Genomic DNA, 144,179 nt, shown 5'->3' with positions numbered 1-144,179 from the left:
CCCCATGAGACAAAATCTTGCATGGAGCTCCAGACCGAGGATGATTGATGGTAATTTTGTATTTCTTCCATTTGTGAATAATCGCTCCAACAGTTAACAGTTATCTCCTTCTCACCAAGCTTCTTGCTGAAGGTCTTGTAGCCTATTTCAGTCTTGTGTAGATCTCAATCTTTTCCCTAATGCCCTTTGACAGCTCTTTTGTCTTGCCCATGATGGTGAGTTTGAATGGAAGAAAGAGATTGTGTGGACATGTATATTTTATACAAATTACTTGTCCTTGGGAGCACCTTCTTAAATTGACAGGACTAATCTGTGTACCACATGAGCACATACTGTAGCCAGTCTGTGGGAGCCAGAATTATTGTTAGTTAGTAGGGAATCAAATACTTATTATACGCACTGAACTGCAACTCAATTTGTATTGTGTTTTTTTTCTGGATTTTTGGTTCATTTTTTATCTCTATCATTTAAAATTGTCACAAACCATGAACCAGACCGAGACAGAAGTACGATTAAATCACACTTGTTTATTAATAAAAAAATAAAAAGGTAAATAGAGTAAGAGTAGTCAAAGCATAGCCAGAGTCCATTAACCAAATCGAGTAGTCAGCCAGACCAGAGTTCAATAACCAGATTGGGTAATCAGCCAGGCCAGAAGTCAAGGATCCAAGTGGAGCAACAGCAAGCAGGATAAGGAGCCAGAAGCAGGGCCGGACTGGCCTACCGGGATACCGGGAGATTTCCCGGTAGGCCGCCTGCCCTGGGGCCGCTTTGCGGCTGCACTGCTCCTCTCTCCTTTGTATCACAGCGCTGGGTAAGTCTTGTCTTCAGCGGCCGCGCTGTAACACGGTCCACAGTACACAGTACACAGTAAGAGATGCCGCCCTGTGTGCCTGGATAGGACTCGAAGGAGAAGCAGGACATATAGAGGAGATGAGCTCTCTATATTCCTCCATGAAGCCACTGCTTCTCCTCCTATCCAATCCATCTTCTTTTACTGCCCGCCCAGTTCTCCTAGTGCTCCCTGCTCTCCTCCCTCACCACACTCTCCAGCCCCCCCACAGTGTTGTCCAACCCTCCCACAGTGCCGTCCACCCCCCACTGTGCTCTCCAGCCCACACCCCAGTGCTCTCCAGCCCCCACAGTGCCGTCCACCAACCCTCCCCCACAGTGCTCTCCAGCCCCCACAGTGCTGTCCACCCCCCCACTGTGCTCTCCAGTCCCCACAGTGCCGTCCACCCCCCCCCCCACTATGCTCTCCAGCCCACACCCCAGTGCTCTCCAGCCCCCACAGTGCCGTCCACCACCCCCCCAGTGCTCTCCAGCCCCCACAGTGCCGTCCACCCCCCCACTGGGCTCTCCAGCCCACACCCCAGTGCTCTCCAGATCCCACAGTGCTGTCCACCCCCCCCCCCACAGTGCCATCCACCCCCCCCACTGTGCTCTCCAGCCCACACCCCAGTGCTCTCCAGCCCCCACAGTGTCGTCCACCCCTCCCCCCCACAGTGGTCTCCAGCCCCCGCAGTGCTCTCCACCCCCCCAGAGTGGTCTCCACCCCCCCACAGTGCTCTCCACCCCCCCACAGTGCTCTCCATCCCCCCATGCTCCCCACCCCTGTTCTTTCTGCCCTGGCACTCTCTACCCCCGTGCTCTCCACCCCTGTTCTTTTTGGCTCCCACCGCTGTGCTCTCAACTCCCCCCTGCATTTTGCCCCCACCCATGTGCTCTCCAACCCTGCCAGTCCTCTCCGCCCCCCATAGTGCTCTCCAGTCCCCCGTGCTTTCCACCCCTGTTCTTTCTGGCCCCCACTGGCGCTCTCAAGCTCCCCCCATTTCTCTGCACTCCTCCCTGCTCTTTGTACCCCCCCAGTGCTCTCCAGCCCTGTTTTTCTTCCCCCCAGTAGTCTCAAGCTCGCCCCCAGTGCTCTCAAGCCCCCCCCCCGTGCTCTTCGCCACCCCACACTCTTAGCCCCCCCAGTGCTCTCAGCCTCCTGTGCTCTCCACCCCTGTTCTTTTTGGCCCCTACCATTGCTCTCAAGTTCCCCCCCAGCACTCTCCGCTCCCCACCCCTGTACTCTCTACTCCCCCTGCATTTTGCCCCCACCCATGTGCTCTCCGTCCTCCATAGTGCTTTCCACCCCTGTTCTTTCTGGCCCCCACTGGTGCTCTCAAGCTCCCCCAATTGCTCGCCACTCCCCCCTGCTCTTTTTACCCCCCAGTGCTCTCCAACCCTGTTTTTATGCCCCCCAGTACTCTCAAGCTCCCCCCCAGTGCTCTTCACTACCCCACACTCTTAGCCCCCCCAGTGCTCTCAGCCTCCTGTTCTCTCCACCCCTATTCTTTTTGGCCCCCACCATTGCTCTCAAGTTCCCCCAGCACTTCCCACCCCTGTGATCTCCACTCCCCCCTGCTCTTTGCCCCCACCCATGTGCTCTCCAATCCCACCAGTACTCTCTGCTCCCCCTTCTCTCCAGCTCCCACCCAGTGCTCCAATTCCCCAGGACCAGAGGACAGGCTGACTGGGTCCGGAAAATGAGGACGGCTGAAGGTGCAGGTTGCCAGAGACCACTCCATCTCACAGCTAACAGATCCTCTGGAAGGAGCACTGTCCCCATCCAAAACGAGAACAGACTCTGCCTGCTGCTGGCTGTCATGGATATCCTGCTGACACGCAAGGTACCGTACCGAGCATCAACAGCACACCTTCCCACAGACAGGGACTGCAGACTGGGACATGCGGCACAGGAGAGGCTGAAATGATGGGCACAGCGAGACTGCATTCATGGCACAGTGAGGCTGCATTGATGGACACAGTGAGGCTGCAATTATGGGCACAGCGAGGCTGCAATGGTGGGCACAGCGAGGCTGCACTGGTGGGCACAGCAAGGCTGCAATGGTGGGCACAGCGAGGCTGCATTTGGGCACAGTGAGGCTGCAATGGTGGACACAGTGAGGCTGCATTTGATGGGCACAGTGAGGCTGCAATGATGTGCACAGTGAGGCTGCAATGGTGGGCACAGTGAGGCCGCATTCATGGGAACAGTGAGACTGCATTTGATGAGCACAGTGAGGCTGCATTTGGGCACAGTGAGGCTGAATTTGATGGGCACAGTGAGGCTGCATTTGATGGGCACAGTGAGGCTGCATTTGGGCACAGTGAGGCTGCATTTGATGGGCACAGTAAGGCTGCATTTGATGGGCACAATGAGGCTGCATTTGATGTGCACAGTGAGGCTGCAATGGTGGGCACAGTGAGGCCGCATTCATGGGCACAGTGAGACTTTATATGATGAGCACAGTGAGGCTGCATTCGATGGGCACAGTGAGGCTGCATTCGATGGGAACTGGTGAGGCTGCATTGAGCTCTCATGTCTGCAGTCTCTGACCATCTTCGGTATTATTTCTGCAGTCTCTGACCATTTCCTGTATCATGTCTGTAGTCTCTGAGGGAGTCTGGAGAGGAGTCAGGATGGGGGTCATGGGAAAAGTCAGACTTGTGTGGACTGTGAAGAGGAGACTATAAGATAAAACCAGAGCCAACCAAGCTGGAGCCGACTGACTGAGCCCTGCACCTAAGAGGTCGTGAGTGACAGCACCACCAGCCCAGTCTGAAGGGGGGTCACTGATGTAAGGGGGGAGTGAATACGATAATGGCACTGATATAAAGGGTTTCCCCCTTATATCAGTAACCCACCCCCCCTTACCTTAGTGTATTCTTTCTGCGGAAGGTGCCCCCCCTTAATGATTGACCACTTTTAACTGGAATTTGCTTTTATATATATATATATATATATATATATATATATATATATTTTTTTTTTTTATATCCCTATGTGATTTCATATCTGTCTTATCTATATATAATACACTCTTCAAATGTGCTTTAAAATGTATGGTTTTACCTTTTATGAACAAGAAAATAATGACGTTATGCTGTTGCACGGGTATAATAATGCTGTGGGGCTGGTATGAAATTTTTTCCAGGGCTGGATTTTATTCCCAGTCCGGCCCTGGCCAGAAGGGATGTCAGCAAGCCAGTCTTTAAACAGAACCGCAGGAGATGGTTTCTTGTGATGTGACCAAGGCGAAGGCAGAGATGAAGTGAGCTGGACAGCTTTAAGTAGGCAAGTCAGATGAGCAGGATCAGGAACAGCTGGTAACTTTGGAGAGAGATGAGAGCTGGCAATTAGCCGACAGCTGAGCAGCCAGCCCAGAGAAGGAAGGGCTAAGCCAGCCCTGACAGTACCCCCTGCTCAAAGACGCCACCGGGCTTGAGGGGAAAATATCTATGGAACTCGCAGAGGAGGACAGGGGCATGTACGTCCGAGGATGAAACCCAGGAGCGTTCCGCTGTACCATACCCCTTCCAATGCACCAGGTACTGTATGCCCCCACGGAACCTACGGGAGTCAACAATGGATTGTACCTCATACTCCTCATGGTTCTCAACCTGAATAGGGTGAGGACGTGGCACCGAGGTGGTAAATTGGTTGCAGACCAACAGTTTCAATAAGGAGACATGAAACACATTGGAGATGCGCATACTAGGAGGAAGGTCCAACACATAAGCCATTGGGTTAATCCTGCAAAGGATATGGAAAGGCCCAATAAACCGAGGTGCAAACTTCAGTGAGGGAACACGAAGTCGGAGGTTGCGAGATGGCAGCCAGACCCTGTCCACAACCTGGTAGGAAGGCGCAGGCAGGCGTCTGCGATCAGCATGGAGTCTGTACCAATCATTAGCATGATGCAAAGCCTCCTGGACTTTTACCCAAGTGGAACGAAGACCACGAAGATGCTCCTCTAACGTAGGAATACTCTGCGGAACAAACGAGTCAGGCAACATGGAAGGTTGGAAACCATAATTTGCCATATATGGAGACAATCGGGAGGCAGAATTCAAGGCACTGTTGTGAGCAAACTCTGCCCATGGTAATAGGTCTGACCAGTTGTTATGGTGGTCAGAAATATAGCAACGTAGGAATTGCTCCAAGGACTGATTGGCTTGCTCTGCGGCCCCATTAAACTGCGGGTGATACGCAGAAGAGAAAGTAAGCTGGATTCCCAACTGTGCACAAAAGGCTCGCCAGAACCGGGAGACAAACTGACCGCCCCTGTCCGAGACAATCACCTTGGGTAGCCCATGTAAGCGATAGATCTCCCGAGCAAAAACGGAAGCCAGTTCCTTAGAAGTAGGCAACTTCTTAAGTGGAATACAATAACACATCTTTGAGAACCGGTCAACCACCATAAGGATAACAGTGTTGCCTTGGGAGTTGGGCAACTCCACAATGAAATCCATTGACAGGTGGGTCCAAGGCCTCTCTCCATTGGGTATGGGTTGTAGGAGGCCCACTGGAAGGTGTCGTTGAGTCTTACTCTGAGCACACATGGAACAGGCAGCTACGAAGGCAGCAACATCAGCCCGTAGACTAGGCCACCAGAATTGTTGGGAAATGGCCCAAATGAGTTGATTCTTCCCAGGATGGCCAGTTGCCTTGGGAGAATGGTAAGTCTGGAGCACGGCAGTACGGAGACTCTCTGGGACAAAGCAGCGGTCACAAGGTTTCTCAGGAGGAGCATCGACCTGAGCAGCAAGAATTTTGTCACCCCAAGGAGAAGTAAGACTGGTGGGAACCGTAGCCAAGATATGATTAGGAGGAATCACAGGAACCAGAACCGACTCTGACTTGGAAGTGGAGGAAAATTGTCGTGACAAGGCATCAGCCCTTACATTCGTTGTACCGGAAAGAATGAGACAATGTAATTAAAACTCGACAAGAAGAGAGCCCATCGCTCCCTTCTGGGAGAGAGAGTCGCTTAGCCTCAGACAAGAATGTACGATTCTTATGGTCAATAAGAATAAGAACCGACACAGTGGTACCTTCAGGGAGATGTCTCCATTCTTTCAGGGTTAAAATGATCACCAACAGCTCTCTGTCACCAATCTCATAATTGCACTCAGCAGCTGACAATTTCTGGGAAAAGTAGCCACACAGATGCATAGCGCTCTCAGAGTTAGGGCGTTGAGACAGAAGGGCGCCAACTCCAGTCTCAGAAGCATCAACTTCTAGGATAAAAGTCAATGTAGGATCAGGATGTGCCAACACAGGAGCAGAAACAAAGGCAGCCTTGAGAGTCTCAAAGGCCTTAATGGACTCCGGAGACCAACTCTGTGGATTACCGTCCTTTCTGGTCATATCAGTCAGGGGCTCGACCAAAGACGAGAGGTTACAATTAAACTTCCGATAGTAGTCGGAAAAGCCCAGGAAACACTGCAGGAGGACATAAACCCACAGATCGAGGCCACTGTAGGACTGCCGAAACTTTCTGTGGGTCCATCGAAAAACCAGCAGTGGAAATGACATTAGAGCCCGTATCTTGATGGACGACTCAGCCCAAGAAAGGGTGACTGACACCAGGGGCTTATCCTTCTGGATAACTGGGGACGAAACAACGCCACCTAAGGTCTGTCCATGACAGGACCTCAAGGTTCAGGCGTTCCCTGGATGGATAGGACAAGACTTCAAAAAGTGACCTGCCTGGCCACAATAAAGGCACAATCTCTCCCTCCTCCTAAAGGCTCTCTCATCTGCAGAGAGATGCGTGAAGCCCAGGTGCATGGGTTCATCTTCACTGACCGACTCTACCAGGAGGCATGGGAGGTAAGGGAGGCACAGGTGGGACTGCAAAGCTCGGAGGCAAACGTACAGGAGGCTTCCGCAAGCACTCCTTAAAAGAAAGTCTTTCTCCGAGTCTGGAGTCAATGAGGATGGCAAACGAGATCAAGCTCTCCAGCTCAGTAGGTATATCTCGGGCTGCTATCTCATCCTTGATGGAATCCGAGAGACCATGAGAAAAAAAAAAAGCAGCCAATGAGAGCCTCATTGTTCCAAGCAACCTCTGCCACCAGAGTAATTCAATAGCGTAGTCAGCAACAGTTCTCGTACTCTGATGGACATGAGGCACTTGGCAGCAGAAGCGGAGCGCATCGGAACATCAAATACCCTTTTAAAGGAGGCCACAAACTCAGGGTAACTCAAGACAACAGGTTTTTGCATCTCGCATAGAGGGTTAGCCCAGGCCAAGGCTCTCTCAGAAAGCAAAGATATCACAAAACCTACTTTGCTTCTGTCCCTGAGAAACGCCTGGGGAAGCATCTCAAAGTATATCTCAACCTGATTGAAAAACCCTCTGCATTGAACTGGATCGCCACCAAATGACTGGGGAAGCGAAGCGGAACCAGACATACCTCTTATAGAGGTAATACTCGAGGCGGGTGCCTGCACAGAGACTGGCGCAGCAGCAGGGACGGCCTGCAACACAGGTTGTACCAGAGCAGCCACAGTGGGGGATTCCAGGTGAGCCGTGAGACTCAGGAGCGTTTGTAATGCCATGGTAAACTGATCCATGCGGTGATCTTGCTCATCCAATCTTGAAAAAATATTACCAACAAGTGGATTGACTGTATCGTCTGAATTCTTGGCCTTCGCTTACTGTCAGATACCATGAATCAGACCGAGACAGAAGTGCAATTAAATCACACTTGTTTATTAATAAAAAATAAAAAGGTAAATAGAGTAAGAGGAGTCGATCGCGTCTGTCCCCTTGCTGGGTATTGAGACATGTGAGGGGAAGATGGCCCCCACCCGTCTCCATATCACTGCAGGGCAGAAGCGTCATCAAAACGTCACTTCCGCCCATAGCTCTTAAGGGGCCATTTTTTTAAATGACAAAATTTTTTTTTTTTTTTCATTGCATTTTAATGTAAATATGAGATCTGAGGTCTTTTTGACCCCAGATCTCATATTTAAGGGGTCCTGCCATGCTTTTTTCTATTTTTACATTCCTTGTATTAGGAGTAAAAGTGACAATTTTTTTTTAAAACAGTGTAAAAATGTAAAAAAAAAGGTAAAATAAATATGGAAAAAAAAAATGTAAACGCGCCCCGTCCCGACAAGTTTGTAGGCAGAAGCGAATGCATATGTGACTAGCGCCCGCATATGAAAACAGTGTTAAAGCGGTGAGGTATCACCGTGATCGGTAGAACAAGAGCCTGGCCTAGACCTCTGTAACTTAAAACATGCAACCTGTAGAATTTTATAAACATCGCCTATGGAGATTTTTAAGGGTAAAGTTTGTCGCCATTCCACGAGTGAGCGCAATTTTGAAGCGTTACATGTTGGGTATCAATTTACTCTGCGTAACATTATCTATTACAATATAAAAAAATTGGGCTAACTTTACTGTTGTCTTATTTTTTAATTCCAAAAAGTGTATTTTTTCCAAAAAAAAGTGCGCTTGTAAGACCACTACACAAATACGGTGTGAAAGAAAGTATTGTAACGGCGGCCATTTTATTCACTAGGGTGTTAGAAAAAAAATGTATAATGTTTGGGGGTTCCAAGTAATTTTCTAGCAAAAAAAAAATGTTTTTAACCTGTAAACAACAAATCTCAGAAAGAGGCTCAGTCCTCCAAGATGCAATTTTTAAATTATTATTTCATTTATTAAAGGAAAACGGCTTCAAACCTGCCTGGCCCTATGTGAAAAAGTAATTCCCCCCCCCCCATGCTGAATCATGAATGAACTGTGATTAACCACAATTTTTTGGAAAGAGTTAAATTTCACTTGCCACACCCAGGCCTGATTATTGCCAGACCTGTTGAATCAAGAAATCACATAAATAGAAGCTGTCTGACAAAGTGAAGCACGCTAACGGATCAGAAAAAGCCACACATCATGCCACAATCTAAAAAAAAATCAAGAACAGATTAGAAAAAAGTAATGTATATGTATCGGTCTAGGAAGTGTTTCAAAGCCATTTCTAAGGCTTTGGAACTCTAGTGAACCATGGGGAGAGCCATTATCCACAAATGGAGATAACTTGGAACAGTGGTGAACCTTCCCAGGATTGGCTGGCCTACAAAAATGACTCCAAGAGCATGATGACAACTCATCCAGGAGGTCATAAAAGAACCCAGAACAACATCTAAAGAACTGCAGGCCTCACTTGCCTCAGGTAAGATCAGTGTTCATGACTCAACAAAAAGAAAGAGACTGGACAAAAATGGCATCCATGGTAGAGTTCCAAGGCCAAAGCCACTGCTGACTAAAAAGAACACAAAGGCTCATCTCACATTTACCAAAAAACATCTTGATTATCCCCAAGACGTTTAGGCCTCATGCACACGAGACGCAGTTAAACGCGCGTTCAGATGCAGTTGGACAGTTTTTTCAACTGCCCCTGAACTCATTCAATGTTATCCTATGTGTCCATGCACACAGTCTCGTTTTTTTCCGTTTTTATGCAGTTGCGTTTAGTCTCGTTTTTCCAGAAGCAAAAAAATGCGTTCAGAAACAAAAATTTCCACGTTTCAGACGCAAAACGCGGTAAAACGCGGCAAAACGCCGCTACCGCGTTTAGCCGCGTTTGCGTTTATATGCGTTTTTAAAGGTGACCTTTTTTTTTACATTAAAAATCTCAAAAATGATTGCAAATGATGAAAAACCATTAGAAAAATATTTTAAACAATTGCAATTGCAAGTGGACAATCCACAACTTGTGGCAAGTGACATGGCAGGTGGCAAGTGACGTGGCAAGTGGACAATCCACAACTTGTGGCAAGTGACATGGTAGGTGGCAAGTGGACAATCCACAACTTGTGGCAAGTGACGTGGCAGGTGAAGTGGCAAGTGACGTGGAAAGTGGACAATCCACAACTTGTGGCAGGTGACGTGACAAGTGACCTGGCAGGTGACGCGGCAAGTGACCTGGCAGGTGACGTGGCAAGTGGAAAATCAACAACTTGTGGCAGGTGACTGGCATGTGACGTGGCAAGTGGACAATCCATAACTTGTGGCAGGTGACGTGGCAAGTGACGTGGCAAGTGGACAATCCACTTGTGGCAGGGGACGTGGCAAGTGACGTGGCAAGTGGACAATCCACTTGTGGCAGGGGATGTGGCAAGTGACGTGGCGAGTGGACAATCCACAACTTGTGTCAGGTGACGTGGCAAGTGGACAATCCACAACTTGTGGCAGGTGATGTGGCAAGTGATGTGGCAAGTGGACAATCCACTTGTGGCAGGTGACGTGGCAGGGGACGTGGCAAGTGGACAATCCACAACTTGTGGCAGGTGACGTGGCAGGTGATGTGGAAAGTGATGTGGCAAGTGGACAATCCACAACTTGTGGCAGGTGATGTGGCTGGTGACGTGGCAAGTGGACAATCCACATCTTGTGGCAGGTGACGTGGCAGGTGACGTGGAAAGTGGTGTGGCAAGTGGACAATCCACAACTTGTGGCAGGTGATGTGGCTGGTGACGTGGCAAGTGGACAATCCACAACTTGTGGCAGGTGGCATGGCAGGTGACGTGGAAAGTGGACAATCCACATCTTGTGGCAAGTGACGTGGCAGGTGATGTGGCAAGTGACGTGGCAAGTGGACAATCCACAACTTGTGGCAGGTGACGTGGCAGGTGATGTGGCAAGTGATGTGGCAGGTGATGTGACAAGTGGACAAGCCACATCTTGTGGCAAGTGACGTGGCAGCTGACGTGGCAAGTTACGTGGCAAGTGGACAATCCAAAACTTGTGGCAAGTGACGTGGCAGGTGACGTGACAAGGGACGTGGCAAGGGACGTGGCAAGTGGACAATCCACATCTCGTGGCAAGTGACGTGGCAGGTGATGTGGCAAGTGACGTGGCAAGTGGACAATCCACAACTTGTGGCAGGTGACGTGGCAAGTGACGTGGCAAGTGGACAATCCACTTGTGGCAGGGGACGTGGCAAGTGACGTGGCAAGTGGATAATCCACAACTTGTGGCAGGTGACATGGCAGGGGATGTGGCAAGTGATGTGGCAGGTGATGTGACAAGTGGACAATCCACATCTTGTGGCAAGTGACGTGGCAGCTGACGTGGCAAGTGACGTGGCAAGTGGACAATCCAAAACTTGTGGCAGGTGATGTGGCAAGTGACGTGGCAGGTGACGTGGCAAGTGGACAATCCACATCTCGTGGCAAGTGACGTGGCAGGTGATGTGGCAAGTGACGTGGCAAGTGGACAATCCACAACTTGTGGCAGGTGACGTGGCAGGTGATGTGGACAGTGATGTGGCAGGTGATGTGACAAGTGGACAATCCATATCTTGTGGCAAGTGACGTGGCAGCTGATGTGGCAAGTGACGTGGCAAGTGGACAATCCAAAACTTGTGGCAGGTGACGTGGCAGGTGATGTGGCAGGTGACGTGGCAAGTGACGTGGCAAGTGGACAATCCACATCTCGTGGCAAGTGACGTGGCAGGTGATGTGGCAAGTGACGTGGCAAGTGGACAATCCACAACTTGTGGCAGGTGACATGGCAGGGGATGTGGCAAGTGATGTGGCAGGTGATGTGACAAGTGGACAATCCACATCTTGTGGCAAGTGACGTGGCAGCTGACGTGGCAAGTGACGTGGCAAGTGGACAATCCAAAACTTGTGGCAGGTGATGTGGCAAGTGACGTGGCAGGTGACGTGGCAAGTGGACAATCCACATCTCGTGGCAAGTGACGTGGCAGGTGATGTGGCAAGTGACGTGGCAAGTGGACAATCCACAACTTGTGGCAGGTGACGTGGCAGGTGATGTGGCAAGTGATGTGGCAGGTGATGTGACAAGTGGACAATCCACATCTTGTGGCAAGTGACGTGGCAGCTGACGTGGCAAGTGACGTGGCAAGTGGACAATCCAAAACTTGTGGCAGGTGACGTGGCAGGTGATGTGGCAGGTGACGTGGCAAGTGACGTGGCAAGTGACGTGGCAAGTGGACAATCCACATCTCGTGGCAAGTGACGTGGCAGGTGATGTGGCAAGTGACGTGGCAAGTGGACAATCCACAACTTGTGGCAGGTGACGTGGCAGGTGATGTGGCAAGTGATGTGGTAGGTGATGTGACAAGTGGACAATCCACATCTTGTGGCAAGTGACGTGGCAGCTGACGTGGCAAGTGACGTGGCAAGTGGACAATCCAAAACGTGTGGCAGGTGATGTGGCAGGTGACGTGGCAAGTGACGTGGCAAGTGGACAATCCACATCTCGTGGCAAGTGACGTGGCAGGTGATGTGGCAAGTGACGTGGCAAGTGGACAATCCACAACTTGTAGCAGGTGACATGGCAGGTGATGTGGCAAGTGATGTGGCAGGTGATGTGACACGTGGACAATCCACATCTTGTGGCAAGTGACGTGGCAGGTGACGTGGCAAGTGACGTGGCAAGTGGACAATCCAAAACTTGTGGTAGGTGACGTGGCAAGTGACGTGGCAGGTGACGTGGCAAGTGACGTGGCAAGTGGACAATCCACATCTTGTGGCAAGTGACATGGCAGGTGGAAAGTGATGTGGCAAGTGGACAATCCACAACTTGTGACAGGTGACGTGGCAGGTGATGTGGCAAGTGGACAATCCCCAACTTGTGGCAAGTGACGTGGCAAGTGACGTGGCAAGTGGACAATCCAAAACTTGTGGCAGGTGACGTGGCAAGTGACGTGGCAGGTGATGTGGCAAGTCACGTGGCAAGTGGACAATCCACAACTTATGGCAGGTGACGTGGCAGTTGGACAATCCACAACTTGTGGCAGATGACATGGCAAGTGACGTGGCAGGTGATGTGGCAAGTCACGTGGCAAGTGGACAATCCACAACTTGTGGCAGGTGCCGTGGCAAGTGACACGCTAAATACAATTACACTGCAGCTCTCACAGCTGCTGCTACTCACTCTGGTCTCACAAAATTGCTGAAATAGTTAATTTTTGAGCTGGGGAGGGTCTATGATGTTAGCTTAACTAAACGCTTCTAGACGCAAACGCGGTAAAACGCGGTAAAACGCTGCTAAATCGCGGTAAAAATCGCGGCAAAACGCGCGTTTCTAAACGCCGGTTTCAACATGTGTCCAGCAGCGTTTGCATCTGCGTCTCGTGTGCATGAAGCCTTAGGCAAACATTCTGTGGAGTGATGCAACAATAAATGTACTTTTTGGAAGTTGTTTATCCTGTTACATCTGGCATAAAACTAATACAGCATTTTATAACAAGAACATCATATCAAAAGTCAGACATGGTGGTGGTATATTATGTTCATCATGCATTTTTGTGTTGCATGATACATCAGGTATGTCTATCAGGTTATTTTAGGATGTCGTGTTTAAGTTGATTGAACACGATATCTCATGCACCTGCATGACTCCAAGTGTTTCGTATGTGTCCAAGAATTTGGACTGATGGTGGCCTATCAGAGGCATTTCCTTTTAATCAGGGCCGGATTAACATAGGGGCTGATGGAGCTGCAGCACCAAGCCCCTGCCTTAAAATAGGCCCACCCAGCCAGCAGCATAAGCCCGATTTTTTTTTTTTTCCTGTCCATAAACTTCTATGGGACAGGAGAAGTGTGTGTAAATGTAGGGGTGTCTGGCTGCATCTGTGTTTGCTCACTGTGGTTATTACAATGTCACAGTGCACAGTTCCCCCCCTACACAAATGGGAGAGGCTGAGTCGGCTCTGCCTTTCCCCTCCCCCTCTGTGAAGTCTGTGCAGTGAAGGAGCCGTGTGGGTGGGAAACACCGGCAGATAGAAGGTGAACAGGATATCTCTGAGTGAGGAGCCTCCAGGGACCGTCCACATGTGAGCTCAGTGACTGGTTTCTTATATCCCTTTCCCTCGTTTTTAACTTTTTTCTCCAGCAGTAGCTGTTAGAACTGCAGCCAAAGTGTTTAGAATTGTGTCATCAGCCTGTGGCAGTGCTTGGTGGCCCCTTGTGCTTTTAGGTGGTTCACACTGATTTGCTGTGTTTTGGCCCATTGCTGGTGTATCCACAGTTTTCCTGCGTTTTACCCCCAGTCCTATAGATTTCTATTAGGTTGTTTGTTTTTTCTGCATTTTCTGAAAGCGCACCAAAATTCCTGCATGCTGCATCTTTGGCACACTGTCAGAAAATGCAGCAAAAACCTGCAACCTGATATAAATCAATAGGACTGCAGCTAAAACTGCAGATACATGAGCAGTGCAGCCAACTGCAGCACACCAGTGTGAGCCCAAAAGCTTGCACACACAACCCTGTACAACTTGGTCTAAACAAAAGTCCTGGCATACAGCCATACCATCCCAGCTCAGGAGGGGTGGGGGCTCCAGGGATTTGATTGACTATGCAGGCCCTGTCTCTTCTATCCAATTGGGGAGAGTCTTGGAGGCAGTGGCAGGCTGCTGGTGGTAAGTGGCACACTGTATCTGGTGACAGGCTGTGGGTGGCGAGTGGCACACTGTATCTGGTTGCATGCTGGTGGCAAGTGGCACACTGTATCTGGTGGCAGGCTGCTGATGGCAAGTAGCACACTATCTTGTGGAAGGCTGCTGGTTGCACACTGCTGCTGGTGGCAAGTAGCACACTATCTGGTGGAAGGCTGCTGATGGCACACTGCTGGTGGCAAGTGGCACACTGTATCTGGTGGCACACTGCTGGTGGCAAGTGGCACACTGTATCTGGTGACAGGCTGCTGGTGGTAAGTGGCACACTGTATCTGGTGACATTCTGCTGGTGGCAAGTGGCACATGCTGCTGGTGGCAAGTGGCACACTGTATCTGATGGCAGGCTGCTTGTGGCAAATGGCACACTGTATCTGATGGCAGGCTGCTTGTGGCAAATGGCACACTGTATCTGGTGGCATGTTGCTTGTGTCAAGTGGTACACTGTATCTGGCATGCTGCTTGTGGCAAGTGGCATGCTGCTTGTGGCAAGTGGCACACTGTATCTGGTGGTACACTGCTGCTGGTGGCAGGCTGCTGATGGCAAGTAGCACACTGTATCTGGTGGCAGGCTGCTGATGGCAAGTAGCACACTGTATCTGGTGGCAGGCTGCTTGTGGCAAGTAGCACACTGTATCTGGTGGCAGGCTGCTTGTGGCAAGTGGCACACTGTATCTGGTGGAAGGCGGCTTGTGGCAAGTGGCACACTGTATCTGGTGGAAGGCGGCTTGTGGCAAGTGGCACACTGTATCTGGTGGAAGGCTGCTTGTGGCAAGTGGCACACTGTATCTGGTGACATGCTGCTGGTGGCAAGTGTCACACTGTATCTGGCATGCTGCTGGTGGCAAGTGTCACACTGTATCTGGCATGCTGCTTGTGGCAAGTGGCACACTATATCTGGCAGGCTGCTTGTGGCAAGTGGCACACTGTAACTGGTGGCAGGCTGCTTGTGGCAAGTGGCACACTGTAACTGGTGGCAGGCTGCTTGTGGCAAGTGGCACACTGTAACTGGTGGCAGGCTGCTTGTGGCAAGTGGCACACTGTAACTGGTGGCAGGCTGCTGTTGGCAAGTGGCACACTGTATCTGGTGGCATGCTGCTGGTAGCAAGGGGCACACTATCTGGCATGCTGCTTGTGACAAGTGGCACACTGTAACTGGTGGCAGGCTGCTGTTGGCAAGTGGCACACTGTATCTGGTGGCATGCTGCTGGTAGCAAGTGGCACACTATCTGGCATGCTGCTTGTGACAAGTGGCACACCGTATCTGGTGGCATGCTGCTGGTGGCAAGTGGCATGCTGCTGGTGGCAAGTGGCACACTGCTTGTGACAAGTGGTACACTGTATCTGGTGGCAGACTGCTGGTGGCAAGTGGCACACTTAAAGAGGGATTCCGCCCAAAAAAAAATATTAAAAGCCAGCAGCTATAAATACTACAGCTGCTGACTTTTAATAAATGGACACTCACCTGTCCCGGGTTCCAGCGATGCCGAGGCCGATCGACCGCTCGTGCCTCGGCTGCTGCCGCCACCATTCTAGGTGAGGGAATCAGGAAGTAAAGCGAATCGGCTTCACTTCCCGGTTCCCTACTGCGCGAGCTGCGCCGCGCAATAGGAAATCTCCGCGCTGTCACTGGGACCCGTGTGTGTCCCAGCAGACAGCGCGGCAGGGCAGGAAATGGCGTAGACTCCCGTGGGAGTCTATGCCCGGAAGTGGGTGAAAATACCCCCCTCCCCCCTGAAAGGTGTCAATTGTGACACCGGATGGGGGGGGGGGTTCCGATCAGCGGAGGTTCCACTTTAGGGTGGAATCCCGCTTTAATCTGGTGGCATGCTGCTGGTAGCAAGTGGCACACTATCTGGCATGCTGCTTGTGACAAGTGGCACACCGTATCTGGTGTCAGGTTGCTAGTGGCAAGTGGCACACTGTATCTGGTGGCAAGTGGCACACTGTATCTGGTGGCAGGCTGCTAGTGGCACTGTATCTGGTGGCACACTGTATCTGGTGGCAAGTGGCACACTGTATCTGGTGGCAGGCTGCCAGTGGCGCACTGTATCTGGTGACAGGCTGCTGGTGGCAAGTGGCACACTGTATCTGGTGGCATGCTGGTGGCAAGTGGCACACTGTATCTGGTGGCAGGCTGCGGGTGGCATCTGGCAGCAGGCAATGGTGGCAAGCGACACACTGCATCTGGTGGGAAGTGACAAGCTCAGGTTCCCACTGATAATGCATCATGGTGAGTTGAACTATTTCACTATATATTACAATGTAGTAATAGAAATAATGGAATTTGATCATCCCGATGCCATATCAAGCATAGCGTCAGGATGATTTTAAGTGCTAAGTGCCATTTGCCTGAAAAATCACCCCCCGCCACCTATTTCCCCATCAACCCGAGACTACATCCCCCCTCTTTTTTTTTTTGGAAAGGGGGGGATCTCCCTGAATGGCAGTTTGGAAATGTGGTCTCCTATGTTGCTGCTGTTGAGAGACCGCATAGCAGGTGGTATTGGGGGTGTTCCTGCTGCTCAAAGGCTGCACGGCCGATATTACTGGTGAAAGTATATTTAATTTGTTTTAGCAAAACATTTTTGCATTTTCATTTTGTTTCCGTAAAAAAGGCCCACCAAAATCCTCAGCACCAGGCCCATGATGCTGTTAATCTGGCCCTGCTTTTAATCACCCTTTTTCTCATCCCCTTATATATGGTCGGTCCACTTTTCCTTGATCTTGTGCCTCTGATGTCTTTGTACCAGAAGAATTTTTAAACCGTCTTTAATAAAGGTGTTAACCGAGTGCGACCGTCCAGCCTTTTCTTTGTTTCATTCCTACATGCAGAGTCAGCACCTGTTTCCATCAGCAAGTGGGATGCATTATGAGATGTCTCCCTAGAGTGTTTTTTGTTGCCAAGCTCAAGTGTACTTGGGTTATGCAGCAGGACAATGATCCAAAACACAACAGCAAGTCCACCTTCAAATGGTTCAATCAAAGCAAAATTTGGGTTTTAGAGTGGCCTAATCAAAGCCCGCACTTAAATCCAATTGAGATGCTGTATCATGACCTTACACAAGCCGTTCATGCTGAAAAACCCTACAATGTGGCTGAATTAAAACAATTCTGCAAAGAAATTGCTACACAGCAATGTGGAAGACTCATTGCCAGTTATAGCAAACGCTTGATTGCAGTTGTTGCCACCAAGGGTAGCACAACCAGTTATTCATTTTAGGGATCAATTACTTTTTCACATAAAGCCAGGCAGGTTTGGACACCTTTTTTGCCTTAAAAAATGAAACCATCATTTCAAAATTGCATTTTGCATTTACTCGGGTTATATTTGTGTAATAATAAAATTAGTTTGATGATCTGAGTCATTCAAATGTGACAAATATGGAAAAAAGAAATAAAAATCAAAAAGGGGCAAATACTTTTTCACAGCATTGTGTATATATGAATGGTTTTCAAAATTTTTTACAAATAAATGTGAAAACTGTGGTGTGCATTTGTATTGAGCCCCCCTGAGTCAATACTTTGTAGAACCACCTTTCGCTGCAATTACAGCTGCAAGTCTTTTTTGGGGATGTCTCTACCAGCTTTGCACATCTAGAGAGTGACATTTTTGCCCATTCTTCTTTGCAAAATAGCTCAAACTCTGTCAGATTGGATGGAGAGCGTCTGTGAACAGCATTTTTTGTCTTACCACAGATTCTCATTTGGATTTAGGTCTGCACTTTGACTGGGCCACTCTAAAACATGAATGAATAGATTGTGTGTAAGCGAAAAAAGTTTAAACACTTAAACACTAAACCTTTTTCTGACATTTGTTGGTTTCAAGTTAAAATCTATTTTTTATTTTTCTTTTGCTAGAAATTTACTTAGAACCCCCAAACATATACATATAGAGAATAAAATGGCGGTTGTTGTAATATTTTATGTCACACTGTATTTGCGCAGCGGTCTTTCAAATGCAGTTTTTTGGGAAAAAAAATTACTTTAACCACTTTCAGACCGGACCATTTTGCTGGTAAATGACCAGAGGTCTTTTTACAATTTGGCACTGCACTGCTTTAACTGGTAATTGCGCGGTCATGCAATGTTGTACCCAAACAAAATTTGCGTCCTTTTCTTTCCACAAATAGAGCTTTCTTTTGATGGTATTTGATTGCCTCTGCGATTTTTATTTTTTGCGATATAAATGGAAAAAGACCGCAAATTTTGAAAAAAAATTATATTTTCTACTTTTTGTTATTAGAAAAATCCAATAAACTCAATTTTAGTCATACATTTAGGCCAAAATGTATTCAGCCACACGTCTTTGGTAAAAAAAAAGTCAATAACTGTATATTTATTGGTTTGCGCAAAAGTTGTCACATCTACAAACTAAGGTACGTTTTCTGGAATTTACGCAGCTTTTAGTTTACGACTTCCTATCTCATTTCTTGAGGTGCTAAAATGGCAGGGCAGTACAAAACCCCCCCAAATGACCCCATTTTGGAAAGTAGACCCCCTAAGGAAATTGATAAGTGGCATGTTGAGCCCATTGAATATTTTATTTTTTTGCCTCAAGCGATTGAATAATGACAAAAATTTTTTTTTTTTTTTTTTTTTTACACAAAGTTGTCACTAAATGATATATTGCTCACACATGCTATGGGCATATGTGAAATGACACCCCAAAATAAATTCTGCTACTTCTCCTGAGTACGGGGATACCACATATGTGGGACTTTTTGGGAGCCTAGCCGCGTACGGGGCCCCGAAAGCCAAGAACCGCCTTCAGGTTTTCTAAGGGTGTAAATATTTGACATCACTCCTCACTACCTATTACAGTTTTGAAGGCCATAAAATGCCAAGATGGCACAAAACCCCCACAAATGACCCCATTTTAGAAAGTAGACACCCCAAGCTATTTGCTGAGAGGCATGTTGAGTCCATGGAATATTTTATATTTTGCCACAAGTTGTGGGAAAATTACAAACTTTAATTTTTTTTTTTTTTTTTTTCACAAAGTTGTCACTAAATGATATATTGCTCACACATGCCATGGGCATATGTGAAATGACACCCCAAAATAAATTCTGCTGCTTCTCCTGAGTACGGGGATACCACATGTGTGGGATTTTTTGGGAGCCTAGCTGCGTACGGGGCCCCGAAAGCCAAGAACCGCCTTCAGGTTTTCTAAGGGCGTAAATATTTGACTTCACTCCTCACTACCTATTACAGTTTTGAAGGCCATAAAATGCCAAGATGGCACAAAACCCCCACAAATGACCCCATTTTAGAAAGTAGACACCCCAAGCTATTTGCTGAGAGGCATGTTGAGTCCATGGAATATTTTATATTTTGCCACAAGTTGCGGGAAAATTACAAACTTATACCACATATGTGGGACTTTTTGGGAGCCTAGCCGCATACGGGGCCCCGAAAACCAAGCACCGCCTTCAGGCTTTCTAAGGGCGTTACAGTTTTGAAGGCCATAAAATGCCAAGATGGCACAAACCCCCCCCCCAAATGACCCCATTTTGGAAAGTAGACACCCCTAAATTTAGGGGTACACTAGTGAGACTAGGTAATAAATGGCGGGTGCCCTGAAACTATAAAAAAATAACTAACCAGCCAGCGTCACCTGTAACCGTTATATGGTGGTCACTGGTGAAAGGGTTAACTAGGGGGCAATCAGGGGGCTTTATGCGGTAGTATATGGGGGTCCCTGGCACTATAAAAAGCTGCGGCGAACCTAAATACCTACCTGCCTAACTAGCGTCACCTGTGACACTAATACAGCGATCAGAAAAATGATCGCTTATTAGGCTGGGTTCACACTGGAGCGATGCAGGAACGCCACGAATCCGCGGCGGGTTCCCGCATCTCATGCCTCCCGGCGGCAGTTCACACTGCTGGGAGTGTCAGTGAAATGTTGATGACACCCCCAGATCAGTTCGCATATCGCAGTGCGATCTGCAAACTCGGATCGCATGGTGTGAACACCCATGCGATCCGATTCTGCTGCGGACCAAAAAAAGGGTCCCGTGCGAGTTTGCGGCGGGTGCGGCGGGTGCGACACGAATTCAGCCATACTATCTGTATGGCTGAACTCGAATCGCACAGAGATCGGATGTGATTTGCACTGCAGTGCGGTGCGAATCACATCCGTTCTCAAACCGCTGCAATGTGAACCCAGCCTTAGTGACACTGGCGACGGGGGGTGATCACGGGGTTAAACCTTTATTGGGGGGGTTAGGGGGGTACCTTAGAACTAAAGGGGGCTAACCCTAACTGCCCTAACAGTTATTACAGTCACAAATGACACCCGCCGGGTGATCAGGGGGTTAAACCTTTATTAGGTAATAAATGGCGGGTGCCCTGAAACTATAAAAAAATAACTAACCAACCAGCGTCACCTGTAACAGTTATATGGTGATCACTGGTGAAAGGGTTAACTAGGGGGCAATCAGGGGTAGTAGTAGATGGGGGTCCCTGGCGCTATAAAAAGTTGCGGCGAACCTAAATACCTACCTGCCTAACTAGCGTCACCTGTGACACTAATACAGCGATCAGAAAAATGACCGCTTATTAGGCTGGGTTCACACTGGAGCGATGCGGGAACGCCACGAATCCGCGGCGGGTTCCCGCATCGCATGCCTCCCGGCGGCAGTTCACACTGCCCTATGCGAACTGCTGGGAGTGTCAGTGAAATGTTAATGACACCCCCAGATCAGTTCGCATATCGCAGTGCAATCTGCAAACTCAGATCGCATGGTGTGAACACCCATGCGATCCGATTCTGCTGCGGACCAAAAAAAGGGTCCCGTGCGAATTTGTGGCGGGTGCGGCGGGTGTGATGCGAATTCAGCCATACTATCTGTATGGCTGAACTTGAATCGCACAGAGATCGGATGTGATTTGCACTGCAGTGCGGTGCGAATCACATCCGTTCTCATAAACCGCTGCAATGTGAACCCAGCCTTAGTGACACTGGCGACGGGGGGTGATCACGGGGTTAAACCTTTATTGGGGGGGTTAGGGGGGTACATTAGAACTAAAGGGGGCTAACCCTAACTGCCCTAACAGTTATTACAGTCACAAATGACACCAATGCAAAAAAAAAAAAAAATGCAATTGGTGTCACTGTGACTGGGGGGGCAGGGGTAATTGGGGGGGTGATCGGGGGGTAAAGGGGGGGTGTGAGTGTGCCTGGCATGTTCTACTGTATGTGTGGTGTGTTGGTGCAACTCACCGATGCTCTCTCCTCGGTGCCGGAACGAAAAATACCGACACGGAGGAGAGAATACATCACTTCCTCTCCTGTGTTTACATTACAGGAGAGGAAGTGATGTCACGAAGGATTTCCATTCGTCGGGGACGATCGCGAGGGGGTGGCCATGAAGGAATGGCCGTCCCCTCGTCCGGGATCGCTCCCGAACGAATGCCGACCGCCGCAGGCACCTGGGGGGGGCCCGATCGGGCCCCCCACCCGCGGGAAGGCAGGGACTTATATATACGCCCTTATGCCTGCCCGTGCCATTCTGCCGACGTATATCGTCGTGCGGCGGTCGGCAAGTGGTTAATGAATTCAAAAAAACACACACACGCAACACACCCCAGAAAAGTTAGCCCATTTTTTTTTTTTTTGTATAATGTGAAAGATTTTATGTTGCGTGAATCGTGAAAGAATTGTGATCTTTTTATTCTAAGCAAAAAAATTGTGATTCTCATTTTGGCCAAAATCGTGCAGCTGTAATCTAAACCATTCCATTGTAGCTATGGCTGTAGGTTTAGCGTAATTTTCTTGCTGGAAGGTGAAACCTCTGTCCCAGTCTCAACTCTTTTGCAGACTCTAATGCCGCATACACACAATCGGATTATCCGGCGGACCAGAGTCTGTCGGACAATCCGCCCCTGTGTGGGCTCCGGTGGACTTTTTCTTCCCAAAAGTCCGGGGGGCTTAGAAAGAAGTCTTGACTCAAAATTGTCCGCCGGACTGCCGCCCGTCTGTGTGCTAGTCCGCCAGACTTTTGAAATGAATGGACACAGAGAAAAGTCTGTTCATTTTGAACGTGACTCCAGGTAGACGGAACTATGGAGCTCATAAACTGAAGTTTTTTGGCGTTTGGGCGTTATTTTTATTTTTTTAACAGCCCATAAACTCCATTCTATGTATTCCTATGTGTCCATGCACACATGGACATTTTTTAGCTTTTATCAGCAGTGGAGATTATGGGTTGTTCTCTAAACGCCATAAAATCACATTCAAAGTGCCGTTTTTCTGACCACAAAAAGCTAAAAAACACTAAACGTGCATAAACTCACGATAATTAGTGTTTAGCTTTCTGTTTTTTTCAATGCATTATAGGAGTTTGGGAATGCATTGTGGGATTTTTGGAGTGTATTTTTATTAAAAACGCCCATAAACGCCAACGCTAAAAAACACTCATAAAAGCTAGTACAAAACGTTGGTAAAAGCGTGTTTTTCAACCAGTATTTTCTGCCAGCAATCTGGCATCCAGAAAAATATTTTTTTGAGCTCCAGCGTGCATGGAGTTTAGTGACAGTGAGGGGTTAAAAATAGCAGTGACTTTGTGATCAGCAGCACATGCATCAGAGCATGTTTTCCATGTGACAAGCCCCCTGACTGATTATTTCAGATAGGTCCAGCATATAGCAGGCAGTAATTTCCAGCCATGGCAGATGGTGGATCTCAGCATCTCAAACGGCTCACGATTTCACAGCACAAATAAACCAGATGCAGATATAACACTAATTGTGCTATATTGGGAAGTGGATTGTTGAGGGAAATACAAAACATCCATAATCTATAAAGCCTTGATGGGAGTTTATGTTCTCCACACAGATATTCATATAATCTGTCCAGGCAAACTATACTTTAGTTTAACAAAATAATTAATTGACCAGGATGGGTTTAAAAAAGGCATTACATGTGCCAGTTTTCTGAATAGGATTGCTGATGCTATATATAATTTCACCATCCAGAAACATATTCATATTAGGTTCGGCTTATGCTGCGTACACACAACCGGACTTTCTTGCAGAAAAGGTCAGACAGAATCATTTCATCTAATATTACGATCGTGTGAGGGCTTCAGCTGACTTTTTTTTTTTTTCAAAAAGTCTGGCGGATCTAGAAATAAAACATGTTTTAAATCTTTCTGATGGAATCAATTCCTATCGGGAAAAACGCTCGTCTATATGCTAGTCCGACGAACCAAATACAATGCAATTCCTGCGCTCCTGCCTCTCGACACAAATCTCTCAGATATCTGTTAATGTGTCAATTGAGCACAGAGCCAACAAAAACTAAATCTTCCAGTGGCAGCCTGTCCATAGCCACCCCCCTCCGGCAGTCACAAAAAAATATATATTTTTTTTAAATGCCCTTTTTTTTTTAAAAACAGGTCCTTTAAGTGCACTGTGTTCAGGCGCCAGAGACAGTGCACTATGGAAAGCACGACGCCTATGCAATCATAAGATTGCAGACAAGACGTTTAATTTGCAGGGTTTTGACCTGCCTTGTGGCACAATCCATTGCGCCGGAATACTTCCTTCCATAGTATCACTACAGCTGCTTTGTTCTAGATTGACACCGCCCTAGAACATGGGCAGTGCTTTCCCTCCGAGTTACGACGTCACTTCTGGTTTCCCTGTGCCAGTGATAAAACGGAAATGATGTCAGCAGCTCCGTGGAACGCACGGCACCAGCAGAGCTATTTCAGAATTGCTAAGCAATGTGCCTGCACTCTGCAATGCAATATCTGCAGTATATCTACCTTGATCCTCACACAATTAAAAAAAAGACCAGTATTTCCTTGCTAGTTGCTATGTAATTTATTGCACTGATGCAATAATAAATTTTAAATAATAAATAAAAGAATAAAGAGATACAGAGCAAGAAGCTTTTGTCAAGTAAATGGTCCCTGGTGTAAACTTGTATTAATTACATTTGCACAATTTGAGGAGAAATCATCTTTCCTGAAATTGCTGCCGGAAATTATTTTGATTTTAAGCGAGTGTAACAGTTATGTAAGGCGTCTCAAAGCACAGGGCTAATTCCTATTTGTTGTGAAAAGCTGCCATTTTGTGTTCTTATTCATTTGGCAGAGTTTAAATATCCTGATCCTCTGTGCGTTTCCGAATATGTTTACTTTTGTATGTTCTTGTTGGAATGTCATTTAAAAAGCTGGCCTTGTGGAGATAGAGATTCTCAGAAATTCACAGATGCTATGGCTCCAAGCAAGCATGATAGTTGAAATAAGATTCTTTGGCTTTAGATTGCTTGAATCATGGGCATAGCTATACACTGTGTGCTTTGCAAGGGCTAAAGGTGCTGCACACTCTGTGCTCTGCAAATGATGACTGTACTGCGGACTCTGCAATGAACCAAATATGCTCTGTGACCAGAAAAATGCTCTGCAACTAACAGCGTAATTTTTCAGTTTGTTTGTGCTGATCTGTGAGCATGTGCTATATATACCATGATCTGTGAGACTGAGCTACATACCCTGTCCTGTGATGCTGGGGCTGTATACACTGTCCTGTGATGCTGAGCTGTATACTCCTGACACTATGGGTAGAAGCAAGTGGAATACAGGGGATGGAGTGGGTGGATTCTATAAGGGGTGTGGCTTACGAGAAGTGGGAGGGGACAAAAGGAAGGGCCAGGTCTGGCACCCCCCATCCTAAAACTTCACCAGTTGCCACTGGAATCTTCCCTAGGAAGGATAACACGCCTGACAAAATGAATAATGGTGGCATCTACACCTTTACAGTAGGATGCAGTACTGTAAAGTGTGTGTTACTGCAGTTTATATTAAGTGTGTTAGCACATTGCAGTGCTATTCCTATGACCAGAGATGAGGCGTTTCCCTCCGGAGTAACGTATACGTTTTCCGCTGCTTACTTATATAAAACTTCATATTACTGCCGTCACTGCTCTTGAATTAACCTCTTCACCTTTCCATTCATTGGGGAGTATGGAAGGCCTTACCTTGAAATCATGATGTATGTTCTGACTTCGAAGTCAGTCATCCGGCATCATCCCATTCCAGACTGCTTAACTGCCGAATGAATGACTGGACAACAGAGACACTCATAACCTGCTTAGCCTCCTCAAGAACGACGATTGACCTTCTATCTCTGGTGAAGTCAAATGTAAGGTAGGGGTGAAAAGCTTAGATAAAATTACCCTCAGAGCCAGGAAAAAAGATGGCTGTGATGGGCTTGGTGTCTCCTTGATTAGGAAAGCTAACTGTGATGCCCTAAACTTGTCTGCAGGGCTATGTTCTTGATGTTGTGCCCAGAGTCCGCTGGCATAAGTGGCTGAAGAACTCAGAGCACGAAGAGTCTTTAGGAATCTCATAGCCTGGCAGGGGATGAAGTAACTCCTATGTAGACACACATGAACTGTGCTGGCGTATGTGCAACTCAGGAAGTTTTAAAAATGCCTACAGATCTGCTTTAAATGTCTTGTCACAATACATGTCACAGCCGTATTTAGGGCGTGAAGTAAACGATAGAATAAATAATATTGTACCTATATATTAATTTGGCTAATCCCTATAGTTAGTCTATATTAAACTCTAAGTACGTTACTGATGATATCACTATAATACAAGTTTAGCTCTGAAATCAAGCACACGGCTTAATAAAACATATTTATTTGAAATGCTAACATGCAAGTAGTAAAAGACATCACAGTATTACAAAGCTTACACTCAGAACAAAATACAAGAATATACTTATCACATCCTCTAGAATAGACTCGTTTGCTGGTTTCCAGATGTTGAAAGAGAGCTCTCTGTTTGAAATAGCCCTTTTTACAAACCTCAATCACACCTCATCCAAACCCCCTCCCATTGCCAGGCCAAATCGGTTTTGGATGGATCAGCATTCCTCCTAAACAGATTATATTACTGGCTGTCCTGCTGTATTGTCCACTATGGGGCAGCGTTTGTCCATTAATCGCCACTGTCTGACATGAGTGAAATCTTCATAGATATCTTGATCTTTGATCTTCTGTAGCTCAACTCATCAATTATCTTGCCAGTCATGCTCTCTTTGAAGATTGCTTGCAGAGTAGTTAATCAGGAATTCTCAGACAGATCGGAGTCAGTATTGTCATGCAGAGTTATGTCCTGTACACACGGTCAGACTTTCCGTCAGAAAATGTGCGATCGGACTGTGTTGTCGGAAATTACGATTGTGTGTGGGCTCCATCTGACTTTTTCCGTCAGAATTTCCAACACACAAAGTTTGAGCTCAGGATCTAAAATTTTCTGACAACAAAATCTGATCGTTTAAATTCTGATCGTGTGTAGACAATTCCAACACACAAAGTGCTACGCATGCTCAGAATAAATTAGAGACGAAAGCTATTGGCTACTGGCCTCCTTTAGTCCTGTCGTACGTGTTTACGTCACCTCGTTCTGAACGATTTTCCGACAACTTGGTGCGACCAAGACAAGTTTGGGCCAAAATCCGACGGATTTTGTCATCGGAATGTCCGACCGTGTGTACAGGGCATTAGACTTAATTGGCTACATTTTAACCTAGGCCACCCGGCTGCATCAACCAGGAAGTAAACCTCCAGAAATATGATATTAATTCATGTTGAATTCCAACAAGGTGTAACATGTAATATGTTCCAGCACAGCACACCCACTTCACCTCCCGCCCCCCTTTTCCCTGTGAATGCGTGCAGGAGCCTATACAGCCCAGCAGTGTCTGCAGGAGCATAACTGTCATGTACCTAGTGGAAGAGCCCGACCTGCAGGAAGAGACCTCTCTTGCGGCTCCGACTCGATGGCCCTGGTAGAGTATACAGGAAGCACAAGAGTCCGGAGTGGCACGAGTGCCTGGCAGGATCAACAGCAGCGGAGGGGTCTGGAACCCAGGAAGTACTGTGTAGCGGAACCTCCAGCAGGATCAGGAGACAGGCTGGGACCAGGAAGGAGCTGGGTCAGCAGGCGGGTGCAGCAGGCTGGAACAGAACAGCAGGTAGGCAGCTAGAACCAGGACTCAGAAGCAGGAACTCAGGCTGCAGATGGATTGCAGGCAGGAGCTGGACCAACAACTGGAGGCAGGACAGCAGACAGGCACCAGGAACCAGGATGCTGGGAGCAGGGAAGTCAGACAGGCCGGGTCGGTGGTCAGACGGGCAGCGTAGGTACCAAAGGAGCAAGCAGGTGGATGGTCAGACAAGCCGGGTCGGTAATCAGACAGACAGCAGAGGTACCAGAGGATTAAGCAGAAGGGTAGTCAGGCAGGCTGGAATCAGGTGCAGGCAGATAGCAGGGATGGTAGGCAGACAAGCCGGGTCAAAGGTCGCAGAAGGCAGGTTCTCAGGGTCAGGATACTTTCACGCTGTAGATCAGACAGCAAGATCTCAATGTGACAGACTGAATTAAATAGCCCGTCTGGTGCCAACAGGCGCATGCGTGCACGCACAGGAACGCGTGGCGGAAGGCCCAGACTGTCTTTCGATGGCAGGATCATCCTGACATTGCGCCCCCCCCCCATCAAGGGGCAGCCTCCGCATGCCCAACCGGGCCCATCTTTCATGGCGGGATCTCTTGAAAGCTTGGATTAAACTCTTTGTGTGGATGTTCTCCTTAGGCTCCCAAGAGTTCTCTTCCGGACCATAGCCTTTCCATTTGATTAAGAATTGGGCTTGATTACTCCTTTTCCTACAATCCAAGATAACTTCAATTTCAAATTCTTCCTCGCCATCCACTATTACAGAGTCCGGACGACTCACATTCCAGTCAGAAAAAGGATTAGGGACAAAGGGAGATGTGAAAAACAGGATGGATCTTGAGTGAATCCGGAAGCTCTAGCTCATAAGCCACCTCCTTAACCACCTCAATACAGTGCAGTTACACCCCCTTCCTGACCAGACCAATTTTCAGCTTTCAGCGCTCTCACAGTTTGAATGACAATTACTCAGTCATCCTACACTGTATCCATATGAAACTTGCGTCCTTTTTTCCACACAAATAGAGCTTTCTTTTAGTGGTATTTAATCACTAGTGGGTTTTTTATTTTTTGTGCTATAAATAAAATAAAACGTAAATTTTGTGAAAAAAAATGCCTTTTTCTTCGTTTCTGTCATAAATTTTTGCTAATTAGTAATTTTTCTTCATAAATTTTGGCCAAAATTTATACTGCTACATATCTTTGGTAAAAATAACCCACATTAGTATATATTATTTGGTCTTTGTGAAAGTTATAGAGTCTACAAACTATGGTGCCAATCACTGAAAATTGATCACTTCGGATCAGGCCTTCAGTACATCAGGTGTACCTCATTTCTTGAGACACTAACAAGTCAGGAAAGTACAAATACCCCCCAAATGACCCCTTTTTACAAAGTAGACATCCCAAGGTATTAAGTAAGTAGCATGGTGAGTTTTTTTAAGTTGTAATTTTTTCCCACAATTCTTTGCAAAATGAAGATTTTTTATTTTTTTTTACTAAATTGTCATATAATCAGGTTATTTCTCACACACAGCATATGCATACAACAAATTACACCCCAAAATACATTCTGCTACTCTTCCCGGGTACGGCGATACCACATGTGTAGGACTTTTACACAGCCTGGCCACATACAGAGCACTAACATTGATGTAGTACCTTCAGACGTTCTACGAGCAAAAATGACGCATCTCATTTCTCAACCACCTATTACACTTTTGAAGGCCCTGGAGTACCAGGACAATGGAATTTCCCATAAAATTACCCCATTTTGTAAAGCAAACACCCCAACGTATAATCTGTGAGGCATAATGAGTCTTTTGAACGGTTAATTTTTTTCCAGAAGTTTTTGGAATATGTGGAAAAAAATTAAAACGCATTTTTTTTTTTACACAAAATTGTCAATTTATAAGATATTTCTAACACATAGCATGTATATAGCAAAAATTACACCCCAAAATACATTCTGCTACTCCTCCCGAGTATGGCGATACCACATGTGTAGGACTTTTACACAGCCTGGCCACATAGAGAGGCCGAACATTGAAGTAGTACGTTCAGGCGTTCTAGGAGCATAAATGACACATCTCATTTCATTCCTACCTATCACACTTTTGAAGGTCCTGGACCACCAGACAGTGAAATTACCCACAAAATGACCCCATTTTGGAAAGCAAACACCCCAACGTATATTCTATGAGACATGGGCTGGAGATAGGTACTCGGGTACTCTGATGGCCTGGTGACAGGTACTCGGGTACTCTGATGGCCTGGTGACAGGTACTCGGGTACTCTGATGGTCTGGTGACAGGTACTCGGGTACTCTGATGGTCTGGTGACAGGTACTCGGGTACTCTGATGGTCTGGTGACAGGTACTCGGGTACTCTGATGGTCTGGTGACAGGTACTCGGGTACTCTGATGGTCTGGTGACAGGTACTCGGGTACTCTGATGGCCTGGTGGCAGGTACTCGGGTACTCTGATGGCCTGGTGACAGGTACTCGGGTACTCTGATGGCCTGGTGACAGGTACTCGGGTACTCTGATGGCCTGGTGACAGGTACTCGGGTACTCTGATGGTTTGGTGACTGGTATTTGGGTACTCAGATGGACTGTGACAGGTACTCTGGTACACAGATGGACTGGAACAGGTACTCGGGTACTCAGATGGGCTGTGACAGGTACTCGGGTACCCTGATGGACTGTGACAGGTACTCGGTACTCTAATGGACTGTGACAGGTACTCGGTACTCTAATGGACTGTGACAGGTACTCGGGTACCCTGATGGGCCGTGACAGGTACTCGGGTACCCTGATGGGCTGTGACAGGTAATCGGGGTACCCTGATGGGCCGTGACAGGTACTCGGGTACCCTGATGTGCCGTGACAGGTACTCGGGTACCCTGATGGGCCGTGACAGGTACTCGGGTACCCTGATGTGCCGTGACAGGTACTCGGTTACTCTGATGTGCCGTGACAGGTACTCGGGTACTCTGATGTGCCGTGACAGGTACTCGGGTACTCTGATGTGCCGTGACAGGTACTCGGGTACTCTGATGTGCCGTGACAGGTACTCGGGTACTCTGATGGGCTGTGACAGGTACTCGGGTACTCTGATGGGCTGTGACAGGTACTCGGGTACTCAGATGAACTGTGACAGGTACTCTGGTACTCAGATGGGCTGTGACAGGTACTCGGGTACTCTGATGGGCTGACAGGTACTCTGATGGGCTGTGACAGGTACTCGGGTACTCTGATGTGCTGTGACAGGTACTCAAATACTCTGATGGACTGTGACAGGTACTCTGATGGACTGTGATTGACAGGTACTATGAGGGGTGGTGACAGGTCCTCTTTATTGGGGGGGGGCAATCAGTATGATTGGTGTACACTGTATGCGGTAACGAGATGTTACCGCAATCTCCTCCTCACACACGATCGGTGTGTGAGGAGGAGAACCCGGTAACATCCCGTTACCGCAGTTTGTTTACATTTTTGTGATCGGCTGTGAAAGGATCACAGCCGATCACGTGGGTAAACAGCCGGCCAACACGCCGCCACCGACGTGCACGCTGATCGCGCGCATGCGCCGTGCACGTTCGGGGTGTGACCATCTGTGATCGGCCGTGACTTCATCACGGCCAATCACGTGGTAAACAGCCATAACGAATAGCTGTTCACCCCCTTCGGTGGCGAGCGGTGTCTCCGTGACACGCCGCCACCGAAGAAACAGGGATGCGCGCGCACGATCGCGCGCATTCCCTGTTTAAACGGGAGGCCGTCATATGATGGCCTCCCGCCACAATAGGTGGGCCGCCTGGCCGTCATTTGACGGCCGGCGGTCAGCAACTAGTTAATTTTCTTTTTTTTACAGGAAAAGGGCCCAAGAATTTGGGACCCAACTTCCTGGAGGGACAAGAAAAAATTTAGATTTGCAGAGGACAACCATACACTGTTACCAGGTTCGAGCACCAATTCACCCCGCTTCTTCCTGTCGAACACTTCCTTATTTTGCTCCTGGGATTTTGCCATGGTCTTCTGTAATAACTGATTTTTAGAGGAGAAAAAATGTATTGTTTCCAGGACCGCTGGCACAGAACATTCAGGAATGGAGTTGGGAAGAAAGGCTGGATGGAAACCATAATTAGCAAAAAACTGACTTTGCTTTGTAGCGGAATGCATGGAATTCTTGTAGGCAAATTCAGCCAAAGGAAGCAGTGTGACCCAGTCATCTTGAGAAAAGGATGAAAAACAATGCAGATATTGCTCGAGGGTCTGGTTGGTCCTCTCGGTCTGAGCATTCGTCTGAGGGTGGTAAGCGGTGGAGAATGATAGTGCAATTCCCAGGGCTTTACACAGAGCTCTCCAGAATTGTGAGGTAAATTGTACTCCGCGGTCAGAAACTATATTGGCCGGGATTCCATGGAGTCTAATTAGGCGGGTGCAGCAGGCTGGAATAGAACAGCAGATAGGCAGCTAGAACCAGGACTCAGGCTGAAGCTGGACTGCAGGCAGGAGCTGGACCAACAACTGGTGGCAGGACAGCAGACAGGCACCAGGAAGCAGGATGCTGGGAGCAGGGAAGTCAGACAGGCTGGGTCGGTGGTCAGGCGGTCAGCGGAGGTACCAAAGGAGCAAGCAGGTGGATGGTCAGACAAGCCGGGTCGGTAATCAGGCAGACAGCAGAGGTACCAGAGGATTAAGCAGAAGGGTAGTCAGGCAGGCCGGAATCAGGTACAGGCAGATAGCAGGGATGCTAGGTAGACAAGCTGGGTCAAAGGTCTCAGAAGGCAGGTTCTCAGGGTCAGGATACTCGCACGCTGTAGATCAGACAGCAAGATCTCAATGTGACAGACCAAATTAAATAGCCCGTCTGGCGCCAACAGGTGCACCCGCGTGCATACGCAAAAGCGCGGTGGAAGGCCCAGACTGTCTTTTGCTGGCAGGAACTTCCTGACAATAACTTTGCACCCACGATCCACTGATCATGGCTGCAATGTTCTGCTGGTGCCTGGGAAAAAAAAAATACTAACTGCACATTATTTTCCTACAAAAAAGTGTGCAATTATTTTTTTTTTTTTACAAAATTGTACTTGGAATTTAAAGAATAATAGACTTACTGCCCAGCAAATGAAGGAATAAGTAGTAAATGCAGCCACCTCAACTAACAATCTGTAAGCTGTAATGTAGTAGATTCTTCTTGCTGCCATAACTGCAACTAAGAATACAGTTTTAAGAATTAAATTCCTTAAGGAGATTGACTACGACGGTTCAAAAGGATCTTTTGTGAAGGCTAGCAAAACTACTGACAGGTCCCATTAAGTAAAATGTTTACTTTGGTCTGGACCTAGTAAGTGCCTTAAAGCAGTGGTCATCAACCCTGTCCTCAGGGCCCACTAACAGGCCAGGTTTGCCAAATAACTGAAATACATCACAGGTGATATCTTTTGCTACTCCGTGATCGCAGTATTCTAGTCTGCATATCCCCAAGGTAATACATAAAACCTGGCCTTTTAGTGGGCTCTGAGGACAGGGTTGATGACCACTACCTGAAATAATCTTGTAACCAAAGGAACTGAAGAAATTGGTCTATGTATACTCCTAGGGCAGTCACCTGCACTTTAAGAGTGCTAATCGCAAGATCTTTGTCCATGCCATTTTATTTTTTATTTTCTTTCTACTGGCGAGTAAAGTGGATACTAGAGGCTCTGACAATCCTTTGTTCCTTAACAACTGTTCCTCAGATACCAGGCGGTGAGATTTAATCTGGCTATAGCTGGGTGGTATACTGGGCCTTGAAGTATCAAGTCCTGTCTAAGAGGAAGCTGCCAGAATGGTTTGACTGTCATTTGTAGAATGGAGGAAAACCAGGCTCTTTTCGGCCAGAACGGATTGATCAGAATTATTGACACTTTTTCCTTTTGTATTTTCCCTAATACCTGTGGAATTAGCTGAAAGGGGGAAGGAATAGCCCAGATGAAAGTTCCAGGGATGTGCTAAGGCATCTATGCCTAGTGAGTTGCTGTCTTGGTGCAGAGAAAGAACTGAGGGAGCTGAGTGTTTTCTTTTGACGCAAACAAATCTACTTGTGGATGTCCCCACATCCTGGTGATCAATGAAAATATTTCTGGATTCAATCTCCATTCTGCTTCCTGAATTTTTCATCTGCTCAAGAAGTCTGCTACTTCATTTACAATGTCTTTGAGATGCACTGCTGACAGGGAGAGTAAATGCTTGTATGCCCACTCCAGGATTTCTGATGACGGCAATAGAAAAGCCTTGTTCCTTGTGCCCCCGTTTGTTCAGGAATGCCACGGTAGTGACATTGTCTGATAGAATCTGCACATGGGACCCCTGGAGCTTTGGAGAGAAAGCAGCCAATGCTCCAGTTGGAGGACCTTCCTGCTTCGGATTGGGACCAAATTCCCTTTGCTATATTTTGATCCCAGTGGGCCTCTCCCCATCCCCAACTGCTGGCATCTGTCGCGACTCTTTATTTGATTGATATCTCCTGGTTTGTTTGTAGCCTGGCTACTACACTCATCATGACTTTGTTTTTCTTTTGTTCTGGAATCTATTTGATAACCTAGAAACTAAGCTTTCTGAGCTGGATTGAAATTTGATTTCTGAAGGTTCCCAATCCAGCCCAAGGCTTCCAAATGATTGCGGGCCTTGGCCAGGTCTACCTGCAATTTTTCTCTGGAAGGGGCAAAGAAGAGGAGGTCATCCAGATAAGGGATTACCGCAATTCCTTGCAGACGGAGAGAAGAGCTTCCGCCAAAAAAATTGAGTCCATGTGGAATCTCCTGTATAGAAATGACCTGTTTAAAAGTTTTAAGTTAAGAATGAGATAAAAGCTTCCCGACGGTTTCTTTATAAGGAAAATATGGGTATAGAAACCCCAATAACATTCCTCTGGAGATACCTTAATCACAACTCCCTGTTGCATAAAATCCCCCAACAGGTTCTTCATGGCTAGGGCCTTTGTTGTGTGCCTTGGCAGGTTTGTTACAAAGTATCTTTCTGGAGGTAGGTCCGAAATCTCTATTTTGTACCCCTGGGCCAGCATGTCTAGAATAAAAGGATTTTCTGTCATGCTTGCCCAGTGAGGAAGGAATTTATGAAGCCTTTCTCCCACTGGCAATGATGAGTCATTGCGATTTATTTGTTGGCGCAGGAGGATGGAAAAGGACATTCTGTCTGCCTTTGCCCCTTTGTGCGATTTTTTTTTAGGTAGAAAAAGCCACTTAACTGGCTGCTTTTTCGTTTTAACAGGAAAAGATTTCTTTATCAGCTGTCCTATCTACAACTAGATGAATCAGGACCGAATAAAAGATCCCCCATAAATGGGATGCCACACATTTTACTTTTAGATGCTGCATCTCCTGGCCAGGTCTTCAGACATAGGGCTCTCCTGGCTGAATTAGTTAAGGCAGTGGATCTAGCGGACATCATTTTTGATTCTGCAGCTGGCCAGTCACCTCCTGGCTCACCTTGGCTGCCACGCATTCTTTTGAATGTTCTAAATTTCCACTCAACGGCACTTGTATGCAAACCAGATTCTTCACTATGCCTGTCGTTCTTTTTTCTGTCCTTCTTATTTTTCTCCTTTGTTCCCCCCCCATCTTTACCTACCCAATGCATCTGTCCCCTCCTGCCTTTTCAACTTATCTTAACATAAAGACTTCGCCTTTGCCCCTCCATTACCCTCTGCGGGTTCAGAAAGTGGCGGCACTCAACCTCCCAGAGCTCGGACCATCCCCAAGTTCACAGTAGAGCTGCGGCGCAGGGGTATTTCCTACCCTGTCACAGCAACAAAAAACTTGGCAACCAGGCTTCTATATGCTTGAACATCGCTTAGCTCTTAAAAAAAAATAAAATACATGACTAGGCCGCATGCATATTGGGTGCCTCGGGTTCTACCTATCTTCCCACCCGACTCCCTCCTTGGCTGCCTTCCTCTTGCAGGGATGCACCCTCAGGTTTCCTCACACCGGCCTCATCACGCTGCTCCACATGACCACAAGAACCTACTCTCAGCTGCCACTGATGAGTCAGCCATCGGCATCTTATTACAAACTAAACTGGACCGGGGGTACATGATCACCACTTTTCCAAGTCACCTTTTATCATCTGGAGAGTCATCCCTATTGGACTTTCCGAGGGCATGTTTTCTAATAAACTGTTAGTGTATGATTTGTCCACACCTCATTGTTCTCACATTCCAAGTTTGAACTCCCTACTACCCTCAGAAGAATCTTCCCTTAAGCATTCGTCAATCGACCTAGCCATTCAAGTCATCGTTAGTATAGGAGTAGGCGCTTGGCGGTCCAAAGCAGACATCTCAGACGCTTTCAAATTAATGCCCATTGAGCAAACACCACTTTTGCCCAGTCCCTTTCCTGGACCCTGTCGCATCAGGCACGTTGCCAGAAGTCATCCATCTCGATGACTTCCTGTGCATTGAAATACCCGGTGAGCCCCTAGTAGACGTTGACAGCTTAAGAGGTATTTGGTAATCTAATGTGCCCATAGCAGAGAATAAAGTAGAATGCCTAGCACAATCCATTACCTTTTTGGATGTCCCAACACACGGTCCATGCAGGCCAGCCTGCTTCCCGACAAGTTAACCCGCATCGGGTCGGTCGTTCACACCTTTACTCTTACTCGAGGGTGTACCAAGAGACAGTTACAATCCTTGCTGGGCATGCTCGATTTCATCATGAGGATCATCCCCATCTCTCACCTCTTTAGTTTCCTTTCACAGGTGCAAGATCCCGACCAAATTCCTAGGCTAGACACAACAGCAATAACGTATTTGTCAATGTGGGACAGATTTCTCACAAACTGGAATGGCATATCAACGTGCATTCTGTCAGCAGCCTCTTCATCACCTCGGGTAGCCATGGATGCTGCAGCCTATACAGGCTTTCTGGCAATTTTTGGCCATCATTGCTTGCAGGGCCACGGCAACCAGAAATCCTCCCGATCCTCGGGTTCAGTCAGTTCTTCACTATTCGAACTTTACCCCGTTGTGGCTGCAGCTCAAGTCTGGGGCAACATCTGGGCAGGGAAAACAGTGACATTTGCCACAGACAATCAGGTCACAACTAATATAATAAATATAGGCAGGTTCAAATTGCTAGCCATTATGTCCTTCCGGTGCAGGCTGGTGCAACTATCCCTGCAGCATCAATTCAAAGTGCACTGCATCTATATTCCAGGCAAGTGCAAAGACTCGGCCGATGCACTATCCCGCTATAACTTTGTGTCTTTCTTCTCATAGGAACCTGGAACCGACCCGACCACATCCCTTATCCCACCTTGGTCCCAGCTGACACTGGATTAAAGCAACACCTATGTGATGTGACCCACCTTGTAAATCAGTCATTATCCTGCAACACCCTGTAGGTCTATCGTACAGCCTGGAATTCCTACGGCAGGTTCCTAGCCCCAAACCCCAGGGCAGTGTCGAGAGATCTAAAACGACTTCTGGCTTTCATATCATACTGCCACACGCAGCTGGCTCTATCACATAATACCGTCAGACTCTTAGTTGGCATCCAGCATTTTTGTCTCCTTACAGGACCCTACCAAACCATCCTGGACCTCTGCCCATGCATTCAAAACCATCCTATGCGGTATTCACAGGCAGCAACCCCAAAACTAGTAGCAAACATCTACCCGGCACTAGCTCCATCTTCCGAGACATGTCCACCATCCTGTCACGTTCCCCCTTCGGGTTACTGAACAGCCTGGTCCTCCAAGCAGCCATCTATCTGGCCTTTTATGGCTTATGTCCAAGCGAGTTCCCCACCACCAGCCCCGGCTGTCAGGTACTATGCAGACACCATCAGAATCACATCATCCTGCACCTTGTAGTGTGCAAAATGCAACAGTCCAGTCCCAGGCTAGATATCAAGCTATTCCAGACTCACAACGCCTAGTGCCCAGTGGCCATTCTAGACCAGTCATTATCTCATCTGCCAAACCTGTCGGAGTCTAGCTCATTGTTAACTTTCCTTATCAACCCCCTGAGTGGTAGCCAGGTCATCAGACACATTAGGATCCTCTCGCTTAACTTAGGCCTTGAGCCTGGCTGCTAATCTGGATATTCCTTCCGGATAGGAGCAGCAGCATCACAACACGGGTACCAGACCATGCCATCAAGAGGATGGGCAGGTGGAAATTCCACTTGCCTTGCCCGATACATTACAAATCCGCTAGGAGAAACGTTACAAGCCTTCAGCAAGCTTGCCCAGTAGTACGTTATGAGCTCAAATGATTACCCCCCTAACCAAGTGTTTTGCCCTCTTCTCTTGGCATACCATCCAAGAGATGAGCAGGGCACACTTCAGGTCTACTTTATCTTGTTAGTCTTGTGACGTGCTTATGTGGTTCATATCTCTCCCAGACATAGGGCTCCGACATTTTATATATACACAGTATCTCACAAAAGTGAGTACACCCCTCACATTTTTGAAAATATTTTATTATATCTCTTCATGTGACAACACTGCAGACATGACACCTTGCTACAATGTAAAGTAGTGAGTGTACAGCTTGTATAACAGTGTACATTTGCTGTCCCCTCAAAATAACTCAACACATAGCATAGACATGCTTGGCCAGTCCATCACCTTTACCCTCAGCTTCTTTAGCAAGACAGCGGTCGTCCTGGAGGGTGCTTCCTGTTGGAATACTGCCCTGCAGCCCAGTTTCCGAGAGGAGGGGGGTCATGCACGGTTTCAGTATGTCACAGTACATGTTGGCATTCATTGTTCCCTCAATGAACTGTAGCGCCCCACTGTCGGCAGCACTCATGCAGCCCCAGACCAAGACACTCCCACCACCATGCTTGACTGCAGGAATGACACACTTGCCTTTGTACTCCTCACTTGGTTGCCGCCACACACGCTTCACACCATCTGAACCAAATAAGTTTATCTTGGTCTCATCAGACCACAGGACATGGTTCCTTAGTCTGCTTGTCTTAAGCAAACTGTTTGCGGGCTTTGTGCACCATCTTTAGAAGAGGCTTCCCTCTGAGAGGACAACCATGCAGACCAATTTTATGCAGTGTGTGGTGTATGGTCTGAGCACTGACAGGCTGACCCCCCCACCTCTTCAACCTCTGCAGCAATGCTGGCAGTACTCATACAGCTATTTCCTGAAGACAACCTCTGGATATGAAGCAACACACATGCAATCAACTTCTTTGGCTGACCATGGCATGGCCTGTTGTGGGTGGAACCTGTCCTGTATGGTCTGAGCCACCACGCTGCTGCTCATTTTCAGGGTCTTGGCAATCTTCTTATAGCCTAGGCCAGTGATGGCGAACCTTGGCACCCCAGATGTTTTGGAACTACATTTCCCATGATGCTCCACTACACCGCAGAGTGCCAGAGCATCATGGGAAATGTAGTTCGAAAACATCTGGGGTGCCAAGGTTTGCCATCACTGGCCTAGGCCATCTTTATGTAAAGCAACTCTAAAGCAATTCTTTTTTTTCTTTCAGATACTCAGAGTTCTTTGCCATGAGGTGCCATGTTGAACTTCCAGTGACCAGTATGAAAGAGTGAGAGCGATACCACCAAATTTAGCACACCTGCCCCCCATTCACACCCGAGAACTTGTAACACTAACGAGCCACATGACACCAGGGAGGGAAAATTGCTTTTTGGGCCCAATTTGAACATTTTCACTTAGACATACTTTTGTTGCCATCGAGACATTAATAGCGGTGTATTCAGTTATTTTGAGAGGGCAGCAAATTTACACTGTTATATAAGCTCACTACTTTACATTTTAGCAAAGTGTAATTTCTTCAGTGTTGTCACATGAAAAGATATAAAATATTTACAAAAATGTGAGGAGTGTACTCACTTTTGTCAGAATATATACACACATTATACAATTGCGACTTAAGTCATATTGTAATTGAATGTTATTAAACATTACCTTTCCTTTTCAATCTGCAGTGTTATAAATTTCTGTGAAATGCAATATGGCTATGTGGAGGTATTCTCTACACAGACTACGTGTATAGAACACCGCACGAAAATGTAATTTTCTGCTTGTGTGATTAGCTCGATTATCCCAGAAGTCTGCACTAAAATACAAATCAGATTTTTGGCATCCCTCCGCAACAAAAATGTAATTTTTGGCAAGATACTCCCATATGGAAAATCACATCTAGAGGGATGCAGACCTTACCAATTTCCTCAGAGCCCTGCAGGTGCAGCAGCTAATTATACAACCACTCCCATAGAGATTTACTCTGCACATGCACAGAGAAAAAAAAAAAAAAAAAACACATACACACTATTCTATCAGAACAACAAAAATGAATCTGCAACAAAGTTTGTTAAAATCTTTGCAATGTACACAGATCACCCAGACTGAGAATGTTTTTTTCGCAACAAAAGTGAAGCTCAGCCTGGGCTCACAATGAAATACCGCATAGACCAGTGCTCACAGGTCATAACATGAGCACTTTCCACCAACAGAAATGTTGCCACCAATGCCAGACAAAATTGTGAATATTAAAAAAAAAATAAAAAAATAAACCGATCTCTAGACTGTGTATAATAAAGCATCTCTTCATCCTAAAACTGGTAATCCCATGCCACCACTAGCTGTCATCAATCTTCTGGGCTGAATGAAGCCCAACCCTATTCAACCTAAAGACCTCATGCACACTGGTCATTTTCCCGGGTCTCCTGAACACCTTTCTGCTCACAGGAGAAAAGCAATGTCGAAGACGCCCCTAAAGCTGCAAATTTTTGCAAAGACATTTAGGTGTGTCAATGATTTTTTTGGAGTGTCATAAAACAGCTATATTTATCCATCTTGAACCTTTTTCTGGGAAAGGAAATCCACAGTAAAAAAGCCAGTTCCAAAAAGCTAATCCTGGCTTTAAAGGGAAACGGGTTCCGTGTAGAACTTTTATCATTTAAAGGATAGGTTCACCTTTGGGAACATGTTGCATACCCCACCCATTTTTAGGGTGAAATATGTAACATGTTTCTAATGCTGCAGTCACTGAACCCCCCGCCCCCGTGGCAGCAGTACGGGCACGCAGGGCTCCGCCCACACAGCCGTGTCATTCATACATGTATAAATAAGCTACAAGTCCCGACATCCTTTTGCAGATGTTGGCTTGTAGTTCTCAATGAACTACCACTGCGCTGTGGATCGCCGTGGTAGTTTGAGTTAGTGTATCCGTTTGCCTGTCAGGATGTATGGGCACACATTCACTGTCAGGTCTGCAGGAGACCTGCATGGCACCAACGATCTGCTAATTGCTGGTGCAATGCTTTCCAGGCCCCAGAAATAAAGTGCATTTATTATTTTTTTTGAAAAGTGAACTGCTCCTTTAAAAAAGGTCCATTCCATGAGGTGAGCAGCCATTTTATCTGGGCATAAACAAAAGACCTTTGCACATTTCTATTGCATTGTGACTGGCACATGGATGGACTTTGAATTTATGCCACTATTTGGAGGATTCTATTAACTTTTTTATTAATTTATTTTTCGGTTTAGGGCCAATACAGGCTGATGGCCAACAGGAGATAAATGATCTGGTATCACATTTTAATTTTATGTACATATATTTATTAAAAACTGGTTCATCTCCGCATAGAAACCAATCTGCTTCCACTTTTTTTTGGCAAAGCGTAATTGAACAAGCTGAAGTTTTGGCTACCATGCACAGCTGTCCCAGATTCTGCACCCTCAAGTTTTAGTAAATCCATCCCATAGTGTTACTTTACACAGCGTGGCATTTTGATATCATTTATTTGAAAGTTGGAAACCGATTGCTGCAGATTTTTTATACTTATTCACTAAACTGGTGAGCGTTAATGGTTAAGTTTTATAATTATTCTGGCCAGCAAAATGAATTAATGCTCAAGTTCTAAACACACCTAGCAATAATGTGCATTTACTCATGTTTAGGTGTGTCAATCATTTTTTTCTACCAAAAAATTGTTGCTTTTCAACGCACTGGCAGTGGGTTTGTTTTTCTGCCTTTAAACACCTGTAAATGCCTATGTGCACATGGACACATAGGCCAACATTGGAGGGGCATTTGGAGGCAAAAAAAAAAAAAGAACAAAAAAAAAAAAAAAAAGTAAAATGCCCCTAAAAGTGTCATTTTTAAATACCCAGTGTACATAAGGCCAAAAGATTGTGGACTTACTGTTAATGCAGGGCGTCAGAGTCCTCTTGAGAATTTGACTATTCAAATCATAATTTTAGAAGTACAGGGCCCTCTGATTGGTTCCACTGGTTTATTATTTTTTATTTAGTGGAAATGAAAAATGTACTTAAAGTTGCCCATGTCATCTTTGGTGGTTATAGTTCAAAGGGTTTTATCTCCTCCTCATCGACTCTTTAAAACTGCCAGTGACCTGACCAGTATATATCCAAGTTCACACAATACTCTATTCAATTAACAGAACCACTATAAAGTTTTATTATACTAATCAATAAAGTTATAACACTATGTGCTGAAGTAGCTGCAGCTTTGGGATCCAAACCAGTTGCTCTGTTTTAACACCACCCTGGCAGCAGTCTAAACTAACAGACCGGTATGTAGATGAAGAGTGAAGGCCATGTTTTTTCCAGTAATAAAAACTTTCACATTTTCAGGAAGCAAGGAAAAGGTTAGTCTCTAAATGGCCAAAATAAAAACACACTGGGGTTGAGCTGCCTACCCAACACTGAATGGAAGACAAAAGGCCGGGGTAAGTGAGAACATGAAAACCCAAATCTTTGCAGGTACCAGATTTGTTATATTTTAGCTGTCATGTAGGTATGAAAAATGGATATACAAGTACAACAAAATTCTTTAGATTTCTTTCCATACAGGTAAATTTAGAGATGTTTTCAGAAAAGTACCAATATTTATTTTCTAGAATATGTTCTTTCCAGATAATGGGTTGACATACATCAAGACATACAGTATATTAATCTATGACTTCAGTACACAATTCATATCTAAAATTACTTTAGCAATAAAACAGACACTGTTTTAACCACTTTATCATTTTCTACTTTATTACCTCAAATTAACAAACACATTAAAGCTGAAAAAAGTCTATATTTACACAGAAGTACAAAACCCCCCCAAAAAAGTTGCGTATTTCCCCCCCAAATTAATTTTTTTGCATTTTTTATTTTAAATTATAAAGTAATAAAAGTTACCACAAATAAAAAAAGAGAAAGTAAATATATTGTAAATAAATTAAGAAACCAAACATTGTTAAATATGAAACAGTTTGGAGGGTAAGATCTAGTTCCATGGCGCCATCTAGTGGTGCAGGATGGGCACTGTCCAGGACATGGAGGGAGACAGGAGCTTCAACATTCAGTATCCCACCAGCCAGGACTTTCCCAACTAACTGGTACAACCCTCATTAAAATATCTTGTGCACCTTCACAGTCTTCATCGAAAGTCAGTAAGCAGCCATCTCAGTCTTTAGTCACTGCAGAAGGGCAGAGAGTAAGTTGCAAAACTGTGTGCATTTTTTTTTTCGTTTCAAATGAGTTAAACATCACTAGCAGCCACAGTGGGGGAATACCCAACAATATACCTACTACTAAAATACATTATAACCTACAACTAAAACTGCTGCAACAGCTAGTGCTGTTTGGGCAAATTCCGCCTGTTCTGTTAAAAGAGAAAAAAATAAAAAATAAACCCTTTTCCTATATTGGTGCTCTGAAGCTGGCATGTACTAAAATCAAGATAGGCCTCCACTGTGGATCTGTGTGGGGGAAAAAAAACAAGATCCCAACACTTCTCTAGCCCTGAAAGTTCAGCGACCTAAAAATCAAAGTAAACTATGCATTGCTCCATTGTCAGTGCAGACAGGAGAGACAGGTGCAATGGGGCATCCAAGCCTGGGAAAGGCAGCAGAGCAGTGCTGGAGGATGCCTCTCCTGGTAACTCACGCTTATTCTGTCCATCTCTTATAGAATAGAAAAAATAAAGTACAGCTAAAATCTTACATTTTGGAAAGAATGTGAAGTTGGAGTACTTTTTTGGGGGGTGGTGTGGGGGGAGGGGGGGGAGAGAGATGTGGGGAGGTAAGCTAAAAAATAAAAAAAGGAAAAATATATACAGTATATATCTATATGTAGTTGTAGTGTTCAGTTTAGAGAAAGCAGGAAGAACATCCGCTGTCCTGGACTGCCAACATATCTGGAAGGGAAGCGGAGCCGCGAGCCTCCTCCCTGACGCATCAGTTCTTCCATATCTGTGCCAGAACCAGCATCTTCTGTGTGGCTCTCTTCAGTGGCAGAAAATAAAAGTTAAAAAAATTAAATTCTCATCTTTAAAAGAAAATGAAATACAGTGAAGACACTGGGGAGAAAAGAGAAAAAAAAAAGTTAATGTGTGATAAAGGAATTTACCTTTAAGGCAGTACACAACCCCATTTTCTGAATGGTCTTTGCTCATAAATATTTTTTCAGTCTAGCTATAGAGTAAAAAAAAAAACCCCCCCCCCCGCAACTTCTCCGTTTTGCAGAAGTGCCTATTTGATGAGTGTATGAGCTGATGCAGAGATCTATGAGGTATTAGCGCAAAATAAAATTCTGTTGGAATGGAGTGTATAAGATAAAAAGTACGGTAATATTTAGTGAACACCAAATAACACGTTTCATGACTAACCAACATTTACTCAGATTATAGGTGTAAAACTTTGGAAGCTCCGTGTGTCATGCAATAAGCAGCTTGGTTCCGTGCAGTTTGCTTAATTATGGCTAGCCATAATTAAGAAAATTTAAGAAAACATATCTATAAGAAGGACTTAAGAATCTGAGCTCATACAAGATTTCTAACTTAACATTCGTAAAGCTTAGCAGTTTTTGGGTAGCTACAAGTCAGTTCAGTGACTCAAGTTCCCAGGAAGACTCAAACTCTGGGGTGCTCTAGAATGCACATTTCCACCAGCTCTCACAAGTTGGAGTTTGCCCACCTTCCCATACTTACCCTTACTGGTCAGTGAAGCCACCACTCAATGATGGGCCAGTACTGAGGTAAAGAACTGGAAGCGTGCGCTCACATCTCTGCGTTTAGTGTTTGTGGGTGTGGTGTGATCATAGGAGCTGGTCCAAATTTGCACACCAGAATTCCCCAGAACTCGGAGACCCTGAAGCCCTAAATAGTAAATCTCAAGTGCCTGCTGTACCAAACCGGTGATGCTTTGAAAACTTCCATGACATCTAGGTTTCTATATTTTTAATAGCAGCTTGACCCAAAATAGGTCTGTCTGAAGCTTTCCATAGAGCTTATAGATTGTCAGTCCAATTCATGCTGAGATTTACATCTGGAAACCAACTTTTCAGGAATTATACCACACCTGAACAAACATCTATACAGCACATAGAAAAGAAACAACTTCACACGCATTAAAGAGGTTAGAAACCTTACTTGGTCATTTTTACCTACAGGTAAGCCTATAAGGCTTACCTGTAGGTAAAATGAATATCTCCTAAACGTGCCATCATATCACTGGCGTAAGCACTCTGAAGGTCTGGTATACTTTGCCAGAACTTCAGAGCTTTGTGCCAGAACCAAGGGCTCCTGTGTGCATGCGCAGGAGTGACATTGTGGCTCTGGCCAATCACATAGTCTGAGCTTGCGGAGGAAAGACAGAGGGAACATATCAGACCTCTCATCAGTGACTTTACAGTATGGGCTATTTCATGGTACGTGAGCTGCAGCCCCAATGGGAAACTCATTCACCATTAACATCCTTACCAACTATATACCAGCAAAGAGGGGGAATCTCCACTGATGACACACGTCTACAAATGTTACATGTAACTTTTTTTCGGAGTGAAGCTTTTTCTGCTACTATGCTTGTTGCAGCTTTGCTCATCAAGCAATCTAATTTTCCTTTTCCTAAGGCCCCTTTCACACAGGGGCACATTGCAGGCACTACAGAGCCAAAAATAGCGCTTGCAAAGCCGCTGCTGTCTCTCCAATGTGAAAGCCCTGAGGGCTTTCACACTGGATCGGTGCTCTGGCAGGACACCAAAAAAAGTCCTGCTAGCAGTATCTTTGGAGCGGCATATACACTGCTCCTAAACCGATCCTGCCCACAGCAGCACTTTGCCGGCGGGTTTTAATCCTTTTTCAGCCACTAGCGGGGGGTTAAAACCACCCCACAATTGGCCAAATACCGTCGATAAAATGACGGTAAATCAACGCTAAAAATAGCAATTTTTACCACCGATGATGCTCCCATGCCAGTGTGAAAGGGGCCTAAACAAAACCCTAATCTGAGGTATATTGATGAAACAGGAATACCATTTAAACACAAAAAAATGAAAAAAATATATAACACAAAAAACAACTCACCTAAGCAAATATTGGTCCAATGGCAGCCCTCATTTTCCAAGATGGTCAAATGGTACGCTGGCCTGAACAGAAGAGAAGAAAGGTCAAATGAACTGCAAGCACTAATCAAGTGAAAGAATTCTGTATGTTTATTGTGAATTATATAAATGGATTCAAGATTTTTTTTTTTATATATTTAGCCCTGTTGGAGCTGTTCCTTGAAATTGTACTACACAACAGCCTCACACTTGCACCCGCATTAGTGTTACATGGCTTACATGTGTGGGAACATATAGTTATTAAATGACTATCTTCTGACACAAACATACAATAAACCTGGAGTATGTTTAACTACAAAAGAAAGAGTTCAGTCTATCACATACACAGTACATTTCAATTGAATCATTTAGGGTTATTAAAGATGTCTCTACCTAAAACTCTTTCATAGTTTTGGATAGAATTGAAACAGTTTAGAACCCCTGCAAGGTTTTACTGCTAACCGGGGCTCTGAATCTCTCCAACAAAGCCTCCAACAACAGTAAAATCTGACACGGGTCTGGGGCTCACTGGAAATACATTTGCCACAGATATTACCCTCGTAACCCCTGCAGCAGGACTGGGGATTTAGAAGCTGATTTTTAATCGCCTTAGGAGGGCCATAGATGAGTGGGCCAGCGGGCTGATCTAAAAAGATGAAGGGATTCCACCATCCACACAATTGAGGTGGATGGAGGAATCCTCACCACTATTTCATTGTATTCTGAAAGTGGCACTTTCATATGAAATAGAGAAATTTGCAACCCTGTGCGATAATTGCAGTGACAACCTATAATATACACAAATCTATATAAAAGTGCATCAATATACAACAATACAGAGATAAAGTGACCCTTGTTTAACCACTTCAATACCCGGCCTATTCTGGCACTTCTACATGTAAAAATCATAATTTTTTTGCTAGAAAATGACTCAGAACCCCCAGACACCCTAGGGAATAAAATGGCGGTCATTGCAACTTTTTATCGTGCACGATAACAAAACAGTAAAGTTAACCCAATTTTTTTTATAATGTGAAAGATGATGTTATGCTGAGTAAATAGATACCCAACATGTCCCGCTTTAAAATTGTGCACAGTCATGGCATGGCGCCAAACATCAGTACTTAAAAATCTCCATAGGCAACGATTTGAACATTTTTACAGGTTACCAGTTTAGAGTTACAGAGGAGGACTAGTGCTAGAATTGTTGCACACGTTCTAACGCATGCAGCAATACCTCACATGTGGTTTTAATGGTGTTTACTTATGTGGGTGGGACTTGCGTGTGCGTTTGCTTCTGAGCGCAAGCTACTGGGGACAGGGGCTTTTTAAAAAAAACTTTTTTTTTCGTTACACTTTTTAAAAAAACTTTTTTTTTTGATCACTTTTATTCCTATTACAAGGGATGTAAACATTCCTTGTAATAGGAAACTATTGTGACAGGTCCTCTTTATGGAGAGATGCGGGGTCAATAAGACCCCACATCTCTCCTCCTTGCTGGAAAGCATGAGATCGAAAAAAAAAAATTCCCCGATCTCATGCTGACAGCCATGATCGCAGATTTGTTTACATTCGGGAATGCGGAGAAAGAATCGGCCGGCGCCGGATGACAACGATAGAGATTTCCGGTGACCAGATGTCATGCCCGGGCCTCCGACAGTCAGAGATGACCATCTGGTCACTGGAAATCTCTATCGTCGTCATCCGGCGCCGGCCGATTCTTTCTCCAGGCCCTTGATGGCATGAGAACGATCAAGCAGCAGAACTGCCACTATGATCATTCTTATCGTGCACAGAATCGCCGGCTGGAAAAAATGATATCTAAATGATGCCTGTAGCTGCATTCAAATAAAAACCCCCACACAAAGTCAAGGACGTCATATCACTATGTGCAGTATTGAAGTGTTTAAAGTGCTCTTGTGCCAAACAAATTCATGCATTAATCTGTTTCCATAAAATCACACCAACAAGTCCTTCCAGAACTACTCCATTCTTCTGGTACTCATTGCAGATGATGAAACAGATGATAAAACAATCAAGTGCTCGTGTCCACTCTTGTGCTCCCCCTTTGGTGTATGGGCTCACCGTAGCACTTGTATTCTATATTGATTATTGTATATTGATGCACTTTTATATAGATTTATGTATATTATAGGTTGTCACTGCAATTATCACATTTATTGCAATTATTGTACAGGGTTCAAAATGTCTCCATTTCATATGAATGCAATATGTGTATATAGAGGAGTGGATGCTATACAGGTTATTGGAAACATCCCATAGGATTGCAATTTTTTATTATTTACGCAACTTTAAATCGTATAAGATTGCATTATTATGCTCACTAGATTTTTTACATAGGAATGGAAGATCTCACCACTGCTATTTAACTGTAGTCAGTAACAATTAGGATTTTGTAAGATTACCATATGATTACTTTTGGATAGCGCAGCATTACATTGGTATATATTTATTTGGCACGAGCATATGGGACGTGATCAATACTAGCAGCTGTTTTTTAATAATCTCGAATTATTGGATTTTCACATGGTAGCTCACAAGACTTTGTTTTTTAGATATGTTTAACATTAAAGTAAAAAAGAAATCTGTCTCACAATTACTGTAAGGCCTCACCTGTGATGCTGAAATTCGTGAAACTTCTTGTCGCCCTGTGAGATCAGAGGAAGACACGTTTGCTGGAGCTCCTCGATGTAACCTCATGCTGACCTTGCGCTCTCTGTCAACCCGTGAGATTGCCCGAGGAGAAGTGTTACCTAGAACATTAATACGAAATCAGTTGCAGCAGTATCCTGCGACAAGCTCCCGCGAAGTGCCTTTTACAGCATGTACACTTTGTATCTGAAAACGTGTGTCTATTTAACAAATACAAAACTATTAGTAATCTGAAAATTCAATACACTATATGAAAAAATAAAATAAAAACTATCAATATGAATCCATCTTGCGGGTCTTCGGACACAAAAAAAAAATTGATGACTCCAAGAACTGTCTGCAGATATAGAAATTCTCAATTTTTGGCCTCTGCTAAAAAGCACCCATAAATCTACAGCTCAAAGAAAAGGGGCATTAAAATAAGAAAAATAGATTAAAGGAAAAGCACTTTGCAAAGTCTTGCTTACCACTCTGCTGAATTCGGGATGCTGGAGTAGAGGCTACTGGTTCCCCACCATTTCTGAGCCGGTTAGGGGCTGCACCAGTGGGAGGACCAGGGGGTAACGCTCTAGTTGTAGAACCTCTGAGCTGGCCCATCCGCTCTTCTCTATCATGTTCTCTTCTTTCCCTGTCCATATCTTCTGGATTCCGGGCTGCACCCTACATAGAACATAATTTAGAATTTTGTTCTTAAAAAAAATGAAAAGCATGAAAACTGGTTTATGATTTTTGCAGAAAATCAGAATGCATTCTTAAAATGAAGGTTAAAATTATACTTCTCACAAGCATGGTGAATTCAAACGACGTATGTGATGAGAAATAATGCATAGGCAGATGTCACCTTTAGCGAAAGTCAATGTTAAAATTATCAATATATCCTGATACATATGCTGTTCTATACAGTTAGGTCCATATATATTTGAACACAGGCACACTTTTCATACTTTTGGCTCTGTATGCCACCAGAATAAAATGAAAAGAAACAATTCAAAAGAATCTGAAGTGCAGACTTTCTGCTTTAATTCAAGGGGTTGAACATAAATATCAAGTACAAATTTTAGGAACTGCAACCATTTTTAGGGGCTCAAATGTAATTGGACAAATCTAATCATAAATAAAATGTTAATTTTTATTATTTTGTTGAGAATCCTTTACTAGCAATGACTGCCTGATGTTTGGAAACCATGGACATGACCAAAAATTGGGTTCCCTCCTTTCTGATGCTTTGCCAGGCTCTAACTGCAGCTGTGTTCAGTTCTTTGTGGGTCTTTCTGCCTTTAGTTTTGCCTTCAACAAGTGAAATGCTCAATTGGGTTGAGATTGAGCGATTGACTCAGCCATTGCAGAATATTCCACTTTTCCTTCAAAATCTCCTGGGTCGTTTGCAGTGTGTTTTGGATCATTGTCCATCTGTACTGTGAAGCGCCGTCCAAAAAAACTCTGCTGCATTTGACTGAATCTGGACAGTATATCTCTCTCTAATACTGCAGAATTCATCCGGCTGCTTCTGTCTTCGGTCACATCATCAATAAACATCAATGACCCAGTGCCACTAAAAGCCATGCATGCCCATGCCATCACACTGTCTCCACCATATTTTACAGAGGACGTTGTGTGCTTTGGATCATGAGCTATTCCGAGTCCTCTCCACACTTTTTTCTTCCCATCATTCTGGTACAGATTAATCTTAGTTTCATCAGTCCAAAGAATGCCTTTCCAGAACTGGTCTGGCTTTTTTTTTTTTTTTTTTAGATGTTTTGTGGCAAAGTCTAGTCAGGCTTTTCCATCCTTCAGGCGTATGAATGGTTTGCACTTTGTGGAGAACCTCCTCTGTATATGCCATTGTGAGGTCTTCTTTTGATTGTAGACTTTGACAAGGATGTGCCCACCTCCTGGAGAGTGTCCTCTTGTCTGGATGTTGTGAATGGGTTTTTCTTTATCATAGGGAGGATCCTGCGATCATTCACCGCTGTTGTATTACGTGGACGTCCAGGCCTTTTTATGTTGCTGAGTTCACCAGTGCGTTCTTTCCTCAAAATGTACCATGATGTTGGTTTGGCCACGCCCAATGTTGCTGCTATCGCTCTGGTGGTTTATTTCCTTTTTGAAGCCTTACAATGCCATGTTTCACTTGCATGGATAGCTCCTTTAAACCCATGATGTAGGTTCACAGCAATAGACTCCAAATGCAAATACCACACTTTGAATCAATTCCAGACCTTTTACCTGCTTAATTGATGAAGAAATAACAAAAAGGAGTAGCCCACACCTGGCCATTAAACAGCTTTTGATTCAATTGTCCAATTACTTTTGGTCTCTTGAAAAAGGAGATGGCTATTCTTGAGAGCTGTATTCCATAAACCCTTCCTCTGATTTGGATGTACATAGCCTCAAAACCCAAGAGTGTGCACTTTTAGCCCATGTCCATTATATAACTATAGCTTGAATATGTTTTGGTAAATACCTGAAAAAAGCTAATTTTGTGCCTGTGTCCAAATATATATGGACTGTATATAAAGTATTTCACAAAAGTGGGTACACCCCTCACATTTTTGTGATTATTTTATTATATCTTCTCATGCGGCAACACACAGCCATTAATGTTTAAGTACTGGCAACAAAAGTGAGTATACCTCTAAAATATACATATTTTCATGTGACAACACTGAAGAAATTACACTTTGTTACAATGTAAAGTAGTGAGTGTACAGCTTGTATAATAGTGTAAATTTTCTGTTCTTTCAAAATAACTCAACACACAGCCATTAATATCTAAACCGCTGGCAACAAAAGAGTACAACCCTAAGTGAAAATGTCCAAATTGGGGCCCAATGTGTCAATATTTTGTGTGGCCGCCATTATTTTCCAGCACTGCCTTAACCCTCTTGGGCATGGAGTTCACCAGAGCTTCACAGGTTGCCACTGGAGTATACTTCCACCAGCTCCATGTCGACATTGCGGAGCTGGTTGATGTTAGAGACCTTGCACTCCTCCACCTTCTGTTTGATGAGGCCTCACAGATGCTCAATAGGGTTTAGATCTGGAGACATGCTTGGCTAGTCCATCACCTTTACCTGCAGCTTCTGTAGCATGGCAGTGGTCACCTTGGAGGTGTGTTTGGGGTTGTTATGTTTAAATATTGCCCTGCAGTCCAGTCAAGAAGAAAGCGGATCATGCTCCACTTCAGTATGTCACAGTAAACATTGGTATTCATGGTTCCCTCAATGAACTGTAGCTCCCCAGTGCCAGCAGCAATCATGCAGCCCAGACCATGACTCTCCCACCACCATGCTTGACTGCAGGCAAGACACACTTGTCTTTGTACCACACACGCTTGACACCATCTGAACCAAAAAGGCTCATCTTGGTCGCGTCAGACCACAGGACATGGTTCCAGTAATCCAGTTATCCTCATGACACATTACAGGAAGCACCCCCATGGTTAACAGAGGACAGAATTAAAATTTGACTTGGGAAACTTAACATTAATAAAGCAATGGAACCAGACGGCTTGCACCCGAGGGTACTTAGGGAGCTCAGTCAAGTAATTCGACCATTGTTCCCAATTTTAACTGACAGTCTACTGACTGGAATGGTACCAGCTGATTGGAGAAAAGCCAATGTAGCACCAATATTTAGAGGGCCCAAAATACATTCCTGGGAATTACAGACCATTTAGCCTTACATCAATAGTATGTAAACTCTTGGAGGGGATAAGGCACTATATACAAGATTTTAGTAATGAGAACGGTATCATTAGCAGTAACCAGCATGGATTCATGAAGAACCGTTCTTGCCAAACCAATCTATTAACTTTCTATGAGGAGGCGAGTTGCCATCTAGATAAAGGAAGGCCCGCAGACACATTTGACACAGTTCCCCATACACATTTACTGTACAAAATAAGGTCCGTTGACATGGACCATAGGGCGAGTACATGGATTGAAAACTGGTTACAAAGGGCGAGTTCAGAGGATGGTGATAAATGGGGAGTACTCAGAATGGTTAGGGGTGGGTAGGGGGTCTCCCAGGGTTCTATGTTGGGACCAATCCTGTTTAATTTGTTTATAAACGACCTGAAGGATGGGGTAAACCATTCAACCATTCAATATCTGCATTTGCGGACGATACCAAGCTAAGCAGGGCAATAACTTCTCTGCAGGAAGTGGAAACCTTGCAAAAAGATCTGCACAAATGAATGGGGTGGGTAACTACATGGTAAAGTAGGTTCAATGTAGAAAAATGTAAAATAATTCATTTGGGTGGCAAAAATATGAATGAAATCTTTACACTGGGGGGGAACCTCTGGGGGAATCTAGGATGGACAAGGACCTGGCGGTCCTAGTAGAAGATAGGCTCAGCAATGGCATGCAATGCCAAGCTGCTGCTAACAAAGCAAACAGAATATTGGCATGCATTAAAAAGGGGATTAATGCCAGAGATAAAACGATAATTCTCCCGCTCTACAAGACTCTGGTCCGACCGCACCTAGAGTATGCTGTGCAGTTCTGGGCACCAGTGGTGTAGTGGTTAGCACTCTCGCCTAGCAGTAAGAAGCGTAGCTGGTTCAAATCCCAACCACGACACTACCTGCCTGGAGTTTGCATGTTCTCCCTGTGCCTGCGTGGGTTTCCTCCGGGTACTCCGGTTTCCTCCCACACTCCAAAGACATGCAGGTAGGTTAATTGGCTTCTGTTCAAAATTGACCCTAGTATATGAATGGAGACCTTGGATTGTGGGCTCCTTGAGGGTAGGGACCAATGTGAGTGTGCAATGTACAAGGATAGGGACAATTGTAGACAGTCACTCAGGTTGAACTGGATGGACTGGTGTCTTTATTCAACCTAACTATGTAAGGAAGGATGTACTGGAAATGGAGCGAGTACACAGAAGGGCAGCAACGCCAATAAAGGGTTTGGAGGATATTAGTTATGAGGAAAGGTTGCGAGCACTGAATACTCCCTTGAGAAGAGACGCTTGAGAGGGGATATGATTTCAATATACAAATACCACACTGTTGACCCCACAATAGGGGTAAAACCTTTTCGTGGAAGGGAGTTTAACAAGACTCGTGGCCACTCATTAAAGTTAGAAGAAAAGAGGTTTAACCTTAAACTACGTAGAAGGTTCTTTACTGTAAGTGCGGCAAGGATGTAGAATTCCCTTCTACAGGCAGTGGTCTCAGCGGGGGACCGATAGTTTCAAGATAAGCACCTGAACGACTGCAACATACAGGGATATACAATGTAATACTGACATATAATCACACACATAGGTTGGACTTGATGGAGTTTTTGTCTTTTTTCGACCTCACCTACTATGTAATTATGTCCTTAGTCTGCTTGTCTTCAGCAAACTGCAGGCTTTCTTGTGCACCATTTTTAGAAGAGGCTTCCTTCTGGGATGACAGCCATGCAGATTTTGATGCGGTGTGCTGCGTATGGTCTGAGCACTGACAGGCTAACCCCCCCCCCCCACCCCCTTCAACCTCTGCAGCAATGCTTGCAGCACTTATAGGTCTATTTTCCAAAGACAACCTCAGGATATGATGCTGAAAACATGTACTCAACTTCTTTGGTCGACCATGGTGAGACCTGTTCTGAGTGAAACCTGTCCTGTTAAAACACTGTATGGTCTAGGCCATTGTGCTGCAGCTCAGTTTCAGGGTCTTGGCAATTTTCTTATAGCCTAGGCCATCTTTATGTAGCGCAACAACTCTTTCAGATCCTCAGAGTTCTTTCTCTTCTGTAATTAGGTGTGTGAGTGATAACAGCAAATTTAACACACCTGCTCCCCTTTCACACCTGAGACCTTGTAAACACTAACAAGTGATTCGGGTCGAATGTTATTCATTCAAAATACATTAGATGGGTCGGAATTACAACACCACTTGACTATCAGACACTTTAAACATATGAATGTCCCTTCATATACTCCATATTCACATGTAATTATTTGCAGGTTAGAATACATTCTTTAATTGCTATTTTTAGCACTACCAAAAAACAGTCTCACCCACATTCGGGGAGAAATAACAATCTTAAGGTCCCCCCGTTTGGAACTAAAAGTCACAAGCACTACCATCACCTATAGGACAACTCTAAATAGACCTTCCCTGTACCTCTACAAATATATAAATGAAAGAATTTTTTAGAAAAGACTTTGAAAAAGTCTTTTTAAAAAAAGATTTTAAAAAAGATTTTAAAATAATAATTTTTTCCCGAAAGAAACTCTTCTTTCAAAAAACTTCCCTCTAGAATAATCTCCTCGTTCATATATTTTTTATATCTTCTTAATTTACATACAAATAAACTTTTTTAATAACATTACATAATTTTCCATGAACTTTCATGCGTTTCTCTCCAGCATTAATTATACAGTGGGATTTTATTAGTACGTACCCCATCTTTATACATACATGGATTCCTTATATATGCATGGATCTTTCATACATGTGATGATATTTTATATATGTAGTGTTTTTTTATATATGTAGTTTTTTATGGATTTTTACATATGTGTTTTGATATATATGTGAATTTTATATGTGTCCATACATATATTTACTGTATTTTTATTCCATTCAATACCCCTTTTTTTCTCTCCTGTCCTAATTTTACCTGGGAGTTACCTATTCGATATTCCCCAGATAGAAATAATTACACATACTCCTCCCTAAGTTTTCTCGGTTTAAAACAACAATAACATAATAAGAAAATGCTAAGGGATATCATCTAAATTGGGTATGGTTTAAAGATACATAGGTAGGCTGCAGTGCTCCAAGGCAAATTTAATCCACCCTCCCTTAGGGCGTTACAAGGGAAGTAACTGTGTTCATCCCTAGCAGAGTAAGGGCATCCCACACCTAAAATGGCGCTGTCAGTCCAGCGCAGGCGCTGTGAGAGCACTGCACCCTATTTAAAGTAGTAAGGTGCACCAATATGGCCGCTCCAGAGGAAGTCGTAGTGACGAAACGCGTAGGGCGTGGCCACGTTGTGTGCACTCGTTTGAGACGAACGGCTGAGTTTTCTCTATACGCATATGCTTTTAATGTCAAATGTGAGTACATTTTAATATTAATAAACGAACGATCTGATTAAGACTGTATTACGCTATGGATATGTCTTTCCTCATATATAATTAACGTTGGATACCATACGGACGGAACAACGAAGCTTCACCCAGTGCACCAGCAACAGCCAGAGAGCGGCACAGTGGCTTACATTGTGAAGGTCCATCCAGCCCCATTGTGGGGCATTAACTCTGGTGAGAGCATTCACATATTATAGCACTGAGTGGCGCACCGGGGATGAAGTTCTCTTATTGAAAACCTACACCATTTGCACGAGTGAACCAATTATTCCCTATTGATTCTATGCACCAATAACAAACAACAATCTGCAGAGGCAGTATTATTAAGCCAAATATTTTATTTTTGGACTTATATTGGACATAAATGCGTCTTCATGCGATTATTGGCTGAAAATACTTCTGATCCTTAGTTGCTTCTGTATATATGTTGCGCCATTATACGATTACTGGTTGAATTATTTATGACCCTTAGCTGTCTTGATCGGTAGTTGTTTTTTGCACATTAATTTTTTGCACATTTCTTTGCACATGTTTGCACAGTCTACTTCAAATTAGCACATCGCTGAACATAAGCAACAACTTCAACATTTTTGCACACCTAACTGAAAGTTTACATGTTTTTAGCATCTACCTATAATAGGCTGACACGTATAAGATAATTTAATACCCACTTTGGTTTCAACTTTAATTTTAATTTCAATTATGATGGAACACGACAGTTAACTCCACATTTGATCACAGAAAATCTTTTAAATAACAAACACCAGGTTTGGATGATAGGTTAATTCATCACTTCACTTAAAGGGTTTAGCGCCACAGCCTTATAATTTACACTAACAAGTGACATGACACCGGGGAGGGAAAATGGCTATTAGGGCCCAATTTGGACATTTTCACTGGGGGTGTACTCGTTTTTGTTGCCATCGGTTTAGACATTAACGGCTGTGTGTGAAGTTCTTTTGAGGGGACAGCAAATTTACACTGCTATACAAGCTGTACAATCACTACTTTGCTACAATGTAAAGTGTTATTTCCTCAGTGTCACATGAAAAGATGTAATAAAATATTTACAAAAATGTGAGGTGTACTGACTTTTTGCAAGATACTGTAGGTTTTATATGTAAGTTTTGACTTTTCCGGGGGACATCAAGCTTAGCCACACCCAACCTGATTGTGCTGCCAGTGGCTTGAAAAAGTGGACAGGGCAAAGCAACTTTTCCAAGCATCTTCAACAGCCTGTGCCTACTGATCATTCTGACATATGGCTTTTATGGGAAGTTTTCTTACCCAGGTGTGTTACTTGTTTATTTTAAGGTACAACTATATTGTTTTTTTTGGTTGATTTGTTCCAGGTTCCGAAAGTAGGTGAACTTGGGTAGCACTGCTAATCAAGTTTATAGTCATATTATGGGAACTTTGCAGAGTGAGATTCATGGGTATCCGGAGTTACCAGTGAACAGTTACATTGCTAAATGGCGGTTGACTGTGCAGGTAAGATACTGTTCCTGACCGATCATTAAAAAAAATAAAAATGGATACAAAATATTCAAATTTAGACTGAACAAACAGGAAATGAGAAGAAGGAAACATCTTTTTGCAGAAGACAATAGCGAAAGACTTGAAAAATCTATGCCAGACACTCATTTTGCCCTGACAGCACTTAGCCAAGTTCAGTCAGGAAGGGTTGACTCACATTGCCCATTTAATCCTGTTTGTAAGAACCTTTAAAACACCATTTTGTAGGACTGTTTCAATTTATCTACTATTCTATCAGCCTACTGAGCAGTGAGATTAGTGCACATTTTTTAACCATGGGTCTTTGAAAGTAAGCTAGTTAAAGAGGAGTTCCGCCCTCCCACGAATTTTTTTTTTAAGTAAGCAGCTACAAATACTGTAGCTGCTGACTATTCATATTAGGACACTTACCTGTCCAGGGTTATCACAATGTTGGCAACCCAGAGGATTTTCAGATTGGCTCTTGCGTGCTCCCAACGTAAGTTCACAGCCGGTTCCCTACTGCGCATGCGCAAAGCTCGCTACGCTTTCTAACTGGCCTGGCGACAGAGGAAGGAGAAAGGGGCCTGAACTTTCAAGCGATGGCGCCGCTGTCTCCCAGACGTGAGGAAAGGCACCTGTCAAGACAGGTACCCGTCCCCCCCCTCCCCCCTGAAAGGTGCCAAATGTGGCACCGGAAGGGGGGAAGCAGATAGGCGGAGGTTACACTTTTGGATGGAACGTCGCCTTAAATTTTAGATAAATTATCCCCAAAATGAACCCTACAGATAAAATCCCATACTTACAAATTTCAGCATGTTCCAGTCAAAAACATAGTCATACGAGAAGCCTTGCCGATGGAAGAGGTTACGGAAGAGCTGTCTCAGGTAGGAATAGTCTGGTTTATCATCAAACCGAAGGGAGCGACAAAAATTCAGATATGTTGAAAACTCAGCTGGAAGAAAAAAAAAAGATAATGTGGTGTGAAAAGTATTGTGGGATCCATTTACGCTTTTTCACTTACAAACACATGCATCTTTAAATAGGGGTGCCATTCTGAGGTCCTAAGAATGCTAGCTACCAGGCTGTCTTGAGTTTTGGCATTTTTGACTCCCTTACCTAGAACAAAACTGAAGATTAGGAGTGCAGGCAGTGTACCGGGTCAATGACAAAGTAATTAAGCCGTTAAAAGCATACGAAAGTGATCATTTTCAAAGGAAGAGGTCTGCCTCCATATTCTCTCACTACATTTTCTTAAATTATATATTATAAATATAAATATATTCCTTCCCCGAATACCTATGCTCCAGGTGAGGGAAAAAGCAACATTAAAATGGTGCCTAAAGCCACATTTTGCGAACCCATCTAGGCGTGTCATGTGTTTGGATGCCCGTTAATTTCACTGGCCAGAATATTAATTTATTCTGGGCTTTGGAACGAATGCCCGAGTGCTAAAGCTCATTTATACTGTTTTGTGGCAAAATGCGCTGACTCTTTTTTCCGCCTCTAAATGCCTGTAAACACCCATGTGTGCATGGACACAAAGTCTAACAGAGGGGGGTTTAGATGCGGAAAACAAACAAAAAAAAAAACCCACGAAACTCCTCAAATTTTGGGAGGGCTTAAGTGCGCAAAACTGCACAAATATGAATAGGTTTATAAAATGTAGTGCTGGCTAGAATAGGGAACAGTAAGAACCTTTCTTGGAATTCTGCAGCTTTCTGTATCATAATTGTAGACATTTTTATTTTTAGGAGTGGGGAAAAAAAAAGTTAGAATCTCTGAAAATGCATTGCTATGCTTGTCTGAAGACATTAATTTTGTGTAAAATAAGAAAGAGCACAGGCGGTACTAAAAAAAAACAAAAAAAAACAAAAAACAAACCCCTTGAGGTTCTAAGGCCCCTTTCACACATGTGGACCGTTCAGATCCATCCGTCAGTTTTTACAGGCTGATCTGAACGGTCGCGCCATACAGCTCTATGGAGCTCTATGGATGTCAGTGGTGTCAAGTCCGCTGACATCCAATCTGGTCCGCAAAATCCAGATGGATGGATGTCCGTTTTCATCCAATCCGCCAGACGGATGGAAAATAGGACAGGTGGTCTGTAATCATCCGATCCCCCCCATAGAGGCCATAGAGGAGAGCGGAGATTTGACAGGTCTGCCCCTGCACAGAGTGCGATCCCCGCGGAGTAGTGAAAACGGAGAGCCCCGTGTGAAAGGGGCTCCTAACCCTTCCCCTTTAGCCAATAATACATTTTATAAACTCCTATTTTTGTTTTTTGTACTTCAACAGTGTAATCGTGTCCCAATAAGTTACACCGTGAAAAATAAAAAAATAAAATTAAACTTAAAACATTTACTGTGAAGACGATTTATAAATTGTTTTCAGACAGATATTCATCTGGAGCAGCACTGCCCCTTCCTGATTATCTAGCAAGAGTCAACTATTCTATATAATAAAAAAATAAAAAATAAAAAACACACACATCAGAGGTGCAACTGTCACAATCAGGCTGGGTTCACATATGTGTGGGTCCAGTGCGGTTTCTATTCAGCGGTTCAGGTGCGATTCAGGTGTGAATTGGACTCTTAAAATCGCACCTGAACTGGACAGAAAAACACAGGACCTTTTTTTATTTGTACTGCAACCATCCTGCAAATATGTGAACTGGCTCCATTGGAAGCCAGTCTCATTCACAGGTTATGCAAATCGGAAGTGGTTCAAATCGCAGATTCGCATATATGTGAACCCAGCCTAATAGTGAAAGCACAAGAAGAGATTAATGTAGGGCTTGTAAGGTCTGTTAAAAGTAGATGTAAACCTTTAGGGCTCATGAACACAGGCAGAAAAATGTGGCTGCTAGGGACGCCTTTTTTTTTTATATACACATGAATGCAGCTTCATGCTATTTAATGTGGCCATGCACTTATGCGCAGCATTCAGAGGCATTAAAAAAAAAAAATGCCATAAAGCTGCGCTTGGAGAGGTGCTTATGAGCATAATTTAGACGGTTTCACACATAAGCATACATTTATTCTAGTGGCTAGAATAGTATAGAAGTAATATTCTAGCCAACAGATATGGTGTTTAGGAGTATATGAGCGTAATGTGCATAAAGTCCAAAACATCCAAAGTGTTTCCCAATATAACAGGAAATGTGCACTGTGCAAACTTTGGGTGTATAAGAATAATTTTTTAATAGTAGTAATTTTTTTTAAATCTATGCAAAGACATTAAGGCCCCTTTCACACATGAAAAACGTATGTCCATATGTAATCCATCCATTTGCGGATTAAATACGGACATACATGCATTCCTATGGGATAGTGGGTGTCTGCGGATGAACATCCGCAGACACCCGATATCGTTCGTCTCCACTATTGTCCAATTCTGCAGACGGAGAAAAATCCTATTTTTTCATCCATCTGCAGAGCGGATCGGATGAACACGGACAGATGGTCCGTGTTCATCTGATCCCCCATAGAGGAGAGCGGAGAGCTGACAGGGTGTTCCCTGCATAGTGTACCGGGACCGCCCTGTCATCCGCCGGCTCAGCGGGGATAAACTGAGCAAGCGGATCATCACGGGGCGGATCATTACGGATCCGTCCCGTGTGCAAGGGGCCTAACTTTTATCTATACGTGGAATACTGGGCATAGTTGCTTATATCTGAGGACTGTGTCAAAAGGAAAAACTGCACCATTTACTTACAAAATGATTTTGAAACATAATTTAGAAAAGCTGTATATGTCCTATATTCAAAAAGCACATCCATTCCTAAAAATATAAAAGCACTTATATAGATAAGGGTATATCTTTACATAGAGATAATTCTTGTATAAATATTTATTAAATTTGTAAAATTATTTTGATATGCCAGAAGTATGATGAGTGTACATTTACTTTTTCACTTGATCTTCTCTTGGATATTTGTATGCATAACCTTCTGGCAAATGGGGCAACCCCCTAATTGAGGATAGTCTACATCAGAAGGCCTAATTAATTAGGTTGGAATAGATACACGATTTTGTTTCTTTGTAGCTTCACAAAAGGGGCCCGTGAAAATTGCTGGATTTTAGCAAAAAAAAAAAAAAATAAATAAAACAACACTGTACACCACAACCAGTTTGCATTTATCAGCTTATCTGGCAGTTTCCAAATAGGGAAAGGAAAAAACTACACATAGGCACACTGTGGCAAAGAAAGTGATAAACAAGTTTTAAAGAGTAACTCCACTTCTGAGTAAGGAAAAAAAAAAAAAAACTGTTGCAGATTCCTACCTTTTGTTATTCTGAGGAAATACCTGTGTGTTTGTCTGATAATGATCTATCAGCTGCTGCACCTACAGGGCTCCAATGAGGAAAACTGCAGGGTCTGCATTCCTTTAGACGTGATTTCCTACGGGGAGTATCTCACAAAAAATTTAATTTATGCTGCAGAGGATGACTGAAATCTGACTTGTATCTTAGTGCAGACTTCTGGGAAAAATCGGTGAGCCAATCACACAAGTAGGAACTGATGTTTCTGGGGGGCGTTCTGTACACGGTCTGTTTACAGAACACCTCCAGGTAGGCTTATTGCATTGCATTTACAGAAAATTACAGTGCTGCAAATTGAAAAGAAGAAAGCCAAATTTTAATAACATTCAAATTCAATATGACTTGTGTTGCAATTATATATGCTATATTTTTTTTTATTTCCCCCCCATGAAAGTGGAGTTACCTTTTAAAGTTTGCCATCATATACAAATAGGAGGTACTTACAGGGATATCCTTTGCAGAGGACCTCAATAGGAGTAGACATTTTCTTCTCGCTAATTCGTTCATATTTCTGGCGCTTTGTGGCTGCCTTCAGTCCTTGCCAAGGCAGCGACCCCAGGTTAAAATACATAAGCACATAGCCCAAGCTCTCCAAGTCATCCCTGCGACTTTGCTCTGCATAGAAACAAAGAGACCATGAGATGGTGGCCTTTTTTCAATTCAACATTTTACAAACCTCTTAAACAAAGTTGTTTCTGATTTTTTTTTTCGGTTTATAGGAAACCAGCCAAATGTTAGACTTTTTTTTTCCACTAACTTGCACCAAAAAAAAAAAAAAAGAAAATGGCACCTGATATGGAATTGGTTGCTACGGGAAATAGAAACTGATATTTTCTAAAATTTTATAAAATCAGCCCAGCAAGCCATGAGCATTAACACTGCAAATATCCAATACAGCCTTCATGAAATGAAAAAAATAAATAAAAAAACAAAACAAAAAAAACACAATTGTATTATGATATATATAAATGAATACACCCCTTTTGAAAAGTAGGCTTTTAATTAATATCGCAATGAATGCAAGAACAATATATAAAACATTTTGACATAAGTTTTATAGAACATTTGTTTAGCTCATTTCATGAAAGTAAGGTTAACAATATAACTTATATTACAAAAATCTTCAGTTTTACTCAAATTAGTTGCTGAAAAAATGATTACACCCCACAACAAAAACGACTACATGTAGTATTTTGTATGACCTGCATGCTTTGTAAACCCAGCACCAAGTCTTCTAGGCATGGAATGAAAAAGGTGGAGATATATTGCAACATCTATGTTTTTCCATTCTTCAAAAACGACCTCTTTTAGAGTCTGGATGCAGAGTGATGCCCTAATAGTTTCTCTTCAGAATTCCCCCATAGGTGTTCGATTGGCTTCAGATCAGGAGACATAGTTGCGTCACTGAATCATTTTAACCTTGTTGTTCTTCAGAAATGCAACTGTGACCTTCGATGTGTGTTTTGAATCATTGTCATGTTGGAAAAGTGCACGACGACCAAGGGCATTGAGTGATGGTAGCATCTTCTCTTTTAATATAGAGCAGGACATCTGTGAATTCATGATGCCATCAATGAAATGCAGCTCCCCGACACCAGCAGCACTCATACAGCCCCACAGGAGGACACTGCTATCAACATGTTTCACTGTAGGCACCATGTATTTTTCTTTGTACTCCTCACCTTTGCAACACCATACAGTTTTGAAGCCATCAGTTCCAAAAACATTTATCTTTGACTCATCACTCAGAGTACAGAGTCCCAGTAGTGTTCTTTTTCAGCATAGGCCCTGGCAAATTCTAGGCAGGCTTTTTTGTGCATGTTCTTTAGGAGAGGCTTCCTTCATGGGATGACACCCAAGCATGCCCTTCCTCTGCAGCAGTGGTTCTCTGGGTTTTCTGTTAGGGGTCCCCACAACTTGGGAAAGGTTATTAAGGGGTCACAGCACTGGAAAGCTTGAGAGAACCACTGTTCTGCAGTGTAGGCTGTATTGTGTCACGGGAAACAATCACCCCAGTTTGGCTTTCTACTTCTTTAGCTAACTGCAGTGAACTTGCATTGTGATTTTCTTCAACTCAAGGTGCTATGCTAACAGCATGAAATGGGCAGGGGTTGTCTTTGTTAAGCGACACCATTTTATAATCACCGGTCTGCTGGGCACCTGTTTAACCCTTTCATGACTAAGCCTATTTTTGGCATTTGGCGTTTACAAGTTAAAATCCATATTTTTTGCTAGAAAATTACTTGGAACCCCCAAACATATATATTTTTTTAGCAGAGACTCTAGAGTATAAAACGGCGATTGTTGCAATATTTTATGTCACACGGTATTAGCGCAGCTGTGTTTTAAACGCAACTTTTTGGGAAAAGGGACCCTTTCATGAATTAAAAAAAAAATAAAACAGTAAAATTAGCCCAATTTTTTTGCATAATGTGAAAGATAATGTTACGCCGAGTAAATGGATACCAAACATGTCACACTTTATAATCGCACGCACTTGTGGATTGACGACAAAGTACGGTACCTAAAAATCTCAATAGGCGACGCTTTAAATTTTTTTTACGGTTACCAGGTTAGTGTTACAGAGGAGGTCTAGTGCTAGAATTATTGCTCTCGCTCTGATGATCGCGGCAATACCTCACATATGTGATTTGAACACCGTTTACATACGCGGGCGTGACTTCCGTATGCGTTTTCTTTGCTTCGCGAGCTCGCGGGGACGGCGGGCGCTTTAAAAAAAAAATATTTTTTTTTTATTTGTTTTAAAATGACTAAATTGTTTAAAAAAAAAAAAATATATTTTTTATCACTTTTATTGCTGTCACAAGGAATGTAAACATCCCTTGTGACAGTAATAGGTGGTGACAGGTACTCTTTATGGATGGATCGGGGATCTAAAAGACCCCCCCACCCCTCCTTTACACTTCAATGTATTCAGATCGCCGATTCTGAATACCGTATATTTTTTTTAAACCGGCGCCATTGGCAGCCGAGTAAACGGGAAGTAACGTCATGACGTCGCTTCCGTGTTTACTATGAGACTGGAACGAAGCCGATTACGGCTTCGTTCCAGTTCCTCCCCAGCGGCCGGAGGCATCGCACACGGAATCGGTGCTCCCGATCGAACGGGAGCACCGGTAACAGCAGCGGGAGGCGGCGGGAGGGGGACGTCCCCTCCCGCTCCTCCGGCATAACAGCCGAGCCGCTTTTAGCCGCATCGGTTGTTATGGCTGGAGAGCCAATCGCCTGCTGAAGAAAACGGTACCGGGATGATGCCTGCAGGTGCGGGCATCATCCCTGTATACCCCCTGCAAGCCGGGTACGCAGATCTGCGTACGCTCGGCGGGAAGGGGTTAATGAATTAGACTCGCCTGTAGTTGAATTCTTGTTAAATGGATTTTGTTGATAAAATTTAGCTTTGCTCCTAAGATTTTCATTGGGGTGTCTTCATTTGTTGCAACATGGTCTTGAATTAATTTGTAAGGAAAATACTTTTTCCAAGTTTTTACAAGTGGCTGAGGAGCTGGTGTAGAAAGGAGGTGTTTGGGTTCCTGGAGAACTGGGGTGATTTCTCCATCAGTTGCCAGCTCTATAGAAGGGACGAACTGCACCTAAATGGGGAAGGTGCAGATCTGCTGGGAGTGAAGATTTTCTGAAAAGAGGGTCTTTTAAACTAGGCAACGGGGGGGGGGGGGGGGGGGTGAGGGTGGTGGTTCCAGAGGTAGAGATAGTCAGCGCGGAACATACTCCAGAGGGTAGTATTGGGGGCATTAGTCGCAAGTTGACTGACGCACCTCAACCCGAGGCAAGTATAGTAACAAATAATTTTTGTTTTGCAACCTCAGAGCACCCAATAAGGAGATAGTATGTGGCCGGTCTAAACTACGTGGCAATTTCACCAACGCCAGGAGTCTGGTGGACAAGATGGGAGAACTAGAAAAACTGTTGCACGAGGAGGATTTTGATTTTGTAGGAATTACAGAGACTTGGTTTGACAGCTGAACTTCAAAAGAGCTAACTTCCCTAAATTACGATCCTTGCTAGAAGATAATAAGTGGGATAAACTCTTAGGAACAAAGAACATGGAGGAAAAATGGGTATGCTTTAAGAGCATATTAAAATAAGAGCATTAACCAGTGCATCCCAATAGGAAATAAATGTAACTGCTTCAGCCCCCGGAAGATTTTACCCCCTTCCTGACCAGAGCACTTTATACAATTTGGCACTGCGTCACTTTAACTGACAACAGCACGGTCGTTTTTCGATGATGTACCCGAACTAAATTTACGTCCTTTTTCACAAATAAAGCTTTCTTTTGGTGGTATTTGATCACCTCTGTGTTTATTTTTTGTGCTACAAAAAAAAAAAAAATAATAATAATAATTTACTTTTTTTGCTATATTAAATATCCATAAAAAAAAAAAAATCATCAGTTTACTATATATTCTACTACATTTTTTTTTTTCTCCAAAAATATCGCAATAAGCGTATATTTGTTTGCACAAAAGTTATAGCATTTACAAACTATGGGAAAGATTTATACAATTTTTATTATTTTTTTTACTAGTAATGACGGTAATCTGCGATTTTTAGTGGTATTGCGACGGACACTTTTGACACTTCTTTGGGACCACTGACAATTATACAGCGATAAGTGATATAAATATGCACCGATTACTGTGTAAATTTCACTGTCAGGGAAGGGGTTAACACTCGGGGACGATCAAGGGGTTAACTGTCTGTGTGTTCCCTCACTAACTGTGTGGGAATGGGAATGACTAGGAGAGGAGACAAGTAGGAACAAATGATATGGCTCCTCTCCTCTGACAGCACTGGGACACAAATCCCCGTGCTGGCGCTCATGCCCGCCAGCCACTCACATCCGGTCCCCCGCCGTGCATCAGGCACGCTCCCCTTGGTGTCTGAATAGCGGAAGGATGTACCCGTATGTTGTTTCGCCCAGGGGAACCATTCTGCCACAGTATATATGCGTGAGCCAGTTGGGGACAGGTTAAAAGAGCTAATAAAAGTCCTAGATGGCTTAACACCAACATAAAAATGCATATAAAAACCAAAGGAGAAGGCCTTCAAAAAAAAAAAAAAAAAAAATACAAGGCTGAGGGATCATTACCATCATTCCAACTGTACAAAGAATGCAACAAGAAAATGTAAGGTAAGGGTGCAATAAGGGTGGCTAAGATAGAACATGAAAGGTACATAGTGGAGGAGAGTAAAAAAAAAATCTCAAGAAATTCTTTAAGTACATAAATAGTAAGAAAGGGAGGTTAGATCATATTGGTCCCATAAAGAATGATAAAGGGAATCTGGTTTCCAAGGATGGAGAGATGGTGAAGGTATTGAATGTATTCTTCTCCTCAGTCTTCGTGAGGAAATCGGGGGGGGCTTCTGTAACCAAAACAGCAATGTTTATCCTCATGACACATCACAGGAAGCACCCTCATGGCAAAGGACAAACTTAGACTCAGATTTGAAAAACATAACATTAATAAAATCACTGGGACCAGATGGCTTGCACCTAATGGGTCCATAAAGAACTCGGTCAAGTAATTGCCAGATCATTGTTCCTAATTTTTTTTTTTTTTACGAATAGTCTACTGGCTGGAATGGTACCAGCTGATTGAAGAAAAACCAATGTAGCACCAATATTTAAAAAAAGGCCAAGATACATCCCTAGGAATTACAGTCCAGTTAGCCTAACATTGATTGAATGCAAGCTCTTGGAGGGGATAAGGGACTGTATACACAAGATTTTAGTAATGACAATGGTATCATTAGCAGTAATCAGCATGGATTCATGAAGAATCATTCTTGCCAAACCAATCTATTAACATTCTATGAGGAGGTGAGCTGCCATCTAGATAAAGAAAGGCACATAGACCTGGTGTATCTGAATTTTGCAAAAGGATTTGATACAGTTCTCCATAAACATTTACAGTACAAAGGATTGAAAACTGGCTACAGGGGTGAGTTCAGAGGGTAGTGATAAATGGGGAGTACTCGGAATGGTTCGGGGTGGGAAGTGGGGTCCCCCAGGGTTCTGTCCTGGGATTATTTATTTAATTTATTCATAAACGACCTGGAGGATGGGATAAACAGCTCAATCTCTGTATTTGCAGACGATACCAAGCTAAGCAGGGCAATAACTTCTCCGCAGGATGTGGGAACCTTGCAAGAAGACCCGAACAAATTAATGGGGTGGGCAACTACATGGCAAATGAGGTTTAACCACTTCAGCCCCGGACCAATTGTCAGCCTAAGGACCAGAGGTCTTTTTACAATTTCGCACTGCACTGCTTTAACTGGTAATTGCGCGGTCATGCAATGTTGTACCCAAACGAAATTTGCGTCCTTTTCTTCCCACAAATAAAGCTTTCTTTTGATGGTATTTGATTGCCTCTGCGATTTTTATTTTTTGCGATAAAAATGGAAAAAGACCGAAAATTTCGAGAAAAAAATATATTTTTTGTTATAAGAAAAATCGAATAAACTAAAAATTTTAGTCATACATTTAGGGCAAAATTTATTCAGCCACATGTCTTTAGTAAAAAAAAAAATGTCAATAAGCGTATATTTTTTGGTTTGCGCAAAAGTTATAGCGTCTACAAACTAGAGTACATTTGCTGGAATTTACACAGCTTTTAATTTATGACTGCCTATCTCATTTCTTGAGGTGCTAAAATGCCAGGGCAGTACAAACCCCCACCAAATGACCCCATTTTGGAAAGTAGACATCCCAAGGAAATTGCTGAGGGGCATGTTGAGCTCATGGAATATTTTTTTTTTGTCCCAAGTGATTGAATGACACAAAAAAAAAAAAAAAAAGTTTACTAAAAGTTGTCACTAAATGATATATTGCCCACACATGCCATAGTTATATGTGGAATTGCACCCCAAAATATATTCTGCTGCTTCTCCTGAGTACGGGGATACCACATATGTGGGACTTTTTGGGAGTCTAGCCGCGCACGGCACCCCGAAAACCAATCACTGCCTTCAGGATTTCTAAGGGTGCAAATTTTTGATTTCACTCCTCACTACCTATCACAGTTTCGAAGGCCATAAAATGCCAAAATAGCACAACCCCCCCCCCCCCCCCAAATGACCCCATTTTAGAAAGTAGACACCCCAAGATATTTACTGAGAGGCATGTTGAGTCCATGAAATATTTTATATTTTGCCACAAGTTGCAGGAATATTACAATTTGTTTTTTTTTGCACAAAGTTGTCACTAAATGATATATTGCTCACACATGCTATGGGCATAAGTGAAATTACACCCCAAAATAAATTCTGCTGCTTCTCCCGAGTACGGGGATACCACATGTGGGGGACTTTTTGGGAGCCTAACCATGTACGGGACCCTGAAAACCAAGTACTGCCTTCCGGATTTAAATATAAAACGCTACCAAAAAAAACTGTTAGCGATCGCAGGGATCTGGCCTGACACTGCGAACGCTGCAGTTATGCGTTTTGTAAGTGACAGTGATCGATCGATACTGCACTTGGGTGGGCTGGGCGGAGGGGCAAAACGCAGGTGTCAGCAGGTATCTGGGCTGATCCCGCTAACAATGCGTTTTTTTGGAACCCTAAACTGCTGGGGACGCTAGTATAGATCTCATCAGATCAGATATTGATCTGTTCAGATACTATACCACTACGGGAGGTTTATACTTTGCGCGTGGGTGTTAGCGGTACTGGCACTAACCTAGCGCTGCCTGGGGCGAAGCAGACCCTGAACCTAAAAGCTAATTGATATCACCAGCCCAGTGATCAGGGGGTTAAACCTTTATTGGGTAATAAATGGTGGGTGCCCTGATGCTATAAAAAGCAAACTAACTAACCAGAGTCACCCGTAACACTTACACGGTGATCACTGGTGAAAGGCTTAACTAGGGGCAATCAGGGGGTTAAAATCCTTATTAGGTAGTATATGGGGGTTCCTGGCGCTATATAAAAACCTGACAGGGAACCTGAATAACTGGCTAACCAGCGTCACCAGTGGCACTTATACGGTGATCGCTGGTGAAAGGGTTAACTAGGGGCAATCAGGGGGTTAAAACCATTATTGGGTAGTATATGGGGGTACCTAGCGCTATAAAAACCTGGCAGTGAACCTAAAAAAATAACTAGCTACTTAGCGGCACCAGTGACACTAATGCAGCGATCAGAAAAACGATCGCTTAGTGACACTGGCAAAAGGGGGTGAAAAGGTTAACTAGGGGCAATCAGGGAGTTAAAACTATTTATTGGGTAGTATATCGGGGTACCTAGCGCTATAATTTGTATTTGTGTGCCTATGTGTACCTACATGTCAGTGTAGTGTTGGTGCACACTTGCTTTCTCTGTTCTCCTCGCAGTCCGGTCAAAAAGACCGCCCCGAGGAGAATGACATCACTTCCTCCCTGCCTTTACTATACACAGCGGGGGAAGCTTCTCATTCGCCAGGAGCGATCGAGAGGGGATGGCCAGAAACCAACGGCCATCCCCTCATCCCGGATCGCTCCTGCAGCGAAACGGACCACCGCATCCAGCGGAAAATAATGCATTTGGGTGGCAAAAATTTGATTGCAATCTACTCACTGGGGGGGGGGGGGGCACTGGGGGTATCTAGGATGGAAAAGGACCTGGAAGTCCTAGTAGATGACAGGCTTGGCAATGCTAAGCTGCTGCAAGCAAAGCAAACAGAATATTGGCATGCATTAAAAGGGATTAACTCCAGAGATAAAACAATTCTCCCACTCTACAAGACTTTGGTCCAGCTGCACATGAAGTTTGCTGTCCAGTTCTGGGCATCAGACCTCAGGAAGGATGTGATGGAAATGGAGAGTGTCCAGAGAAGAGCAACAAAACTAATAAAAGGGACTTGAGGACCTTAGTTATGAGGAAAGGTTACAAGCACTGAACTTGTTCTCTCTGGAGAGGAGAGGCTTGAGAGGGGAAACGATTTAAAAATGTACAAATACCATACTAGCGACCCCACAATAGGTATAAAAGTTTTCACAGAAAGGGAATTTAATAAGGCATGCGGCCATTCACTAAAATTAGAAGAGAGGTTTAACCTTAAACTGCGTAGAGGGTTCTTTACTGTAAGAGCGGTTAGGGTGTAGAATTCTCTTCCACAGGCAGTGGTTTCAGCGGGCAGCATCGATAATTTCAAAAAACTATTAGATAAGAACCTGGATGACCACAACATACAGGGATATAGAATGTAATACTGACATAAAATCACACACATAGGTTGGACTTGATGGAGTCGTCTTTTTTCAACCTCTCCTACTATGTAACTATGCATGCAAATTAACAAACCTTGGTTGCAATCAATGGCCGCATTTGTGGGAGCATTTTGTAGTATAGTGTCCCATGGATGTTGATTCTTAAAGGAAAATAAAGGTTTTCTGACAAATCTGTTGGGATATACCCTTTTATGCTGATCACGGCGTAGGAAGCAACTGACTCGATTTGCTGCATAGGAACAAGTGGGCATATGATCTCATTGTATTTTTGTATGTTATAGAGTGGTGCGCTGCAAGCACCTAAATCATGCGAGTACCCTGGATGAATACCTTTTAATAAATTGTTTTAAAATGCCAAAACACCATCTAGCCTTATCTTTTCTATATGCACGGAGGATACATCCTTGAACATGCTCATGATCTCACAGAATTCATTTAGTTTAGAGCCCAGGGTTGGTTCGACTGCGTGATTAGACCAAACTTAAATGTGCGGTCACACGCTTTGAAGTGAGCAGATTCACACAGAGGGGTGGGGGAGCACAAGCTTGCCGTTATGTTGAAAAGTTTGAAGCATCATCACAAGAATTTGATTTTGAATGGACTTTTATTGATGAACCATATTATAAGGTTTATCTATGCATTTGAATGATCAAATGTATTGTTCCCATTACATACACTTAGCACTTTATTAAGAAGCATGCACTACTTTATTAAAAAGGTATGCATTATTCACTTAACAATTGTATCTTAATATGGCACAGTAAAATTTGTTGTTTTTTTAATCCATTTTCTCTATTGAATTATTGCAATGTTTTTCAAAAGTGTATAGCGCAGCACATATTTTATCTATGCTTTTATATTAAAAGTTCATATTCCTCTAGACATTTTTTCTATTTAGAATTTACCATCAAATATATGTATTAGACGTGAGGCTGGGCATCCAATGTGTCCCTGCACCTTTAAGGAGGGGTTGGCTCCCTCCAGGCAAACATGTCTTTAATTTATCCACTGCTATATGTACTCCAACTTGTAGCCTCTCAAATCTAAAGCGTTAGGACCACAGTATAAAGAGAAGCCTTGACAAGGCACTGTGGCTTTCACATACAGTATATTTCCAAATGTATGCAACTAAGCCCCCGTTCCCATTGGTGTGACTTGTCATTTGAATTGGACCTTGCAATTGGCAGGACAAGTCACACCCTATTCTCAGCAACAGAACTGTTCAAATTGGTGTGGCGCAGACTTTGTGGTGCTGCACCATTTCAAAAGAGAAGTCACTGCACAATTTTTGGTGATTTCAGGTGCGACGTGCATAGATGTCAGCCAAGTCGGACTGACATGCGGCTATGAAATTGTGTGGTTTCAAGTGAAGTCACAAAATTTCAAAGTTGGATTCAGTGTGAACAAACGCTAAATCCTCTATTTAGAACATGAACTGTTAGACAGGGCTAATTTTTTATTTTTTTTGCAGGCCAGCTAGTAAGCTGGGAAAGTTTCTGTTTGTAATAGGACGCAGAAACAATTTAAATAGAAAAGGTAAGAGTTGTATAGGTTTTAAAGTAGGGAAGGAAAAAAATTGGTCATAGATAATGTACTGGCAAGTAGAAAGAAACAGAAAAAAAAAGCCAGGAAAAAAAAAAAAAAAAAAAAAAAAAAAGGAGTGCAGTAAAGGTAAGGAGAGAGTATGGAGAGTCAGAAATGTAGCCATTGGCCCCAAGTTAGGCATACAACCTAAAGATGCATCTGGTCACTGTATACTACCAAGAATTAGAAGGCTTTCTAAGCACCAGATAAACAGGGCCGGACTTACCATTGGGCTTGACTGGGCTCAAGCCCATGGGCCCCGCCAAATAGGGGGCCCCACGGGCCCCACCGAGATACATAGCCGAGTGTACTCGGCTTGGCTCCACTCACAGTCACGCCCAGTTCCGCCCTATGATGGACATAAACACAGGGACTGGGCATTATTGTGATCCAAGCAGAGTATACTCGGCTACTCTCGGCTCCGCTCGGGACTGCGAGAGGACTGGAGAGTCGCCGAGAGGACCCGAGAGCCGCCGAGACACACAGGACTCTATCTCGGTGGCACCATTTTTAAACTTCAAGACTGCAATGACAAGACTACAATGACAAGGCTGCAGATGGACACTGATAAGGCTGCATTGATGGGTATTTAAATGTAAGTTTTTTCCTTAAAATTCCCTCCTAAACTTGGGGCGCGTGTTATACGCCGATAAATACGGTAATACTGGCATTCACTCTTGAGAAGAGGAGAATAAGGGGGGATATGATCAACATGTTCAAATATATTAGGGGTCCATATAGTGAACTTGGTGTTGAGTTGTTCTCTGTACGGTCAACCCAGAGGACAAGGGGGCACTCTTTACGTCTAGAAGAAAAGAGATTTCATCTTCAAGTACGGAAAGGTTTCTTCACAGTTAGAGCTGTGAAAATGTGGAATAGACTCCCGCCAGAGGTGGTTCTGGCCAGCTCAGTAGATTGCTTTAAGAAAGGCCTGGATACTTTCCTGAATGTACATAATATAACTGGGTACTAACATAGGTTAAGTTGATCCAGGGAAAATCCGATTGCCTCTTGGGGGATCAGGAAGGAATTGTTTTCCCCTGCTGTAGCAAATTGGAGCATGCTCTGCTGGGTTTTTTTTTCACTTTCCTCTGGATCAATTGTGGGCATAAAATTGGGTATTTGGATTGTACGATTATTTTTTATTTTATTTATTTGTTTTTAAGTTTGAACTGGATGGACTTGTGTCTTTTTTCAACCTGACTAACTATGTAACTATGTATAAAAGGTAGGGCACGAAAGTGACTCAAGCCCAGGGGCCCCCACCACCCCAAGTCCTGGCCTGCAGATAAATCATGCCAGTTAAACTATGTTTTCCAGAAAGACTTACTTGCCCTTACTAAAAGCTTCTTCATATTTAGAAAATGTATTTTGTTTATAACAAAGGCCAGATAGAAACATGTAGCTTTTTCCAATGTACACATACCGGCATACATTAAAGGAGATGAAGAAGTACAGATAATTTTTGAAAGATATTTTGTTGGAAAGGAATGCTTGTATAGTCTATGATCTTCTAGGTACACTCCTCAACCTTGGAGTCTCTGGAAAGATGAAGTGCAATATCACGAGTTCCGTACCATCTACCTAAATGTTTATAACCAGCTTAATGTTGTTGCTTATGAAAGGTTTGTGGGCAAAGCAAAGAATCCATTCCATCTCTTTTTGGGTAAAAGATAATTGTGGCTGTTGACCACATGGGATACCCGATACTGTCTTAGTAAAATTTGTGAACTACATCGATAGCATCCACTAGTCTAAAGGCATACATCATAGTGCATTAAATTAGAGAAAAAAAAACAAGGTTTTTAAAACACTTATTGAAAAGATTTGTGTAAAAAGATAACCATCCTTTCTTTTACATTCTTACTTACCTATGCCCAGATGGGTATTTATAGATGCATATCTTGCAGTCCCAGTTAGGTTCTTATTCTCTCTGTAAGGGATATGTTGATGTGTCCGAGCATCTCGATACTTCTTGGCTAGACCAAAATCTATAATATAGACTAGATTTCCCTTCTTCCCAAGACCCATCAGAAAGTTGTCTGGCTTAACATCCCGATGAATGAAGTTCTTGGAATGGATGTACTCAATGCGGCTGATCTAGTACAAAGACAAAAAGAATAGGTTACAGGAAAGAGCACAATACCATAGAGCTTCCACCCCCAGATGATTATTTTTTTATAATTACTGTAAGCAGATACTGGCATACCAATTATACAGCGTGTAACCTGCCTGACACATTCTCAAATGACTGACTGGCTGACTGGCCTCCTATTTGAAAGTGCCTGCTTAGTTCCAGGGACCACTGCCAGAATCATATCACCAATGATCTTTTTAGCTCTCAAGGGTGGCATTCTGACCACCACTGTAAGGGCTGCATTCTTCTTACTGACCACCAATGTAAAGGGCATTTTTTCCCATTGTATCCTGATGAATTGGTATTATTAAGGGTTCCCAGAGACCTGAAATTACAGTGTTTCCTCTGGGGTCACAAGGTTGAGAAAGGCTGGATTAGAGAGTCAGAGTAAAGTTAGAGTTTCTAATCTGCATACGTGTTCCAAATCAGATCTTCAAAAAATATTACAGCTATTAAGCCAACATGACAGCCAGTGACCTAGCATTTTTAGAATTATCAACAATGATCAATCCAATACAGTACAGGATAGCATTAAAAGGACAACTTCAGTAATAATGCATTCTGATTGCAGAATGTGGTTATGCTGTATTGATAGTATTCATCAGATAAAATGTTTATTGTTATTCTGTTTAGATTTTTATGTGAAAGATAAGTATTAACAAGTATTAACACTGCTAGGAAGGGAGCATTAAAAAATGCACAGATGAAAATACACGACTGTTGTGTTTGTCCCAACTCCTGCCACTTTTGCTGGACAGTTTAGTCTGAAAGTAAATGTGAAAAATAATAAAGCGCATGTCAAAGAAACAACATTTAAAAAAAAATAAAAAATATGTACAAGCTTAGGTACAGAAAGAGAACTGTTAATGTGTCAAAATATATGCTTCTACCTTCCTCAGACCTGATCACACAGTGTTTTTTTTGGCTCTGAACCAAAGTATGGTGTCAGCCCTGCCTACTTTATTTTTGAGGAGCTGAAAAAAAAAACACGCATCTTCATAACCCCTCTTTGTGCAGAGGCAGAAAGCAAAGACTGTTAGCCCCCCAGATTCCTGGCAAAAAAATTTTTTTTGCCTTTATTAAACAAAGATAATAAAACACTTTTGATATCTGTTGATATAGTCATATTAAAACAGAACAAAGGGCAAAAAGTTAATTGATAGTGTATACATATACTTCATAAATGCATAAAGAAAAACAAAAAACTGCCTAGTTATCAGAATACAATATTTTTCAGTTGATCTTTAAATTTGGGCTGCTGAAATTGAAGTGATCAGGACACCTGTTGTCTCCAGCAATTTAAGTATCCTGACAGGTTCCATTTATAAAGCTGACCTTGCATCGAAATGCAAGGTCCACTTAGCCACCCGATGCCTCACCCCCATGATTTCATTGCAGCAGCCATGGGGGCAAGCAACAGCGCAGATCTGTGTTCTGTGATTTACAGGTAAAATGCAGTGTTTTCACTGGGGGTATTCTTAGATATTGCATTTTGATGCAAGTTCTGCTGTAAATGTGTTAATTGAGCTGTCTCGAATATATTATATATTCCAACTCCTTAGATTTGGTGGCTGCGTTTGTGAAAATATTAGCCTAAAAAAAGTAAACCAAGTACAGAAAACACCTGTAAACTACTAATCCCTTCACTCCCCATATAGAGGAGATGAAGAGAAAGGCATGTTTAAAGACCAGCCTGGTTGACAACCATGGCTTCCTCCACAGGCACAGTGGAGTGAGTGAGCATGAAAGTCTTATTCACAGGATAACTGGGTGAAAATAAAGGGAAATAAAGGGAAAACATCATCTAAAAAAATGAAAACTAATGCCACCTCCGCATCTAGGCACTGGCAACATATTACATTTTTGTTTTTGGGTTTCAACAAGCTTGATGTTCAGTTTCATGATTTTTGTTCTGCAATCAATGACATGATATTTCTGTTGTACTTACCATCTGATCTGCCAGGAGGAGCACGGTCTTCAGGCTAAATTTGCGGGAGCAGAAATTAAAAAGGTCTTCAAGGCTCGGGCCCAGTAACTCCATTACCATCACATTGTAATCTCCCTCTGCTCCACACCATTTGATTGAAGGAATCCCCACTGCCAGACAGAATGTGAACATAAACACATGAAAAAAGCTTATGATCCTATGCTGCAGCTCAGCTCCTTGTGCTGTCATGGGTAGCTGAGTACCTAAAGATCTATATAATAATTATAAGTTAACAAAAGCATATGCTATTACCAACAGAAATAAAGATAATTACTGACCAAAATCCCAAAAAATAAAATGGACAAAAAAAGTCTGATGGACAAATCGAACACTGCAGATATTGTATTTTGCCAGTCTTGGCAGACTACCTGAACAGTGCCTGCAGAACAAAAAAAAAAAAAAAACAGCAAACACCCCAACCTATAACTAGCCTTTGCAGCAAGGTGCACATGGAAGGGCAACAAAAAAAAAATCGCAAACAAAAGATTACCCAGCAAACTTACCAGCCAGCCTTCAAAACAACCAAATTGACTCAGTTTACGTTAGAAACAGAGGGTTTTGTTTGCACACATTTGACAAATGATTGGATGATCTGATTGGATGCAGACACTGTTTAGCCACATGGATGGAGGTAGAAGGCAGAGCCACTCACTAAGTAAATTTTGTCTGGTTCATCAGGAACTGGCCACTATTCAGCGTACGGCTTAAGTGTCCCAAAACTTCGCACATTAGACTTTATAGTGCTTTACAAAACATGGGACAGGGATATGCCATTAAAACACAACAGGTCCACTTTTAATGCTGCTTAAAGTGATACTAAAGTCTCATTTTCTTTATCTTTAAAAATAATATGTTATACTTGCCTCCTCTGTGTAGTGGTTTTGCACAGAGCAGCCCAGATCCTCCTCTTCTCGGGTCCCTCTTTTGTGCTCCTGGCCCTTCCATCTCCCAATTAACTCACTGGCTGTGATTGACAGCAACTGGAGCCAAAGCTCTCCTGGACATCGCTGGATCGAGAGGGGGCTCAGGTATTTTGGGAGGGGGGGGGGGGGGCTGGGGGGACTGCTGCACACAGAAGTTATATATATATATATATATATATATATATATATATATATATATATATATATATATATATATATATATATATATATATTATATATATATATATATATATAAAAAAAAAACCTTGTGTGTTTACAACCTATTTAAGTTCAATAGGTTTCATGTCCAACTTATATTTAGGGTGGGTAATATGTGTTATATGTTCTAGCGCCTGGCTTCTCTCCCCCCCCCCTTTGACAGCGGGCAGAGGTTCTCCTCCCAACACCTACTGTCACTTTTCAAAAACAGCTTGGCTGTATGGGGCTCTGACCACACAGTCACATTTATTCACAGATTTCTGTGAATTAATAAACTACAAATACCATTTGTTCTGAGACGTAAGTTTTAATGGGCTGTGGGGGGGCTGATGAGTGCTCTTGTAATCAACTGACAGGTCCTCTGGCTTTAAAAACAAAGCTTGCACAGAGGTAGGACATGTCTGCAGGAGCCCACTTGCACGCAGGATCTACTGATCATGGATACAAATACTTCTGGAAAAAAAAATATTAAATGCACTTTTGTTTTTTTGCAAAAATTTGTGCATTTATTATGTTTTCTGCAATGGGGAACTTGGCCTTTAATGCTATACTCTTCCTTACAATTTAGCAAAATTGATTTTGGTTCCAATTGACTCCAATTCACCAAAAATGTCCTGAAGGGAAACACTCATGCCCAGAGGAATGCATGAAATGTACAATGTAGATGGCTAAGAGGCACACACAAGAAGTAAAGGAAATCAGTAAGATGTCGATCAGGTGATATGTACTTTTGGCAGATATGTTAAAGCCCCTACACAAGATGAGAATATTGGCCGAAAAAAAAAAAAAAACGTATTCAGAGCAATAGTCTGATAATCTATTCATTACTACACAGCATTTGAGAGCCGATCACAATAGTTCATGCAAAAATATCCAAAGGGACAAGCAAGAATTTTCTCTTATGACAGAACGAATGCTTTTTGTGTAATTGGTATAGTATTTGAAATAAAATACATAGTGTGACAAAGACCACTCATGTTCAGAAACGAAAGACTACATTACATCACTTTCAAAGTTGTATTTTGTCATACAAAAATTTTCGTAACTCTAAACCTATTGGTTTTCTATAAAAAAATAAAATAAAATTAAAAAAATTAAAAAATGGACAATCATTCGTCTGATATTTCAATCGTGTGTAGTAGGCATTGGCAAAGAGATTAGCAACTGAAGAGAACACCTTTAAATGTATCCATAAATAAAGAAGTGGGCTTTAAAAGCAAATTTGATGGTTCAAGAGTTATAAAGCACACCAAATGTTTGGTAAGAGATAATCCAGAGAAGAGATCAGAATGGAGAAGAAATTCATGTGCAGAGAGATGAGACATTAGGAAATGTGTCAAGTGGCCAGAGCATACAGAGTTTTGTACATACGAGTAGAAAATTTAAGTGAATTTTCTGAGTAGCAATGAGGGATGTGACCGCAAGAAGCAGCATTGCAGGAGTAGAAAAGAAGTATATGTTGTACAGCAGCATTAGAAATGGAATGAAGTAGCATCAGTATGTATTTTGGCAGACCACATAGAATAGGGATATGATAGTCAAGCTAGGATATGAGGGCATGCACATTTAAATTTTATCTTGAATAAGAAAAAGATTAAATGTGTGACAGTTTCAAGGTGAAGATGACTTAAATGGTTAGTAACCTAGTAACCTGTATAAGCTTCAAACTCTATGACTTACACAATACTTTCCTTTATCACTTATCCTTTATCTGATGGCTGACCCAAGGGGCGAAAATGAGGTATCCGCATCTGTGGAGGTATGCATTAAGGTAAAGCTGTTGCTTTGAACTGTATGAACAAAGCACATGGACGCCGACTAGCCAAGACCATGCATGAATATGGAGAAGAGTAAGGGTCCAAGAACAAATCCGTGAAGTACACCAAACGGTATGGTTAGGTAGTAGTGTGAAAATGGAAGACACTAAAAATGTATCCAAAATGAATAAGAGGTGATCAAAGAGAATGCAAGGACGTTGGTAATGGTCTAAAGCCTTTTCTGCACTTCCGGGGATCCTCCTCCCTGTGCTCTATAAATAAAGGTCTCCGCTTTTTTGGTTTGTAAAGCCTACTCAACTTCACCATCCACAAACTCATGGAAAACACAGTATTTTAAACCCAAATTCCAAGTATGGATTTTAATGGAAAGTTACAATGGTCCGGTTTGGACAATTATAACCATGCAAATGCCCTACCTGTGGAATTCCCATGGAAGCTGGAAATCACTGTAGTAGTCGCTGCTACTACAGTGATCATTGCCGTTTTCTGTGTCCCATACCGAGCAGCTGCCCTGCAGCTCTGTAACCACAGGAGGGTCCTTGCTAGGCACAGGCGCCATTCACAGAACACCTTGCATAGCATCCTCTGATTGGACGAGAAGGATAACATGTCTTAACCTCCCTGCCTCATTCAATTATAAAATGCTTTATGTTAACTGAGAAAAATGCAAGGTGTTCTGTCAATGGCACCCATGCCAAGCAAGCAAACTCCTGTTACTATGCAGGATGACAGCTGTTTGGCATATGACTGGGAGACAGGGGTAATCGCTATGATAGTGTGACTACTACAGTAATTTTCCCTACTGATCCCACAGGTATGGAATATGCACGCTTACATCGGTCTAAGCTGAACCAATGTAACTATGCAAAAAAAATGTACATCTACTCCTACGATAAACAGTCTAGTATATAAATTAGCAGCCTTCGCTTTCAGTAGATAAGTCCAAGTTAAAGTGTTACTAAACCCACAAAAGTAAAATCAGTCTGTATATGCAGTAAAGCAAGCTTGTTATACTCACTGTGGAACCTAAGAGGTTAATCGTTTGCATTGTGTAAAAAGGCTTCTCTGATCCTCCCCTTTTGCCACTGACATGTAATAATTTTCTGATAACACAGTCTGATGAGTCAGGCTGCACATGCTCAGTTTGGTGTGTATTGATAGAGGTTTTTTTTTTTCTTGGAAGGATACATGTAATCAGGACAGGGCCAATCAGCACTGTCCAGACAAGGTCAGGGGTCTTGCAGTCTCATAGGTCAGTCAGGAAACTCCTCCTACAAGCTTTAACCAGTGCATGGCTGGACACTGACAGAAGTCACAAGATTGCAATATACTGCTGCTGAGAAAAGGCATTTAGCAGTTTATATTTACTAAAATAATTGCATTTACATGTTCTGTGTACTGTGGGAGACCAGATATTGTGAATGCAGGGTCCTGGGTTTAGTAACACTTTAAGCAAACCAATATTCCAATAAACCAATTTTGCAGCCCAGTTCTGAGAAGTCTTACCTCCCCCTTGCATCATCTTGTAAAACTTGCTCTCAATGTGCAACTGAGGGTGTTTTGTCTTCACACATTCCAGCTTGATGGCCACCTCCTCACCAGTGGCAATGTTTGCACCTGTGGAAACACAACACAAACACATCCCTCATGAACTTGTGTACAGATCTTGTGTAGATCATAAAACATGTCTATTCAAACTTTCCAAAAGGTCACAAATTCTACTTCTTTAAACATATCATTTTACATACATAACAGGGAGTTCTTTTAGGACTTTGTCAAGCCACCAACTAACAACAGCAGTTACAATCAAATGCTGGGCTAATTAGATTAAAATATTTGCTATAATGCAGAAGGGATCTACTTATATAACATGCTTCTCGTACAGTATAGGCTCCATCTAATTTCTAGGGATATATTGTTTTTCAGGCTAAAGCAGGTTCCTCCATCTACATGAGCAAAGTGAATGGAGAATTCCCCTTATGACCAAACTTTCAAAGATCTAAGTTGGCGTGCATGTACTGTATTTTTCATAGTTAAAACAAAGGAACACTTACTCCGAAATATTTGCCAAGCAATGCTTGTTTTCACTCTGAAGTAAAATGATAGTATTAAATCACACGTGCAGATTGGCATTGCCAGTCATTGTACAAACACCCCTCTAAAATGACCTCTTCTCTGTTGGACTGGGTGACACACTATTGTCTGGGTATCCCCAGCTGATAACAACCAAGGCTCATCTTGGAAAAAAGTTGACAGGGTAAAAAAAGAACATCAGAATAAAGTTCAGATGGGCAGAGACACCTTTTTTCCCACATTTGAATCTGCCAACAGAAACAGCTGCAAGCTGTTTACTATGGACAACAAGAAAGTTGTCTTCTCCAGTTTAGTTACATACAAGTGGAAAGATTTTTTACATACGTCATTGTGCAATTTTACCTTCTATTGCTTTACTGAATCTTCCACCTGCATTCCAATCATTTCCTCTTTCTTGAGGTGTAGGTAGTTGGGTCCACCAGATTTAGTCACATGATCAGTCTTAGTGTGGTAATTAGGAATGAACTCAGGCTTGTTTCGGATCCTAGTCCAAGTCCACCCAAACATTCCCGCCTAGAAGCGGCCACCTGTACCAAGCCAATCATATGCAGCCAAGGCATTCCCATCTTCATAGTGTCATGTATACAAAGGATGTGTATACATGCACCTTCGGGTCAAGGAATGTCTCAGATGCCTATGATTGGCCCAGTACATTGACAGCTACCTGGTGGAATCATTCAGGCAGGTTCAGACTAGGGTCTGCACAAAGGGAAACAAAGGGACCCATTTATACTTACACATAACCCAACCCCCCTTATGTCAGTCCAATGCAAGGCAAAGCATGTATTCTTTATTCCATGGGTTACTGTGCACTGGGAAGCAGGTGCATTTGTTTACTGTACATATGTAGGCTGGGGTGCCTTGCAGACAAATGGCAATGCACTTATGCAGTCCATTGTTGAACCATGCATAACAGCCAGTGAAATGAGCAATGCATAGTTGTGAAGCCATCCTAAAGTTCAGCTGAAGTTTTAATTTTTATATTGTATCAATTGTTGGAAACCATTGATAATTACCCTGAGTACTCCTAAAGTAGTATTAAACCCTCCATGTAAAATTAGGTTCTCAGCAGAAAATGGATTTGTGTACACAAACATCGCCTATTTGTTCTGCTTTTAACCTTTTCTTAACCTTATTCAAAAGTCTTCCTAGCTGATGGGGCGCTTCCCCCAAGCTTCAGTTGGGGAGCTTGCATACAATTACTCCTAGGTGCAGAAACTTCTTAGAATAAGTCTCAGGAGTACCTACGTGTGAGTATTCTAATGCACATGTGCTGGTATTTTCACAGACATCCTGTTTTTTTTATCACTATGATTTATTATCTTAAAATATAACTGGATACTAACATTTATAGGTAAAGTTAATCCAGGGAATATCCAAATAGGAATTTTTTTCCCCATTTGTAGCAAATTGTATCATGATTTGCTCGGGTTTTTTCGCCTTCCTCTGGAAGAACTGTGGGTATTGGGTATATGGGATTGTGTGATTTTTTTTTTCTCTTTATTGGTTGAACTAGATAGACTTAAGTCTTTTTTCAACCTGACTATGCAACTATGGGCTGAACATAATAAAAATCTAAGATTATTTTATACACACTATAGAGCATGGATTGGATGTATCACCTTCCGCAGCTATTGTCCTTTGGCAGCCGCTACCATTGGCTGCATCCGATTAGATCTTCCGTCTGGCTCTCTCAATTTTTCAATGGAAGTTTTTGGCTGGGAGGAGTGGTGACTGTGACAAGGCCACCTACGGGGTGAATGCTGTCCGGTTTATTAGGAACAGGTCGAAATTCACATATTTCATGGCCAGCTTCAGTTTGGCTATGTGATACATTTAATCAAATGGGTTTAATAACACAAACTGCTCAAAGATGTAAAAATGTAATTCTTTGCTATATGTAACTGCATACCATTGCTCATAAATACCTCTTCTTTTATTGACAAATAGCAGCAGCCTTCTTCTAGCCAGCTATTTTTCAGTTTTAGTAGACCTTTCTGGGATAATTAGGTTAAGATATCTATATGCACAGAACTAGGAGGCAGTGCTGATGGTGTATACAAGAGGCTGATGGGCAAACGAAACAGGAAGTGAAGGGAAGCAGAGGAGACGCCGCGGTCTTTATTACGAGACACATTTCTGTATCGCTTTTGAACATTTTACATCTTGTAAGTGCAATCCACTTATTATATTAAATCTACCTTTTATAAAGTACTGCACTATGGAAGCTTTTTCTTTTATATTTTTTGATTATCAGCCTAGCTGTGGTTCCAGACATCATTAAGGGTCTTAGGCTGGATTCACACCTATGCAGTTTTAGTGCTTTTTGCATTTTGCAGATTTGCACTACAGTCCATTTAACATTGTTTCCTACGGAACACGTTCTGTAGTGCAAATCTGCAAATTGCAAAAAGCACTAAAAATGCATAGGTGTGAATCCAGCCTTAAGGAGACCGATTTCCCTGTGCTGGGTGAGACCATTTTCAGTGGTCACGGATAGCTGGTAAGCAGGCTTACTCACTTGGGTGTGGATTTGGATGCACATTCTTTGAAGGATCTCTCACGGTTTCCATCTTTGCCATTGATATCTCACACGGATAGATGTTATTTCATTTCCTTTTTTATGGACTGAAATTTAGTTTTTCTATTTATCTTATTTTTCACTTGAAAATTTTACAATATTGTTATTTTATTAGCGCTGTAATTTATAATATATATATATATATATATATATATATATATATATATATATATATACAGAACTTATTTTGCATTTGGGATGTTGCTTGAATGGCAGAAATTTAGGCCTATTCATCATCTATTTTTTTTTTTTTTACATCCAACTGTTTCCTTTATATGACAGGCTATATAATGACACACTGTAACTGCAATTACAACTTCAATAACCAGGTACACAAATGTTCTATGAAAATAACTTTAAGTAAGGGATTAGCCTCGAGTACCCATTTACCATCTATAGAAAGGGCCTAATTACAAGAGATAGCCAAAGCTGCAGTCTGTTACAGACTATGTTACCACCTAGAAAGATCAAAAAGTGGCTTCACTTCAACCAGCTACACTAGGTAAAGTGATTGTAAAGTCTTTGTTAAAAAAATAAACACGTCATACTTATCTGCTCTGTGCAATGGTATTGCACAGAATAGCCTGAACCTCTGCTTCTCAGGTCCCCCGCCTGCACACCTGGATCCTCATTTTCTGTGAGCGCCCCCATAGTAAGTCGTTCACTATGGGGGATTCATGCAAGCTCAATGCCAAGCCACGCTGCCTGCATCCAGACAGCACGACTTGGGCCTGTCCCCCATCACAGGGTTTGACTGTGAGAGTGGGGAGAGAGAGGAGAGAGAGAGGCTACAGACAGGCACAGTGCTGGATTCATGGGGGGGGGGGTAGAAGGAGTATTTTTTTAACATAAACTTTTTAAAGTAATCTTTAATATAGGGATATGGGGAGAGGGGGTTGGCTACGAGTAAAGTGAACCTTCCATTTTAATGAAATGCCCACTTTAAGTAAATAAATAGGTAGCATTAATTGCATCACCTACTCAAGGGATGGAAAGATTACACTCGCTTATCAGCTTGGCCAGACCGCAAGAGATACATTTTTTACTGCCTACTAGACAGACTGCCTGCATTCATCCTTGGGCGCATACTGCCCTAAATGATAGTACCGCTCAGTGCATTGTCCAGCTGCAGCAGCCATCAGCCTCCTCGTTTTACAGGCTGCCGGCAGTGAGTTTGGACAGTGTACCTGTGCCTTTTTTCCCCACACAAACACTGCAGTCTAACGCAACAGGGCTAAATGCCTAATGTGCATGAGGCTATAATTAAAAGCAATCTGGGTACCAGCCTTGACTCCAACCATATAAAACAACAACTCATGGGATACATTTACAGCAGAACCAAACGTTTTTGGTGCCCAAATAGCCCTTGCCAGAACGCAAAGCATTTTATTTCAACAAACTTATCATAATACAGCTGGGACAACTCTGCCTAGCCCCATTGCCTCTGCTGTCATTTTCTCAGAATCCTTCTTTGGGCCTGGTTATTTCTTTCAGCCATTGGATGGCCACTAATGATGCAACTCTCATGGAAGTTACATTTTTCTAGCACCTGTCGTGACTTTAAGCTTGCACTGCACAAAACAAAACCACCAAAAAAAAAAAAAAAAAAACTTCCTTCTACCAGGACTGGACAATGGGAAGTACAAAAAAAAAAAAAAAACTGATGTCCAGGTTATAGTGATCCCTCTGCAAAACTCCTAAACAGCCCCACCAGAAGTTCTCTACTTCCTCCTCAACAGCTACTACTACACTTTTTGCAAATATGGAAATGACCATTCTGGCTACATGCCATTTGCTATATTCTAGGAAGCTGATAGAATGCTGTATAGGGAACAGAAATTGTAAGTTTTACCGGCTATGAGTGCAACAATAACGGGGAGCTTCCTAAGGCTGGCTGTGAGGACTTAGCCTCGTTAATGTACATACATATTCATAGCCAATGAAAGCAGGAAGAATCACCATGTGACAAGCAGATGTTTACTAGAGAAAGGGTCTAACATGTCTGTAACCTCCTTCAAGAGGTACTGTGCACTATTCAAGATGAACTATAAGAGACCTCTCATTTATGCTGGAACAACTGTCCTTTGCTTGAGATTTAATGCAGATCATGTTATATATAAATATGGAGACTGGTATAGGGGTGCATGCTTATATGTACACAAGATTTCATCATGCTAGGGTATTTATTCTCAAGCGGCATCTCACTGGACTCATTACTCCTTTTGCTGCACCTGGCCTGATTTTGCCACAAAATAATAGCTCTGGTTTCTACCAGTTGCCAGGACTATTGTTGGGCAAAACCAGCATTGCCTGAGAACATGGCTTAACGGACTGGCAATACAGTCACATTAGCTGCTAAGTCTGCCAAGGCAAGAAAAAAGGTCAACTTAGATCAGTCTGCCTCACGCATTGCCGGCTGTCAACAGTTAGGAGTAAACGGGTGCTGCCCCCTATCTACATTCAGGGCATTGGACTGTGGATTACAATGGGAGTGTGTGTTTTTTTTTTTTTTGGAGCATGTGATTAGAGCCAATCAGGAAGCGGGTCGTGGGACCAGTTTCCCGATTGGCCAAAACATCAGGAGATCCTATTGGGTGCCTAGGAGGTGTAGAGGGAAGAAGCACGGCGAAAGCCGCCATACTGGAGATGAGGACACCGGAGCCACTGTCCACAGCCTGTCACCTAAATCGGGTCCACCAAGCTGGAGCAGAGGACACTGGAGCCGTTGCCCACCACCTAGGTTCTGCCGTGCTGGAGATGAGGACACCAGAGCTGCTGCCTACCTTGTAATAAAATGCAATGCATTCTGCAAATGGTGGCCGTGCCAAGCGAGCGACTTCTCTGTGATCACTGTGTAGACGGGAAGCCATTAAGCACAGAACCCAAAAGATCATATTGCTCACTAACAGCCCAACCACAATGATTGTCAATTTCCCCAATAGCCCCTCAGATTTGAGATATGTATACATACATTGGTCTAAGCTGGATAAATAAAGATCATACCTGGAGTTCAGATTTAACTATGCAGTCATATGCAGGTTGCGTAGTGCTGGTTCTTAGTACTACGTGAGATTTGTTCAGGCCTGCCTTCAAACAGTATTTTTAGAAGATTAGTTCTGCTGAAGGTGGAATTAAAAAATGTAAATTTAATAAAGCTCCTGACTGGTAGGATTTTTAGAACAGAAGAAACCCTATTGGTCTCTTCTGTCATACCTGCTTCCCCCTGCCTGTCAGCATTTGTGTACATTGAGCCACGTATGCACAGCCTGGCTAATCAAGCAGCCGCAAAAATCAAACTGGGCAGAAGACCACCAGAAGAAGATGGAGGTGCACATGACCAACAGGAGTGCTGACACCACAGCACTAGAGGAGATCACTTGCCAGATAAGTCTGCTATAATGTGCCAATATGTTGTACATACAAGTACATTATGGCTAAAAGCTCCTGGGGGGCCCTTTTTTATTTCATTGGGAGAAGGTTTAATACCACATTAAAGTATCTGAATGAATCTGTGCTGAATAACCCAACGTAGAGAATAAAATGATTGATATTTGAAAACTCAACATAACCAGAACACAGATCTTGCTATGCAACACTGGCATGTAAGATGAAGTGGGAGATGCACAATATTACACTTATTGATCATCATTTATATATAATAGGCAGGATAAAGTAACCAAATATGCCATCGTACTCATCCCTAGACCTATTCTGCATTCCAGTTTCCGGTGAAACTGCTTTGCATGTCTGATCATAGATAATGCAGAAGATCTCAGGCCATCCAGCAGATGGGGTTAGACACAGAAGGAGTCTGCAGCAGAAAAGGTGGGGGTTGGGGAAAAATCGTTTTAGCTCTCGCCCCTTTCTTATGAAGCATTATGCCTCCAAACGCATTAGGAGTAAACAGTCATGTGCCTATCCACCTCTGAGCCCCACCATGAGCTCTGTAGTCCGTTAACCAAATATGAAAGACACGCAAGCTCCTCCAGGAGATATCTGTGGGATACGAGCAGCTGGGGAGCCCCCAGCAAGCACCCCTTACATGGCAGCTGTCTTTCCTAGCTCGTCACTGTAAATGGTATTGCACATCCTGTTTTCCTTTAGCTGTGGCGCACAAAGTACCCTGGGCTAATCAGCAGCTAAGCTGTGCTTCTGATCACAAGCTCATGGGAATACTAGGGATATCCTTCCTCCTCCACAGTCAGAATATACACAAGTGAAATCAGAAACATATAACAGAGCTGAATTGGTAAGACCGCATTCTCCCCTACACTACTGCAAGGGCCATGTCATACTAGGAATTTTGTAGCAACTACAATTCATCACTGGAATCAGTGTGACCTTTAATTGACTGCAATTCATTTATTCTTAGCAGCAAGGATGAGAGCAGCTGCTACAAAGTTACCCGTGTGACATGCCCTTAAAGCTCTATTGTGTAAACTAGGAATGAGCTTTGGGATCAGACGGAAGTTGAATTCAGTCTAAACCTTGCCTATTCGGCTGCAGCAAAAGTGACGTTTTTTTAATAGCAGTATTACTACCACTGCTAAAATGTGACAGCTTATCGTGGGAGGCAGCGGCCATAGGCTTCTCAGCAATGAGTAGCACATCGCTGGCCAGCCATTCACCTGTGGAGTCTTGGCAGATGGCTCGATGTAAACAAAGAAGCAGCTATGGTGGGCCAACATCAATGACCAAATATAGCCATTGCCATATTTGGTCTGATGTCTGGCACTAGCCACACCCCTTTTATTTACAATTCAGCCGTCACCCTGGGATCTGTCATTCCGTGCAATACTTCATTGCCATATTTGGTCTGATGTCAGGCACCAGCCACACCCCTTTTATTTACAATTCAGCCGTCACCCTGGGATCTGTCATTCCGTGCAATACTTCATTGCCATATTTGGTCTGATGTCAGGCACCAGCCACACCCCTTTATTTACAATTCTTCATTGGGGGAAGATGTGTTGGTGTGCTTTTTTCGGTGGCTATCATTTATCATGTTTGAGGAGGATCTGCATTTCTGGTTGACATGATTGATGATGGATTTTCATTATGAGACATCTTTGTTTTTAACAAAGGACTTGTCAAAGTCTGTGGTGTGCATTTACGGTTAATATTTTCTTTTGTGAATGAGTAGGGGTATGTTGTACCCCTTAATATTTCACATGGTAGGGGAATGAGATACCCAACGCCCCCCTTTTTTTCTAAAGTAGCTTCCGATAAGCCCCCCACCATTACAGCCCCAGGGTTGTGGGAAAGTGGCCTTTGTTCTTCATCATCATAAGGACAAGGTGTCTTTCTCAGGGCGGTCCCCCTTGCCTCCCATGTTGAAGGCATATGGCCTGCTATATTTAAGGAAGGGGGGGTGCACCTTTTCAAAGACCACCCAAAAACGCATACCAGATCCTTAAGGGTGTGGTATTCATGTCCTCATACCACTGCTAAATGCATAGCCCCGCTGTCCCCCCTCCCTCCTTATTTTGGTCTGATCTATATTGTTGTATATAAAATGCACCATCAAAAAGTGTTTTAGAGTGCTAAACCTTTCATACAATTTATTAACGGATGCATTTGTAAAATTTCAGAACTCAATATAAAAAGGAAAATAGTGGTAAAAAAAGCACTTGCCGATTTAACCAATCATTTTTTATTACAGTTCTCCCTCAAGCGGACGTGACACGGGGTGTGTCCTATGACCACATACTTTTGCCAATAGGTGTCCCTCATTCGCATCTCAGAAAGTTGGGAGCTATGTAAATGTCATTTACTGGCAATTTAAACTAGTTTGTTTCTTTTTAAGGCCTCATGCACAATAGGCAATTGTCCAGCTCCTCTGAACACCTTTGCTCCTAGTATTAAAAAAGCATCTATAAAAAAAACAAACAAACAAACAAACAAACAAACACACACACACACACACACACACACACACACCTAAAGCCTTGTTTTGCACAAACGTTTACAGCCCCTTTTTTTAGGCTTTTTTCCAATAGTTCACCTAGTGATCCAGCCAGTAAGGGCTTATTCACACAGGCACTTTACTGCAGGCCCCATATTCATTCACTGTTGTAACACCTGGGTGGTATTGGAGTGCACACTCTACGACCCAAGCCCACCCTATACTGAAGCCTAGTAGAGCCTCTGGCTCTAAATCGGTGCTTCAAAAAACAGTCCCCCAGCATTGGAATCCATTTGCCGGTGTCCTGAAAGGATGGATGGAGGGGGTGGCGCCTGTGCACCCTTAATGGAGTGGCGGCCCCTGGCAACACCTGTGAATCTCTGTGCAGCAAAAACATGGACCTGCATAGGGTCCGCAGTAAAGCACCCTGTGTTAGCCAACCCCCCCACCAACTTCTTTTAACAGACCAAGCTTTGCAATGCAGTTCCCCTTGCAAACCAAAATAAAAAAAAAGAGGAAAAAAAGAAAACAGTCTGATGCGCCGAGGTCAGGGCATCATCACTGTGCTGATCTCAGCCAGGCTGCACACCAACTGCTGTGTTGTACAGGGTGAACATACCCAAGATAGGAAAGTATGTTACTGGATTGATCACCAGGTGAATTAAAGCAGAAATCCGGGTAAAGTGTGATACTTACTTAATCAATCGATCCTCCCAGAGCAAGAACGGTCCCTGCCACTCTTGCCCCTGTCCCCCCCCCCCCCCCCCACACACACACACATTCTAGCTGTAGACTGTTTCTGATGTTATCATGCCCACAGACTGGCTCTGGACAGCAGAAACAGTCCAGAGCTGGACATGGGAGTGTGGCTTTCTGGAGGATAGCAGATCAGGCGTGTATAAACTTTCTGGGTAATGTCATTGCTCCTGGTTTTTCCAGCCATTGTTGGGTGCTCTCTCCATTTCCCTGCAGCCCTTGCTGGCTGACAAAGGGGACCATGTGACCACACTGGAGCAGGCCGATAATAGGCAAATATACTCTTTTTAGTATACAGTGCCTTGCAAAAGTATTCACCCCCCTTGGCATTTTTTGTGTTTTGTTGCCTCGCAACCTGGAATTCACATGGATTGTTTGAGGATTTGCATAATTTAACCACCTCCCGACTGGTGCACGACGATGTACGTCAACAGAATGGCACAGGCAGGCAAATTGGCGTACAAGTACGTCCATTTGAAATTGCCACCCTGCCATTGCGTGGGCACCGCCAGCGGCGCGCGCCGGTCGGGACCCCGTGAGTCCGGTTGCGGGTCCTGTGGACTCGATCGCCGCGGGATACCCGCGATTGTCTCACGGGGAGGCTGAACATTCTGCCTAGCAACAAGTGACACTGATCTCTGCTCCCTGTGATTGGAGCAGAGATCAGTGTTCACTAACACACAGCCACATCCCCCACAGTTAGTAACACGCCCCCAGGACACTTAACCCCTACACTGCCACCCCCTGGTTAACCCCTTCACTGCCAGTGTCATTTACACAGGAATCAGTGCATTTGTATAACAATGGTCCCAAAAATGTCCGATTTGTCCGCCATAATGTCGCAGTCACTATAAATATAAAATATATATATATAAAAAAAGATAAAAAACGCCGATCGTCGCCATTACTAGTAAAAGAAAAAAAAAAAAAATGACAAAGCATTCGCTTATTGTGTTTTTTTTTTTTTAACAAAAATATGTAGAATAATAATATATATCAGCCTAAACTGAGGAAAAAAAAGTTTTTATATATTTTTGGGGGATATTATAGCAAAAAAGTAAAAAAAAAAAAAATGCGTTTTTCCCTTTTTCGCTTTTTTGTTTATAGCGCAAAAAATAAAAACCGCAGGGGTGATCAAATACCACCAAAAGAAAGCTTTATTTGTGGGGGAAAAAAAAAAAAGGGACGTCAATATTGTTTGGGAGCCACGTCGCATGACTGCTCAATTGTCAGTTAAAGCAACGCAGTGCCGAATCGCAAAAAGTGGTCTGGTCTTAAGCCAGCAAAATGGTCCGGTCTGAAAGTGGTTAATTTACAAAACATGACCACAGCTTTGAAGATTTATTTTTTTTATTGTAAAGCAAATAGGACAAAATAACAGAAAAAGTCAACGTGCATAACTATTCACTCCCCTAAGGGCCGGTTCACACAGCGAGGCGCGGCGAGGCGTCTCCGACTTGCCTCGCCGCGACCTGCGGGGACCTCAGCGGCGACTTGCAGAGGACTTCTGTATAGAAGTCAATGCAAGTCGCCCCCGAAGTCGCCCAGAAGTAGTACAGGAACCTTTTTTCTGAGTCGGAGCGACTCGAGTCGCTCCTCTCAGAACGGTTCCATTGTACAGAACGGGGGCGACTTGCGGGAGCGAGGCGAGGCGAGTCGTGTCGCCTCGCATCGCCTCGCTGTGTGAACCGGCCCTAAGTCAACACTTTGTAGAACCACTTTTTGCGGCTATCACAGCTCCAAGTTGCTTTGGATGTGTTTCTATGAGCATGCCACAGCTTACCACTGGGGTTTTTGCCCATTCCTCCTGGCAAAACTGCTCCAGCTCCTTAAAGTTGGATGGTTTGCGCTTGTGAACAGCAATCTTTAAGTCTGAGCACAGATTTTCTATTGGATTGAGGTCTGGGCTTTGACTAGGCCATTCCAACACATTTACATGTTTCCCCTTAAACCCCTCAAGTGTTGCTTTAGCAGTGCGTTTGGGGTCATTGCCCTGCTGGAAAGTGAACCTCCATCCTAGCCTCAAATCACACACAGAGTGGTACAAGATTTGCTCAAGAATATCCCTGTATTGAACACCATCCATCTTTTCCTCTATTCCAACCAGTTTCCCAGTCCCAACTGCTGAAAAACATCCCCACAGCATGATGCTGCCACCACCACGTTTCACTGTGGGGATGGTGTTCTTTGGGCAATGTGATGTACTGGGTTTGCGCCAGTGTTTTCTTTGATGGCCAAAAAGTAAAATTTTAGTCTCATCAGACCAGAGCACCTTCCTCCATACATTTTGGGAGTCTCCCACGTCTTTTCATAAACTTAAAAACGTGCAATTTTTTTTTTCGCTGAAAGTAATGGCTTTCTTCTGGCCCATCTGCCATAAAGCCCAGCTCTATGGAGTGTATGGCTTATTGTCATCCTATGTACAGATACTCCAGCCTCTGTGGAACTCTGCAGCTTCTCCAGGGTTACCTTAGGTCTCTGTGCTGCCTCTGATTAATGCCCTCCTTGCCCAGTCTGAGTTTTGATGCATGGCAGTCTCTTGGCAGGTTTGCTGTTGTGCCATGTTCTTTCCATTTGGTTATGATAGATTTGATGGTGCTCCTAGGGATCAAAGATTTGGATTTTTTTATTTTTTTTTTATAACCTAACACTGACTTGTACTTCTCAACAATATTGCCCCTTAGTTGTTTGGAGAGTGCATTGGTCTTCATGGCAGTATTTGGTTAGTAGTGCCTCTTGCATAGGTGTTGTAGCCTCTGGGGCCTTTCAAAAAGGTGTGAATACAGTATCTCACAAACGTGAGTACACCCCTGACATTTTTGTAAATATTTTATTATATCTTTTCATGCAACAACACTGAATAAATAACACGTTGCTACAATGTAGGGAGTGTACAGCTTGTATAAAATAGTGTAAATTTGCTGTTCCCTCAAAACAACAACACAGCCATTATTGTCTAAACCGCTGGCAAAAAAAAAGTGAGTACACTCTTAAGTGAAAATGTCCAAATTGGGCCCAAAAAGCCATTTTCCCTCCCCAGTGTCATGTGACTCATTAGTGTTTCAAGATCTAAGGTGCGAATGGGGAGCAGGTGTGTTAAATTTGTTGTCATCGCTCTCAGTCTCTCATACTGGTCACTGGAAATTCAACATGGCACCTCATGGCAAAGAACTCTGAGGATCTGAAAAAAATAAAAATAAATTGTTGTTCTACATAAAGATGGCCTAGGCTAAAAGAAGATTGCCAAGACCTTGAAACTGAGCTGCAGCACGGTGGCCAAGATCATATAGCGGTTTAACAGGACAGGTTCCACTCAGGACAGGCCTCTCCATGGTCTACCAAAGAGTGCACATGCTCAGCATCAAGTCCAGAGGTTGTCTTTGGGAAACAGATGTATGAGTGCTGCCAGCATTGCTGCAGAGGTTGAAGGGGTGGTGAGGGTCAGCCTGTCAGCGCTCAGACCATATGTCACACACTGCATCAAAATGGTCTGCATGGCTGTCGTCCCAGAAGGAAGCCTCTTCTAAAGATGATGCACAAGTAAGCCTGCAAATGCTTTCCTGAAGACAAGCAGACTAAAGAAATGGATTACTGGAACCATGTCCTGTGGTCTGATGAGACCAAGAAAAACGTATTTGGTTCAGATGGTGTCAAGCGTGTGTGGGGGCAACCAGGTGAGGAGTACAAAGACAAGAGTGTCTTGCCTACAGTCAAGCATGGTGGTGGGAGTGTCATGGTCTGGGGCTGCATGAGTGCTGCCGTCACCGGGGAGCTACAGTTCATTGAGGGAATCATGAATGCCAACATGTACTGTGACATACTGAAGCAGAGCATGGTCCCCTCCCTTTGGAGACTGGGCCTCAGGGCAATATTCCAACATGATAAAGACCCCAAACACACCTCCAAGACGACTACTGCCTTGCTAAAAAAGATGAGGGTGAAGGTGACGGACTGGACAACCATGTCTCCAGACCTAAACCCTATTGAGCATCTGTGGGGCATCCTCAAACGGAAGGTGGAGGAGCGCAAGGTCTCTAACATCAACCAGCTCCATGATGTAATCGTGGAGGAGCCGAACAGTGGCAACCTGTGAAGCTCTGGTGAACTCAATGACTAAGAGGGTTAAGGCTGTGCTGAAAAATAATAGTGGCTACACAAAATTTTAAACACATTTGACCTAATTTGGACATTTTCACTTAGGGTATACTCACTTTTGTTGCCAGCAGTGTAGACTTTAATGGCTGTGTGATGACTTATTTTGAGGGGACAGCTAATTTACACTGTTATACAAGCTGCACACTCATTACTTTACATTGTAGCAAAGTGTAATTTCTTCAGTGTTGTCACATGAAAAGATCTAATAAAATATTTACAAAAATGAGAGGGGTGTAATCATTTTTGTGAGATACTGTATGTAATGAGATCATCTGACACTTAGATTGCACACAGGTGGACATCATTTCACTAATTATGTAACTTCTGAAGGTAATTGGTTGCAGTAGAGCTTTTTTGGGCCTCATAAAGGGGGTGAATACCAATGCCAATTATCAGTTTATTTCTTAAAAATAGTTTTATGTATATATCTTTCTAATTTTACTTCACCAACTTAGACTATTGTGTTCTGATTCATCACATATAATTCAGATTAAAACATTGAACTAAAAGGCTGTAATGTAACAAAATAGGTAAAAAGCCAAGGGGGTGAATACTTTTGCAAGGCACTGTAGATGTTAGGAGGGGAAGGGAGCATTTTAAGACTAGTTAGGCTCATTCCTTGTGTTAACTATGCACAGGCAGATCTCTTAAATCGTAATGGCATGCAGCTGCCTGAGAGCCGCAGAGTCCCGACATGATTTTTGTTACGGATCTCTTCATTGTCTACAGAAAAGAGACATCCAGTAATCATTACACACTTTCCAGCATGCTGGAAACACTATTAGTTGATAATAGAATAGATGTAAGCCTTAAGGGCCGGTTCACACTGCAGGCGATGCGAGGCGACACAGACTTGCCTTGCCGCGACCTCAGCGGCAACTTGCAGATGACTTCTGTATAGAAGTCAATGCAAGTCGCCCCGAGGTCGCCCGAAAGTAGTACAGGAACCTTTTTTCTGAGTCGGGGGGCCGGAGTCGCTCCTCTCAGAACGGTTCCATTGTACAGAACGGGGGCGACTTGTAAGATAGCGGCGAGGCGAGTCGTGTCGCCTCGCATCGCCCGCAGTGTGAACCGGCCCTAACTGAATGACATTTAGTTTGCTACAGTACTGTATCAAACTGCTCATTTTATTTTTTTTAAATACCTTTTTTCATCTACGTTTTGTTTTGCATCGTTTGTTGCTGATCTCCTGCAGCCTCTTCGCAGTCATTTCCAATCTACGCACATTTGGTCCAAACTGCTATCATTGGCGAACAAGAACTTTCTATTGAGGATGATGGCAGAATATGCCTGTGCGTTCGGGCATGCAGCTTGGGCATAACCACTGCACCAAAAGCGCATATGACAAGGCGACAAACAGAAAAGCAACTGGGAGTCATGTTCAAAGCATTGTCACCCTATAACAGGAAATGTCTAAAACAAGAATGGTAATGGTAGGCCTCACCAGGTATTTTAATGAACACCGTAGACTTAAAAAGAATGAAAATTACTTTTGAAACTATTATAAACCCAACACTTATATGGGATTTTGGCGATATAGTTGGGTAAAGTGAATTAGGAAATATTTTACCCAAGTAGAACATCTCCATTCCATTTATTTAGCTGCATAGGTCAAATTTGCTTTATGAAATAAAAACTGCTCTTATTTAAATTTTACTAGTGTTGCATTTCTTATCTGTGAAAAAACAAGAACAGAACCAGGATAATTGAAAAAAAAAAAAAGTTTCTGTAACACTCAGGAGCCAGTTAAAACCCACTGCACCCTAACATAAATCCAGAGACAGAGTTTATATCTGCTTTAAAAAAAAAAAAAAAAAAAAAAAAAAGTTAAATGCTATTTGGCCATTTATAGCATCTAAAAAGGTCTCATCTAGGACAAGAAAGACAAAAAATCAAAAAGAAGCATAGATTACAAGTAAAGCAGTGAATCCACGACCATACAGAGAACACAAGAAGGCTAATGTAAATATTCAAAGAGCTTGGATTCTGGAAATAAACACAAATGTTAGAATGTGATCATGGTCATCAGATGCTCCTGTCCAAGCAGAAAGCCTACCACAAACCATTCATCCACCACTAAATCTTGTGGATCAAGATTTCAGTTTGTGTCTTTATAGGTTCTCTTTTTGAAGAGGGATCATAATTTTTATCACATGATGGATTAGTAAAGCGATGCAAATTGCAGTAACCCAGTAGGATATCCATGTTGTGAAGACTGCTAAAATTATTATCAACTGGTCACTATAGGGCACCACTTATTTGCCAGGAACTTCATTTGCCTCTGCAAAACTTCTGGATGCAATCTGGGCATGCCTAAGAAAGTTTGCAGGGTATACATTTTCTAGGTAGCCACTAAGGCACACATTCCCCCACATGTGTACTGAAGGAAGCTTATTATGAATATTTGAGCCAAAGTGTCTGGCAGATGTGAACTGAAAGGAGGCTAATTCTGGATATTTGGCTGAAATTATTCCACAGCCTGTCAACACAATAGAGCAGGCCCACAGAAACGCTCAGCTGTTGGAGCACAGAAGGGTCCACCAGGAGAGAATTTTATTTTTGTATCCTTCACATGCTATTGCTGAACAAAGTCTTCGGAGGACACCAGCAAAAAAACTGAGGCAGGCTGAGAATTGTAGGGGTTCTACTGAGCGGTCTTTACAGCTTGGTTTGACAGTGTCCAAACTCCCAAAAGCAGCAACATAACCCTACATACCTGAATACTCATCCTGTGTCACCTAATGCACGATTACAAAAAGTTTTGGCTACATACACCTTAAAAATATTTTGGACGGTAGGACAACTGAGGCATGTGTTTAATCTATAAATCAAGGCTCATGTTCTATTTAAATGTCACCTAACCCCAAAACAAAAACTGCAATATTACTACAACTTACAGTCCTTAGACATGTTTGCTTTCTTAATTTTTCTTTTACCTCAAGATAAAATTATTTTCAGCAAATACAGAGATGACCTGTTGATCCTGGCTAAAATGCAGTGTGCTTGTCACTTCCCATGAGCTGCACAGAAGAATATCTATATCCTTTAATCTATTAATTGCCTTGCTCTCCATGTAATGAAGATGGTGATACATACAGGTTTTTAGGCCATTTTAGGAAAGCAGCCTAGGGTGACAGCCAAGGTTCCATCCATTGATACAGTGAAGGAGTGACAGGGAAAGGAAGAGTGTTATCTGCAGGATCACCAGGTGAAAATACAACTACTGAAAAAAAAAAAAAAAAAAAAAAAAAAAAAAAAAAAAGACAAATGCATCCACCACACCAAGTGCTAGTAAACTGTAATACATGACATTTTCAATTTTGGATTTAGATACATTTTTAATCCCACTTCCAAAGCTACATTCATGGTTTGCTGCAAGACACTGCACCATTCTTTACCCCATAGTGCTCCAATGTGCCCTGGGTCCTTCACAATCCTAGCAACAGCCCTGTCAATGCTGTTTGCTTCTGAAAAAAAATTACCATTTTATTTCTCATGCATGCACTTAACATGCTACCCTATAATAATAACGTTCCTATATCACTTTTTGTTTCAACAAAATGCACCCACAAAATCCAAGGCAGACAAACATTTAACAGCTTAACTAGGCTATTAGGGTTCCTACAAAGAAGTAAGAAAAGGGGTAGCCTGGGTGGGTCACAGAGTTCACCCGTTCAATTGAACTATTTGTACTGAGCTTTTCAGGATACACACTTATGTAGGCCTGGATGAGCTAAGCACCTGATTATGTCAGGTCTGAGCCGTCTTTACGTTTCTTGTCCCTGTCGAAGAGCCAATACTTTAAGTCCAATGTCTGCACAGAGTATAATCCCATGGAACTTCCATAGCCACCATAAATATCCTGAGGAGGGGGTAGCACAGGGCAGAGCCTTTAGACACAGGAGACCTCCAGGACCCAGGAATGGAAGGCAGTCAGATTTTCTACCCAAGGGCACCCAAAATAGAAACACTAACTCTGGATGTCTGAGCCAGGAAAGCATCCAAGCATAGAAAATGGGTCAGTATGTTACAGATCCCACTCGACACCCCCCTTCCTACAGTCTGAACATTCGCTTTAAAATACCTATTACACAAAACGGAAAAAGTGGTGATAATTCCCTCACAATTCAATGCCCTCGGTCAGATTTTTTTTTAGCTCCCAAATTCTTTCCTACAGATCATACAAAAACCAATACACACAAGGGCTTGCTTACCCCAGCTGCCCAATGCAAGAACAAGGCAATATACCTTAGGTCCTATGGCTGCAGTTCACACCAATGTGTTGCAAAAAAGGAGGACTTTTTTGTGCAATGTATCGTGCTCCAATACGCTGTAATGCCGCATACACGGTCAGATTTTCCGATGGAAAATGTTAGATGGGAGCTTTTTGTTGGAAATTGTGTAAGCTCCATCGGACATTTCCGACAAAGGATTTTGTTGTCAGAAATCGCGATATTATATTTGTACCATCCTATCTGTTATATAACGATATGTGTCCCAGTGCCTGTGCTGTATAAAAACTATGCAGATTTCTACCTCATCTTAGACCATCTCCAGGTGCGAAAATTTGTAATCACATGGGAGCCATTCACAATCTGCGCTGTTCATAACAGAACTCCTGTCTGATGTATTTCAAGTCTGCACATTCTATATTGGAGAATCCTGCATGGCTCTGGATCATGTCAGCATAGTCATCCTCATGATACACAGATTTAGAGTGGTTGTAAAGGAAGAAGGTTTATCTTAATTCATTCTATGTATTAAGATAAAAAACATTCTGCATGCAGCAGCCTCCTCCCTAACACGGTACTTACCTGAACCCATCTCTGTCCAACGATGTGCACAAGTGCCTTAGCCGCCTGGGACTCTCCCTCCTGATTGGCTCACATTTCTGTCAAAGTCAGCCAATCGCGAGAGAGAGACGGGGGAAGGGGGGGTGGGGGGGTCGAAACACAGCCCCATGTCTAAATGGACACACGGAGCAGTGGCTCGGCTGCCCCCATAGCAAGCTGCTTTCTGTTTCTATGGGGGCACGCAACAGGAGGGAGGGGCCAGGAGTACCCAAGAGGGACACGAGGAGAGGAGGATCTGGGCTGCTCTGTGCAAAACCACTATACAAAGCAGGTAAATAGAACATTTTAGTTTTTTGTTTTTTAAACATAAATAACAAATTAGACTTTACAATCACTTTTAAGCTGCTTTGGGGCTCTTGTACATGAGCCCTATGTAGGTGCAGTGCATCCCTTGCTATGTCTTAGTGTGCATGGAAAGGACATGTGCAGTGCCCAGCCTCATTGCCTGCAGCCACGACTGGACAGGCCTGAAAATCAATGAGTGGTACCTATGCTTGGGGCTCTATGTGTTCAGGAACAAAAGCCTGAATGCATTCACCCCTGAATACATTAAAATGCTGCGAAGAATGTACTGCACCTATATGGCCCTCTGTGCATGGAGCCCAAAACATAGGTACAGGCTCCTATATCTAGACTGTTATTGTTACATTCTCTATAAATCTTTAGGAAGAGATCACCAAAAAGAAGTGGAATCTTAAAGCGGTATTAAACCCAAAAGAAAACAAACATTCATTATATTGCAGCTTACCATTTCTTAGCTGTGATGGCTGCATTCATTTTATTTTTTAGACTCTCTTTCTTGTGTTTTCATTTGGTCTGTAAGTGCCCTTTCCCCAAAATAAAGCTTTCCAGCAGAATGTATCAGTTACACAGATGAAAAACAATTTACTACAGAATAGGGTGCTTACAATGATCAGCTTTTTTTTGTATGTAAAACGTTTACATACCTCCCCCCCAGATTGACAATGCTGCTGTCCAACGGTGGCCCCTGTGCTCCTTCATCCAGAGTGTGGGGTATTCCTGGCCAGATCACCAAATTAAAACAAAGGAAAAAGGCCAAAAAAATAAAACCAAGCCAGCCACCACCTCTAATGATTGGTAAACTACAATATTTTACATTGTTGGTTTTGGGTTTAATACCGCTCTAACCAAATAACATACAGGAGAAACCTGTGTTTTAATATACCATGCAGCAAAGACTGCCATGAATTATCCTTTACCTCTATAAACATACTGAAGGCAGATTTTTTGGTGAAGATGCTCAGAAATTAGCCACAATCAACGTACAATGCAAAACGCTCCAAGTCCGATGTGCCAGTCTTGTCACATTCATTATAATCTTAGAGAAAATTCCAGCTTACCTAAATAGATGTCTCCAAAGGAGCCACTTCCAATCTTCCTGCCCAACCTGTACTTATTTCCCACTCTGAGCTCCATCTCTTAACCTACACAGGAATAAAATAGAAAAATTAAGGTTATTGCTTTGCCTGTAGATGCTAAACTTCCAAAGCAGAAATGTATACTGTAATGGCTTTATGGACCAAAAATGGGACACAAAGAAAGGAAAAAAAAGGTTAAAAAGGAAGCATCAATGTCCATAAAAACACCTGTACAACAAACGGCTAGAGAAAAAAAAATGAAATTAGACACTTGTTCTCTGGCTGACAAGCAACACAGCGCCAAGAATGCGGTCAGCACCCAGCACGCCAAAGCAGGGGAACATTCCGTCCAGGAATCTCAGAGGAAAGAAAAACTTTGCCCGTCTGACAGTTTGCGGATGTCCTTCAGTTGAACAGGGGAGGGAGGCATTTGCAGAGATATGCAACCATGTAAAAATGAACACACTTCACTATGTAAATTTTAGAAAAGATCCCATTTTGACTGGTATGATTAAATAGTTAATAAAAATTGATTACAGTATTAAAGCTGGTGTATTTAATCGGCACCAGGGATGGTACTTACACTCAATGAGAAGTGTCCCTTGTGCTGTAGGCTGCTCTTAGTTGAAAACTTCAGGCTTAATACATCCGCTAGACCTGTCATAGGCACTTGTCAAGAATGCCGACTATGCCTGCCCTTTCTACCCCCTCCTCCATTCTTGGAAGTTGTACTTTAGCTTCTATTAATACAAAGGGCTCTATGAATGCAAGAGGCGCCTGCCCTCCATTCACAGAGTACTTTTCATTGCTGGAAGCCAAAGTACAGCTTCTATGAATGAAAGAGAAGGGGCAAAAAGGGCATCATAGTCGACACTCTTAAAAATGCCTGACAGGACCAGGAACTGTGTTCACTCCAGCGGCATCAGGAGATTACCGCTGCAGAGGTATTGGGGGGGGGGGGGGGGCAGAAGACTGAAGAGCAGCCACCAGCACAAGTGCCACTTCTCATTGAAGTACCCAGTTAAAATAATTGAACTTAATGTAGGTTTTCAAACGGAACTCAAACAGAAAATGAAAACGTACTATTGCAGCTTTGAAAATAAAATAACTAAAAACAGATTGTCACACCACTTGTGCTAAGGTTGGTAACCTAGGATTTCCGCACCCTGCATTTGGGTGAGGCTTGTGGGTCATTGGGAGCCACAGGACAGGAATGTCTGCTCCCTGAGGTTTGCATATGGAGGTTATGATCCAACACCCATAATATAGTTATTTTTGCAGTGCAGGAACATTATTAACCCCTTGCCGACCACCGCACACCGATATACGTCGGCACAATGGCAGCGGTGGACAAAAGGGTATACCTGCATGTCCCTTTTAATTGGCAGGGCTAGCAGTGACCGTGCCCTCGGGACCCACGGACTCGATGTCCGTCGGTGTCCCGGCGATCATGTTACGGAGCCGCAGAATGGGCAGATGTAAACAAGGCATTTCCCCATTCTGCCTAGTGACTCCACATTGGGAGCAGTGATCGCTGTCATGTGAGTGGAAGCCCATCCTCCCAACAGTTAGAATCACTCCCTAGGACACACTTAACCCCTTGATCGCCCCCTAGCGTTTAACCCTTTACCTGCCAGTGTCATTTTTTATAGCACTGATCACTGTATAAATGACAATAGTCCCAAAATGGTGTCAAAAGTATCCGCCATAATGTCGCAGTCATGATATATAAAAAAAAAAAAAAAAAAAAAAAAAAAAAATGATATATATATATATATATATATATATATATATATATATATATATATATATATATATATATATATATATTGTAGACAGGTCACTGGAGAAGTGGTTGAGGGGGTGTACATCTCACCTAGGTTGCTACACAGTGTGAGATGGTAAATCCAGGATGGATCAGTTTCTCAGCAGCGATATGCTGCTGAGTTGTTATTTAATTTTGCCGGGCCTGGGTTTATATGGAATGGCAGGTAGGTTTGGTAGAGGGACCTGTCATTCCACACCCCCCGATCCAGTTCTGGGTTTTGGATCAGGTGAGCTTTGATCCTAATTAGCCTGGGAAGGTAAAGGCTCTGCTGGGCCTGCAGGTGTTCGCTCTCAGCCAGGGAAATGAACAGTCTGTGTGTTGGAGGAAGCTGCAAGCACAGCCACTGCTGGAGCTAAAATCCACCCTGCGATATCCAGGCGAAAGACGCTGTGTTTATAAGTGTCAGATAGGTGAGAAGAACCTGTTAGTAAGCGCCCAGCCGGGCTAGGTTGTTTGTTTTTGTTATTATTTTGTTCCTGTTATATACAAGAAGCACGGTGTTGCTGTATACTTTGTTTGTTGGACTGTTTGTACCACGAATAAACGCCAAGATCTGCTTTATAAATTCCAAGTCTGCTGTGAACTGTGTCCAAACACACCCTACCCCGGGAAGATCCCTTACAATATATATATATATATATATATATATATATATATATATATATATATATATATATATATATATATATATATAAATAAATAAACACACACAAAAAATTTGCAGATCACCGTCATTACTAATAAAATAATAATAACGCCATAGAACTATCCCCTATTTTGTAGATGCTATAACTTTTGCACAAACCAATCAATATAGGCTTATAGCAATTTTTTTTTTACCAAAAATATGTAGAAGAATACATATCGGCCTAAACGTAGGAAAAAAATAGTTATTTTTATATATTTTGGGGGGATATTTATTATAGCAAAAAGTAAAAAATATTGCTTTTCAAAATTGTGGCTCTTTTTTGTTTATAGCCCAAAAAAATAAATAAAAATAAATAAATGCAGAGGTGATCAAATACCATCAAAAGAAAGCTCTATTTGGGGAAAAAAAAAAAAAAAAAGACAAATTTTGCTTGGGTGCAACGTCGCACGGCCATGCAATTGTCCGTTAAAGCAAAGCAGTGCCAAATTGCAAAAAGTGCTCTGGTCAAGAAGGGGGTAAAATCTTCAGGGGCTGAAGCGGTTAAGTGCAGTGGAGCAAAAGTATCATGTGCTCCGTGGCTTGGCAACATTAGTAACCTGAAATACTGGAATCAATTTCGAAAGATACCGTCTGTATGGAGTTTGTATATCCTTGTGTTTGCATCGGTTTAATTCAGCCTCTCAAAAAAACTGCTAGCAGGGAAATTAGCTTTCACCTGAGCTAGTTAGTGTTGGTGGATGCGCATTTGCACAGTTGTGTTTGGAGATGCAAAATTAGCTAATTAAACTGAGCTGCAACCTCTGGAAATTGCATTAAAACATACGGAAATTGAGGGAATCCTCAACACATTTTTACAGATCACGTGTTTGGAAATATACAATCATCAGCCATAATTTTATGGTCACTGACGGGTTACGTGAAAAACATTGATGCATCTTGTTACAATGGTATCTGGAAGTCAGTAGAATGTATTAAGTGGTAAAAATGGGGCATTGCAGTTTGCTGCACATAGGGCTGTAAAACCGTAGGCAGGTCAGAGTGCCCATGCTGACCTGTGTCCAAAGCCAAAAGCGCCTACAATGGGCATGTGAGAATCAGAACTGGACCATGGAGCAATGAAAGTAGGTGGCCTAGTCTAATGAATAATGTTTTCTATTACATCATGTGTATGGCCAGGGGCCGGTGTGTTGCATGAGAAGAAGTTAAGCTGGTGCAGACAGTGTGATGTTTTGGGCAATATTCTGCTGGGAAACCGTTGGTCCTGTCCTGTGGATGTTACTACACACACCAACTACCTAAACATTGTTGCTGACCAAGTACACCCCTTCATGGAAATGGTATTCTCTGATGGCATTGGCACACCATTACAGCGCACCAACGCAGGTAATATACAGGACCACAACCAAATGGCATAAACAAACCCCAAGAGGGCAATTTTTTGTGATTTCTCGAATTTCCTGTGGAGTCTACTGTACTTAAAGTGGAACTGCACTGCATCTAAACCCCCACAAACCAAAAAAAAATATTTTTAATATTCAAAGAAACTCTCCCATCCACCCATGTCTCCATGCTTTATTATGCTAATAAATAACGTCTGAATACCCCCCCCCCCCCCCAGCATTTCTGGCCGTGGCAATCATGAGTAAGGGTAAATTAATCATGTGGCATTTTCTTCCTAGAATTCATCTGCCCTTAGCTCAGGGATGCAGGCAAAAGGGTGTGCTTAGCTGAGAAAATCCCTCCTCCCTTCCTGGAATGTATGATATCATTTGCCTAGGGGAAGAATCCAGGAAGTAACAAGTGTAAAAAAAAGTTTTTTTTAAAACAATTATGATACACGTTCATATTTATGAATGCCAGCAGCAGAAGGATTAACAATAGCCAATGTTGACAGAGAGAGTGCATTTCCACTTTAAGTGAAAAGAAATTTCCCCAACAGGAAAAATTTGACTTTAGATAAACCCTTAAAGCATTCAACTCTGCAGGGCACCCAGTAAAGAAAAAAGCCATTGTTTAGATAACTTGCAGGACAGGTCAAGGGGTATAATGTATACACGTATACACACATCTGCTTACTCTCCTATGAAACCACAACATAGAATGTTTCCTAGAAACACGCAAACATTCTGCAGCTCAGCAAACTAAAACATCCAAAATTTCACTGACTTGTTATCTAGGAAGCAAAGGAGCTAATTAACTGCTGTTCACCAAAGAATATATTTTCAAATTGCACCGAACGTTTGGATGCAGTCAGTGTGTTCAGCTTTCACACGGTTTAAAGTCAAGTCTCTCAGAAGACCTGTGATGTGGTTACCTTTACAAAAGGCAACATGGAGGTTTTGAAACAGTGGGTCAAACACAAGGGGAGAGTTGTGGTTTGCCATTGCAAAATTATGGTTATGACATTTTATTAAAGTAGTCTTAGGCCTCATGCACAATCGGCCTTTAGCCCTGGCACATGAGAACAGTGTTTAGGTGTAGGCGGAAGGCACGGGAACACCATCCAGCCCCTCTGCCAACAGCTTGTAAAACTCTATGAGAGCTCAACAGCTGCTGGGGTTGGACAGCGGACTGAGTGCTACTATTGTTTAGGGCAGTATGTGCCCAGAGATGAATGCCCGGAAAGCAAACAAACAGTCTTCTTTCATAGCTTTTGCCCCAGGGCACATACTGTCCTAAACGTTGACAGCACTTTTCCAGCAGCTCTCCGTTTTACAGGCTTCTGTTAGAAGGGTTGGAAGGTGAGCCTGTCTCTTCCACCTGCACCTAAACTCCAGGGACTCCCACATCGAGGCTAAGCACCCAATGTGCATCAGGCCTTCAAATTGCACACTACATACCCAGTTTCCCTGAAAATAAGATTAGCGTGATTGTCTGTGTTGGCTGCAATATAAACCCTACCCTCCAAATAAGCCCTACCCTGAAAATAAGACCTACAAGGACTTTAACTAGGGCTTATTTAGGGGGTAGGGCTTATATTGCAGCCATCACAGACAATCACGCTAGGTCTTATTTTCGAGGAAACAGGGTATTAAATGGTAGAAGATGACATATCAGCAAAATCAATTCAGGCAAGTACTTTGACCCTTTATTAGATACTGTTGAGAATCGTATTTTCAAAACAGCCCATTTCAGAAACTAGCCATAAATAGGAGGATCAACAAGGCCAAGTATTTGGCACACACATTTTGCTTATGACAGGTTTCCTGTAAGGCCTGCATCAACTGGCATTTGGCATGATTCAATGGCATCAGTTTGACATGTGCCAGACACTCCTGAGAACATTCAGAATTCATTGACGGGTGTAAGAGGCCTGCAGCAGACTTCCTTTTGGATGTCCTATAGAGTTGTATAGGAATGCAAAACTTGCTAAATGTGAACAAAAGCTAATAAAACACTGACCATGGTAAACTGCCAATGCTATTCCAACCATACTAAAGTGAGACAAACCGATACTTTGAATAACTGATGTTTGTCAAGCAATCATTTGTACTGATAAAATGCCCTGAAACCAATTGCTTTCAGTAATGATTTTCCAGCAAATTGATAAATAATCTTGACCAATATGTTCCAGGATGTAGGTTGTAGTAGTTTTTGTACTTTAAATGCTGCATCAACATTTGTGTTCACTGAATATTATTTGAACATTTGTCACCTCATCTCAAAAACAGCCCAACTATGGCCAAAAGTATTGGGGCACCTACCTTTACAAACATGAACTTTAATGTTATCCCAAGTCTTAGCCCTTGTACACACGGTCAGAGTTTCCGACAACCAAATCTGCGAAACTGTTGCATACACACGGTCGGACAAAGTTGTCGGAAAATCCGACGTGATGACGTTATTTCGTTACGACGGGACTACATTCACGCTAGTAGCCAATAGCTTTGGTGTAGGAATTTGATCTGAGCATGCGTGGCACTTTGTCCGATCGGAATTCTCTACACATGATCGGAGTAAGTCCGATCGGCGCATTTTGTTGGAAAACTTGGTCCGTCGGATACTCCGACGAAAACAGTCTGATGGAAACCACACACAGTCGGAATATCCGACAAAACGGTCCGATCTGACACATTCCGTCGGAATCTCCGACCATGTGTACAAGGGCTTAGTCCATAGGGTTCAATATTGAGTTGGCCCACTCTTTACAGTTATAAACAGGTTCAACTCTTCTGGGAAGGCTGTCTACAAGGTTTAGAAGTGTGTCTATGAGAATGTTTGACCATTCTTCCAGAAGCGCATTTGTGAGGTCAGGCCCTGATGTTGGACGAGAAAGCCTGGCTCGCAGTCTCCACTCTAATTCATCCCAAAGGTGTGCTATCAGGTTGAGGTCAGGACAGAGATTCCCATCAGCAGTTTTGGCCATAAACACACCCAGCCAAGTAGTTCATGCATTCCTGTATATGCCTACGGAGACAGGAGCAGGTAGCACAGCCACTGAGTTGGCTTATAGTGTATGTATTAACTCAAAAGTAAACCATAGCAATCTTAAAAAATGTTCAAGTTTGAGGAACCTCTCACGCTGACATCAGATGACTGCAGGCATGAGACATCTGCGATGTCCCACGCTGCCAGTGTGTATCGGTCCATACACCATAAAATACAGCCCCAAATGAATATTCATCAAACTTGCTCATGAAATGTGAAGCATTCCTCATCGGCCATCATGGTCAAGTAGCTGTGTTCACTAATGAGCGATTGTCACTGTGAGCATTAAGAAAGATAATCACCCTGGGGTTGTTGATTGCCGTGTACAGGCCGTTGGCATCACAAGCTGCCATGTGCAACAGGGTCTAGAGGGGCGACCATGGTATTGGACGTTAGTTCACCATTTTATTTTTTGTGAAAACAGGTGAACTTACCTGGTAAGCCTTGGGCCAACTGTGCACCTAGAGCCACTGGCCAATAAGCCTGGAACAACTAGATTCATTTTGAAATAAATGACTATAATATTAGGTTGTAAAAACGAATGTTCTGGTTTCTAATACATATATGCATATTAAAGAAAATATTAGAGGCAATTGTCAGTGACCATATTTACCCTTGGGCCATTTTCTTAGCCTGACCACTTTCTAAGCCAAAGTTTGACCGAAAGAGTGAACTACTCTGAAGTAAAAGAGAGTGTCTTTATCCCTTTCCCGCCGAGCGTACGCACATCTGCGTACTCGGCTTCCGGGGGTTATACCGGGATGATGCCCGCACCTGCAGGCATCATCCCGGTACCGTTTTTTTACAGCAGGCGATTGGCTATCCAGGCATAACAACCGATGCGGCTAAAAGCCGCTCGGCTGTTATGCCGGAGGAGCGGGAGGGGACGTCCCCCCCTCCCGCCGCCTCTCGCCGCTGTTACCGGTGCTCCCGCTCGATCGGGAGCACCGATTAAACATCCGTCGGCTCTGGCTGCTGGGGAGGAACTGGAACGAAGCCGTAATCGGCTTCGTTCCAGTCTCCTCATCGTAAACACGGAAGCGACGTCATGACGTCACTTCCCGTTTACTCGGCTGCCAATGGCGCCGGTTTTAAAAAAATATCCGGTATTCAGAATCGCCGTTTTCGGCGATCTGAATACATTGAAGTGTAAAGGAGGGGTGGGGGGTCTTTTAGACCCCCGATCCCTCCATAAAGAGTACCTGTCACCACCTATTACTGTCACAAGGGATGTTTACATTCCTTGTGACAGCAATAAAAGTGATCAAATTTTTTTTTTTTTTTTTTAAACAATTTAGTCATTTAAAAATAAATAAAATAAATAAAAAAATAAAAAAAAAATTTTCAAAGCACCCGCCGTCCCCGCGAGCTCGCGAAGCAAAGAAAACGCATACGGAAGTCGCGCCCGCGTACGTAAACGGTGTTCAAGTCACACATGTGAGGTATCGCCGCGATCGTCAGAGCGAGAGCAATAATTCTAGCAGTAGACCTCCTCTGTAACGCTAACCTGGTAACCGTAAAATTTTTTTAAAGCGTCGCCTATTGAGATTTTTAGGTACCGTACTTTGTCGTCAATCTACAAGTGCGCGCAATTATAAAGTGTGACATGTTTGGTATCTATTTACTCGGCGTAACATTATCTTTCACATTTCGCAAAAAAATTGGGCTAATTTTACTGTTTTGTTTTTTTTTTATTCATGAAAGTGTCCCTTTTCCCAAAAAGTTGCGTTTAAAACACCACTGCGCAAATACCGTGTGACATAAAATATTGCAACAATCACCGTTTTATTCTCTAGAGCCTCTGCTAAAAAAATATATATAATGTTTGGGGGTTCCAAGTAATTTCCTAGCAAAAAATATGGATTTTAACTTGTAAACACCAAATTCCAAAAATAGGCTTAGTCATGAAAGGGTTATACAACTGTTAGGCTTCTTAGCACTGACAAAATATGTAAACAGCTTTGTTCCGAGGCCCTCGCATCTCCAAGAATTAAGTGAAGTACTTTTACAGCAGTTCTTGTAAACAGAGCTGTACAAACAAGCCCTTCTCCCTTCAACTTGTGTATACTGATTAAATCTTCTTGGGAGGAGTTCTAAACCACCAATGAGCAATTCTCCCTAGTAAAACAGAAAGTCCCCCACATGTGCTTGCAACCACAAAATGTTAAAATAAAAAATAAATTAAAAAAAGGCCCTAAAGAAGCACCAGTGGACTGAAAACACACGTCCTTTCTTATTCGCACCAGATGTTTTGAAATTGCTTTTCTTGCACTAAAATGCAACATTTTCTAAAAGATCTGTATACAAAGTACTGGGGAAAAAAATGGGGCTGCAAGGATTACAGGAGACAACAGACTCTTTTTGGCTCCTCTTGCAAGTCAGCACGTTCCTTTTTTTTCATATATGAACAAAATACATGTTCACCTTAAAGAATATCAGTTTGTTGGGTCACACTGCAAGCCGAGATCAGTACCCGGGGCACAGGACAGCTCATGGGGCCCCCGGGCAATAGGAGATTATGGGGCCACACAGTATACACACTCACACACACAGTATACACACTCACACACACAGTATACACAGACATTTTTCTATTGGCTGAGAAGGTACTGGAGAGGTGGGGCAGCTATAATCTCAGGATTTTTAGACCAAAAGGATGTCGGTAAGGGACAGTTCTGAGACAGATGTAAAAAAAAACAAAAAAAAAAACAAACACCGATTTTTACATACTGTCCCTGGTTTTACTGAGGCTGGCAACCCTGATGGGGGCCTCTAGTGGCTCGGGGCCCTCGGGCAGGATTCACTTATTGTTCCAGGCCAGGCCAGTGACTCACTAGGTACAAAACCAAACAAGGATGACCTTAAAGTTTTTGTAGATGTGACCTTTAAAGAGATCTGGTCTCCAGATTTATGGGAGGTTTTTTGTTAAAATCAGATATCAGCATCAAATATATTTTATGCATGTTATTTACCTGTAAAAGCTTTGTGTAGACACTCAAAAGCAAAGAGCCTGCTGCTGGTGCTGCCATCTTGAATGTGATGTAATCAGCGCCAGCAGACTCAGAGCCATCACTTCTCACTGCTTTCCCACCAGCTACATATGTAGTCTAGGGAAAGAAGGGGGTGCACTTCTGGCTGGTCAGACATGAAATAATTTTTGGGCCAGTATTGAAGGGCTTTGGGCTTCTGTCAAGGGCATCATTTTGACAATCATGGAGAAAATTCATAGTTCATTGACAGGTGCATTTGACCTGCTTCAAATAGGTTTAAGGAAACAAAAGCTCATAAATGGCAACACGGGCCCTTTTCTTCTTGTCGACAGTTATTTCTAACTGGGCTGCATTTTTTGTCCTCTCAATTTTCCATATACATTTGCAACTTGAATGAGAACAAGGGAGAAGGGTGTTAGCCATGTGACTTCTTCTGTCCAAACAATTCAAATGAAAAACCATGGTGGGTCCCTTCAATATGGAGGACAGAGAGATCGCCTCATTCTCAAGAGAAATCTACTCAAAATATGAGCAACTTTAGATGCCCTCCCACATTCACCAGACATGTTTATCAATCATTAAGTACACATACCTTATTATAGAACCCTATGCTATAGTTTAAAAGCCATACAAAAAATGCATCTATGTGGACTAGTAGATAAGCCCTTTATACTGTTCAGTACATCTTGTACTGGTTGCATGAAATTAATAGATCAAGTGTAAAAGCTATATGGTTCTTTTCAGACATCTCTAAATAAATAAAATTTTAAAAAAAATAACCAAAAAATGGTAGAAGGAACCCTGCTCACCAGCTATGAAACTGTTTTTATGTAGAGAACAAAATAAATTCTGTTGCCCCTTCCTGAATATGGATATCACCGTTGAAATATATATCAGATGCTACTGGTCTAGAGAATATGGAAGTCATACAACCAAGGATATTTCAAGTACAACAGTGACCTGATCAAAGAGATACAGGCTGTTTAATGCTAATTATCCAACCATGCAAGATAAAAAAAATCTCAACATCAAAGCCACATATTGTAGAACATGGTAGTGAACCTTGGAGGAATAATTATGCAGTGTACTGGTAGCACCATCTCTTGGGTTACGAAAATCACAGCTAGAATCATTAAAGAGGAACTGCAGTCTGCTCACATAATTTGTAATAGAACATCTTTGCCATTCTGAAGCTTCCCTCCAACCATATTTGCATATTTTTTATATACTGTGATTCTGTACGTTCCTAATATGCTGCAGATATCTCCCTCCACTAAGTCTGGCTGCAGCCATTTTAACTATGGGCAGCTGAAGCTGCTGCCTGTTCACTACCTGAATTTACACAGAGGCACACCTCCAGCTCTGTAGCTCTCTTATTGGCCCTTGTATGACTCACTCCCCTAGAACTGCATAATTCTGGCCAAAATGAGAATCATAATTTTTTTTTTTGCTTAGAATAATCTTAGATCACGATTCGCGCGGCATAAAATCTTTCACATTATACAAAAAATAAGTAAATAAATAGGACTAACTTTACTGTTTAGTTTTTTTCTTTCATTAAAGTGTATTTTCCCCCCAAAAAATTGCATTTGAAAGACTGCTTTGAAAGACTGCTGTGCAAATATAGTGACATAAAATATTGCAACAACCATCACTTTATTCTCTAAGGTCTCTACAAAAAAAAAAAATAAAAAAAAAAAATCTATATAATGCTTGGAGTTTCCAAGTAATTTTCTAACAAAAAAAAAAAGATTTTGACTTGAAACAAATGTCAGAAAAAGGTTTAGTGTTTAGGTGGTTAAAACTTTCCCAATTTACACATGGAAAGGACAAATCCTTACAATGTTTATACTTCGTTCCACTGCTAAAGAATGTTGCGATACTTGGCAGACTGCCTGTTTTTTTTTTTCTTTTGATGGCTGTGTATGATGTCATAAGCCTAGGCTAATGACCAGTCAAGAAACAGGAAGGCATTTACTGGCAGAAAAAATAATGTTTTAGCTTTAAACACAATGTATAGCTATAGTGCCAACATAAATTACTTATCAAACATCACATCATCTGCTTTGCTGAACACAAGCACAGAAATTGAGCAACAGGAAGCACCTCTGCATTTACCGGGCTAACCCTTACTACAAACAAAGCAAGCAGATTTCCATTTACTAACAAAAGATGAGTTGCTTTGGTGGTAAGCAGATATTGATAACCCTTTACACTGGAGGAAGATGTAACCTGCTGTCATATGACTCAATGATTTATCCAAAATGTATTCAAGCTTTCCAACAATAGTATACCTACAGCAAAATGAATCCACATCTTCATGGCCATGCTGCTCTCTTGCACTAAGAAAATGTCCAGAGCACCACCAACATACACAAACTGTGTGTTATGAAAAAATAAAAAATAAATGTGGCTCTATGTTTCATGCCAGCTGATTATATGGCAAAAATAAAAGTGCATCTTAAGCTAAAATTTGAGAGAAGAGTGGCGAGTTAGAACACCCCCCCCACCACCACACACACACACACACACTTTTGAGCTATTTGTCTCGCCCCTCCTTAGAGAGATTTGTAATGGGAATGGAGGGGAATCTTCCAATGGAGACACCTTTTGCAGTGACAACTTGAAGTGAAAGGTGAAGCAAGATCCTCTTATAAGGACACAAAAAGAAACCTTATGGGTTTTAATGACTCCCTACTCCAGTGATGGTGAACCTTGGCACACTGCATGCTTTGGAGCTACATTTCCCATGATGCTCAAATACACAGGGCGGCACAGTGGTGTAGTGGTTAGCACTCTCACCTAGCCGTAAAAAGGGTCCTGGTTCGAATCCCAACCATGACACTACCTGCCTGGAGTTTGTATGTTCTCCCTGTGCCTGTGTGGGTTTTCTCCGGGTACTCCGGTTTCCTCCTACACTCCAAAGACATACAGGTAGGCTAATAGGCTTCTGTCCAAAATTGGCCCCCAATATAAGAATGGGGACCTTGGATTGTGGGCTCCGTGGGGGTAGGGACCAATGTGAGTGTACAATGTACAGGGATAGGGACAATTGTAGACACTCACTCAGGTTGAACTGGATGGACTGGTGTCTTTATTCAACCTTACTATGTAACACTGCAGAGTGCATGAGCATCACGGGAAATGTAGTTATAAAAAACATCTGGAGTGCCAAGGTTTACCTTCACTGCCCTACTTTAGATATACTTTTATACTGACTCTGCAAGCAGCCTATATAAAGTAAATGGACATGCATCGGCTGTACGGGCTCTAGATACAAAGGCTCAGACTACAGAGCATAGAGGGGGGCCGGGCATCCAAAAGCCATGAAAGTGTTTGCTGTAGAAGATTCCAACGCCCAGGGTCACAGTCACGTGAGAATCCCTGATGAAGTCACATGATGGTGACGCTACGAGTTGGAACCGATAGGCACTAGAAGTGCTGTCAGGTTGAGAGCTCGTCGCTAGTGGTGCTGTGTTTGTTTGCATGTTTTTAATGCGAATACCAAAACTCACGATCCAGGCCTCCTTCTTTCTTCCCCTGTATAAATCGTTACTGGTTCTGGAAATCTTCCCCCTTTTTCATGCATTTCTGAGCTGTAAAGAGGAGATCAGCTATCTACCACAGGAGTCTGGATTTTGCTGGCTGCCATTTAAATTCTTCACGCCGTTACCTTACAGTGGTAAGGTAAGGGGCCAATTTACACAAAGGTGTAATTGCACTGAAGAAGTCAACCAAGTCACCATTCACATTCTCTGCACAGAATGTCAACTGGAGCAGCACTTCAGCTTCAGTTCACTCGCCTACATGGACACTATTCTTTTGGAGCATGTTTCTATGTATTTGAAGAGTTTTATATTTGGACACTTTTAATTAAGTGCACTTTATTACTACTAAGTTTGAATATTATATGTCATCTCTGTCGCTTTCATCACTTGCACTTTATATATCAGAATGTATCCATGTTTATTGGTTGTTTACCCCATTTTTTGAACAGAATTTAGGACTTGATCTTATACGTGCCCACTTTCTATTTATTTTGGTTCTTACAACACCTTCTATACATCACTGTTATTTTAATTACTACTCAGAGAGCAACACCAATTATTTTTATCCCATAGCGTTATTGAACTTTCCAAAATGTACAAATCAATGCCAGTCACAGTTATACTGTGAGCACCCATAAAACAAACTTGCATAATCTAAGGCCCCTGCAGATTTTCTGCAGATTATGGTCTTCAGATTTACCAAAATCATGTAGTGCAAGGGCCTGCTTGATTGCATACAAATTGAAACTCTTAAAAGGTTTGACCTAATTTTATATGGTTTTGGTAAATTCAAAGACAAAAATCTGCAGAAATTCTAATAGTGTGTATGGGGCTTAAGAGGCCTGTCCTGACCAGTATTGCTAAACAGGAATTAGACTGACCTCAATTTAACTTGAAGGTATAGCCCATAAAGCAACATCAATTGCTGGCAAGGTCAAAACTACTAATAACAAAACATCAAAATGGGCAGTAAGGAGGGTGGGGGGTGTGCAACTATTGTAACAGCTGAATCTCCTCAGAGCAGTTGGATGTGTCTCACCGTAGACTTTATCTAGATTTCAGGCTCCACCCAGTCACCTCAGGTCTTTGTAGCCCATCCTAAAGGGAGCCACTTTGATGCCATGCTTCCAGCAGTCAAGGCTCCCTTTCTCTAAAAAGGAGGTTCAAGGGATTAGGCATACCTGAGCAACAGCGTGTCCGTTTCTGGGTGACCACACTTTAGACATAAAAAACCATGGTGCACTAAAAAGGGATTCAATTATTACAAGAACTGTGAATATAAAAACAGATGGATCTAAAATGTACATAATGTCAAAAAGAACACAGCAAGTCCCTGGTGCTTAATCAGAACGGGGGGCCCACATATCTTATCTACTATTTAGTAGCCCAGTTCAGACCTTTGGTAGCCAATTTAAGCCTGACTTGCAACCCCTCACAGCAGATACACAAATTTGTGTATACAAAACCGGCAAAGGACAGGGCAGTTAAGCTGGGATCTTGGGACCTCATGAAATCAAGAGATATTTACACCTTTTGAAGATAGTCCCCAACTCATCAACCTTCTGTAGTATTAAATATGGATACATGTTAGCCTTTTACCAATAATGCTTCTGGAAACAAGAAGGCAGATCAAGGTAGATAGTCTTGTTGTTCTTGACTGGCCAGGCAGGAAAACTGACTGTTATATATATATATATATATATATATATATATATATATATATACACACACATATATACACAAATACACACACCGTCTTTGTCTCCCTGCAAAGGTAAAGCATAATGGGCTACTATGCATTGCATAGTAACCCATTATGTGTCACTTACCTGACACAGGAGCCAGCGATGACACCGCTGTCCCCTATAGTCCTATATAAGCCTCCATCTTCTTCCTGGTATCGCTGCTCCAGCCACTCACAGTGCCAGAGCAGCGATGACGTCACTCTCGTGCATGCATACGGGAGCCGCCACTAACGGCATATCACCATTAGCAGCGGTATGCCGCTAACGGTGATAGTGAGCCTGCGCGCCGCTGTCTACGACGCATGCGACGTAGACAGCTGTCACTGTCTTTTAGTAAATATCTCCTAAACCGTGTAGGTTTAGGAGATATTTCTTGGATCTACGATTAAGCCTTAATCTAGGATTACCTGTAGGTCAAAGTGGTTTTTAAGGGTTTACAACCACTTTAAAAGATCACGTTCACCCCTTTTTTTCCCCCCTTCCCTAAAATCCAGCTCCTCTACACACCAATATATCATGAATGCACCTCAGTTGCAGAAAAATAATAGCTGCGCGGCCTTGAATTAATGGGCTTACCGGTTACCTTCTCCTGGCTTGCTCTTCCGCGTCTAGGGGCTCCCAGGGTTGATACCCAACGACTTGTACACTGACACAGATAAAGTCCTTTCCAAAGGTTTTATTTTGCAGTAGAACTTTCACAAAACACAGTCTCTTTGGGAAAAGAGGGCAAGGGTGAAGAACTCAGGTACCTTGAACTGCAGGTCTAACAGAGTCTCTATTATCACCCAGAAAGTAGCCACTCGCAGCTGGGTACTTCAAAGACGAACAGTCAGCACGCTGACTCAAACTTGAATAATCAACTGAAGATGAACAGGAACCTTTTCCCAACTGTACCTGGAACGTTTCCTGCTTCCTTTGAAGTACTGGAAAAGTGTGGACTCGTCAATGTCCTTCCCAACTCAGTAACCAGGCACTTCTCAGGATGCCACTTGTCGGCCCTCCTCCGAAGAGTCCTCCCCTGGTCACTTGCACGAGCTGTGGTGTCCCTCCAAGCCGAGAGCACACCCGGCCACTCTGAATTCTCCCTCAGTTACAGGGCCTCGGACCAGCCGGTTTCGAGACTCGGGAACAGACGGATCCCTACCCCAGACCAGTTGGGTCTATCAGGGGCCACTGACAAGAACATGTTGCAGGGATGTCGAACACCCCGTGACCGGGACCCCTCACAGGGCTACCCCGGTCCTGGAACTAGAACAGACCCCACGGGTCTCTCGAAACAACTCCGGAACCCCAAATATATGACCCACACCTGCTTAAGTACCCCCTCCCAGACTCCTCAGCGGGTCCGGCACTCCCGCTGATTGGCTCCGAGAGGGCCATACTAAAACATCCAACCAAGCTTGGTTCTCGCCTGTCATGTGCACCTCACCGCTCACATGATCAGGCAGAACATCAATCATGGCCTGGCCAGACTGGTGTTAACTCTTATCTACACAATTGACCCTCAGTACTATAAGGTTCTGAGGCAAAAACTAAATTTACAACGCGTGTGACATTTGATCCCAAATGTCATCCGCTACATTTGATTTTGAGAACAAGGCCTTACTTTAGCCCTTGCTATATTTCTTAGAAAGCTTCAGAGACTCCCTGGTTCACAGAGACAGAGAAACCAGTAAGACACAGACAGGAGTGTATCAGCTGACCTCATTAGCACACACCCTTTAGCCATCTATTAAGTTTTCACAGCATCCCTGGCCTTTCCACATGAGTGCATTTGCCAGACTACACCGTCGCCCCTTCAGACGGGCTTGGGCTGCATGCTAAACTCCCTGGGGCCGCATGCAGCCCATGAGAAACCCCCGATGTAGAGCAAGTGTCTGTCTGATTGCATACATAGTGATTGGATAGACATTGGATAGATGGTGTGTCGTCCTATTATATAGTTTTAGTAAATCTTAATGGAGATTGTACAATCAGGCTGTATAGTGTAATTTTTTTTGATCCTGCTCCTTTAACCACCTCAATATAGGGCACATATACACCTTCCTGCCCAGACCAGGATTTCAGCATTCAGCACTCACATTTTGAATGACAATTGCCTGGTCATGAAACATGTACCCAAACTACATTTTTAGCATTTTTTCCCACAAATAGGAGATTTCTTTGGTGGTATTTGATAACCTCTGGGGGTTTTTATTTTTTGCACTACAAAAAAAAAAAAAATTTAAGTTTTGAAAAATAAAAAAAATCTTATTTGTTTCTGTTACAAAACTTTGTAAATAAGTTTCTCCTTCACTGATGGGCACTGATGAGGCTGCAATGACAGGCACTGAAATGCAGCAGCAGTGCAGACCCCCTGTTAGGAGAGCAGCCGATCGGCTCTTCTCTACTCACCCTATCAGCACGAGTAGTACACTGATCACCTGTGATTGGACACAGCTGATCAAGTGGTAAAGAGCCTCCGTCAGAGGCTCTTTACATAGATTGGAGATGCGGTGCGTCAGACTGACACACCACGGATCACCGCGATGCACACGATCACAGCTTATCCTGCTGGACATAACTGAGCAACTTCTTGGCCATCATTCTGCCATAGGCTCGGCGGGAAGTGGTTAAAACATGAGTAACAGCACAGTGCTTGTGCTGTGTCATTTGGCCCTCTAACACCCGAAATACCAGGTTGATCCTGCCAGTTTCTACCCTCCCCTATGTAAACTGAACGGGGTGTATCATGGCTGCTGAGCCCTGACACTGTGGTCAGTTTACACGCCTCCATCTTCCGCAACCCTGCACTGTCTCCTCCGTCCTGCTCCCCCGCCCCTCCCCGTCAGTGTGTGACAGTGCCCGCTCCCAGCCTCAGACTGGCTTAACAACCACTTTAACGGTTAACAGCACACCAAACCCAGAAGCAAATACACATTTTGCCACATAAAAAAAACAGGTGACAAAACACAAAAAAAAAAAAAAAAAAAACACAAACCATGGCAAAATGTCTCATGAGCTAACTTGCCAGGTGTAGCACATTGAAATCAACGGGCTGCCCTGTGTGTGTCAGTGGAAAAACAAGCCAAAAAACATGTGCGCACAAACGCTGCAAAATGTGCATGGTGCTTGTGTTGTCATTACAGGTTAAAGTGGTTGTAAACTCATGCAGATAACTTTTCCCCATTTAAATCAGTGATAAGCACTTTGCAAATTGCCGTGTATGAATATTTTCTAACCTGCTCCTTTTGCTTGTAATGTGTCTTATTCCTTTTCATGAGGTCAGCAACAAATGCACATATTGCGCCCAATTTACGTGCCGCTCATTGTGGGTATATGCAAACAGCATTATTGTTTTGTCATTTTGATGGACCAATAAATGTAATTTCAAGGAATTCAAGTCCTGCCAGATCTTCTTACTATTGTTGCATTGGTATACATCAAGCCTCGACACCTGAGTGGACCTGGTATATGGATTGGGTTGTCCCTGCAGAGAGCGCCGTTACCTTTTTCTTTTCCATTGTGGGTATATGAACCAACAGTCCATTAATTCATACGAATCTCATCTGTGCGGCACGGCTCCCAGATCCTGTGGTATTCACAAGTTCCTGAAACACCCCATGTGACACGCTACGTCACAGGGGGTGTAAACATCAGCACTTTGCATGGGACACAGGAGCAAGGAGATCGGGGAAAAGGAATTACAAATCATCCAGAAAAAAATTAAAAACATCCTGGGGAGGGGGGGGGAGAAGAGAATAATGCAGAATGTTATTTTTTTAAAGGCCCCCCCCTCCTCTCTCTCTCTCTCATCCCAGGACATTGTGGTGGGATTGTCATGGTCTGGGGCTGCATGAGTGCTGTTGGCACTGGGGAGCTACAGTTTATTGGGGGGAACCATGAATTCCAACATGTACTGCGACATACTGAAGCAGAGCATGATCCCCTCCCTTTGGAGACTGGGCCGCAGGGCAGTATTCCAACATGATAACTCCAAACACCTCCAAGACAACCACTGCCCTGCTAAAGAAGCTGAGGGTAAAGGTGATGGACTGGACAAGCATGTCTCCAGACCTAAACCCTATTGAGAATAATGCAGAATGTTATTTTTTTTAAAGGCTGCCCCCCCTCTCTCTCTCTCATCCCAGGGCCTCTCCCTCTGCCCCCCCCTCTCTCTGCCCCCCCTCTGCCCCCCCCCTCTCTCTCTCTCTCTCTCTGCCGCCCCCCCCTCTCCCCCCCATCCTCTCTCTCTGCTCCCCCCTCCTCTCTCTCTGCCCCCCCCCTCCTCTCTCTCTGCCCCCCCCCCCCTCCTCTCTCTCTGCCCCCCCCCCTCCTCTCTCTCTGCCCCCCCCCCTCCCCTCTCTCTGCCTCTCTCATCCCAGGACATTGTGGTGGGATTGTCATGGTCTGGGGCTGCATGAGTGCTGTTGGCACTGGGGAGCTACAGTTTATTGGGGCGGGGGGGGGGAACTATGAATTCCAACATGTACTGCGACATACTGAAGCAGAGCATGATCCCCCCCCCTTTGGAGACTGGGCCGCAGGGCAGTATTCCAACATGATAACTCCAAACACCTCCAAGACAACCACTGCCTTGCTAAAGAAGCTGAGGGTAAAGGTGATAGACTGGACAAGCATGTCTCCAGACTTAAACCCTATTGAGCATCTGTAGGGCATCCTCAAAACGGAAGGTAGAGGAGCGCAAGGTCTCTAACATCAACCAGCTCCATGATGTCGCCATGGACAACTGGAAGAGGACTCCAGTGGCAACCTGTGAAGCTCTGGTGAACTCCATGCCCAAGAGGGTTAAGGCAGTGCTGGAAAATAATGGTGGCCACACAAAATATTGACACTTTGGGCCCAATCTGGACATTTTCATTTACGGGTGTACTAACTTTTGTTGCCAGCAGATTAGACATTAATGGCTGTGTGTTGACTTATTTTGGAGGGGACAGCACATTTACACTTTTTTTTACAAGCTGTACACTCACTACTTCACATTGTAGCAAAGTGTCATTTCTTCAGTGTTGTCACATGAAAAGATAATAAAATATTTACAAAAATGTGAGATACTGTAAATATTTCAAAAGGCAATAGATCATTTTACATTTTGGTATCCAAGTAGAGAATTTCACACCACCTATATTTAAATTAGCTTGTTAAAGGATACATGAAACATACATTTGTACATAGTTTCTTTATACAGCTCTAGGCACAAAAAATTGATTCCCCCAAGTTCCATTTTTTTAGTACTGAAAATATAAAAAGTCCCAAAAGAAGGTTTTATATTTATGGTTTTTAGAAAGTATATGAAGTGCTAGGCTCTTTTTTTTTCACCTATTCTTTACCACTATTATTATTCATTCTAATCCAAGAACAAAAATGTTATGTTATATATTGCAGTTTACAGGTCTGTGGATGTAGTGGTTGAAATTGTTTTATTTTCTTCAGGCTGTTTCCTTTTATATTCACTGAGCAATAACCATTTTTGTCCCTGAGTGGCTAAGCTTTCAGCCCACTATGTCTATAAGGGCACCATGGTTACCACCCATGCTAGACTTCAAACAGGTCTACCTTTGTTCATCTCCATTACATAGGGGGATTAGTAGTTTACATAAGACAGATAAGATTGTTTTGTTTTCTGTCTAGCTCACAGGAAGTGACAAGGACACTGCATTTCTGGCTAGATCAACAGGTATTTATTTTTATGCAATTGCTAAACGTGAACATAGCTTTGGGGGGGGGGGGGGGGGGGACCCACACATCTATGAACTTGTAAATTGCAATATATTTTGTTCTCAAAGTGGTTGTAAAGGCAGAAGGTTTTTTTTGTTTTTTTTTTTTTTTTTTAAACTTAATGCATTCTATACATTAAGATAACAAGCATTCTGTGTACAACAGCCCCCCTAATACTTACCTGAATCCCCTCTTGATCCAGCAGTGTTGCACGAGAGACTCGGCTGTCCAGGACTCTCCCTCCTCATTGGCTGAGACAGCAGCGAAGCGCCATTGGCACCTGGTGTGGGTGTGTGTGTGTGTGTGTGTGTATGTATAGAGAGAGAAGGCCACGGGTCTATGTTTGAATGGACACACGGAGCTGTGGCTTGGGTCTCTCATAGCAAGCTGCTTGCTGTGGGGGCACTCGACAGGTGGGAGGGCCCAGAAGCACCGAGGAGGGACCCGAGAATAGGAAGATCTGGGATGTTCTATGCAAAACCACTACACAGAGCAGGCAAGTCTGACATTTTTATTTATTTTTTTGTTAAAAATAAACACAGACTTTAGTATCACTTTAAGGTCAAAGTGTAGAAATAACAGTTTTTTTTTTTTGATTTGCATAGAGTATAAATTCCATTTATTTTTTGCTATGTCCTGTGTCATTTCCTGTCCGAGAGTTGCAACATGGGGATGCGAGAGTGGGACCTCATTCACACCACCAGTGTAATTTGTCACACGATTTGACCGTTCAAAATCACGACAAGTCACACTATTTTCAGCAATGTAACGGTTTAAATTTTTGCGACTCAAGTCGCAGCAACTTTGAAAAAGGTTCCTACATTACTTTTCTGTGATTTCATTGCGAATTGCATTGACATCTGTTAAATGAAGTCGCAAGCTGCAATAAAATCGGAGAGCAAATTGCACTGATCTACGGCTTTAAAGTCTTACTGAAGTAGCGAGATTTCAAAGCCGCACTGGTGTGAACCAAGGCTTATAGTTTGCCTCTTAGATACACCATTGATCAGCAGTTTTCAAAATTTTATTGAAATTTACAGTTTAGTTTTGGATATAAATATGAAACCACAGATAAAATTGCTCAACACACATCTGATATTTTTACAATGGAAATCAAATATTGTTAGAAAGTTCCCCTCAACACTATTCCGTCCAGTTTATCCAAAATGAGCCCAATGGGGTTTAAGTCTGAAAATGGCTCTGACCATTCCATGATTTGAAGCCTACAGTCTATTTTTCTTCTAATACAGTGCTGACAGATTGGAGGTATGTTTTGAGTCATTGCTTTGCTGTAGGATGAACCTGTTTAACTAGGCATAGACCTAGAGGTATTAAATGGCAACAACTAGAAAATGTTGAAGGATTTTTGGGTTCTGGATGCTAGTAATTAAACACTGGATCCAGCAAAAGGGACTCAAATCTGCATGCTTCCCTCCTCTACCTTTGACAGTTAGTGTCATACTTATGCTACTTGATAGTAAAACAAAAAAGACCACGTTTATCAAAATTTCAATTCATAGGTCCATAAGCAACATCCTTCATTGTTGGCGGTTCCCCTAGTAGGAGGTTTCCCCATTTTTCTCCCGGCCATGAAGCTTATGGCTTCATGGCTGGGCGCGCACTGCAAATGCGCGAGTTGCGCTGCGCTCTGCTATCTTCTGGGACCTGTGTTGTGTCCCAGAAGATCGCTGGCAGGGAGGGGCCACCTAGGGTGAGAGGAGTTGCCGCCTAGGCAGCTGAGAAATGGGAGGAAGTGGGATAGGAAGTCCCACTAAAAAGTGGGTACACACTCTTCGCCCCCCCCCCCCCCCCTCCCAAATGTGGCATGTCAGGGGGCAAGGAGTGCTTACAGGGGGTTGTAAAGCTTGGCGTTTTTTTTTTTTTTTTTTTACCTTAAATGCATCCTTGCACTCTCCGCCCCCCCCCCCTAAATCTCAGTGGGCGCGGTCCCGCATTGCTTTCCCCCAGCTCCTGTGGGCTCTTCATTGAATGATTGATAGCAGTGCAGCCAGTGGCTCCTGCTGCTGTCAATCAAATCAATGACGCGGCACGCCCAGATGGTCACCAGTCACCTCTATGACCGTTGGAGACTGGGACGTGATGTTATGACGTCATGTACGGCCCACGGTTGTAAACAAAGCCGCCATCGCAGCTGGAAAGCATGAGATCGTTAATTTTATATCTCTCCATAAAAGAGGACTTGTCACGCACCATTTCTATTACAAGGGATGTTTATATTCCTTGTAATAGGAATTAAAGTGATTACTTTTTTATTTATTTTTTTAAGAGAAAGTGTAAATATAAAAGTAAAATAAACAAAAATGTTTTAAAGCGCCCCTGTCACCGTGTGCTCGTGCACAGAAGGGGAAAGCACATGCAAAGCCCGCCCACACACAAACACCATTCAAATCACACGTGAGGTATCGCCGCATGCCTTAGAGCAAAAGCAACCATTCAGCACTAGACCTCCTCCAACTCTAAACATGTAATCTGTAAAGAATTTTAAAGCTTTGCCTATGGAGATTTTTAAGTACCGAAGTTTGGCACCATTCCATGAGTGTGTGCAATTTTAAAAGTGTGACATGTTGGGTATCCATTTACTCAGCGTAACATCTTTCACATTATACCAAAAAAAAAAAAAATTGGGCTAACTTTACTGTTTTCTTATTTTTTTAAATTCATTAACCCCCATCCCCCCAAAAAAAAACGCGTTTGAAAAATTGTTGCGTAAATACTGTCCGATATAAAAAGTTTCAATGACCGCCATTTTATTCCCTAGGGTGACTGCTAAAAAAAAAAAAAAAAAAAAAAAAATCTATAATGTGTGGGGGTTCTGAGTAATTTTCTAGCAAAAAAAATATATAAAAAAAGATTAATAAATATGGATTTTTACATGTAGGAGATAAGTGCCAAAATAGGCCCAGTATGGAAGTGGTTAAAGTGATTGTAAAGGCAGAAGGTTTTTTTATCTTAATGCATTCTATAAAAAGGCACATTTGTTATATGCTTACACAAGAGATATTGACAATAAGACAAGGGTCAGACTACCATCCCCCTTAAAATGTTCCTATTGGGGATGCACCGATATATCAGCCACCAAAAATAACAAAAAGGCAGCGCTAATAATGTAAGAAAATCATTTCATATTGCATTCATGATACTGTTAGAGTCAAATATACATACATATACACACAATTTTTAAACTGTTCTTTTCAGTTTTGGGCCAAGTGCATCCTGGATTTTTGGTTTCAGTCCAGAATTTAATTTTCTTTCCTATCCTCAACCAGGACCTGTGTGTCTTTTTACAAATATGGGCCTGAATAGATGTAGATGGGTGGCCTCAGTATAAACATTTACGAATAGTAGCTTTGCATACCAATATATCTTACCCATGCTTTGAAAGCATGTTGCAGGAACTTTTAATGGAAAGCAAAATCACACAACTCAAATTTGTTCCATGTAACTGACAATATTATACTTTCACCTACCATAAATGTTCATGAGAAAAAAAAAAAAAAAAAAAAAAAAATTGTGACAGTTGATATATGGTTCTAAATCCACAACAGTCACAATGCAGGAAAAAGGATACCTGCAAAATTTACAAATATTTCATTTTGAAGTCATGAAAATATGTCAAAATACAATTTCACAATATCTTTTATTGTTGGAAGTTACTTCTATATTGCATTGTTAAGTGCAAGCATTTTAAATTTTGTTTTATATATTCCATTCATGCAAATTTGAACTCTGGTAGAATGTGTAAAAAGTCAAAATCTCAGTGTATTTAATGTGTGTGTGAAAGTGGTTGTAAACCCTTACAAACCACTTTGACCTACAGGTAAGCCAAGAAATACCTACACGGTTTAGGAGATATTTAGAAAAAAGACAGGCACCGCTGTCTACCGTGCATGTGCCGGAGACAGCGGCACGCAGGCGCACTATCACCGTTAGCAGCATTTACTTCACTTACTTCCTTTTTAAGTGAATCTCTTTATAAAAGATGATCCCACACAAAAACAGAGCAGAGAGGCATTGTGTCTGTTAACACAAAGGAAATCCATGGTGATGCTTTGTCTCTTACATGCCTAAATGTTACTTTTAACCCATGTCCACACTGGAATCGGATCGCATGGGTGTTCACACATCGATTCCTGCACCATTTGGCAGCTCGCACTGTGATCTGCGAACTGATCTGGGGGTGTCATTAACTTTGTATTGTCACTCACAGCAGTGCGCAGATGTCACTGTAAACCGCCGGCAAGTGACCTGCGATGCGGGTACCCACACTGGAATCGTGCTGGTTCCCGCATCGCATTTAAAGTCACAAAAGTGAGTACATCCCCTAACATTTTTGTAAATATTTTATTATATCTTTTCATGTGACAACACTGAAGAAATTGCACTACAATGTAAAATTGTGTACCTTTCATTGTAGGCCTCGCTGACACCTCTCCAAATGAGCTTTTTGGCCACAACCATAAACGCTCCAATTTTGGTCTTATCACTCCAAATGACTTTGTGCCAGAAGGTTTGAGGCTCATCTCTGTGCTGTTTGGCGTATTGTAAGTGGAATACTTTGTGGCATTTGCATAGTAATGGCTATCTTTTGGCGAATCGACCATGCAGCCCATCTTTCTTCAAGTGCCTTCTCATTGTGCATCTTGAAACAGCCATACCACATGTTTTCAGAGAGTCCTGTATTTCATCTGAAGTTACTTGTGGGTTTTTCTTTGCATCTCAAACAATTTTCCTGGCAGTTGTGGCTGAAATTTTAGTTGGTCTACCCGACCGTGGTTTGGTTTCAACAGAACCCCTCATTTTCTACTTCTTGATTAGAGTTTGAACACTGCTGATCGGCATTCTAAATTCCTTGGATATCTTTTTATATCCCTTTCCTGTTTTATACAGTTCAACTACCTTTTCCCACACATCATTTGACAATTCTTTTGCTTTCCCCATGACTCAGAATCCAGAAACCTCAGTGCAGCACTGGATGAAAGATGCAAGGGTCTATCAGGAGTCCAGAAACTCATTGACCTTTTATATACACACACTAATTACAAGCAAACAGATCACAGGTGAGGATGGTTACCTTTACTAGCCATTCAAACCCCTTTGCGTCAACTTGTGGGCATGTTATTTCAAAATCAACAGGGTATGTAAACTTTTGTTCAGGGTCATTTAATTAGTTTCTGTTGTCATTATGATTTAAAAAAAGAGTAAACACAGTTGCTTGATAATAAATGGCTTTAGCCAAACACTAACCATTAGTGAAAGAAACATTTTTTGTTTATTCATATTCTCTGAAAAATGGGGAAATCATAAATTCTGCCCAGGTATGTAAACCTATGAGCACAACTGTATATAAAATATGCGCGGTGGAAGTTTCAGAATGACAAAGATATTTTTATTACAAATTATGTGAACAGCACACCTGAAACCCTGTAACATGAATGAGTCACATGACACTGGGAAGGGAAAATGGCTAATTGGGCCCAATTTGGACATTTTCACTTAGGGGTGTACTCGCTTTTGTTGTCAGTGGTTTAGACACCAATGGCTGTGTGTTGAGTTATTTTGAGGGGACAGCAAATTTGCACTGTTATACAAGCTGTACACTCACTACTTTACATTGTAGCAAAGTGTAATTTCTTCAGTGTTGTCACATGAAAAGATATAATAAAATATTTACAAAAATGTGAGGTGTGTACTCACTTTTGGGAGATACTATATGCGAATCAGGACTTAAACTTACTTTTTAATACTTACTTTAAAAATATGCAATGCGTTTTTGTGCAGATTTTGAGTCACATTTCTTTTAAAAACTGCACAGCAAACACTGTAAAATCGCAATGCGTTTTTTGCAGCAAATCAGTGTAAGGCACCATGCACACTTATTTTTTTAAGCTCCTAGAAATATTCCATAGGAAACAATGTTAAATGGACTGTATTGCAAATCTGCAAAAAGCACTAAAAATGCATAGGTGTGAATCCAGCCTTAGCATCTAGGAGCAGGAAAAAAAACCCAAATAGGTTTTGTGGAGTGTTTTTACAGCAAAAAAGAAAAAAACTAAAAAATGCTGAATGCTCCTAAAACGTCACTAGCAGCTCTTTTTTTTAGAGCTTTGTACAAAAACGCTCTATGTTAGCGTTTTTTTCTGTCAAAGGAACTGGCCTTTTTTGCCCAGTGTGCATGGAGCCTGAAAGCAGCATAAATATTATTTTTGACCTAAAAACAAAAACAAAAAAAAAAAAACACACACAGAAAAAGCTGATGAAAGCAGGTTGGTTAAAAAAAAAAAAAAAACCAAAAAAAAAAAAGGTGAGATCAGGTAACGTATGCGACACCTTCTGTACACGTAGCTGTTGTTTTGGTAACTAATTGTTCATATCTTACACCAGAGAACCCTTGACCCCAGAAAGTGTCCACAAGAACTGTTGCCCTTAACAACCAGCCTGTCCATTGTATTTTCAGACAAAAACAGAAAAGGGGGAGCCTGGCTGGTTGCTTTCCTTGGACATATTCATTCACAAGGGCAAGAGGCCACCAGACTACTTTCTAATTAGGATGCCAATACATAGGGTAGGAACCAAAACGTTTCCAAAATAAATAGAAAAGGCTATACAAAAACGAAGACACCAGCTCCGCTTAGGGTATCCTATAATATAGACTGCTCAGTCGAGCTGATAAGGGACCATAGGAAACATACCTAAAATGCAGAGGAATAAGGCAAGTGCCTAGCTTTGGTACAGTGACAACATGTTCTACAACATTAATAGAAGGGGTGCATTTCCATCCCTATAACCTGTATACACACACACCCTTTAACATCCAATGCAACATCCCTCTGCTAGGATCACATTGTATACAATAGCTTCTGGTTTTCTTAGCATTTATTTAGTTATGAATATTTTGATTAACAATATACATATTCCTCTTTTTTTTATGCTGCAATCTCACTTCCTGTTAGAGGGTAGCTACATATGTTCCCCATGGTCAATACTTAGGAATATAGCCACACTCTCTTGCTTGTGAGATGAAATATTACCTATGAGATTTTTAGTGTGCAATGGTTCCGAATGGAAGTGAAGGGGGGTAAAAGGGAGAGGTTGTGGAGCTCAGGGAGTATGTTCCAAGGCAGAAACACACAACACAAACAGCAATTTCTTAAAAAACAGGGCCATTAAAGTAGGTGTATGGATTTTTTGGAGAAAAATAAAAGATATTTAGTGTCACCCCAAATGTTTCTGCTTCAATGCTTTTAAAATGAAAAAGTTGTTTCCATAATTTTTTTTATAATTATATATATATATATATATATATATATATATATATATATATATATATATATATATATATATATATATATATATATATATATATACACACACACATCGTAACTCCAAATGTACACATTGAAGTATAGTATGCATAGACGAAATACAGGTGCAAATACATTGAGGCATCAAGTGTGGATTGAGTGTGCACCCCCCCAGTAATGCATAGATATAGTGATAGGACACATTGCAACCCAAATGATATTGGACCAACAGCCCACCTGTGAAGTAGCATATGATTCTCTGTGGGAAGAGACCCCCCTGTGGCCCCAAATTATTTTTCTCTAGAGCAGTTCAAGAGAACAAGTAGCAAGGCCTATTTTATTTTTCAATTTACACAGGAAGCAGACAAGAGCAAAAAATAAAAAAAGTTTGATCTGGGCAACAATATTTTGTCTTATGAAGCAGGAAAAACAATCTGAGTCTTCCTTTATCTGCCCTTATCCTACTATAACTTTGCACCTGAAACGGACACCCATGTGCAGGCTGCCCCAACACAGATCAAAGAGCTGACCTTGGGGGCTCCTACAAAACATTGCATGAAACTAGTCCTAGTTCCCCTTGCTGTACAGGATACAGCCCGGCCTTTATAGTACACACACACACAATATAACCAGATAATCGATATTCATACAACACTTGTCCTGAACGTCATTCCCATTACATAAACATCTCCCCAAAATGAACATTCACCGGGATTTAAAGTTTAACTGAAATTTAGCAACCTATCCGTAGTGTACAGATTGACAGACCCTACATTTGGTCACCAGGACAACCCCCCCCTTTTTTTTTTTTATCCCCTTCTGTTGTATTCAGTTGCACTCATTCTTTCCAAGCCAACGATGGACACAGCCCTGAAGCCAACAAGCTTGGGGGAACGTGTGTGTTGGGGGGGGGGTGTTGGGGGGGGGGGGGACACCTCTAGTATATCAGCCGCCTAGGAATCGATTTTCTCCTCCTGACACTATGTGATGAAGCCACAATATTCTGTAACATGGATCTGCATTCCATTATAATATATAAATAACACATCTGGTCTATATTGCCAGCATACACAACACAGGGTTTTAATGGCTGCTTTGGGTTAGATTCAAAGTAGCAGAAGAATGGTTACCAGGCTGGTCTCTTTAATAAAGATCATGTACACAAGCAGAAACCTCATAGAGGGTTGACACTTGCCAGGGCTATAAAATGTTTTGAGGGGGTGGGGGAGGGGTGTCACTAATAAACAAATGAATGACCCCTGGTCACTGTGTGTGTACACAAACATGACACTGTTCCAGTAGACGTAAAAAGGACATAAAAGGAATCACAACTGTTTGAAAAATGTCAGAAATGTAACAAACACAAAAAAAAAAAATAATAATAATAAAATAAAAACAAACCACACAAAAACTACTAACACAACAATACATATTGTACACTGGCTCTTACAAACATCACACAGAAAATTGGACCTATAGGTGAAATATGACGAGCATGGAGTCATTTTAATGGCACAAATTATTCATGCTTGAACCGACAGCAGATGCAGCGTACACAGCAGTGTGAATAACACTGGAGATTATGTAATGTTCCGCCAGCCTCATAAGTCAGCGCACACAATTTGTACCCTCTTACAATAAAATACACCCCACTTCAGATTGGGAGACTTTCAGGAACATAGTAAATATCTATTTTCTGGCCAGCAAAGAACAAAGGGGGTGGGCTCTGCATTTTTTTTTTTTCCTCTCCTCAGGCCTTTACCCCACCCTATGAATACAGAACAGACTGAAGGTTGTATTACATTGAAAATATTGGGGGGGTCGTAACAGAACCCCGATATGTCTTTAAATGCACTGCAGACACAAGAACCGTAAATCTCCTAATAGCAGAATTCTCAGCACTAGATTATTTCACCCCGAATCTCAGTGCCCTTGCTAGGGTGCCTTTAACAAATAATATTATACATCAGCTTTAGGCTTTAATATCCACAAACATATATATATATATATATACATATATATATATATATATATATAAAAATATAAATAAATAAATGGCACTATAAAAAATAAACACGAACACAACATCTAGAGAAAATCCAGCAGATCCTGATAATAGATACACTGTGTCTCCCCCCCACCCCCACTTCCTCCAAGCCAGAAATTACAGAAATGCAACAAAAATAAAGATATATCTTTTTACATCACAATAAATATGGCTGCTAACGATCAATGGTGTTAGTAAATAAATACATTTTCTCCATTGTCTGTTTTTAGTCCAATGCTCTGCTTAGAAAACAAGCAGAGAGAGAGAGGGGGGGGGGTGTTTCCCCCTTCATTTCAACCTCTTAAATGCAGGGGAGCCCCCCAATATTGGTATGGGTGTGTAGCCAAGAGCCCCCTGTGTCTGCTCCTGAGGGTGTCATGGGTGGGAGATGTTGTGGGGGGCAGGATGACAAGAGATTGCCGGGAGCTGGGCTTACCTGCTGTGCCTGTGTCTAGCTGCTCTGCTTCTCTCCTTCCCCCTTCAGTCTGTGAGCTGTCTCTACTCCCTTCCACACTCATTGAATCCGACTGCCAAACCCCAGTGTGATGTCATCCTTGTGAAACTTAAAGAGACAACACCTCTTTTGTGGAGCAGATGACAGTCCTTTTCACACTGATACCAAGCAGGATCCTGTCTGAGCACAGATCTCAGTGTCCAGAAAAACTACAGTCAGACAGGAAAGATTTCCACTCTAAAAATAAAGAAACGCTTAATGAGTGGCATGGCAAAGCAGAGGATCAGCAGTCGGCACACCAGAATTCCAGCCCCCTGCTACATTTTACTGCACAGAGTTTTTTGAATTGCAGTCACTGTCATTTTTTTATATTTTAGACGCTATTCAGATCTGCTCGTTGCACAAACGCATGTTTTTACATTTTTTATTTATTTATTTTTTTGTACAACATGCATTCAAGTAAACTAGCTTCCCTATGTGTGACAAATAGGGATGAGCTCAGGCGTGTTCGCATGGTCCACGTGCAGAGCCCACCAGGAAGTCAGCGCAGCGCCGCGCTAATCACAGGCAGTGAGACATTGCCCGATCTCTGCAGCCGCGCATCGTGGCAATATCTCACTGCTTGTGATTAGCCCCGACTTCCTGGCAGGCTCTGCACATGGACCATGCGAACACGCCTGAGCTCATCCTTAGTAACAAACACACGAAAAGAAGCTCCTACACCTATTTGTGTGTTGAACTTTGAGTGTTACGTGGCCACTTTTTGGGTGCCATTAACAATTGATGGCATTACAAGCAGGACACACAGTTTTGTGGTATTTTTCACATGTTTTAGGAACGCAAATCTGTACTCGGTTCCAGAATGAACAAATGTCAATGGGACCTTAGTACACTGCAGTTTGTAAAAATGTCGCTAGCTGCATTCTTGATGGGTTTTATTTCCTTTTTTGTTCCATGCAAAGTAAAAGCATAATGTGCTAGTATGCATCGCATACTAGCACGTTATATTACACCTGCAAATGAAGCCCACGCTGTCCAAGCTGGAGGCCGCATACATATTCGCCCCTCTTCTTTCTGCGACCTCTCTTCCTCCTGGGGTCGCGGACTCCGGCTCTGTGACTGGCCGGAGTCGTGTGACGTCACCAGTCAGAGTACAAATAAATATCTCATAAACAGTGAACGTTTAGGGGATATTTACAGTACCTATAGGTAAGCCTTATTATAGGCTTACCTATAGGTACAACCTCTTTAACCCCTGTTTACACTATTATTTATTATTTATTTACACTACTATTATGCCACCCCCATCAAATCATTCTCTGCAGCTATTACCTTTTGTACCACCACCCCCTCCCTTTAGAACGTAAGCTCTAGGAGCAGGGCCCTCCTGTACCTTTTGTATTGTACTGTAATTGTGTTGTCCCCCCTATACATTGTAAAGTGCTGCGTAAACTGTTGGTGCTATATAAATCGATAGTGAGGGACGAACTTCCGACGGGACGTTTTGCGAACGCGGCCGATAGTTCGTGAACCGTAACGTTCACGGCGGGCCACATTGACTTCAATTGGAGGCAAACTTTGCAAACCTATAGGTCAAATTTGCAGCCACAAAATAATTACTAGCTGTGCAAACATAGTCCCACCACATGGCCAATGACATAACACATGTATGAGGTGAATCTGGGATCGACAACTACAAGCATTCTTTTTTTTTATATGTGAAATTGTGACAATTCAGGACTGTGGAGCGCATGAAGGCAATGGAGGAGAGGGAAGGTCAGGGTAGGCAAAGAAGAGGGTGCAGGAGATGATCACCAGCAGCGTGACATACAGCAATGACACCTGCACCGTGATAGAGTGATCTGACACCAGCACCGTGATAGAGAGCACTGACATCAGCAGCGTGACATACAGCAATGACACCTGCACCGTGATAGAGAGCACTGACATCAGCAGCGTGACATACAGCAATGACACCTACACCGTGATAGAGTGATCTGACACCAGCACCGTGATAGAGAGCACTGACATCAGCAGTGTGACATAAAGCACTGACACCAGCACCGTGATGTACAGCACTGACACCAGCACCGTGATAGAGAGCACTGACATCAGCAGCGTGACATACAGCAATGACACCTGCACCGTGATAGAGTGATCTGACACCAGCACCGTAATAGAGAGCACTGACATCAGCAGCGTGACATAAAGCACTGACACCAGCACCGTGATATACAGCACTGACACCTGCACCGTAAGCAGCCCCAGGAGGAAGTCAGCATAGCACAGGGATGGTGGGAGCCCCTCATAATGAGCATAGCACAGGGATGGTGGGAGCCCCTCATAATATGCACAGCAGAGGTACAGCCCCAGGAGGAAGTCAGCACAGCACAGGGATGGTGGGAGCCCCTCATAATAAGCAGCCCCAAGAGGATGTCAGCATAGCACAGGGATGGTGGGAGCCCCTCAAAATAAGCAGCCCCAGGAGGAAGTCAGCACAGCACAGGGATGGTGGGAGCCCCTCATAATGAGCATAGCACAGGGATGGTGGGAGCCCCTCATAATATGCACAGCAGAGGTACAGCCCCAGGAGGAAGTCAGCACAGCACAGGGATGGTGGGAGCCCCTCATAATAAGCAGCCCCAGGAGGATGTCAGCATAGCACAGGGATGGTGGGAGCCCCTCATAATAAGCAGCCCCAGGAGGAAGTCAGCACAGCACAGGGATGGTGGGAGCCCCTCATAATGAGCATAGCACAGGGATGGTGGGAGCCCCTCATAATGAGCATAGCACAGGGATGGTGGGAGCCCCTCATAATATGCACAGCAGAGGTACAGCCCCAGGAGGAAGTCAGCACAGCACAGGGATGGTGGGAGCCCCTCATAATAAGCAGCCCCAGGAGGAAGTCAGCACAGCACAGGGATGGTGGGAGCCCCTCATAATGAGCATAGCACAGGGATGGTGGGAGCCCCTCATACTATGTACAGCAGAGGTACAGCCCCAGGAGGAAGTCAGCACAGCACAGGGATGGTGGGAGCCCCTCATAATAAGCAGCGCCAAGAGGATGTCAGCATAGCACAGGGATGGTGGGAGCCCCTCATAATAAGCAGCCCCAGGAAGAAGTCAGCACAGCACAGGGATGGTGGGAGCCCCTCATAATGAGCATAGCACAGGGATGGTGGGAGCCCCCCATAATATGCACAGCAGAGGTACAGCCCCAGGAGGAAGTCAGCACAGCACAGGGATGGTGGAAGCCCCTCATAATAAGCAGCCCCAGGAGGAAGTCAGCATAGCACAGGGATGGTGGAAGCCCCTCATAATAAGCAGCCCCAGTAGAAATATGACACCGCTCAACCTCTTCAAACAGGAGGGTGCGGGCATATAGTACGGTGTGCTTTTTTTGGAGAAGGAAGTGAGCCAAATGAAGAAAGAAGGTTTGTGTGCTCGATTTAAAAAATCGTTTATAGACATATACATGGTCTACTGGTCACATGTGTTGAATTCCCCCGAGATCCATGCCTCATTCATTTTTAGAAATGTGAGGTAGTTAACACTGTCGTGAGCTAGGCGAGTACGCTTATCGGTCACGATCCCCCCTGCTGCGCTGAACGTCCTTTCGGACAGGACACTGGACGAGGGGCAAGCCAACAGTTCGATTGCAAATTGGGCAAGCTCTGGCCAGAGGTCAAGCCTGCCCACCCAGTAGTCCAGGGGTTTATCACTCCTCAGAGCGTCCACATCGGCCGTTAACCCGATGTAGTCGGACACCTGACGGTCTAGGCGTTCCCTGATGCTGGATCCGGATGACACCTGTCGATGGGTCGGCTGAAAGAATGACCTCATATCAGAAGTCACCAACACATCTTCAAACCACCCTCTTCTTGCAGGCGCTGTTGGATTGGTACCCGCAACTCCTTCTCTGGGAGTGGGAATTGCTCCTCTGCCAGCGCACGCAAAAGCAGAATGCAGCATTTCTCGAAGCAAGGCCTGGAAGTGCTCCATTCTGACAGCCCTCTGTGACGGCGGTAACATTTCCGCCAGTTTATGTTTGTACCGGGGGTCTAAGTACGTTGCCACCCAGTACTGGTCCTTAACCCCTATGCTTTTTATACAGGGGTCCCTATTAAAACACTGGAGCATGAAGGCCCCCATTTGCACTATCCAGGATAATGTCGTCCTCTTCATTCTTCTCTCCCCATCCACGCACAACAACAGGGATCCCAGAAAGGTTGATCTTCTTGCTCCTCCTCATCCGCCCCGGCACCATCCTCCTCTGACTTCTCTTCAGACTCCTGTTGTTCACTTGTCTCAGATAGAGTAGCCCCCCCTGGGAATTCATCCAGCATTGAGACTTCCTCATCTTCCCGCTCCTGCTCCTCCACAGCTTGATCAATGACACGACGCAATGCACTCTCCATAAAGAAGGCATAAGGTACCATGTCACTGATGGCGCCATGGCTGCGACTGACCAGTTTGGTGATCTCCTCAAATGGCCGCAGAAGTCGGCATGCGTTGCGCATGAGCATCCACTGGCGCGGTGAAAAAAAAAACCCAGCTCCCCAGAACCTGTTCTGCCGCAGAGTTCATACAGGTAGACGTTAACTGCACATTTCTGCTGGAGCAGCCTATCAAGCATATAGAAGGTTGAGTTCCATCGCGTAGGGCAATCGCAAATAAGACGCCTGCCGCAAGATGTCCTGGACCCCAGGGTATTTGACAACGAATCGCTGCACGACCAAGTTTAAGACATGTGCCATGCATGGCACGTGCGTAATTTTTCCCTGTTTCAATGCGCTAAGCAGATTAGCACCGTTGTCACACACCACTTTACCAACTGTCAAATTGAGCGGTGTTAGCCACTGATGTGCCTGTGAACGCAAAGCTGAAAGGAGTGCTGGGCCAGTGTGGCTTTTGGCTTCCAGGCACAACAGATGCAGCACGGCATGGCAACATCTCACCTGGCATGTCAAATAGGTTCTGGGGAGCTTGGGTGGCGCAGCGGAAGAGACGCTAGCAGCGGAAAAGGAGGAGTCAGCCGAGGAGGAGAGGGAGGAGGATGGAGTAGGAGGAGGAGGAGAAGAAGAGCCAGGCCTGCATGCAATCCGTGGCGGTAAAACCAAATCTACACGGGTGCCACAGGTTACATGCTTGACGGCCGTCAGAAGGTTCACCCAGTGGGCAGTAAAAGTGATATACCTTCCTTGCCCGTGTTTGCTAGACCACGTGTCTGTGGTCAGATGTATCTTGGCGGGGGGCGTGGCTTGGACTCCAACGGGAATGGACGCTGCTTAGCTGAGCTCCGCCGGACCGTGACACAAGCTTCCCCTTCCAGCCACACCGAATGTGCGATGGGCAGACGAGACAGACTGCCTGATTGTCCCGGTTCACAGAGCTCCTACTCTACCCCCGGGGCTCGCCGTATAGCAGACATTTTCGATCTCCAGGCACAGAGGACCAGGGGCCGCTCTGCTAGCAAGATGGCGCTGAGAAGCCACGAGGCAGAGCATAGCGAGGACTCCATGTCGGCTTCAGAGGACAGGGTAAGGGAGCAGGACTGCTCAGATCACCCCCTCAAGCTCTCGGAAATGACAAAAATAGCAGCAGACATTAAAAGCACTTTGTTTTCTGCAATCTGATTTGAAAGCTGATTTCATGGCTCTGTCGGATCGGCTGTCACACACAGAAAGAGCAGAGGCCAAAAGGGATAGAGCGGTGGAGAGGCTGTCTTCCACTGTCTCATCCCACACCACCCATCTTATTCAGATGAATAGGCACCTCGAGGACCTCGATAATCGGGGCCGCAGACAGAACATTAGAGTGAGGGGGATACCCGAGAAGATTGAACCTGCTCAGATTAAACAAGCTTTGCAGGCAGTGTTTAATGGAGTGCTGGAGAGACATAAGGATACTGACATTGAGTTTATAAGAGCGCACAGAGCGTTGGCACCAAAGCCAAGTGATACAGCTCCTCCAAGGGATATCATATGTTGCCTGCAAAGCTTCCCATTGAAGGAAGAGATACTGGGGAAAGCAAGGAAGAATGACCAGATCCTTTTTAATGAGCATGCTGTGGCACTGTATCAGGATCTTTCCCATATCACATTACAGAACAGGCGAGCTCTGCGACCCATGACTAACGCTCTGAGAGAGAGGGGTATCCCTTATCGCTGGCGCTTTCCCTTTGCGCTGAACGCCACGTTTATGGGAAAACAATATCACCTGCGCATGCCTGAGGACATACCAAGCTTTTGTGCACAGCTACAAATCCCATTGATTGATGTGCCGGAATGGTACAGGGAATTTCGTTGTCCCCCGCTGGGGACCTCCCCACCACATACCCCACAGTCGTCCCCATTGAAGCCATCAGCCAACAAGAAATCTCGCCCGGACAGACTCCAGAGCTTGGACAGGGGCAGATCCCCACATCCTGTGACTGAGTACTGGCCACAGTCGCACGCTTGAGTCTAGTGTGGGAGTCTGTCTTCCTCGGTTCCATTTTCTTTTGGGCCGGATAGCAACGGGCTTCACTTATTTCACACCTGAACACGGATATGCTGGACAGCCACTTTCCCAACTGATGATACCTGCTCGGGGCCTGCCGAGCTGTTTCTAGAGTCCCCCCCTAAGAAAGCAATTCTGGTGGAAAGACACCCCCCTTTTTTTTTTTTCATACTGACCTCATTGCAACTGAACATGTTTCTACCAGGGGAATAACCTTGGCGGCGCAAGGACACACTGTTTTCTGCACATGCAATGATGGGGGGTGGGGGCCGGGGGGTATTATTATTCTTATTATTGTTGTTATTGTTGTGTTTATACACTGGAGGGGGAGCGGGTACCTGGCCCTTTGTTGTGCGGGTGGGCGGGCGGAGGGTGGATGGGCCGGCCTCCCGTGTGGCCTAGACAGATGGGTCATGCGGGGGGTCGGTCCAGAGGGGGTCCCGGCCTCGTGCCAAATGGTGAGGGGTCGGGACGTAGCTGTGATCCGATTGTTCACTCTTAGAGACTGCCACCCAGGGAGCGGTTCACAGACCGCCATAAGGGGATTGCGTGGGTGTCAAGTGCGGCAGCTGGGGGCATGTTGAGCTCCTGGACCTGCCAGAGTTATCCTGGGTGGTATGGCAGTTGCTGACTACAGCAGTTTTCATTTTAGTTGTTGTTTATTAGATGCGCCCATCGCGCAGTAGTAAAGCAATTTTCATGTTCATATTTTTGTTCATGATCTCATCCTTCTGGCTGGAAGGGTATATATGTGGCCTTAATATGTGTTTGATTTCTGAGTCACGGAAGGCTTGGAGCAGTTTTCTTTATATTCATTTAAATCGTAAAAGATAATCAACCGTTTTTGTACTTTGGGCTTTTTTTTTTTTTTCTCCTTTTGCTGAAGGAAAGTCCTCCCACTGCTCCCACCTGTGCATCGCTGTCTGGCTTTAACCAGACAGGGATTCACAACGTTTTTTTTTTCTCCTCTCCTACAGTTGATAGGAGGAGACATTTTACCTATTCACTCCATTCGGGTGTCTATCCACCTAAGTGACTGATCTTTTCCTCCTGTTCTCTTCTAGTCTTTCTTTACCCCCCCCCCCCTTTTCCCTTAGTCTGACAGCTCAGGTGCTCGTAATCAAGGTGCGAGGGTGGTGGCGAATAGTAGCTATTGTACTTACTATGGCGTATTCTATGTTAGATGAACATGCTTTCGTGATCTCCCATAATGTTAGGGGTCTAAATACGCCGGAGAAGCGAACGGCGTTACTTAGGGAACTCCACAAGCAGAAACCGGCAGTGGTGTTTCTTCAGGAGACCCACTTCCGGACTGGCAGGATTCCTAAATTGCATGATAAACATTACCCACATGCTTTCCACGCAACGAATCCCGAGGCCAAATCTAAGGGGGTGACCATCTTGCTACATAAAAATGCTGACTTCACTTTACAACAGCAGTTGGCGGACATTGACGGAAGGTATTTATTTTTGAAAGGGCTCTGGGCAGGAACCCCGGTTACCTTGGCTAACGTTTACTTCCCCAACACTGCACAGGTCACTTTTTGTCAACATGTGGTAGATGAATTGAAGGGCTTTGCATCTGGCTGTGTGGTGCTGGGGGGAGATTTCAATTTAGCGCTAAATCCTCTGCAGGATACATCGGATGGCAGGTCCAGCATCCCCTATAAAAAGCTGCGTAAAATCAAGACACTTTTAGCTTCCCTAACTTTAGTAGATACTTGGCGTTTGACAAACCCTTCAGGTAGGGACTACACTTACTTTTCTTCCTTGCATAACAAATTTACACGCATAGATTACATTTTTGTCACTCAAAGGGATATATCCCGTATACAATCTGCCAAAATAGGTGTGCAGACCCTCTCCGATCACGCCCCTATATCGCTGCAATTCCACAGAACGAACACACACCGTCGCCCCCACTCGTGGAGACTGAATCCCTCCCTACTTACGGACAAGGACAACATTGACAAAATAGCGGACGCAATTAAACTGTATTTCACAGAAAATGTCACCGAGGAATTGTCGCCTCTTACAATTTGGGCGGCCCATAAATGCGTGGTTCGGGGGGAGCTCATACGGTTGGGGGCGGCGAGAAAAAGGGTTGCGGAGAGGGAGACCAACGACCTTATACAGACCATTAGAGACCTAGAGGGGAAGCACAAACAATCCTTAGCAACTGATACAGCAGCAGTTTTATTAGATTTGAGGAAAAAACTACAAGCTCACCTGAACCTTAAAGCACAGAAGATCCTTTTCTTTCGGAAGGGGTTCTTCTACGAACACAGTGATAAAACAGGCAAATTAATAGCGAAGGCCCTTAAAGAAACACTTTTATCGACGAACATTGCTGCAATTAAAACCAGTGCTGGTCAGACGACACAGGATGCCACAAAGATCGCACAAAGATTTCAGGAATATTACTCCAACTTGTATAATTTGCCACAGATACATAAACCTAGCGACTTAAGGGGGACAACGGCAGAGATTACTTACAAATTTCTTGCTGATAGCGGACTCCCCAAACTTACTGAGGAGGATGCGCTGTCGCTGGAAGAACCGATAACTGAAGGTGAACTCACCACAGCTATTAAGGAATTAAAAAAGGGGAAAAGCCCCGGACCGGACGGTTTGACAGCCCACTACTATAAAACATTCGCGGAATTACTGGTACCACACATGACGAAGACGTTTAACCACTTTCGAGACCCGCAAGCGTTACCAGAAGATTTTCTGAGAGCGCATGTTACAGTACTGCCTAAACCCAACAAGGATCCTCTAGACTGTGCCAGCTATAGGCCGATTTCTTTATTGAATGTGGACCTAAAACTTTATACGAAAATACTAGCGAACAGATTGCGCCCACTATTGCACAAACTTATAGGCCCCGAACAGGTAGGTTTTATGCCTGGCAGGGAGGCGAAAGATAATGTGATTAAGGCTCTTAATCTTATACACAAAGCCCAAACAGAACAATTTGAAGGCATGCTTTTATCCACAGATGCAGAGAAGGCCTTCGACCGCGTGTCGTGGGACTTCCTGTATGCGACCTGCTCCCACATAGGCCTGAGAGCACATGTGTTATCCTGGATTAAAACCATTTATTATAACCCGACGGCACAAATTAAGGTGAATGGGACACTGTCAGACAAGGTGCGGATACGGAATGGGACTAGGCAAGGGTGCCCTCTTTCACCCTTGCTGTTTATACTCACCTTGGAACCGTTAATCCGCACAGTTAACTTATCATCCTCTATACATGGCTTTCATGTAGGCGATAAGGAATACAAGTGTGCTGCTTATGCGGACGATTTATTGTTTTTTATAACTCAGCCGCACGTTACTATGCCCAACTTGTGCACTATATTTACGCATTATAGCTATATAGCGAATTTCAAAATTAATTACAAAAAATCTGAAGCCCTCAATCTAACGCTGCACGAGACCACGCGGGAGGCCGTTCTACGCAATTGCAAATTTAAGTGGGAATCCCACTCCCTTAAATATTTAGGAGTTCTTTTGACCCCTAGTTTGAACGAGATATACAGCCAAAATTTCTTGCCACTGTTACAAAACGTAAAAAAAGATCTGGAGAGATGGACACTTAAACACTTCTCCTGGTTCGGCAGGGCAGCTATTATTAAGATGACAATCCTGCCCAGATTTCTGTATTATTTCCAGACTTTGCCCATATGGTTACCTGCAAATTTCTTTCGGTCACTGAATGCCATTCTTAGACACTTTCTTTGGGCGTCCAAAAAGCCGCGCATAAGCCTTGCAATACTCACCAGAGATAAAGGCAGCGGGGGAATTGGATTCCCCAATTTCAAAAATTATTATAAGGCTACACACCTTACTAGAATGATTGACTGGACCTGCCATGCGGACAATAAAGACTGGGTGACACTTGAGAACGGTGTAGGCCCTACTCCAGTGACACATTCCCCTTGGATTCCGTGGGACCTATGCCCTAAACAGCTTAAGCAACATCCCCTCATAGGGACCACATTAAGACTACTACAAACAGTGACTCAAACGACGGGTTTGACTACTTCACCTGGCCCTTTAACACCGCTAGTAGATAATCCTGACTTTACACCGGGCATGCACAAACCTATCCGGCACTTCACATGTGGGAATTCGCCACTATTGGCCACTCATTGCTTCGAGGGTAACAAAATTAAATCAATGTCGAACCTACAACACACTCTGGGCTTAACCTTTCTGGGCCACTGGACGTATAGACAAATACATGACTATATTTTGAGCCCACGGAGGCTCAAACATTTTCTACGACCACTAACGCCATTTGAGGCGGTTTGCTTTCAAGCCACCGCCTCTACGAAAAATATCTCCCTTACATATGCTTGGTTGCAATCCGCAGCACGTCTGGAACCCAACAACCATAAGCTTTTCTGGGAAGCAGCATTAAATGCATCATTTACAAACGATCAATGGTTACAGGCATGTGTATTTGCCCATAAGTGTGCAATTAGCACTCGATTACAGGAAACTTCTTTTAAACTTTTGACGAATTGGTATAATACGCCAATTAAACTGCATAAGTGATTCCCCGCCGTTCCAGACTTATGTTGGCGCTGTAACCAAGCTAAGGGCACCTTACAACATATATGGTGGGAATTCGACCTAATTCGACCATATTGGGCTCAAGTGATTAGCATTATACAACAAATAACCGATACACGGATCCCCCTAGACGCTAAATGTTGTCTATTACACATTACTAACCTTTCAATGAGAAAATATAAAAAATCGCTGATCAGATTCCTACTTATGGCCGCAAAGGCGGTGGTACCGAGATATTGGAGAAACACTACGACCCCCTCAATCACGGAATGGCTGGGAGAGATAAGATATCTTCACAAAATGGAAGAGATTAGGGCCATAGCTCACGAAAGCACAGACAAGTACATGGTTACCTGGCGACCTTGGGTCGTGTTTATTTACTCCTCTGCATATGCCTCCCTGACACGAGCCTGAGGAGGAGGTGTCGCTGAGTGTCTGGGCTGACAATGCCCGTTTTTTTCCTTAGGGACAACCGCATCTTTCCCCTTTCTTTCTTTCTCTTTTTCCAAGGTGCCAGCCTTGAGACAGGCTGTCACCTCTTTTCTATCTTCTTTTGCCACATTTGGCTCTTGGATTATAAGTAGTAGGGTGTAGCCTGATTGGCATAAAGTTACAATGCAGATATATCGGGACAGGCTTTTACAATACTTTATTGTTTATGTTTAGGTCCTATTGATGCACTAAGAATGGCAATGTACCTATCCTTTTATTAAGAGTTTTTTTTTCTATATTTGGAGGGGCTCCCTAGCTTAATGGGATCTTTGTCAATCCGCTTATACGCAACCAAGATGCCTAATAGTATGAGTCTGTAACACTGTTGCTACCCTATTGTTCACTCAGGCAGTTGCATCTGCGATCATTATGCTCTGTTATGATGTATTGTAACTGGCTATTTCTTTAATAAACTTTAACTGTTAAAAAAAAAAAAAAGATGTATCTCGACACTGTGTGCCAGAGATACATTCACTTGCCGCTGAACATGGCCATATAGCTCTGCTGGGATGCCCTTCTCTGAGAAATACTTCCTTCTTGGGACTTTCCATTGTGGTGTTCCAATGGCCACAAATTTTCAAAAGGCCTCCCAGTCCACCAGTTTATATGGCAGTAGTTGGCAGGCTATCAGTTCTGACAAACCAGCCGTCAACCGTTGGGCAAGAGGGTTATCCGGCGTCATAATTTTTTTTACGCTCGAACATTAGGCCCACAGAAGCCTGCCTTTTTGCAGAAAAACGTGAGCTTGGCGTGATGGAAGGTGGAGTGGAGGACAATTGTGAGGAGAGAGGAGAAGGAGAAGTAGAAGACGAGGATGGACGGTGAGAGCCTGGAGTGTGGCTTTGTGTGTTCCGTTGCTCCCACTGGGCTCGGTGATGGCTGCTCATGTGCCTTCTTAAGGCGGTCGTCCCTAGGTGAGTGTTGGGCTTACTGCGACTAATGCGTTGACTGCAAAGATTGCAGATGGCAACACTATTGTCAGCAGTGGACACGTTAAAAAAAGCCCACACTGCGGAGCCATGTGCCGGCGT

General features: G+C 43.5%; 1 protein-coding gene across 2 annotated transcripts; it reads right to left on the bottom strand.

Moving 5' to 3' along the window:
* Nucleotides 1–42,292: 42,292 nt before the first annotated feature.
* CSNK1E (casein kinase 1 epsilon) lies at nt 42,293–131,694 on the bottom strand. Of its 2 annotated transcripts, none has more exons than XM_077452361.1 (11): nt 131,551–131,694; nt 100,822–100,905; nt 80,623–80,733; nt 76,158–76,306; nt 73,944–74,172; nt 61,679–61,849; nt 57,716–57,864; nt 48,791–48,983; nt 48,285–48,424; nt 45,634–45,695; nt 42,293–43,629 (listed from the first exon to the last, which is right to left on the bottom strand). In XM_077452361.1, exons 2-10 carry the CDS (start codon nt 100,895–100,897, stop codon nt 45,663–45,665), a joined length of 1,251 nt encoding a protein of 416 aa, XP_077308487.1. In that variant the 5' UTR covers nt 100,898–100,905; nt 131,551–131,694; the 3' UTR covers nt 42,293–43,629; nt 45,634–45,662. The 2 variants fall into 2 exon arrangements, with proteins under 2 accessions (XP_077308487.1, XP_077308488.1); XM_077452362.1 differs by having other exon boundaries at nt 42,293–43,555.
* Nucleotides 131,695–144,179: the final 12,485 nt, after the last annotated feature.

Source organism: Lithobates pipiens, unplaced genomic scaffold (assembly GCF_037356315.1).
Source record: "Lithobates pipiens isolate NorthernLeopardFrog02 unplaced genomic scaffold, aLitPip1_a1.2 Scaffold_23, whole genome shotgun sequence".
Taxonomy (NCBI): domain Eukaryota; kingdom Metazoa; phylum Chordata; class Amphibia; order Anura; family Ranidae; genus Lithobates; species Lithobates pipiens.
Note: the sequence above shows the minus strand (reverse complement) of the source record. Positions and strands in the feature narration are given on the sequence as shown.

Bases quoted from the DNA above. Each gene is read 5' to 3' on its own strand.
- CSNK1E (XM_077452361.1), bottom strand. From the start codon at position 100,897: ATGGAGCTCAGAGTGGGAAATAAGTACAGGTTGGGCAGGAAGATTGGA. The intron at 74,173-76,157 runs GTAAGTACAACA...TCTTTGTACTAG, and splicing joins TCCTCCTGGCAGATCAGATG to ATCAGCCGCATTGAGTACAT. The intron at 45,696-48,284 runs GTGAGGCCTTAC...TCTTCTGTTCAG, and splicing joins CACGAATTTCAGCATCACAG to GCCAGCGTACCATTTGACCA.